Consider the following 142,745-nt stretch of genomic DNA (forward strand, 5'->3'; position numbering starts at 1 on the left):
CAAGGACCGACCCTCCCTCATCTGACTTGTGCAGTTCTAGACACACAACTGCAAGGTAAGCAGGGCTGCACTTGTGAGAATCTAAGAAATCCGAGGGCAGCGACAGCCCAGCCAAACCGTGGCAAGGAGAGGTGTCACCGAGGGCAGCGACAGCCCAGCCAAGCCGTGGCAAGGAGAGGTGGCACCGAGGGCAGCGACAGCCCAGCCAAGCCGTGGCAAGGAGAGGTGTCACCGAGGGCAGCGACAGCTCAGTCATCAGTCCAGCTGCAAAGTGAAGTGTGGTTGGTGCCCTCTGTATGGTACTGCAGCCCAGCTCTGTCAGGCTGGAGGAATTCCCTTGGAGTTAGTGTGGCATCAGAGCTTGCTAACTGAGGAGAGGAAAGCAGAAACCAGAGCTCTGATGCAGTGACTGCAGGTGGAGGCAGACCCAAATGTCTTTTCAAAGTCTCCTGACATGACAGACTGCTGTGATGGCTTCTCCAGGACAGCGCTATCCTGAGACCCTGCGGCACACACAGCTCCAGCTGTAAAGCTGGATCAGCTCAGCTGTCTTCACACCACTTGTGCCACTGTGCTGAGATCCAATGCACACAGAAGTGGATGTTTCACACTTGCTGCATGGAGAAGTACTTGTGAGTGGTTTTCTCAAAGAAGAACTGATCAAAAAGGCCGACAAATCCAAATGCACCTCACAACAGTGCTGGCAATGACACTGCACAGAGAGCAGATCAGCTTAGTGGGCAGCTATAAATTGCACTTTTTATGTTTCCATGTGTACCAGAAAATACTTTGTGGTGATTAGATTAATTAGAGTGCTGGGATCTGTTTTTCAAGAGGTTCTATCCTTTTCATGCTTATCTAACAAACAGTGGTGACTCAGCCAACACGTTAACACAGGACAGTTCACATGGTTTTAATTCCCCCCCAACTGGCAGAGATGATTCAATCTACAATTTCCATTTAAGTGCTTAGTAAAGATTGCTAATTTTTTTCTCTCATTTGCCATGATACCACAAACATACCATGCCTGAAGTTCAGTCAAAACATGAACAGGTACTTGTTTGTTTAAAAATGAAGTCCAAGTCCTTGCTTGTTACATCTTTCAAATGCAAGAGAATCCAGAAAGGAGCTTCAAAAGGACAAAGACTTCCTCCCATGTTGTGAAGCCAATTCTCCTAGTGGCAGCAGCTGGAACAAAGGTCACAAAGCTGAGAACCTATCAAATAGCACGTCCATCAGGCTTTGCTTAATCACACGAGCAGTGAAGTCTGCTTTGGCAATGGTCTTCGCCTAACTGCATCGGGTGTTGGGCCACAGCACTGCAGATAAGAGCTGATGATATAAATGGGAGTCATTCAGAGCCTGCAGACTGAGCTACCAGCCAAACAGCATCCTCCACTGCTCTTCCTATTGACTTCACCATGCTCAGTCTCTCCTGAAGACTGGTGACTGACCCCAGTGGAATCTAGGACTGTTTTAGGGCATAAAACAGGTATCAGCAATAGTCTCTCCCATGTTAAACACCAAGACGAAGGTGCCAGCAGTTTGAAGGATATGATCTTTCAGGAACATTAACGTTAAAGGTAATAATAGTTAGAAGCCTAAGAAATTCAGTCTCATTTTCTATCAGCACTGCTTTCTGTGAGGAATAGGTATCCACAGGGATGCAGAAGAAGTCACTAAGAAAATGACAATATTTCACTTTGATTATTGCAGGGCATTAAAATGTTTCCATTACCTTAACATAGGTTTATAATTAGCCTCATAATATGCTATGACTATTGTAATTGACATATTTATGTTGTTGCTTATAATTGCTACGTAAAATATTTAAGATCAGCTTTAAAAATCCTTTTCTTCTGAAAATGTCACATGCAAAAAGCTTCAGCAGGCACGTCTGGTTTTGCTCTGCTGCAGAGATACACTTTAGGTTGCCATGGTTTGGTTTTGCCTTGCTACAACCATTTCATTTTCTAGAACCTGGGGAGCGCCACTGAAAGATGGAACTTGCTGCCTTAAGTGTGGGTTTGGTTAAAGCAACAGACAGCACAGAGGAGTTTTTCACAATCCAACACTGTTGATGTGTGTTTGCAGCCTTTCTTCAAGGCTAAAAACGTTTCTGTGATAGGACAGCTGGCATGCCACTGCATCTAGAGAGAGCAACTTGTGCAGTAAGCTTGGCCCAAAGCTACGTCAAACAGCCAAGCCAAAGCAAGGTTTGCGGCAGGGCTGGCAAACCAGGCTCCTCAAACCATGACTCTGAAGACAGAGATCTGATGAGACTTTTACCCATACTACTAAATGCTGTGCCTAATGTAGCCCTTAAGCATGAAGGTGCGCACAGAGAAAGGGAGGCAGGCTGCACTGAGGCAAGAGCTCTTTGCTTGCATGCACTAACTTTACTGCCACTGTCTGTTTGTTACACACCTGCCTGTCAGATTTCTTTCCAGCCTTCTCCTTTTCTTCAGCAATAGAACAAGGGGACACAGTCTCAAGTCGTGCCGGGGTAGGTATAGGCTGGATGTTAGGAGGAAGTTCTTCACAGAGAGAGTGATTGGCATTGGAATGGGCTGCCCAGGGAGGTGGTGGAGGCACCGTCCCTGCAGGTCTTCAGGAAAAGACTGGATGAGGCACTTAGTGCCATGGTCTAGTTGACTGGATAGGGCTGGGTGCTAGGTTGGACTGGATGATCTTGGAGGTCTCTTCCAACCTGGTTGATTCTATGATTCATCAGATGCTTCTTTTGGAATCCCAAGAGATACCTGCACAATGTTTCTTAGTACCCAAGGGCTTGGCCAACCCCAGGAAGTCTAGAAGTCATCCCTGGTGCTTATCCCCACACGTCCCTACGCTACAACTGCGCTCTAACAGCCCCAGAGTTACTAACAAGGGGAGGATCCCTAACCACAGCTGTTGGACCAATCTGGGTGTAAAACCAGACAGATCAGTAAAGCAATCAGAGCTCCAGTCCTGCACCCAGACATAAGAACACTCACTGCTGACACAGACCCATACACAACTATGTATGTATTTATATATTTAGTTGTGATTTGTACTAAGAAAATGATTGGTTTTACTTAGGTTGCAGTTTTAATTTTCCTGACTACAGGGAGTGTGTGAGTCTGCTCCTCCAAGATAACATGCAATGCATTTGCCATAATAACATGAAATAAATCTATGAACAAAGCAAAGTGAAAGTCTGCAAACCAAAAGGAATGCAAATGTACAGCGCGTTGGCGCGGCTGTAAACGAATTTGCTGTTCATTTCCATCTAGACAGGTTCTGTGTAACGTCTTGCAGCCCTAGCTGGAGTCAGTGAAACAGGACCACGACAGGGAAATGCACAGCACAGGAACTGCATGCATAAGTAAGAAGCTTACTAAAAGTAAATGAAATGAAAAACAGCCGAGTGAAGACGGGATGGGGTTAGTAGTTGGTCTGTGCTCATGCCACTTACCTTTTACATAAGGGTACAAAGCATGACAATAAAGCTGACGTGTGCAGCAGTGAACACGGCATGCTCTGTTCCAAGTACTGCAGCTGCCCTGCCTGGAAAAGGAGTGGTGCCTTGGCCAGGAGGAAAAGGTTATCAAACACTTGTTAGTGTCTTTGGACATTTTCAGCATTTTCAGTCTGGCCCGATGGTGTCTTTCTTTAGTTTATAGAACAAACACTTCCCCACCCTGCACCCATGCTCCCCCAAAAAATAAAAGCAAGGTCAGATTGTAACAGTTCACTCCTTAAACTGCTAAGCCTGGGTGGCTGACAGGTAGCTGGGTGGTTTTATCCTCTGTGCTCAGAGGAAACAAAGTCCAGACCAGGAACTGGCCACTGCTATGCCAACCACATGTCAGGTGCAGATGCTTTCTAGGCATGCATTAGGGTCTGTGGATGCCAAACCCCAAGAGCCACAGTACCTTGTAAAGCACATCTGTGAGAGATAAGAGTGCTCTTAACCACACAGCTGACGAATGGCAGCTTGCCTTTCTGGGAGGCAGCATCTCCCAGCAGCTCTAAACCTTTGCTTTGCACACTTCATCTTTAAAGGGAGAAAGAAAAATGCTACTCAATACACTCCCCTTCAGCCCTGGTTCAAGAGAGATCAATGAGGCATGAATGAAAAAGAACTCTGCCAGCTGACATCTGCAGATACCTTTTCATCTGATGGTAGGAGTGAATCCATCTTGCAATGTGAAAGTCTGCAACTTCTGCCCTGTGACTGCCCATATAAAAGCAGTAAAAGTCTGTCCTTAAGAAAAGATTGCTCAGACGTTTATGATCTTTTCCCTTGAAAGTAGCTCTTGTGACTGCTTTGAGCACTGGATCATAACCACACCCCTTTCCCAGAGGAACAGGACTGTGCTAACCTGGGGCACTTCCTAAGCCTATTATCCCCTGCAGATGTCAGACACAGGGATTACCACAGCCTGGATCTCTTGCAGAAAGGTCTGACATTAGGCGTTTTGGTCCCAGATCACAATGAAATTCACCTTTTTTCACATCCTGGCTAGACATTAGGAAACAATTTTCACTGCAAGAGTGTCCAGGGAGGTGGTGGAGTCACCATCCCTAGAGGTATGCCAAGGTCGTTTAGATGTGGTGCTTAGCACCGTGGTTTAGTGGTGAACTTGGTAGAGTAGGGTTAATAGTTACACCTGATAGTCTCAGGGGTCTTTCCCAACCTGTATGACTCTGTGATTCTACGACATACCATCATCAGTTTTAAGGAAACAAGCATCCTCAGGGCTGTTTCATCTTAGCTCAATAACATGGCCAAACTGCTTCATTTCAGGTCGCTTCAATATTAACTCGCACTTAGCAGAGGCAACTGCTGGTCCATGAAGCTGGAGTGTATTGGCCAGGGGTGACCTTTCCCTCGCTGCACCAGGCTGCAGTTGTAACTGATGTTCCTGCAGCGGGCTTGGTAAAAAAACAAGAGCTGCCTTTCCTCACTCAGGAGTACAAATTAAACGGCACAGAAAGACTCCTTGTTACAAAAGACGCCAACCAACTACCAAAGCCTGTGCACAAGAAAGGAGTAATAATTCTTAGAGCGTTAGCAAAATGCTCCTAAGGCACACCTGAGGGGAAGGCAGGAGGTATTCGATGTTCTGAACTGCCAGCAGCACCCAGGATGGGCAGCAAAACAGCCTCTCAAAAGTCTATGCCTAAAATAAGCATACTTCTGAATATCGTGTCACAGCTTCATACTTTATTATGGTGCTTTGATTATAAAATTCATAGCTATTTGAGTGATATACAACAGTCTCTGACGAAATAAGGGTGCTGTCTGCTGATCTTCGGCAGTCGTGTGGAATAACTTGAAATTCGGAGGGGGGTAGGGAAGAAAACCTTCAGCCTATGCTCATTAGTTTAACATTACCTAACTTGCATGCGATCTCTCATTTGAAAGTGTGCAACGGACCAAAGCAACAAACTGAAGCTGCACAGTGGGTACTCTGGGAACGAAATTCGTTGTATCACGGTACCGCATTGTTGTCTGCTCAGTGCGTGCAGCGGAACCTGCCAAGCCTGCGTACGGAGCTGCCCTTCTTCTGTACCGCCTGGGCTCCACGGGGCACTTCGTGCTTAGCTGGCCGAAGCCAGGCCACGCTGCTCGCCTCCGCCTCAGGTGGGCAGCAATACCCCGCACCCTGCCGCGGCTCACAGCTCCTTGCGGCCCCACAGCCTCGGCACGATGTGCTGCCCCATCACGGGCACCCGGCACTGCCCGTGCGTGGGGCTGTGCGTGCGGCCGCTCCTCCAGCGCAGCCCAGAACCCTGCTCCAGTGGAGGGCGTCCCTGCCTAGGCGGGGGGTTGGAGCCGGACGATCCTTCCAGCCTAGGCCATTCTGGGACTCTATGACCCGCATCCGACACCGGCCGAGCGCGGGGCCCCGCGGCGGCGCTAGGGGCGCGGCAGGACTCCCGTTCCCAGCACAGCCGCGGCCGGCGCGCCGCAATTGGCCGGAGCGCGGCCCAATCAGCAGGCAGAAAGCGGCAGCGGCGCTGCAATTGGTCGGGGCGCCGCAATTGGCCGGAGCGCGGCCCAATCATCAGGCAGAGAGCGGCAGCGGCGCCGCAATTGGCCGGAGCGCGGCCCAATCAGCAGGCAGGAAGCGGCAGCGGCGCCGCAGGTGCCCGCCAGCGGCAGGGCGCGGGGGAATATGGCGCTGGGTCCCGGCGCATCGCGGCGGCTGCTGCACCTGCCGGCCGGGAGCTGCATCCTGCTGCTGCTCCTCCTCCTCCTCCTCTGCGGCCAGCTCGGGGGAGGACAGAAAAAGAAGGAGGTAGAAACGTTCTCTTCTTTGCCATCGCGCCCCCATGATGGGCTGGGGCTGCCCTGCCGCGCTGCTGGTTCCTCGCCGGCGGGTGCCCGCTGAGCCCCGCTACGCCCGGCGCTCTTCGCCCTTCCTCCCGCGCACTGCTGCCGCCGCGGCCACGGCGCGCCCCGCTGCCGCCGCGCCGGCTCCCCTCCCTCCCCAGCCCGGCGGAGGGCGCCGGCCAGGCGCTCAGCCGGCCCCGCGGAATATGGCCGGAGGCTGGCGGCGGCGTCTCCAGGGCAGCCGCAGCCAGCGCCGCCCCTCCAGCGGCGGCAGGCTGCGGCACCGGACTCGCGGTCCCCAGCGTGATGTCCCAGCCCAGGCGGGTGCCACGCGTTGTCGTGGGCCCTCCGCTCCCTGATTGTGAGCAATCAAGGGCAGAGGCCGCTGTCCTGTACTCGGCGGGCCTTCGGTGTAGGCCTCGGGCGTGTCAGCAGCCATCCGAGGGTGAGGAGGGGTGAGGAGCGCTGAGAAGCCATCGGGAGGAGAGTGGAGTCCCACATTTGCGGTGCCAGCCAAAAGGAATGCTCAGTGCCCGTCGGTGGCGCTGAAGCGATGGCAGCATCTGTGTGCTGATGCAAATGCCGATAGCTAGAGGTGGCTTCTGAGGAAGAGAGACGTGGAGGAGAGGAGCAGTTTTAATGCAGCCTCTGTAGCAGCAGTCTGCCGTAGCAACCTCTGTTGGAAATAAGGATATGTGCAAAACCATGTACCATAAACGCCTGCTCGTTCAGGTGTCAGTGGTACTGCATGTCGTTCCCTGGCTGGCCCTTGATGCCAGGCCAGGTTCTTACACCCTCTGTGCCGATGTCAAAGTTTCTTTACTGCTTCTCTCTAACTTAGTGTAGGGGAGGGACAAGTTTTTACCAAACTCTAGAATTACGTTGTCAGTTCTTCACACTGTTTCTGTTTCAAGCGTTGCCGGAGGCCCTCTGCTTTGTGCTGGTGGAGAAGAGTAACAATTTCACCTGCAGAGCCTCTGAACCATCTGCTCAGATAAAAAGAAGGACGGTGGAGTTTTGTGTTTGTTTTCCTGTAAAGAACTATGCAGGTAACCAAGGCTTATGGCCAGAGAACTTAAATACAAGGAGGAGCAGAGAGGGAGGTGCTGCTGTCTTCCCACTGGTGTCCAGGGACAAGACTGGCAGGAATCGTTTCAAGCCGTGGAAGGATCAGATTGGGTATTAGGAAAATGTTCTTCACCAGAGGGGCAGTCAAGCACTGGAGCGAGCTCCCCAGGGAAATGAGCATGGTTTAACTTTTAAGTTGCCCAGTGTGGAGTCAGGAGTTGGTCTCTCTGATCATTGCGGATCCCTTCCAGCTGAGGATATGCTGTGAGTTAGTATGTAAAATCCCTGATTGGGTTTCTTGATGGTGCTCTGACTTTGTGGTCTTGTCAAGTTAAACAATAACCACTGAGATAAATTCCTTGGGTGTCTACATAAAAAAGAGCACCTTTGCTGTAGCTTTTCTTTTGGCCTCTTTCTGGAAAGAGTGGGCAGGAATCATAGAATTAACCAGGTTGGAAGAGACCTCCAAGATCATCCAGTCCAACTTAGCACCCAGCCCTATCCAGTCAACCAGACCATGGCACTAAGTGCCTCATCCAGCCTTTTCCTGAACACCTCCAGGGACGGTGCCTCCACCACCTCCCTGGGCAGCCCATTCCAATGCCAATCACTCTCTCTGTGAAGAATTTCCTCCTAACACCCAGCCTATACCTACCCCGGCACAACTTGAGACTGTGTCCCCTTGTTCTGTTGCTGGTTGCCTGGGAGAAGAGGCCACCCCCCACCTGGCTACAATGTGCTTTCAGGTAGTTGTAGACAGTAGTAAGATCACCCCTGAGTCTCCTCTTCTCCAGGCTGCACACCCCCAGCTCCCTCAGCCTCTCCTCATAGGGTTTGTGTTCCAGGCCCCTCACCAGCTTTGTTGCCCTTCTCTGGACACCTTCCAGCACCTCAACATCATTCTTGAATTGAGGAGCCCAGAACTGGACACAGCACTCAAGGTGTGGCCTGAGCAGTGCTGAGTACAGGGGCAGAAGAACCTCCCTCGTCCTACTGGCCACACTGTTCCTGATGCAGGCCAGGATGCCATTGGCTGTCTGGGCCGCCTGGACACACTGCTGGCTCATCTTCAGCTTACTATCTATCAGTACCCACAGGTCCCTTTCCCCCTGGCTGCTCTCCAGCCACTCAGTCCCCAGCCTGTAGCACTGCTTGGGGTTGTTGTGGCCAAAGTGCAGAACCCTGCCCTTGGCCTTGTTAAATCTCATCCCATTGGCCTCTGCCCACCCATGCAGCCTGTCCAGGTCCCTCTGCAGGGCTCTCCTACCTTCCAGCAGCTCCACACCTGCTCCTAGCTTGGTGTCATCTGCAAACTTACTGATGCTGGACTCAATGCCCTTGTCCAGGTCATCAATAAAGATATTGAACAGGACTGGGCCCAGCACTGATCCCTGGGGCACACCACTAGTGACAGCTGCCACCTGGATGTGGCACCATTCACCACCACTCTCTGGGCTCTGCCATCCAGCCAGTTCTTGATCCAGCACAGAGTGAATCTGTCCAAACCATGAGCTGCCAGCTTGGCTAGGAGCTTCTTGTGGCAGACAGTGTCAAAGGCTTTGCTGAAGTCCAAGTAGACTACATCCAGAGCCTGCCCCACAGTCACCAGGCAGGAACCTGATCATAAAAGGAGATCAGGTTGGTGAGGCAGGACCTGCCCTTCCTAAACCCATGCTGGCTGGGCCTGATCCCTTGGCCATCCTGTAGGTGCTGTGTGATGGCACCCAAGATGACCTGTTCCATGCCTTTGCCTGGCACTGAGGTCAGGCTCACAGGTCTGTAGTTTTCTGGCTCCTCCTTACGACCCTTCTTGTGAATGGGTATCACATTGGCAGCTTCCAGTCTTCAGGGACCTCTGCAGTGAGCCAGGACTGCTGATAAATGATGGAGAGTGGCTTGGCCAGCTCACCTGCCAGCTCTCTCAGCACCCTAGGGTGGATCCCATCCGGTCCCATGGACTTGTGAGGATCCAAATGACGCAGCAGGTCCCTTACTGCTTCCTCATGGATTAGAGGGGGACTGTACTGTAGTGCACTTCTGCTGTAATGAACTTCTCAAACCTTTACCTTACTAGGGCTTTTTAGTAGGCTGTGTTTAGTGTTTGACACTCTTGATTCTCTCTTGCTATAGTGTGCTGGCATTGCAACTTGTGTTGATGCTTTCATGTGGAGTGCCAGCTGTGCTACCAAGATAGCTGAAATAATCTTTATTCTTTTGAAATGGAATCTTTCCCCAACAGGTAAATAATGGCAAACTAAAGTGGACATCTGCAGTTACTTTCCATAAAGTTAACCAGCCCTACTGCAGAGGTGGCACATAAGAGCACTGGCATTGGCTTTCCTTACCTGGCCTTTGCTACTGCAGTTCCTGCTGGTGTTCCTCCTCTGTAGAGCTTGTTAGTCATTCTTTTCCCTGTTAACTGATTCAGTCAGTTAGCTAACAACTCATCTTCATCTTTTTGTCTCTCTTTTCCCATGTAATGTTTCTCTGTTAATGCCACGGACTCAATATTGCTCATACAGGCAGAATACTGGGTGGCTTTTTGTACTGCCCACAGCTGCAGTGTGTCCTGTGCATCACAGTTATAAGTTGCTTCCCGTGACTATTTCCATAGATAAATAAGGTTTGACTGAAACACATAGGAAGAAGAGGTTGCTGCTACAGTAACAGAAGTACTTTCTGTAGGGAGTGAAGTTGAGCTTTCAGATGGGTGATTCAAAGGCTGAATTAAACCACAGATAAGCAACTGGAGTAGCTATAGGTAAGTTTGTCATTGCTAAGCCTGGCACAGAGAAGCTGTCTTTCTAGAGCACCATATTACCTTTGTTCAAGTGGGAGTCTCTTGTTGGTCTTAAAAACGTGCTCCAAAACGTGGTGGTGCTGTAGAAGAGCATTGCAGTAACCCAGCTCTGCTGTCATGTCCTGCTTTGCTCTGTGTATTTCTGAATTGCATTTCAAGACTTGTGTCTCTGTCAGTCGTCCTTATCTTTTCCTCCTGTGTCTCTCACCCTTTCCCCAGGTGGGTGTAGAAGTTACAGGGGTTGTGAGGAAGGTTAGAAGGTAGGGTTGGGAGGGCAATCTTGATCCTTCATCCCAAAGATCAGCCATGCTTTTTGTTGTTCCTGGCAGATTCTGTGCTCACAGAGCCTTTAGTGGGGATGTCTTCACATCTTAGGTAACCTACTACTGAGTGCTGTTGTGACAAGGACTTGTTTCCCAAAGATCTAACCTACCTCTCCATGTGATCCTGTTATGTCTTAATCATGACTATGAAGTTTACTGTCTGATGTGGAGTCTGCACCCTTTAGAGACTAACAGTAGTGTTTGACAGCTTCTCCAGGGTTATGTTTTTCTTATGAATAGAAGGCACTGTGTCGTTCTTTTAGGGCCTTGAGTGTTGTGTGATGATATTCCTGAGAGAGTCTTCAGTCCTGAACATACTTTCCTCTGTTTCACCTGAAATTAACTGGTAGATTAACAGGATGCTCTTGTCTCTGGATCCTGTGCGCTTGTTCTGTTTCCCTTCAGGTATTGAGCCTGACTTGTTGACTGAAGTTCCTGCTGATCAGTCCTGTGTGCCTTCCCTTGCTGCCAGGATAGTACATTCTGCTTCCACATTCCTTTCCTGCTCTACTGGGTTGTGATGTTTCTCTATAAATGCTCACCCTTTCAGAGGCAGGGCCTGCCCAGAGTAAGCAAAGCCTTCTTGATCCATAAGGCAAAGGGCTGTTCTCAATCATATGCAGCATTCTTCTCTGCCTGCATAGTTAATTGAAAGGAAGAAGGGATGTGCAATGTGGCAGAGCAAGTGGAGAGAAAGAAAAGCTGTGTCCTGGCTGAGGAGTGTTCAGCAGAGGGTCAGTGGCACCTGCAGTAGACCAGACCAATCCTGGTCTCTCAGGGGCCTTCAGACTATTTTAACAATGCAGTGATAATTAAGACTTAGAAAGAGTTTATTCTCTTGATCCCTTGAAATTCTGTTTAATGTTGAACTGGAGAATAAAGCCTTTTTGATCATCTAATCATTAAAATGTTGGGATTGGTCTGCAGAGTGGAGCAGTTTGCTCTTGAAACAGCATGCAGGACTCCTCTTGACAGCTTCATTAAAAATTGAGAGGTAGCAAAGGTTGAATCTGGGAAGGGAAGCTCAGTCCTGGCTATAGATCCAACTGCAAACCACTTTAAAGATGCATTTTAAGTGGAGGGTTTATATCCATTTGTGTAATTTGCCATCTTGTCTGTCGATGCAGCGGAGAGGGAAGAGTTCTTCCACTCAGTGCTTAAAGCTTTCAAACGGCTGCCCTGGGAAGGGAGCAGTCATGCCCCAACATGTAAACTCTTCCCAGGCAATTCGGAAGGCTTTTCTCAACCCTGCCCTAGAAGGAACGGGGGGGAAGTTGTTTGGAAGAGTTCTTTATGTTTAGCTTGTTTCTACAAGCACCAAAACCTCTCTATCCCTTCCTAGTCTGTTGCTAATTGAGTCGAGTCCTTGGGGAACTTGCCAGAATTAACCAGCAGTTAATCTGTCCGGAAGACCTTGATGTCTGCAGGGACTACATGCAGTAGGTGAACTGAAGGATGCTTGCAGCAGCCTGGTAGCATTTCCTAATTGGATTACTGAAACTTTCCTGTCCCAGCTGTCCCCATTTGGCATCCTCACTGACACAAGACAGATCGGTGGTGTAATTGATCTCTTCCCCTGTTCTGTTCTCTCCCTGTTTGTACAGCACATCCTGTGCAGCACACGGACAATACAGACTGCATCTGCTTGAGCTCTTGAGTGCTCTGCAGGAGTCAGGCAGTACAGTCAGAGTGGGGGAACCTTGGGGTTGTTGTTATTGTTCTGGTTCTTCAGATTTATTCTCTTTATCCTAAAAAGGGTTTTGAAGAGCACTTTTTTTTTTTGGCTAAGGTAATGATCAGAACTTTAGCTGGTGTTTGGTTTAGGCCTCTTGTTCTAATAAATCTGAAAGCAGGTGTAATTAGAACTATTAATACAGCAAGTTGGTGATGGAGGGAATTGGGCTGCTCAGCAGAGGCTGCACTAGCAGCACTCAGCAGAGTCAGTGGTCTTGAACTAGGGCATGAGAAACGCAGAAGGATGTTTGTGCAGTTTTGTCCTGCTCTGAAGTTTGGATGCTGAGGTCAGACCTGTAAGACTGCACTGTCCATCTGCTGCCCTGGATCTCCTGATGGAGCAGGTGTCCTGGTTAAGTTGCTGTGCTGAGTGCAGGAGGAGGTGATGGTGCTAGCTCTGCTCTCGGTGTTCAGTCAGGATTATCTACGTGGTCCTGAAAAATGAGAACCAGCAGCAAAATAGGGATGTCACCTCCTGAGTATTGCCTGCTGGTGGTGCTGTGATCTGGCTAGGCTGTCACATCCTCTGGTTGTGTGTAAGGTGCTGCAAGCATGGCTATGGGCTTGGGGATTTTTCCTGAGATCTGGGCCTTGAGTATTTCCCTGGTGGTGAGGATCCTATTGAACCCACACCTTCTATCTTCTTACTTGGTGGAACGCTCTTGGGATGCAGAGGAGTGCATAAGGGAAACAGAACTGTGGAAAGCTGGCAGGAGTTGCAGGAGGTTTGTTTATTTTAGCTTGCTTGTATGCAGCAATCTCTTGGAGATTCTACCTTGCCTTTCTGAGATAGCCTTACAAGAACTTTTACTACTCCCTCGGCACCTATGGGTGCATCCCGTCAGGACCCTGATGGTGGCATTGCATACACACTGAGTTTTGTTATAAGGACTCATGGACATGCAGATCACTCAGCTGTTCCTTAACTGGTCCTCATCAACTAGGGAAGACTCCTTTTGCCATGCTTTCCTCTGGTGCCTCAGGTGTCAGGGGCTCCTGAGGACAGTCTCCAGCAGTATAGACAAAGAAGGCATTTAGTAGCTCTGCCTTCTGCGTGTCCCCCTGTCGGCAGGCACCCTCCTCATTCCACAGGGGGCCTGCATTGCCTCTAGCGTTAGCTTTTCCCGCAGTGGATTTGGAGGAGACCTTTCTGTTATCCTTGACCTCCCCTGCAAGGTTCAGTTCCAGCAAGGCCTTAGCCTTCCCAGTTGCCGCAGGAGTATGGAAGGTGAGCAACTCTTTTCCAAGAGCAGCTGATCTGAATTTGTGGTAAAACACCTGTGAAATTTGCCACACAAATTGCATGGAAGTTTATTAAAGAGCATGGAAGCAGATAAAGATATTTCTAAGAGTGCTGTTTTGGCAGCAGGAGTGCTTCAGTCCTGCTGGGCTGTGCTGCAGGAAACACAGCCTGACCCTGCTTGAGAGAAGAGTAGGAAGCTTAGTAAGAGCAGCTGAGCGATCAGATGTGTTCTGAAGTACAGGTCCTTCAGTCTGCTAGAGCACAGGAGCTGGCAGAGCTGAGCTGTCTGCACCCCATTCCTGAGTGGTGCACTCCTGGATTGTGCCTTTGGCCATGTGCTGGCTCAGCTTTAGTGCACTTCACTGGGAGCTTTCTTAGCTTCATTGCTCCCAACACTTCCAGCTGAAGTATGAAGTGAGTGGCAGGAATGTCACTGGAATTTCAGAGAGGATGTCAGTCCTAGCAGGTTTAATCCAGATTCAAGATGCAGGAGTGTTATGCCTCTAACTTGTCCTTGGCAGGAAGGTTCTGTTGTTGACAATGTGGCAGTGCTTGGAGTGGGTGGAGAAGGACTTGTTTGGCAGTTGGGTGCATTAATATTGAAGCTACTGTGTAAATATTTTCCTGCTGTTGTTGAGACACTTTGATTTCTAAGCTAGGTGTGAATAAAAGCTCTCATCTGTGAGCTCCTTCCAAGCTTTGTTTATTGATAACAGGGCATTAGCTTCTTCAGTGGGCAATTTGCTTAGAAGCCAAGATAAAGCATTACTAATATCTGCTGGACAATTCCCAGATACTGTCAGAGAGTTTCATTTCCTTTGTGCTTTATTTGGTTTGGGGCAGTGCTAATAATTTTCCACTTAAAATGCACGCCAGTCTTTCTCGTTTTTCTCTTTGTTTCCTCTAAGCTGGAGAAATGATCAATACAGATAGATTTTTATGTCTGTGTGTATTTTACATGCACACTTGCACATGCACACAGCCTTCTGCCCTGCTCTCTATGACACAGCGTTTTCCTGGTTGTTGACAGCTGTGAGTTTTGGTCTTCCTGTATCTCTGAAGCTCTAGATGCTTTAGATGGCCAAAGTGCTTCCCTGAGCCCTCGTGGGGAATGGGGCTTTTGGTGCAGAATTTTCACATACAGTGCTCCTGTGTCACTGGCTCTGGAGGCTGCTGGCTTGGTTTCATTTCTTTAAAAGAAATAGTCATCCAAAGTTGTTCTGTATCTGTGGAAGAGCAATGCTCATCTGATTTGCCACTTGTGTTTTAGCCCACTCTGTGCAAGGCCAGGAGGCACTCTGAAGTCCTCGTGTGCTGTGAACAGATAGCAGTGGCAGCAGGACCGACTTTCTCAATGCAGTGTGACATCTCTGACATCTCAATGCAGCTTTGTGCCTGGGACACCGAACTGCTGGGGTCCCACCTTTCTGGGAAGTGGTATCCTGCTTCACATAAAGTACCATGAAGGTTTGTCTGCTTGTCTGGGTGCTTGGATCCTCTTAAGGCAGTCTGCATTGTTGTTTGAGCTGAGGAAGCAGGCTCTTGCTCAGAGGTGCACTGGTTGTTCCCCCTGCAATGCATTGCTTGCGCTCTGCAGTGGTCTCTGACTCTGTGGACTGGATTCTGGTACGGACATAAACTGCTAGTGATGCCTCCAGCCACCAATCCACGCTCCGTCCTGTTTAGAGTTATTTGGAAGCAGAATGCTGCAGGGTGTTGAGGTTTCAGCAGCAGCTCTGTTGTCCTGCACACCGTTGCTGGCTGGTACCCATCCAGCCAGGCTGTCCTCATGCACAGCACGGGTCTCCGGAGAGGTTGCAGGATTCACTGTACCACGGAGCAGCCACAAGAGGGAAGCTAATTTTCTAGTTGAATGCTGATCATTCCAAAGCGGGAAGTCCCAGCTGCCCACAGCTATCTCTGCTTAATGCAATAAGTGCTTGGTGCACAGCGTTGTGATGCAGTCTGCTCAAGGAGCTTCACTTGCTGCCGTCTGGACAGGGGTGCTGCTTGCCAAGCCTCCAAGTCAGGGAGCACACGGAGGGCAGCGAGGGAAGCCAAGGGCACTTCCAAGCAGAGAGAGTTCTTCAGGATAACCTCAGCTTGCTCACTTTTGACATTTCAGCTGCTGTGACCTCAGTGGTCACTGTCTTTTGCCCATGTAGGTGGCTGCAGGAAGGGAGGTCAGGCTGCTCCGTGGCCAGTGCTCCCAGTGCCAGCCATTCAATAGTTAGAAGTAGTGGCAACCTTGCAGAGGACATAAGCTGCTCATTTTTCTTTTGCTGTTCTAGGCCGTTTGTGTATTGCAAGAATGCCGAGGAAAGAATCATAGAATGGTTTAGGTTGGAAGGGAGCTCAAAGCTCAGCCAGTTCCAACCCTCTGCCATAGGCAGAGACACCTCCCACTGGAACAAGTTGCTCAAGGCCTCATCCAACCTGGTCCTGAACACCTCCAGGTAGGTTGTGGAGCACAGAATCACCTAATGTGTGATCAAAGATCATATTGGGTGATTCTGTGCTCCACAACCTGTCTGCGCGACCTGTGCCAGTGTCTCGCCACTTTGACTGGAAAGAACTTCTTCCTAACATCCAGTTTAAATCTTCCCTCTGCCAGTTCAAACCCATTTCTCCTCCCAGGACACAAGAGAGATGACACAAAATCTGGGTTGTAATTACTTGGCAGGCAGGAGACGCTTGTTGAAATCTGCCACTGCTGGCTCTGGCCTTGGTTCCTGTTCATCACGGAGTCACATTCTGCAGTCGCCTGTTTCAGCCTGGCTTAGTCTAACTGTGGTACGTCTGCAGATACCAAGCAAAAGAGGATAACACAAGGTTATAGTGATGTTTGAATTAGCTTATAGGTGAGCAAAATATCCCCATACTTGACCTGGGTTTAATGGAATGGCAGGTGGAGGAGAGGCACCCAAGCTGGTGAGTTTAGTTTAGTGCCAAAAGTTTGTCATGTAGAACACATTTGTAAGTGAGCTGCGGCAGAAATCGAGGAGGGCTAAAGTCAACCCACTCTAGGCTATCACTTAAGATACTCTTAGTGGAGATTTAACAGCCTGAAGTGTCAAAGCCAGTGCTCCTGACGGAGATGGTTCCACCCTCCGAACAATGTTTCCATCCTCAGCCCCATCACCAGTTCAGGACAAGCACGGTGATGCTACCAGGCTGTTCTAGGGGGCTGTGCTGCAGAGGCTGCAAGTCAAGGTCTGTACTGCATACCCAAGGAGTTTCTTAGGAAGTAACATTTTCATATTTAATTGCCTTTTTCTGGCCCCATCATGTTCAAGTGATATAATTATGGCTTTTAGTGCATTAGTCTGTTGACGTGAGGCTGAAGTGATGAAGAAATCAAGCTGAAGCTGCTCAGTTACAGCCACATCATTTTCCTGAGTAGTGAAGGGGTTGTGCTCTCATGCAGAACTCAGCCTTGCTTGGCTACCAGGGAGAGTTAGAAGTTTGTTAGCTGCTGCAGCAGCTCTGTTTTCCAAAGTTATTTGAAGGCTGTTCACCTCTCAAGAAGTGAAAAGAGAACTTTTGCTGGATTAAATGAACTGCTTTGATAGTAAACATTTTCTGGAGGAAACAGATTGTTTTACTGCAGTCCTTTCAGCGAATCTCAGGTCTACAGAGAGTTAAAGGTGTACTTTAAAAATGGCTTCAGAGCCATGCTTTCAACAGACTTTTGTCATTAGGTCTATAGGCACTCTTTCCAAGAAGGGAAAGTGGATAGACCAGTAGAGAGTTGGTCTTAGGTTACTTTGGAAAGTCCATTTCAGGTGGCAGAAGTCCAAACTTGACACAGACTGCATGTTCTTCCTGGAGCCCAGTGTTGCTGCGGTAAACATCCCCCAAGTTTTCACTCCCATAATGCAGGTGCTAATGCCACTGCCAGACCTCAGTGTGCTACAAAGTACCCGAAGTTTTAATATTCAACGCACAGGTCACTGCTGAGCATGGGTGTTTAAACCAGTTTTAACACATGTAACCCTTTAGGGTTCATATTAAAGCTTCCTGGCCACTTACACAGTCTGGATATATCATTCAACAACGAAATGCTGCTTAAGTCTTGCTAATTGCACCCTTTCATTTTCTGCTGGTGTCTGGGAGTAGTTTTTCCTTAAACTACTCAGAAACAGCTCTGAACCTACAAAGTGATTACTTTGTGTTGAAAGGGTTAAGGGCCTCACCTCTCCCTAGAGGTTGTCTACCTCCTCTGAACCACGGAGTCCATTCATTCATTTAGGCTGTGCCACATCCTATGTATTCTAGCGAATGACCTGCCGAGGAAGGTGGTGGTGCGGTGGAAGGAATCCCTGCGTGAAGAGCTGTGTGGTGCTCCTGTCTGACCCCTAATGTACAAGGAATTGCAAATGTGCTAGAGCTTCATCAGCCTGGCTCAGAGCAAAGCTTTGTAGTTGGGAAGTGAGAGATACCAGTCACAGAAATGGTTCTACTCGTCTGTTTTCTGGCAAAACCCTTGTCTTTAGATCTTGCTCTAAGTCAGGCTTCAGAGCACCTCCATTCGTTTCTGTTTTATGTTGCCTTTCTCTCCACGTTGGTGCTCAGTGCAGCATTTCCCTTGCCTTCTGTCTCCTCCTGCTGTAAAGATTCTTCATTTTAATTCATAGGATGTTTTTCCTTCCTGTGTTTTTCATCACCGTAGTTCTTGCCTGGTGCCACATTTCTCTGATCATCTAGATAGTTTTTTTTTCTTGTAGCCTTTGTTTTCATCTTTCACATTTTCTTAGTCTGAAAGACAATGCTGCATTAGTTTTGTTGGACCTGGTCCTTCTGACCAGAACAAAGTGAAGAAGTCAGCTTCAGCACAGTTCTGTACTCTGTGACCTCCTGCTGGCTTGGACATTCCTTACTTTCCTACTTTTTGGCTTGAAAGTCTTCGCTGTGACTTGTAAGTCTGGAGTTTGTATTTGTTCCCTGAAAATTCAGCAAAGGCTGCATGAATTAGCTCAGTGAAGTCTCTTTTAGGAAGGAAAAGTAGTTGAGTGAAGGTGGTGTGAAATACAATCCAAACAAAGGTGATCTCTGGGAGGTACTTTGATCTTCCCTCTCTAGCCCTTATTGCAGTGTCCTGTATGTACAAGGCCAGTAATGGATTCTCATCTCCTCATGATCACTCTCTGCACTAATCTATAAAAGGGATGATTCTCAGTCATTAAGCTTTAATTGTTGCCTCTTGTGTTATCCATCTATTGACAGGAGCCCTCTCAGAACTGATTTTTGTCCCCTTACTGTGCTCTGTTGAGTGAAAATAGTTCAACTGAGCTCTTTCCAGAGCAGCATAGGGTTTATATGCCATGTTGGAATCACCAGGAGAATTTGTTTCCACTTTCCTTTGGCAGTGGTGAAAAACTGCCTTATGCTTAGAATATCTTATAACATCAGCTCAGCTGGGGTCTCTGTAAGGTAGACAAGGATGGCTTAGCTCCTTCAGGCTGAGTTCACAGGTGTGTGGTTTCTTCTCTGACAGCGTCTGCGAGTGGATGCCTGGGGAGAAGGGATGTCCCTTCACCAACTCATAACCTCTCACCTCTCAGCTGGTTTCGCCTCTGATTTTCTTGACTCTAATTTAGTTTTCCATTAGGGTCTCTCTGTGGTGAATGCTTGGTCCTGATGAATTCAGCAAAAGAGCCTGGAAGAGAGTCCTTGGCTAAAAGCAAACTTTAGGGGTGGCCTGGACCACAGCCTAACCAAGGTCTGTGTCTGTCACCTAGCAGAGAAGTTCAGTTTTGGTTTGACAGCCAGAAGGTGAAGTAAGATTTTGTGCTAAGATGCTTCATTAACTTGTAGTTCATTTACTTGGGGGTTTAATTTACTTTGCATTTGTTACTGTTTAGGTGTAGTGATTACAACACTTTGTGGCTCCAGCTACCACTCCCCATAACCCACACAGCTTTTGTAAGTGCTTTGTAGTTCATTTTCTGTGGTGTGCTGTCTTCCTGTACCAGCAGAGCAGGGTGGCAGACCACACTGCTGCCTTGTTGGGTGTTGGGGAGCTGCTTGGGTACAGTTTTGTTAGCAAGAACATGAAGACCAGGCTGTGCACCTGCTGAGGGTGGGCAGATTTCACTCTTAATTTCCCTTACTGATTAGAAGAACATTAATCACCGAAGAAGTGATTGGCTGTGGTTTAGGCCATAGGGGTGACACCAAGTTCTGGAGACTATATCTAGGCAGTACTTAGTAGTAAGGTCCCTGTCATCAGAAGTGACAGATGGAATTATTACAAGAAAAGAGCTTGGCAGGTAACCTGAAATCAATTTTCCCATACCATTAGGGTTTGCAGAGATGCAATAACTGTGCATAAGGTGATACTCGGTGTTGCACAGCCTTTACATTTATACTGGCTTATTAAAGATTTAATTAAGTTTGCCAAAAAGGGAGGGGGTGCAGTCTTGCAGAGAAGGGTGGCTGACAGTGTGGGTTCACAGTAATTAGGGCTTCAGGGATAAAACAGAAGGGCTCTACAGCTGATAAATATGGAAGGGAATCTTGGAGAAATAGGAAGGCTTTGCTTGCCATGTCTGCCGGCTGTTTGCGTGCTAGCGCTGCTCCTTCAGCCTTTGTGACACTGACATCCCATTGCTTCTGCAGCTGTGGGCAGCAAACCAAAGCCACACAGGAGTGCTTCCTCTTCCTACTGCAGCAGTTGGGTGTGTTACCAGCGTCCTGCTCTTTGTGATCCTGCAGCCTCCTGGTTGTTCAGCCATTTAAGTGTTAAAAAATAAAAATGGAATCCCTGGATGGAATTTGGTTTTGCTGCAGCATAAGCTCAGAGCCTCGCAAAGCCTCCTGCACTTAACGTCTCCCTGTTCTGCCATTGGACAGTGTGGTGAAGCAGCTGTGGGACTTGTTAACCCTGGTCTCTTGTATTCTGTGTGCCGACATCAGTAACAGATGGATCTGCTTTGTCTGGCTGCTGGGGCCAAGAACTGTCTCTGTTCTGTGCTCTTTCAGTGGCTTGCACAGTTCGGTCCTGCTCCATCTCTAGGATTATGTAACCGACAGCAACACTGGAATCATTCCCCGAGCAAAATTCATTAAGAGCAGAAAAAAAAGCAAAACTATTCTGCTCAGACTCTGGACAACAAAACTCCTCCTGCAAGTTGTTCATCACTGTAGCATGGAGCAGCAGTGCAGGATTCTGCAGTGTCCGAGGTGTGCGTGGCTTTAGCTAGCAGAGCTGCCATGTGCTGCTACAGCCTTCAATGTCTCCTCTTCGGCGCTTGAGCTTTATAGCAGGTGTTAAATACATGGTCCAGCTGCGTGACATGGCTGTGGCAGAAGCTTGCATCCCTTGCACTTTTACCCTCTGGACCATTCTCCAGGCCTGCTTTCGTGCTCCATTGTTGGTTGTCCTGTGTTACTTCTAGAGCACTTTCTGAATGTGTTCTGGATCTCCTTTTCCCAGAGGAGGAAATTCCATGGCATTTTGTTCCCTGTGCTCCATGTTACAGTTCTAATGGCAGTAAGTCAAGGGTCTTCTCCTCACTTCTTTCTGATTCATTTCCATGGGAAAAGGGGATGAAGAGAAAAATGAGCAGTTACAGGTAGGACAGACTGAAGAAAGATGAGTGTGTAATGGAGCCTGCTCTGAGTGTGCTCTGCAGATGATTCAGGGCTTGGGTGCAGCACACCTTCCCTCCAGAGCCATTGGCTGGTCTCTGATGCAGAGCGTTTTGTGGTCACGTTTTTGGAAGATCCTCTTTGCCTGAACTTTGTTCTCTTTGTTGGATCTTGGCTTTGAATTGACAGAGCACTGTCAGGTGCAGCTTGTTGCTTCTCTCTGCCAGTCTGTTCAGATGCTATTTGGACCCATCAGGAGAGTGATTTTTTTTCCTCTTGTGTGAACTGTGGATTTTGAAGTGAAAACTGAGATGTGCCTCAAGCAGGGCATTTATTTTTGTATGAAGACAAGGTTTGATGTTACAGATGATGGTAACTCACCCTGGAGACGCAGCTGTGTCTGTGCAAAGTGCCTCAGTCACACTACAGATTACTTCTTCCCACCTCCTTTCACAAAGATCTGGTCCAAAGGCATCTGGCCCACCAGCCCTGTCTGCCCCGTGTTGCGGGACCTTGGACTCCTTGCGTTTCTCTGCTGTTCCTTCCATCTTTGCAGGGCTTCTGGCAAAGCAGTACTTTGTCAGAAAAGCATTGTGTCTCTTCTCAGCTTCTGCCAGAAAACCGAAGGGTGAGTATCTGCCCGAGCCCAGCGAGCCAAGCAGCCTGCCCAGCAGGCAGCTGGGTGATGTCATGCAGGCCAGACCGCTGGGTTGAGTGTATGTGAAAGAGCTCACTTGTAGGGCTGATGGAGAGTCCTCTAGTTTCAGACCTATCTTCATGAGGCTGGTTTTGTCCAGCACAGACATTTTATAACTGTGTCCCTTAGCAAAATTCCCATGTCCTGCAGAGTAAATTCGGTTCACCTGAACTGCATCCTTGGAGAGGGAGAGCAGCAGTCATGCAGCAGCAGGGAGGCAGGTTTCAAAGGAGTGCTTCGTGTACTTACACGTGATGTGCACCTTGAAGTTGATAGCGGATCGTGGGATGTTCTCTTCCCAGGATGGGTTTCTGCCAAGTGGAGAAAAGTGTTCTCTGTCTCTGCAGGGATTAGGGCAGTAATTGCATCTGATTTCTGGTGATGCTTTCTCCTGCCTGTGGTCGCTGATGTGTTCCTGCACTGGAGATGTGTGGGGAGGAGCTGAGGTGTCTGCGATGCCTTTCTGAAGTCTGAAGGTAGTTCCTGTGACTTTGCACTTCATCTCTAGGCTAAGCACAATGACGTTGGTCCTTTTTTCCCTAAATACAGAGATGGAAAACCTTACCCTGAGGTGAAGTTTAGGGCTTGCACGTCCCGGCGGCCAGGAGGAGGAAGGAAGTTTATCGCCGTGCACAGCCCGGTTCTGTAGGAAGAACTGGTTCGTTAGTGTGCAGCGAGTGCGGAGTGAGGCCCTGGCCGCCGTGGGCAGCCGGCGGTGTGCCCGTGCCGGAGCAGCGTGGCACCGGGCGGTCAGTGGTGCCTGCCCCTTCGCTGAGCCCCGGCTGGGCCGGCGAGAGGCCCCTGCGCGGCGCGCCCAGGGCCGGCGCTCCTGGGGCCTGTGGCGCAGCGAGTCGCTCTCGCCGCTGCGGTGGACAGCCGCGACTGTCACCGGTCCTTGGCTGAGCACACCGAGGAGCTCCGCAGCCGTTTGTGGCATCTTGCTGTGAGCTGCTTTGCTGCCTCTCGCTCGTCTCCCACCAGTGTCACCCACTTGCTTCCCCCTCTTGGAGCAAGCTTACCACAGCTTTTTCTCGCTTGGTCTTTGACTAGTTAGTGAAGTTGCCTCTTAGGTCGTCGTTGTGAATGAGTTTGATGTTAAATGACAGGTGAATAGATGAGAGCTGTTCTTTGTGGGCAGCTGCTGCTCCAGTTTGTGTGGGTTTTCCTTCCAATGGCTTCGAGGCTCGTGCTGTTGTAACGAGTGCTCGGGCACTGGATCCTGCCCTTCAGCTGCAAGGGTTGGCTTTGACTTCCTTATCCATCTGTTCGGCAGCTAACTTTGCTAGTCATTGTCACAGCAGACCTGACACGTGGCAGTCTGAGGGTGGCATGGGAGACAGTGCAGTACTTGAAGATCTTCTTGCTCTTAAAGGCAGCTGCCTGTGGGGGAACTCTTTGTGCAGGTTGCTCAGGCTGTGCAAGGTTTCTGAGGTGCAATGGGAGTTGAAAAGGGCTGTTGGAAGGTGGCACAGTTAACTAGTGTGCTCTTACTGACCTTAAAGAGTCACAGAATAGCTTGTGTTGGAATGGACTTTAAAGACCATCCAGTTCCAACCCCCTGCCACGGACAGGGACACCTCCCACTCAACCAGGTTGCTCCAAAGCACCATCTAATTTGGCCATAAATGCTTCCAGAGAGGGAGCATCTCTACAGCTCCCCCGGGCAAACTGTTCCAGTGTCTCAGCACTCTCACAGTCAATAATCCCTTTCTATTATCTAATGAACTCTTTAAATCTGGCAAGGATTTCCCAGAGAGGTCATGGAGTCTTCATCCTTGGACATAGTCAAAAGCTATCTGGATGTGGTCCTAGGCCTCTGGTTTTAGGTGGCCCTGCTTGAGCAGGGAGTTTGGACCAGACCTCTTGAGCTCACTTCTAGCCTCAAGTGTTCTGTGATTCTGTGAAGCTGCTCTGGAGTTTCAGCCTTGATAAGCACTGAGTGCTTTCTTCATATTCAGCCTTGAAGTCAGTGTTCTGTTGCTTGGGTTGTGTGGATAGAGTATTCTGAAGAGGTTTTTTTCCTAGTTTGTCTTGTTTTTCTTAATGGCTCATTCTGCATAAGGTATTTACATTTTCCTCTGGGCAGCATCTCCTCATTTTATACAAAGAAGGTAAGCTGTGTGCTGGGATATGCACAGAGCTGCAGCCTGATTCTGAATGATTGGGTTGCTCTGTAAGGCTGGTTTGGGTTTAGTTTTGGTTTGGGGTTGGGTTTTGGGCTTGGACTTGTTAGTACCTCTCTTACTTTAGAAGAGTTTGAGCTGAACAAAATAGAGTTAATAGGGGAGCAGTTGGTTCTGTAGCGTGGTTCGGAGAAGCATTCAACTTGCTATCACAAGCAGTGTTTGAGAACAGCCAGCAGCAGTGTAGCTGAAGAGAAACGTCACTTTCATATTCTCAGAGACACTCTGGACTCAGGCCTTAGAAAATTACAGCAAAATGAGGTTTGAGGGGGAAGAGGAGAAATGGTTTGTGTCTTTGTGTACTCTCAAGCCTCTGCCCTTCCTTCACAGGGTCTGGGCTGCCTGCTGCTGTCAGCAGGCACTGAAGAAGCGAAGGGAAACAGCAGGGTCCATGGTTATTTTAAAAGATAAGCCCACTGTTAGTAGGGTGACCTGGAAGCAGATGTTCTGTGCAGCGAGGGAGGGATGCACACAGGCTGTGACGGTTCTTGAGCGACTTCCAGTCATCGATTCCTAGTTCTGCCCTGCAGATTCGGCCAGGCTGCCGAGTGCTGTGAGATGAGTTGCAGCAAGCTGAACTGAATAAAGAAACCATGGGGGAGATATGGGAGAATCTCTGAAAGACAGAGGCAATATAAGGGACAATTAGTTTACAAGACTGCCTTAGCCAAGTTGTGTCTTACTATACCTCAGCACCCCTCGAAAAGGGCAGGCTGAAGGAGTACATTAACGTCACACATGCCTTGGTAGTCTGCAGTTGTGAGATGTGTTCCTGGGCATAGAAGGAGTTTTGACTTGTGCAGTAGTGGTGGTGCATAGGATGAACTTGAACTGTCTGCCTGAAGATCACAAAGCCAGCACTGCCAGGTGTTGGCACATCCAGGCCCAGCAAGGTGAAGGGTCTGATGCTGGAGAAACAGTCCCTTAGAACTAGGCCACTGACCACCTTACTGCCCGAGCTGAACCAGCAGTGTGGAGTGCTGCCTCGGAACTTCTTTGGCATCGATTTCATGCCATGCCAAGGAGTTTTTCCACCTCTTAGTCAAGGAGCTTTTGCACTGGTTTTGCTAGGTCACCATGAAGTGTTTCCCACGGAGAACAAGTGGAACCTGTGGAGCCTTTCTGTGTAACAGGCACTCTTGCTGGCCTGTATTGTGCTATCCTGAGACTGAGATCCTTTCAGTGTGGAGGTGACCTAAACACAACGTACCTTGAGGTCCAAGCTGATGCTTTTGTTGCAGTATCTTTTCTCAGTCCCTAAGTCATCCTTTTGATAGTTCTCATTATGTTTCTTAATTACTTCCATGCTTGTTAAGAAAAAAAGAGTAAGCTGAAACAACAGAGCAAAGCTCTCTGGTTGTGTAAGCCATTGCCTAGAATGATTTTTCTCAGCTCCTCAACACCTCCCCTGAGGTTTATTTAATGCAGCAGAGTGCTGTTTCTCTTCCCCAAGAGAACTCTGTGCTTGTTTACAGGACTGCAGTCCTGCTCTGGGATTCACTCCGGTGACTTTATTTTCTATTGTCATCTGTTTTAAATGAAATTGTGACAAATTTTGGCAAGTCTTAATGACAGCGCAGGAGGAACCTCTTATCTTTTGGGGAGAAGATTGTCCTCCGTGGGAATCAAGGCTCCTTTTAAAACCAGCTGGGCAAAAGGCATGCTTGTAAACCATGAAGCAGGTCGCTTTCTACCCTGTGTTTTCTGCAGTGGAAGAGGACGTTCACGTGATTATTTTCCTCTCTTCTGGTGATCAGAAAACAAGAGGTTGTGTAACTGGGAATCAACCCAATCTTTCTGAAATTGCTAACAGAGTGATTGTGGTCTAAAAGAAAAAAACCTGGGTACTGCTGTCTCTGTCTACTCAGCCTGAAAAGGACATCTCTATGCTTAATACCACAAAATGTAGACTCTTTTGTATCAAGAGTGTGAGAAATATATAGAATCATATGTTGATCCGATCAATTCGTGGCAAGAGGTCACAGACGAGGAGGAAGGGGGGGTTTGAGTAAAACTGCATTCCTGCTTGCACCACCATCTCAATAAGCTTAAAGATAAGAGTAATTAGATTGGCAAAGGAGGGAGGCATGTGGAAGAGATAGTCTTTTGCATATTTAAATGGAAATGCATTCCTCCTGGTGCCACCTTTCCTGTATGAGCAAATAGAAGAACCAGGACTTTGAAGTTCATGAGGAAGACACTTAAGCAAGACCCCTTACTTCATCAAAGATTACCAGAGGGACCACCGGATAAAAGGAGACCTGTGTGGAAGAGACATCTCACATTCCTAAGAACTGATAAAGAAAGCCCAACCTTTTCTTAGAACTTAGGGTATAAAAAGAGAAAACTGAAGCCAGAGGGTGTGCGTTGGGGTAGATCAGAGTCTGTCCTCGCACCCAGGCCTGTACATTGCTTGATTCCTGCAACTTTATTAAAGCCTTAGCTTGCATGAACACCAGTTTATGCCTGTTATTTATGACAAAGAGCAAAGCCAGTGTCTGTGTCCAAGAAGCAAATCCTCAGTTGCAGCTCAGTGACTTCAAGTCAGTGGAGCTTAAGGTCAAGTCAGTCATCCTGTGCCAGCTTCCATGGCTTCTCAGTTAAGTTTAGGCAATGGCTTTTCTAAATAAGTAAAGCATCTGGAAGGGGGGGGAAGTATTGTAAGAGATTTCTGTGTGTGTCAGTGGTTAGCCACACTCTCATTCACTTGTGGGTGGGTGTTTTGTTTGTTGTCGATAATTTAGTTCTACAATAAGCCAGGAGTGCTGGAGAGAAGAGTGAAGATCTGGGCAGGTCAAATAAATTACTTCTCCAAGTTCCTGAGGTCCTGCTTAGAAGGCTTGTGTAGGAAGGCAGCCATCTCTCTTCTCCCACATTGTTGTGTGGGAAATGGTACAAGTGCACAAGGTTCCCCAGGTCTGTGCAGGAGTTGTTTGTTAAGGCTGACAAATGCTGGAGCCACTTTTGCTAAGTCCAAGAGTTCCCATGTGCTGGTGATGGAAATCACATCTGTGTGCAGACACCAGGTGAGAAGGGACAGCAGAGGGATGAATGGCTGCTAATTCCAGTGGGCTCCAACAACATCTGCACATTTGTCCCACTGACTTGCTTACTAATGGCAGGGAGTTAGTAATTGCCTGTTTGGGATTATGGAGCAGATGCACGTGGAGAGGCTTTGGAACTTGGGAGAGAACCAAGGAGAACCTTCCCCTTGCAATGCTCCAGCAGTTTGGCTGTGATGGACATTTCCCAGAGCAACAAATCTGAATCAACAAGTATTTAAATCTGATGTAAATTCCCCCTTGCTTTAGAAAGGTTTCTCTTGGAAAGGCCAGTGGCATCCATTGGACAGAGCAAGAAACCAGCAGTTAGGAAAATCTGGGGGATTTTCTGGTTGGTTTTGTTGTTGGTTTGGTTTGGTTTCTTTTCCCTCAGATATGGTTTCATTTGAGCCAAAAGTGTAGAAAAGCTGGCCAAGGAAGATCAGCAGTTGGGAGGCAAAATGAGTGGCTAGAGGGTGATTGCTGTTGTTTGTGCTTTGTTTTGCAGACACTCTGTCTTGGGAGAGTGAACAAATAAGCTGTGTTTGAGGAGCTAATCTGCTAGCCACAGGGTGTGAGAGGGAAGGCTTGCAGATGCCAAGCTCTGCTGAGCAGAGAGGAGGCAGAGGGCATCAGTGGGAAGCAGTCTCTGGTGGGGAAGTGATTCAGGTGCAGATGCCAGAAGCTGGGCCTGCCAGCATCTCCTCTTCTTAACTTGTTCCAGTTTGTCTGTGTTTTGGACGGCTGACATCACTGGGAAGAGATCTGTGATAGATGAACTGGATTCATTTGGTCATTCTGGGTTCAGTGCTCTGGACAACTGCAGGTGTCTGTACCTGTGTAAACTGGGAAGGGTTGGCAGCCTAGAGCCAAATGAGAGAGGGGCTTTTGGTTTCTGAACATGAGGAACAGTGGCTTCTGTCTCTGGCTTCTCACAAGAACTCTTTGGGTGAGTCTCATGTCGCTGGCCAGCCTCTTCTGCTGTCTGCAGCCTCTTCTAGTGCCACTTTCTCTGACAGATGCTTCCCCAGGGCTTGGAAGGAGTCAAGTTTGGTTTCAGTACCTTCACAGCAAGAATAATGTGGGCAATTCATTGTCCTGTCTTGCAAAGCTTTCCTGGCTATTAACAGATGATTATTATTCTGTTAGGGTGATAGGGAAAATTCTGCCTCTTATTTCTCACTCTTTTCTGTCGATATTTCCTTTCAGCACTGTTCTTTTATGTAGGAGGAAGCCTTCCACTGGAGGTGGAGCTCATACTTGCCCTTTCACTCACAACCTTTTTCTTTGTCTCTACAAACTCTTAATTGCATTATAGAAGAACTCAATAGATTCTGCACTCTGCAATCCGTAAGGCTGCTCTGCAGGCTTGTTGGGCATTCGTTTAAGCTTGGAACTCAGACCAAATATTTTGGGGACCTCAGTCTTGAAAGAAGCTGCAAACATTGACCTCATAGTGGAAGGTGCCTAGGTGGGTTTGTAGAACAGTGCTCTCCTCTCTGTGGCAAAATACAGACCTTCTGTTGGCATAAATCGGGCACTGGTACACAACCCTGAGTGCAGCAAGTGCTCCTCTTCCCTCGGAGCTGAGCTGTTCTTTCATCTGCGTGTCTGGTGACTGCCAGAGCCTGCTCTGCACTGCTGCCTTTCCTAAAGCTTGCAGCTTTTCATGAGGGTTCGGTGTTGCTGTGCTGGCACCCTGCGTGTAGACAGCCTTGCTCTGCTCCTCTGCCTTCAGCAGAACCCTGCCTGATTGCGTTTTCTGTCTCCACACTGAGGTATTTCTTTCCCTACTGAGGTTGTGCTGTCTGCTGTGCAGAGCTGGCCGCGGGCTGCAGAGGCAGAGTGTGGTGTGAAGTGCCCGGTGCTGAAGCCTCACCCTTCTCCCTGCCTGTGCTCCCTTGCAGAACCTGCTGGCCGAGAAGGTGGAGCAGCTGATGGAGTGGAGCTCCCGGCGCTCGGTCATCCGCATGAACGGGGACAAGTTCCGGCGCTTCGTCAAGGCCCCCCCGCGGAACTACTCCGTGCTGGTGATGTTCACTGCTCTGCAGCCGCAGCGGCAGTGCTCTGTCTGCAGGTAACTGCTGCTCAGCCTGGGCATCCTCCTCACCACGCTGCTCCAGGGAGTGCCGCAGCCAGGGTGCAGTGCACTCTGCGTGGGACCGAGGCTTGCCATGTGGCAGGCTCTTGCGGGCCAGTCGGCCTCACCTCCATCCCTGAAGGGTGAGGGGACAGCTCATTCTAGAGGTGGAGGAGGAGGAGTAGTCAGCATGGATTCACAAAGGGCAAATCGTGCTTGACCAGTCGGTAGCCTTCTCTGGTGGTTTGACTAGCTTGGATGGGTGAGGGAAGAGTAGTGGATGTCTGCCTTGGCTTCAGCAAGGCTTTTGAAGCTGTCTCCAGAACATTGACACTTACCTGAAGGGTGGGGGTCATGGTGGATGGACTCTCTTCAGTGCTGCCAGTCATAGGTCATGCAGCAGCAGGCACCACCTGGAACACAGGGAGTTCCACCGTAACATAAGGAAAAACTTCTTCACTTTGAGGGTGAGAGAGCACTGGAGGAGGCTGCCTGGAGATGCTGTGGACTCTCCTTCCCTAGAGACTTTCAAAACCCATCTGGATGGGTTCCTGTGCAACGCGAATTACGAGACCCTGCTTTAGCAGGGGGGGTGGACTCAATGGTCTCCAGAAGCCGCATCCAACCCCTGCCACTCTGTGAATGCAGCATTTCCAGTGGAAGCTTTGCACTGCATAGCTGGAATCCTGCTCTTGTGTGTCTGTAATGGACTGCTTGCAGGCCTGCAATCACAGACAGCTTTTAGTACATCTTGGAATAGCTTCACTCTTGTCACTGAAGTCAGTTGGTGAGTTTGAAGGGAGAGTGCATAAACTGCATTTCCAGTTGACCCTGCACAGACAAACCATGCAGGGGGGGTAGATCAGGAGGTTTTCCAAAGGCATGAAGTCAAAGGAGTTTTTGCTTCACAACTTCTTGCCCTTGGTTTCTGTTATCTCTTCTTTGTGTTACCAGAGTTCAACTTCAGGGAATGAATTAGCAGTTGAAGGTTTCCCATGCTGCTTTCCATTGTTCTTTGTTTTCCTATGTGATGGGATAACGCTGCAGGAGAGGTACCAGGTTCAGCTTTACAAAGATCACTGTGTCTGTCATTATTACAGCCACAGTAAGTTCTCTCCAGGGGTTATGTGTCAGGCATGTGAAAACAGTGTCAGCAGTGCCACAACTGAGGGCAACTCTCTGGTTTTTACTGTTCTGAGCAAGAGCTTGAGAGCTTCATCCTGCAGTCTGCCAGGCTGGCCACTTACAGAAGCAACTGAAACTCCTGAAGCATAAAATGAAGGAAAAAAATCAACCTCCTGCTTTCAGCTGGGTTTGTTTGAATAGATGTGAAGTTGCTCTCCACTTTTTCATGTGAAATCAAAGGGGTTTAATGAGGTTGATCATACTGCACATAAAACTGTTAGCAGGAAAATGGACATTTTCAAATCAATGGCTAATTAACGGGCAGGAGCACTGAAAGGATGTAGACTGGAATGCATGCACTGCTTTATTGTTAGCTACTCACTGGCCACTTTGCCTGAAGGAAAAATAGATTCTGAGCTTCACTGCACTGTTCTGTGAGGATGCTTTCATGCAAGATTTAACTGTTCCTTAGCAAAATGTTTTTGGAGTTGATACAAAAAAATCAATGTCACTTCAAATACAAACAAGCACCTAGACTGAAACCTTCAGCTTGGAATTATTTGTCACTGGAAGTAGTACTTTTTTGGGGTCTTTTTCCCCTAAAAATTGAACCTGGGTAGCTTATGCACCACAGAATTATCTAAAGAAACATAAAAAGGTTTTGCTTTCCTGGTTTGTGGCTTGATTGGACATCACAGTATTGTCTCTCTCCACGTCCAGTTCCTAAAGACCCAGGGTGCAGTGTTTGCAAAAGGTGAAAGCAGCTGTTTGTGTGCTGCTGCTGCTGCACAGGGCTGTGGCAGGTGCTAAGCAGGAGCAAGAGAGCATTATGTAAGAGATGAGCAGCAGGATGGGCAGCAGCAGAGCCGGGCAGGTTGGTTGTGGTTAGAGCTGGCAGTGCAGCTGTGCACTGCGCAGGCCAGAAGAGATCAGGTGCAGCCTACCCTGCTCAAGTGTTCCTGGGCTGTGGGTTGAGTGTGAAGCTTGCTGTAGGAGCTGTTTCTGAAGGTGACTGCCTTCTGCTGCTGGCTCGCTCTGGCAAGGAACTGACGCCAAAGGAGAGATTCTGCATAATGCTAACATCTGCCCTATCATTCAGGCCTCCAAGAGTAGGCTTTTGATCTGGGAAAGAGGAATTGTGTTGCTTTCCTTCTTCAAGAAGGTATCTCAGAAATCTGTTTTCAAGTGGCCGATCAAAGAGCAGGTCAACAGCAAAAGGAAGTCTGACAGTCAAGGATGTGAAAAGAAGAAACAGGATCCTCTGTCTTGCAATTTTCTGCCAGGGATCAAGAGCAGGTAGTGAGAACATCCTTGACAGGTCTCTCAGTTCGACTGAGAGGGGATTTTTGAACTTGGGTTCAAAGAAGGAAGAGGAAATGTAGAAAGAGCTGTTGAAAGCTCTGTAATTGCATTTCCAGTGCACATCAGGACCTTGAGAGAGGCATCGAGAAGTCCTGTTTAACAAGGCAGTAATTGAGTCCTTGGATCCTGAGAGGAAACTCCTCCTTCCTCCTGTGGTCACAGATTTTGGGTTTCTTTTGTTTTGCTTTCCCTCTGGAACTTGTACAAAGTGTGCCTTGGGTCCCTCAGCTCAGGAGCAGCAGAGTTCCCAGGTGCTGTCCGTACTCCTCAGGCTTGCTCTGGTGCTGAGCTTCCTGGGCACTTCCGTGGATTCCTCAGTGCTTTGCATCACGATGTGGAGTCGCCGTAAGCAGGCAAGCAAAGAAGCATTCGTAATCTGTTACCTTCTGGATACTGAGAAGAGGCCAAAAGACAATCTTGATCCCTGCTTCTTTTAATTTTGGGAATACCATCCTAGATAACCTGGTTTGGAGGTAGATTGCAGTGTTGGTCACAGTTCGCTTTAAACAGAGCCAAGTCTGGTTGAGAGGTGTCCCTGCCTGTGCTGGGGAGGGTGGAGGAGATGAGCTCTGGGGTCCCTTCCAGCCTGAGCCATTCTGTGAGAAGGAGGAGGTGAGCTGGTAGTGCATCCTTTGCCAGCTGTACAGTGCATGATGTGCCAGGCAGCAATGAGTTACTGCTCTTTGGCAAAGAATTTCAGTCTTTTATTAATGTCCTAACATTCTGGGTTTGTTTTCCTTACTGTAATGCTGGACTAATAGTATAAAATTAATCTAATTTAATGCAGCTCAGGCTATATAAATCTGGTTATCTGCCACAGACACCCACACAATAAATCTTCTGGAATAAAACTTTTAATATTTCATGAGCACCTGCATCCTGGGAGGAGGCACTGCTGTGGAGCATTTGCTCAGCAGCCTGCTCTTCAGTCTGTGCAGTGTTCTTGGTGAGGCCCACTTGGTCTGGCCACTCCTTGCTGGCAGCTGGCTACTATGGCTGCTGTATGCCTGTTGATGCTGCTTCCTGTGTTGCTGTTGTGAGGCAGTAGCAGCGATAACGTTTCAGTCTCAAAGCCCTGCCCAAGCAAGAGCTAAAGGGATTCTGATGAGCTGATGCCAAGTGTGGCTGTGCCCCCTGCCTTTGTCGGCTTTCGTGTGGTAACGGCACGTAATTAACATTGCCTCAGAGGCACTAGCTGCTGGAGCTGCTGCTCAGAAGTGACAGAGGCAGGTAAGGAGGGCAGAGCTGGGATTACCTCTCGTTAATTGGAGGCAGAATGTTTTTCAGTGATGTGCTTAGGGATTTTGCTCTTCTTGTGTCTACAGAGCAGCCGCCGGAGCTGCAGTTATTAGTGTGATGGGATCAGCATTGTACCTGTTGGAAACGATATAGGGGACTGTAGGATGCACTTCAGATCTGTCTAGGGTAAAGCTGTGACTTAGTGTTCCTGCCCTCCTTGTTCCATTCTCTCTTCACACCCCACAAGAGCTGCCGTCAGGATGTATCACGGTGCTTTGCTGCCTTCAGTGTGAGAATGAGGTTGTGCTGTGAATCCCCTGTAGAAAAGCTACAACAGCCTTCTGCTAAACGGTGCTTCCTAAAGTCCACTTTCTACCTGTTACGTTCATTCAAAGATGTAAATCTTTGTTGATCCGTGGAGATCAACAGGACCAAGAGTCTGCTTCCCAAGCCGTGGGGGCAAAACTGCACTGTCTGAATTTCCCAGGAATCGTGTTTCATCACGAGTGAAAGGCAGGCTGAGAAAAATGATGAGGTGCTTCGTATCTTGTGCAGCTTCAGTGCAGCAGGTGTGCCCTGCAGACCTTGCTGAGGGCGGCGCAGCATTGTTTGTGCTGTCTGACTGCCCTCTTCAGGATGCCGGTGAACGGGAGATGGTCCTGGAGATAATCAAATGCCTAAAGCACTTCGTGTGTAAATTTGCACATTTCGTCCATGGAGTAAGGCTGTGAAGGAGAAAATTGTAAAGGGCAAACACAGAGCTTTGTTGTACTTCATAAGATGTATTCTTGGAGAGAGTGAGAGAGCACAAAATGTAATTGCAGCTTTTTTTCCTAGTGGATTCTTTGGTGTACAGTGTATTCCTTTCTGCAGCCCAGCTCTGCTGGGGCTCTGTGTAATATATTTCATGCTTAAGGCTGATCTGAGGCCTAAGCCACAAGGAAATGGAGTTCTTATGACATCTGTGATCCTCTCATCTTCCCCTCTTTGCTCTCTCAAATGCACTGTGTTATGTGTTTAGTGCAGAGCTTCTCTTGCAACTAGCAGCTTTTAAGTAACCAGTGCTGGGCAGCAGCAAACCAAGGAAGCTGGTTCAGAGGGGCACTGTGTGGAGAGAAGCAGCAGAATGCTTTCGTTTACATCAGCTCTGCATCTTGCCACAGGCAAAGACAAGATGCTAAGTAGCAGAACCTTGGTTTGGGCTCTGCAGCAGCTACGGTTAATTGGTGATATGGAAACAGTGAGCACAGCAGCCTGTGTCCAGCCAAAAGTACTGTGAGGACCTCTTTGGGGTTGCTTTTTTTTTTGTTTATCTGAATTATTCTTTGCTATGGATTGGTCTTGTGAAGGAACCTTTGGGTGTATGGGTCTGTGATTGTGTTTAGAGAACATCTCTACTAGCAAGGAGACAGAACTTTTCTCCTGGAATTACCGTTTTGCCCCTTCCTTCTCACTGCAGACAGGGCACAATGGTTTGGTTCATGTGGTTGAGTTGTTCTCTTTTCACAAGGGCTGACAAACAAAACCAGCCAACCAAAGAATCTTCCCTGGTGCCAAATGTGAGCAGTGCCAGCGTGACTCCTCCAGAGCACCTAACCCTATAGCTGTGCACAGTTGATCACTGCAGAATCATAGCATCAACCAGGTTGAAAGAGACCTTCAAGATCATCCAGTCCAACCTATCCCCCAGCCCTATCCAGTCAACTAGACCATGGCACTAAGTGCCTCATCCAGTCTTCTCTTGAACACCCCCAGGGATGGTGACTCCACCACCTCCCTGGGCAGCCCATTCCAATGCCAGTCACTCTCTCTGGGAAGAACTTCTTCCTAACATCCAGCCTATACTTCCCCCGGCACAAGTGATCCTGGCTGTATTGTGCTGCTCATGGCCAGAGCATCATCTCCACAGTGCTCAGCTGTTTCTAGGCTCATTCTGTGACTCTGCTGTTTCAGGAAGGTCACTGCTGCCATGCTGCTGTGCTGGGGTTTGACTTGTTTCAGAGCTCCTCAGAAAGGAAATGGTGATGCTGTGCTGGAGGCCCATGTAGGCATCTCCTGGCATGGATCTGTTCATGGGTTTGCCTGATGCTGTTCAGGCCACTCCTGTTCTCAAGCCTTACTGTTTCTTAGCATCATCTTGAGGGGTCTCTGCTGTAATCCAGTTCTGGAGAAGGCAAGTTGGAAGCAGTGATTTGCACATCTGGCCAAAGAGCTTTAACATTGGTAATGGCCATTGAGAACGGTCTTGCAAGTGTAGTGCAGTTCCTCTGGCCACTGCCACTGGCTGCAGATCCCATTTGCCAGCAGGTGCCACAGGGGTGTCTCTTCCTTTCCCTTACAGGCAAGCCAACGAAGAGTACCAGGTACTGGCCAACTCCTGGCGCTACTCCTCTGCTTTCTCCAACAAGCTGTTTTTCACCGTAGTGGATTATGATGAAGGGGCAGATGTGTTTCAGCAGGTAAATGGTTGATACTTCAAGCATCCTTATTTTGTAGAGCTAGATGATGATTTGCCAAGCGACACAAGACAAATTGCTGCCTTTGCAGGTGCATGCAAACTTGTCCTGGTCCAACCCCCCCAGGCACTGCAGTTGCCATGGCGTGAGTGAGGACAGGGTACGCCAGTGGCCACTTGCAGCATTTCCCAAGTGGGTTTTTTGCATTGGTTTATGGAGGACCTCATGCAGGTGTTTTATCAACCCATCGTTAATGGCTGTTTTTAGACTTAAGTGCAGTGGAACCAACATTTGCATTTAAAGCTCTTAACTAACAGAGTCTTCTAATAGCTTTTATGTCATACAGTAGTCTTCAGTTATGTTCGTGTGCATCTGGAGTTGTTCAGGGAAAAGAGGAGGAGAGACTGGTTGAGGTTTTACACATTGGCTATGAAGAGTGAAAAAATGGTTGTTGGAGAACAATCCAAGGCTCTCTTTTGAACTGAGTAGCCAAACAAAATGCACCCCTGGAACATCAGTAACAGACCCTGACAAGCTGTTCTCTGGTGTTTTTCTGTTGGTCAAAGCTAGGGATGATGCAGACAGAGAGCAATGTCAAGGTTGGAAGCTCTCTGTAGTTTTAACCACCTCTTGGTGAAGACTGTGATTGAAAATTTGCAGAGGAAAAAAGTTGCTATTTATTTTTGAAGTGTACAGAATGTAACTGTTCAGTAAATCTTTTTCTTGGAGCTGCCATTCTGGAATGCCTGGTGGGAGGAGTCGCTCTTAGGGTGCCCAGTGTGGAGAGTGGTTCTTAGTGGCTGGGCTTCAGGTGTTGCTTTTAAAATTTCAGTTCACATAATGTTTGAGATCACCTGGCATATGCTGCAGTGCTTATAACAACAAAATTTTGTTTGCTTTTGCCTTAAGCTGAGGCGTACATATTGGTATAGCCCAGTCCAACTTCTTGTGTAGAAGGCTCCAGATTCAGTTGATTTCAGATGGTCTGTGTTTAAAGTCTTGTAAGAGTTGGAGAGAAGTAGATAAAGTATGGAAGTTTGTGACTGTCTTTGAGAAATGCAGGGCTAAGTGTAAGTGACTGAAGGACTACTTTAGGGTGTGTTTGGGGGAAGTGTCCTTCTGCCCTTGTGTTTCTATGCAGACAGCAGAGCAAAGAGCCCCAAGAAGTACTGGGGCTGATTTGTCTTCCTTTACTCCAAGAGAAATGCAGACCAGCTGCCCCCAGACTGCCGTGCCAGGGGGTCTCTGCAGCTCAATGGTTCTGCACCTCATGAAATCTTGAGTCAACCTCGTTTGGTTTAGCCCTTCTCAGACTCAATTTTATTTGCAGATCAGCTCACAAGGAGGACTGATTTTGCTTAGATGGAAGACGTTGTAGTTGCTGCTAATTTCTGGTTTACTAATGTGATAAAACTCACTTTGCAGGAGTAAAACAAACTCTCTGCTTGTGTCTTAAAGATCTCCAAATTACATTAGTTTTAAGAACTTCCCTTGATTTTGCTTACTAGTTGTAAATTATTTTTTCAAGTGTTTTTATCACACCATTTCTGAATATGGAGGAGTTTTCTATAGTGAAATCATATTCTCCTATGCCACCTTGCAAAGTCGAAGTACAAAAGGGACGTGGCCAACATAAATGTAAATGTAGTTGTTCATCAGCTGTGAGTTTTCGCCCTGCTATCAGTAATGGCAGTGGCATCACCACCAGTTAGCAGCTATGTGGCTTCTGGGGAGGGCCTGCAGCCTCAGCTAGCCCCATCTGCCCAAGGGGCTGGGAGAACGCGAGTCTGGAGAGCTAGATGGGCAGTTCAGACCAGTCACCTTTAGGGCAGTGAGAGCAGGCCAAGAGAAACCATGGCAAGCTCTTGGACATGTCTTTTCCTGCCCTCTGTAACCGCTTGGCTGAGTGGGGAGTTGTGTTTTGTTAATTGGAGGTAAGCTCCTGGTGTGTGAGGGCTGGAAAGCACAGGATACTCATGAGGGGCTGTGAAGGAAGTGCGCTGGATGATTAAACATCCCAAAGCATCTACTGCAGGGAGTGTTCAGAGCACTCTTTCTGCAGGACTACTCCTGAAGATGCGTAGTAAAGAGTAGGGTGTGGAGGAAAAGGCTGTTTGTTCTGCTGAGGGGATTGGTGCTGTCTTGAGGTAGAGGCACCTGTTCTGAGCACAGAGTCACTAATCTTTCTCTGCTGTTTTTCCTGGTTTTGTAGCTGAATATGAACTCTGCTCCGACTTTCATGCATTTTCCTCCTAAAGGTAAACCCAAGAGAGCTGACACCTTTGACCTGCAGAGGATTGGATTTGCGGCTGAGCAGCTGGCTAAGTGGATAGCTGACAGGACAGACGTTCATGTGAGTCTGGCCAGTTTCAGAGCTGAAGCCAAAGGTGCCTCCAGCCTGAGGCAGGCTGGTGACAGAGGCTCTCTTTCTTTATTACATTTGTCTCTCGTGTAGGTTCTAAAACACTAAACAGAAAAAAAACCAAACCACCACCAAATAGTCATGGGACTTGTGGTAACTTCTCATGTCTGCAGCTGGTTTTCTGTTCTTGCCCTTAAATTTCACATGGTCTTGCTCTGGACGATAAAAAGCAGTGGTGGTGTGCTAATTAAACTTGTTTGCCAGTAAAATCCAAAGGGACCTGTTCCTAATTCAGACACAACCTGCACATGTCTTGTAGAAATCCTGGCTTTGAGTTGAAGGATTTAAAGTGATGCTTTAAACTTTTTTTCCCATTATCTGTTTATTAAAGGCATTACTGTTCCTTCTTATCTGTGTATGCCTCTAGGGGTTAGTCTTTCTGACTCAGGGAGCAGACTTCAGCTGCTCCCTGTGTGTTTATCTGGCAGAGGATCTGTGCGTTGACACTTGTTTGTGATCTCTTTCCAGATTAGAGTGTTCAGGCCTCCCAACTACTCTGGTACGATTGCCCTGGCTCTGCTGGTCTCTCTGGTCGGAGGCTTGTTGTACCTGCGAAGGAATAACCTGGAGTTCATCTACAACAAAACGGGCTGGGCCATGGCCGCTCTGGTAGGCAGGCTTGCCCTACTGGCGCGCGTCCTCCTTAGCGTGTGTCGGCATCGCCTGCACGGCACCCTGCAGCCACTGCCAGCATGCTGCCAACAGGCAGCACTTCCCCATCCAGATGCTGGGCAAATGCTTCTAAGTAGTGAGCAGGCTGCAGGGCTGTGTGAGAATGTGCACAAGAGAGTGCTCAAATGAGAGGCTTACAGATGCTTGCTGCCGTGATTCAGCAGGCTCATTCCTGGGCTCAGTGTGGCAAATAATGTAGGGAAGCCAGGACAGCTTTGGGTAAAGCCTGACAAGATTCAGCCCTAAGGCCTTGCAAAGGTTGTTCAAATTGTGTTGCAAGCAGTGCCAGTGCCGCATTTAGGGGAGTTGAGAGCTACAGTCCCCATCTACTTCATTGAGTGTGCTACTGAACATTCTTTAAAGGCTAACCCCTGGTTTAGTTAACCACCATGGGGTTGTGCCTAAATGACCGTGACCAGCCTGTGCTGGTGGGACTATGGAGGTGCAGTGAAAGTGAGCCCAGATGCCAGCACTATGCTGGAATGATCCCAGGGTTCTGGTGAAAAGTGTCAGTGCTGGGAAGTCAGAGACATGCTACGGCCTCAACCTGGGACACTGAGCCAAGCTTCCCATCGCTGTCCTTCAACGTGGCAATCAAAAGACACTGTGTTCTGCTGTGCCTGTGGTGGTTGTCATGTAGACCTCCCACAATAACTCCTGTCTGGTTTTGAGGCTGTCCAGCATCTCTACCCTAACCTCACACCTGGGGAGCTTTGCTTTGCTACCACCTTGGCCATTGCTGCTTTGGGTAGCCAAAAAGAAGCAGAGGCACACAGAGCACTGCAGATGAGCTCCACAAAGCAGCACAGACTTGCTGTCAATAACTGCTGCCTGAAATTAAGGGTTTCTGTGTCTTTTGATAGACCTGAAGGCAAAAAAGTAAGGCAGCATCACCAGCAGGATGGGCTTTCTTCCCCTGGGTAAGTAAATAATATACTGCTTTTGTCCTCTTTTAGTGTGTTGTGTTTGCTATGACATCTGGCCAGATGTGGAATCACATCCGTGGACCCCCGTACGCACACAAAAACCCCCAGAATGGACAAGTGGTGAGTTGATGCTTTTCTCTTGAAGGGCAGTGCTGCACAGACAGGCACTTCTCATGCTGAGCCTGCAGCTGGAGATGGCTGCTCAGAGCTGGGTGACAGCCTGGCAAGCTCTGGACATGGCAGGGCAAGCAGAGTCTGGCTTGGCATCACAGATGTGCCCCTGTCTTTGCCTGGAGCCCTGGGATGCGTGCCCGTATTTCCCCTGAGTTCTCTCAGTCAGTCTCCCAGTCGTGAGGAGTGTGCTGTAAAATGTTTGTACCACACAGTGCCCATGGCCCAAAGATTAATTGATTTGAGCACTCTGTACAAAGCAGAAAGCAAGTTTGGCTTTTTCCTTCTATTCAGATTCCATCACAAGCCTGTGAAGCTTCTCTCTTCTTGTCTTCCTCCTCCTTGAGCATTTGGTTAGAAAAGGAGATGGCAGATACTTCCCTGTGCTTTGTGCCATTTTCCACCCTGCCTGTAACTGTGCCACTGAGCTCTATGAAATTCTTTTCCTGTATTTCTTTACTCCTTCATTTTAAATTCTTTACCGGCTTTACTAAGAAGTTACTACTAGCTGGCTGCTGCCCATAGTGCTATGTCCTGCAACTGCTGCCTTTGAAGGATTTCGTTCTGGAGGAGAAACTTTGACTTGGCTACTAATTGACCACTTCTCAATTGTTGTTGGGATAGAATCTCTGAAACTTGCAGTGAATTCAATAGTCAGGAAGGTGTTCATGACTAGTGGCCTTTTGAGCTACTTTGAGTATTGACCACCACTAGGTAAAAGCAGCTGGCTTATGTCTTAAAGAAAAAGTTGGCTTGGTCTGAATTTGCTTACTGCTCTGCATGTTATTATTAGCATTGCAGCGCATCCTGATGTAGTAAAATGGCATGATTCCATGATTCCATCTGTTAGCTTCTTAGTCTCCACCAGTAGCCAAGGCGGGAGGGAAATGAGAAGCAAAATTACACAGCATAAGCTTTTAAATAATAAAAAATCTTCTAAAGTTAGTAAAATCAGGTGAGGCTAAGAACTACAAAATTCTATAGCTGCAGAGCCACCGAGTTCTGATTGCTGCAAGGTACCACTGATGAGTCGAGGGGTGCCTTAAAGCTCTGATTGTCAGCACTGGGTGAAGCCTCCTGAGCACTCTCTGAAGCCCTGCCTGCCTCCCACTGCTTGGTTTCACACTCTCCAACGTCTTTGTCTTTCCTTTGTCTAGCACTTCTCTCTCTGTTCCTGTGAACTTGGAGTCATGAAGTGCTTACCTGACACTTCTCTGAGATGGACCCAGTCATCACCGTGTGCAGTGACACTGCTCTCTTCAGTCAGCATCTGCTGGCTTTACATCTGGGTGGAAGTTAATTCATCACCTGCTGCCTAGTGCCTAGGATTTAGGCTGAATTCCAGCTTTGCCAGTGCGATACAAGGGTTGCTTGCATGTAATGCTCTGGAACTTGTTTAACCTTGGTTAAACCCAGAATTGTAGGTGGTAAGACTGTTAAGAGAAGAACAGAACTGCTCACCAAGCTTAATTTTTTATTGTTGGGTTCACATTCACTAATACTTAGCCTTTCTTACTTAGAGTTAGTGGTCGAGTTCTGTCCTAGCTGTAGAGCTTGGCGTGCAACCAGACCTCAGAGGTGAATTCTGCCTTTGGAGACTTCCCTTGCCTCAGATCCCTCCTGTTACTTGCACTTGTCATGACTGTAGCTGACACTTGGTTTCTTTTCCTTAAGTTCCTCATCTTCAGAAGATGAGAAGCTGTCTGTGTGCTTTACTTAACCAGCACCACTCGCTGGTGTCAGTGTCTTGTGCAGGTAGTGCTGGCAGGCCTTGTGCACTGTTTCTTTGCTGGGTTGCCTAAGCTCCTTTAATGCCCTGATTGTATTCTTGGAGTGCAGCTTTTGAACCCCTCGTTGTAGGTCTGTGTGAGGTGGTTGTGTGATGCTGCTGTGCTCTGCACTGAGCTGGTTGCATTGCTTCCTGTAACTCCTCTTGCTTTTGGCTGATGGCAGGGTTTGGGTGCAGAGGAAAGCAGCACCAGTTCTTGGGTCAAGAGCAGAGTCACACAGTGCTTGCTCTTTGGTGTTCCAGCTCTGGGTGAAGCTGGTGAAATCACTGTTGCTCTTCTGTCTGAACATATTCTATGTTACATCTTTGGAGTTCTCCTTTTGCCCAATAATTCTGTTAGGACTGACTGTGTGACACTAAACACTGTCCCTGTTCTACCAGGTTGAGAGTGAACGCTCCCATCCCCTTGGTGTCTGCACGGAAGCAGCTCTGGGAGAGCTCCAATTCTTAGGCAAAGCTCGATGTGTACAGAGCTGGTGGTGAGACAAGCAGAGAGCTGGGGAAAGCAATTACAGATTTCTGTGCCTCCTGCAGAGCCAGTTCTGTTGCTATGGCCTAATTCTCCTTAGGTTCTCATCAGCTTTTAATCAAACATCAGCAATGACTTAAAATGGTTTGTCTGTGTTTAGCCAGCCCTGGTTTTCTTGGGGCACAAATGCTACATTTTTTATTGTGCAGAATGCTGGAGGTTGCATCTTTAAAATGATCCCAGGCTCACAGGATGTCAGGGGTTGGAAGGGACCCAAGAATACCATCAAGTCCAACCCCCTGCCAGAGCAGGACCATACATCTAGCTCAGGTCATACAGGAACACATCCAGACAGGCCTGGAAAGGCTCCAGAGAAGGAAATTTTGGATAAAAAAAACCAAGTCAAGGTGGTTTCCAAAGCCCAGATTTTTTTCCTCCTCTGAGAAGAAATGATGAGAAGTTGGAGGAGTTTTCTGTGGGGAGAAGAAAACATGATACTGTGATGTCAGCTGTCAGCTGGGGTTCCTGCATAGCTGCATGGAGTGGTGCTCGGTGAGATGGGTCATGGCATGCTTGTCACTACAGAAACTGGAGAGGCAGGGGTTAGGTCTTGTCTTTTCAAAGCTTGTTAAAACTGCTTAATCATAATACCCATTGTCCTGAGGAAGCAGTGTCTGTTTGTTTAGTAGATCTTTTAGCTGGAGCACATTTCAATGTCAGATCATCCTGGAGCTTGTTCAGCCTTTTATTTTTCCCTTCTTGCTTAGCTGTCATAGTTTTATAGCCCCGGGTCTTTCTTCAGGGCCCGTCTGTAGCACACCAGTTTTAGATGGTCTTGCTGCTATGCGTGTGGCGATCTGCACGTTTCTGAAGCTAAAGGAAAAGCTGTTTGAGTGCCAAAATAACCACAGTGCTGCTGAAAACACTGGTGAAGAGACAACGATTTATGTTAGTGTGCTTGATAGGTGTGTTATGAGTGTAGGCAACAAAATGGCTTTGCTGTGGCTACTAAAGCCTGCAGTCTGCTCAGAAGCTGCCATCAGTGAAGGTTTTCTCACGCCTGTAATTTGAACTGCTGTGTTGATTTAGCAAACAAAGGTAACATTTGGTAGTGTAAGGTGTACAACTAACAGAAACCAGTCTTAGTTCTGTTAACAGATGAGCACATGAACAAATGGGCATCATGCCTGGAGTTGTGTGGGGGAACTGCTAACCTGGGTAATTCATCTGTTCTCACACGTGAGGTTGCAAGGGTGCCTATAGCCTATTCTATGATTTCTATAGCTGGCATTCAGCAGCCTGTAATAGAAAAGGGAAGCTCTACAAAGTATTTTGTACCCCTTTCTATTGTGGGAAGATGAGGAGGTAGGAAAGCAGTCATGGCAGAAGGGTTGCTCAGGTGGCACATTAACACCTTTAAAGGCTTAACTGGGCAGGCTTTGAAGTAGACCTGCTGTAAGAGTTGAGGCAGTACCATGGTTTTGAGTGCATATAGTGCTGGCTGAGTAAAGATGCAACGTGTTCCATCAGCCAAAACTGAATCACGCTCAAGTAGCCTGTCAGGATAAAATCCAGTAGAGTCAGAACCCCACTAGATGGTGATTGCTGTTTGTAGCAACAGAAATCCAGTTCTAATTGACTAATGCCACTTCCACCTAACAAGCGATTCCCCACGCTCATCAGCCCCGCTTGGATCACTGTGGCTGGTCTCCTACAAGCAGGGGAGCTTCCTCTGAAAGAAGTGGTGATTGGTACAGAGCAGCTCTTTTTGTGTCAGGAGCCAAGGTGGCCTTGAATACGTGATGTTGTCTGGAGAGGGACTCACAAAGCAGTGCAGAAAAGCACACTGTATTAAAGGACACGGTCTAGATGACTGGATAGGGCTGGGTGCTAGGTTGGACTGGATGATCTTGGAGGTCTCTTCCAACCTGGTTGATTCTATGATTCTGTGACAAATGCAGACCCAGGGGAGGGAAATGCCTGTTCTTGGTGTTCCTGCCCAAGCAAAAACCATTTCCTTACAGCCAGGTAGGAATCCAGTTCTGCCTTGCTGCCTTGTGTTCATCTCTACTAAGATGCTCTGAGGATCAGCTAGTTCCCCTGCCTGCTCAGAGCTGCCTGAAGTGAATCTTCAGTGTCTCCATGGTTGAGATTGCCCATCGTGTTCCAGTGGTTCACCATCCACATCATTCCTTTAATTTTACCTTTGACTTTTATCTTTTGCTTCGTTTCCTTCAGGAACAGTCAAGGTAAATCTTACTCTCCTCTTCAGTAAAAGCTGATTTAGCTGAGTTCTTGGAATTGAACACTGATTTGACAGCATTAGATGTACCCAGCAGCACACCTGTGCTGGAGTGACACTACCATGGCTGTGGTAATCTCAACATCATCTGCAGTGGAAATGAGGAAACACTCAGCCTGGGTTAGTGAGGAAAGCTTTTCCCTGCGTAGGTTCTGCTCTCTGAACAGAGCTGTGCAGTCAGTCTCCATGTGGCCAGCGTGGCTCTGTTCTTTTAAGGTCTTGAAAGGTTTCCACTGAGAGAGGATCAGGGAGCAGAGGGGAGAGGGCTGTCCTCTTTTTCCTCTAGCAGAAGGCAGCAATTCACTACTTCAGATGGATTCTTCTGTGACTCTCCCAGCCCTGCAGACAGGTAACCAGTGCTCCAAGGGCGTGGGTGCTCATTTTGCGTTTGGGCATTGCTAAGCAAGGAAACCTGCAGAGCCTTCTGGAGTCACAGCCCTGCTACACTTTTCCACGGGGCTCTGCTGGCAAGCTCTGAGGCTGTCGCTTCAGTGTGAGAGATGAGATTTCTCCTCTGCCTGTGAGCAGTGTCAGGAGAGAGAAGACGCATCTGAGCACAAACGAGCATCCTCCAGCCAGTCCCTCAGGGCCTGGTTCACACATGATCTCCAGTGCACAGGAATGCCTTTTTGTGTGGCTACTTTGTGTTGCACGTAAGGAACTCTTTTGTTTTAAATGAGCTTCACCTTGCACGAAGCTGACAGGGTGCACAGAAGTGGGCTGAAGAGCCAGCAGGTTTAGGGTACAGCACATTTTCTTGGTGTTTAATACTTGCAGAGTTAAACTTGCACATTTCTTAGACTGTAGCTGATTTGTAGATGCTTGCACTGAAAAGAGGAGTCATTTTTCACCGCTCCATAAAGTCAGTCATTAATATTTATGTGCAAAATGTTAAAGGCTGGCTGGAGTGCTTTAGCTACAGTGCAAATTAAAGAGCCCTTTACCGAAGGTCTTGCAGATCTAGGTTTTGAGCAGTAAACAAAAACATGAAATCGCTTCCTGGATATTCAGAGGTCCTGAGGTCACTTAGCAGAGCAGAACGCTCTGCATGGAGAGAAAACAGAATTACCATTTCAAAGAGGGAAGTTGTCTGCATTTACTAGCCCTTTGCACTTCTAATGTGGGTCAATGGAATGAAAGAAGAATTGGGGCTGTGATTTTTTTTTCCATTACTGTAATAATCACTGTTCTTACAAAAGCATTCCAAACGCAACAGCACTCCTGCGGCTTCTGCACATCCAGGGTTCTGTAGGACGTACTAAGCAGACTGGGAATCCCTGCAGATAAAATGGCTACCAAGGAGCAGAGGCAGAGAGTTAAAGGGGACATTATTTTTCCGTTGTTTTTGTTTGATTGCCTGCAGACTTAGAACACTTCAGTGAGTGGGAGCATGAATGAACCAGCACCAGCTGATCTCACACAGTTCTGCCATTTCAGATGCTGGAAACGGAGGGAAAAAAGACCTGGGTTGTCTTTAGGACACAGATCCCTGTACTGCCATTGGAATGCTCTGTGTATAAGGCAGAGCTATAACACTGAGCTCAGGGAAGTGCAGCAGTGCTTGAGCACAGCATCCACGGCCCCTGCGTGCCGCTGTAAGGAACTGGAGGGAGCTGTGCCAGCAAGAGCTGCTGCTCCTCAGCAATGCCAGCTTGGGAGCGAGTGGTAAGGGGCCACCTAAGAACCACATCGAATTCAGTCATGCTGTTAGTCACTCAATATGCCGATAATTGATCACTTGTGTTGTTATTCATCATCTCCGGACAGCACAGAGCCAGGAGGACGTGGTGCGGATGTCTCTGCCACTGCAGGCACCACTCCCAGACGGACCACGCTGTGTTTCCCGCTGTGCTTTTCCCACTGTCTCCCTCTCGGCCCCTAAAAACACTGAAAGTCAGGTCTGGTTTGCAGAGTGGAGAACTGGAACAGTGCTCAGACTTTGTTTTCCTCCTGGTTAATTTTCTGTTCCCTAACCCCACTGACATACTGGGAAGTGTCACTTACTGAAGAGTAAACAATGGAAATCTCTCCACAGAAGCCCCTGTAAAGCTGGGGAAATTCCAGAAGCAGCAGATCAGAGAAGCTCAAACACTCAGCGAATGCTTGTTCTGTGTGGCTGTAGAACACCTTTCCAGCTGCAGCATGAGGTGGAGTGAATCCTGGAAACGGACATGGCTGAAATGGGAAGCACACAACAGCAGCTTGGGAAGGGCAACTGGAAAATACCAGGAGCAACCTCCAGCAGACGACTGAGGTCTGCTGGTACAGGTGCCCAGTACACCTCTGCTCAGACATGTGATGTCTGTAACGTTAGCCTCTCCAGGGCAGCTTTCTCCCTCGGAGCACTCAGGACTGTGTTAAGGTTGGGTGTCAGCATGATGGCTGTCAGATAGCAAGTCCAGACCGAATGCACAGTAATGCTGCTTCGAGGTCCATGAGGTCTTTTCCTTCTCTTTGCTCCTCTTTGGCTTTTATTCCATTTGACTACCTACACAGCATTCTGACTTGGTTCTGATACATCAAAATATTCCATGTTAGGGAACAGATAAATAAACTGAACATTAAGTCCATGGGTCCCAATGACATGCACCCACAGGTGCTGAAGGAGCTGGCACAGGACACTGCCAGAGCACTTTCCACCATCTTCAGTAAGTGGTGGAGCACAGGAGAGCTGCCTAGGGACTGGAGGAGGGTGAACATCACTGCAGTCTTCAAAATGGGAAAGAGGGAGGACACAGACAACAGACCTGTCAGCCTCACCTCTGTGCCTGAAGAGGATTTTCCTACCAGCTGGATCTGGTAGCTGTGTGCTCTGTTACCTTGTGCTTTTCTTCCTTCACATGTGTGATTTTCTGTGTTTCAGAATGCACTGAGAAACATCTCACTTCCTCCTCCCAGTGTGCTCAGAGTCTGGTTACTGCTGTGCAGGTTCACACTGATGTGCTCAGGCTTGGCTGCTGTGCAGACATGAGAACATAAAACGGGGGCTGGGATTCTGGTTTTGGAATTTTCCTTTCAGATCTTGTGAGCTGTAGAAGCATCCTGTCAGCTGTGGGCCCTCTGTCCCTTGTGTTTATGGTTCTGAAAACGGAACTCAGAAACTGGGTGATTACCACCCTGCCCTGCATGCTGACTTCCTTGCTTGGTCTGTGTCTGAAGCAGGCATTAACTGCAGGGCCACCTGAGCTCACCTGCTGACAGCCTGTGTTTTGTCACTAACCTCCTGGCCATCATTTATCAGCAGTCCTGGCTCACTGGAGAGGTCCCTGAAGACTGGAAGCTGGCCAATGTGATTCCCATACACAAGAAGGGTCGTAAGGAGGAGCCAGAAAACTACAGACCTGTGAGCCTGACCTCAGTGCCAGGCAAGGTGATGGAACAGGTCATCTTGGGTGCCATCACAAAGCACCTACAGGATAGCCAAGGGATCAGGCCCAGCCAGCATGGGTTTAGGAAGGGCAGGTCCTGCCTCACCAACCTGATCTCCTTTTATAATCAGGTTACCTGCCTGGTGACTGTGGGGAAGGCTGTGGATGTAGTCTACTTGGACTTCAGCAAAGCCTTTGACACTGTCTGCCACAAGAAGCTCCTAGCCAAGCTGGCAGCTCATGGTTTGGACAGATTCACTCTGTGCTGGATCAAGAACTGGCTGGATGGCAGAGCTCAGAGAGTGGTGGTGAATGGTGCCACGTCCAGTTGGCAGCCAGTCACAAGTGGTGTTCCCCAGGGATCAGTGCTGGGCTCAGTCCTGTTCAATATCTTTATTGATGATCTGGACGAGGGCATTGAGTCCAGCATCAGTAAGTTTGCAGATGACACCAAGCTAGGAGCAGGTGTTGATCTGTTGGAAGGTAGGAGAGCCCTGCAGAGGGACCTGGACAGGCTGGATGGGTGGGCAGAGGCCAATGGGATGAGATTTAACAAGGCCAAGTGCAGGGTTCTGCACTTCGGCCACAATAACCCCAAGCAGCGCTATAGGCTGGGGACTGAGTGGCTGGAGAGCAGCCAGGAGGAAAGGGACCTGGGGGTACTGATAGATAGTAAGCTGAAGATGAGCCAGCAGTGTGCCCAGGTGGCCAAGAGAGCCAATGGCATCCTGGCCTGCATCAGGAACAGTGTGGCCAGTAGGACAAGGGAGGTTATTCTTCCCCTGTACTCAGCACTGCTCAGGCCACACCTTGAGTACTGTGTCCAGTTCTGGGCCCCTCAATTCAAGAAAGATGTTGAGGTGCTGGAAGGTGTCCAGAGAAGGGCAACAAAGCTGGTGAGGGGCCTGGAACACAAATCCTATGAGGAGAGGTTGAGGGAACTGGGCCTGTTTAGCCTGGAGAAGAGGAGGCTCAGGGGTGATCTTATTACTGTCTACAGCTACCTGAAAGCACATTATAGCCAGGTGGGGGGGTGGCCTCTTCTCCCAGGCAACCAGCAATAGAACAAGGGGACACAGTCTCAAGTTGTGCCAGGGTAGGTATAGGCTGGATGTTAGGAAGAAGTTTTTCACAGAGAGAGTGATTGGCATTGGAATGGGCTGCCCAGGGAGGTGGTGGAGGCACCGTCCCTGGGGGTCTTCAAGAAAAGACTGGATGAGGCACTCAGTGCCATGGTCTAGTTGACTGGCTAGGGCTGGGTGATAGGTTGGACTCGATGATCTTGGAGGTCTCTTCCAACCTGGTTGATTCTATGATTCTATGATTCTATGAGGGAAATGGTTTTGCTAGTCAGTCTCTTCCCATTCGCTCTAAGCTCTTAGTTCATTGTATTCCACTTGAGATTATTAATCAAGCTCAGAATCCTTCCCTGAAAGGTCACAGATTCATTTCCTTCTTTACTTGTTTCTCTTTAAGGTGTGTGGGATACAGACTCAAGATAGCACTGTTGGTCTCTCACCAGGTGTTTCTAGTGTAGGTGGCTTCTCTCAGCTCTTCAGTTCAGTTGAACTCCTTGGAAGAGTACAAATCTGGAACTGATAAATGTTTCTCTGTCAATCTGCTCTTTACTTAATCAGCTCAGGTCACTCTCTGATATTCTCTACTTTTCAGGGCCCTTTTTTTCTGTGGCAAATGCCCTGGAAGCGTTAACTGCTGCTTGTGGAGCTGCCGTGCAGCTGAGACAGAGTACACCAGGTGTCACATCCCAGCCGCAGAGCTCTGCTGGCAGTAGCCTGCTTCCGTTTGTGTCCTGTGAACCACACAGGGCTCTTTGTCTGCCCACTTTTCAGTTCTTCAGCTTTGTGATATTCTTCCCCATGGGTGGAGTCCTGAGCTACCTCTTAACCTTCTCCTCATCCAAAGCCTGAAGCTCAGCTTCTCTTCTCATTTCCATTATCCTATGAGCTTGCCACAGCAGCGCTTAGTTCAGGTGAGGGTTACTCTTTGGAATTTAAAGCACATGCCATCATTGATTCCCACCTTCTCCACTTGTTTCATGTTACACAGGGCAATGAACTGTAATCCTTTGAATTGGAAGTGAAGTGGACTCCAGCCTTTCACCCAGTACACTCCCAGCTGATGCTGGCTTGTTCGTCCCATCAGACCAAAGAGGAACTGGGATGAAGTAGAGCCACTTGAGATCTTTATAGCATGGGTATTGGATCTGCAGAGTTCAGGTGCCCTGCTGGATAATACAGGCATGGCCTTTGAGTCCTCAGCAGCTCAGCAAAAGCAAATCTGCAGCAGTACTGGTGCCAGAAGAACCCCAACTCGTGCTGTTTGCCAGTTGGAACATTGTGATGCTGAGCAGGAGACTTTCCTGTGAAGGCATTTCAGTTGCAGGTTTGTAGCTGATATCCCTGTAGCCTTCTCTTGGGTTTGGTCAGATACATTCTGGTAATGAACTGTCAAGTCATGGATCTGTTTCCTGCTGATATGTGTATGGAGGAGAGCTAGACAGAGCCTTGGGCCATGGCTGCCTTTGGATGGGGAGCTCTGTACTGCTCTTCTCTCTTTCTTGAGAAGGCTGAACCTCAGGAGCCAACTCTGAATCTGGACCTAGCTATTTTGGGTCTGGCTTTGCTTTCATGCCTTCAGGGGTTTGCTACACTATGTCAGATGAGAAAATAGCTTTCTGGAGACTCTGCTTGAGCTGAAGATCTTTCCTCTTCAGTTGTGTCGTTTTCTGTTGACAAGGAAGTGCCTCTGAAGGAATGCTTAGAAAACACAACTAGCAAAGGGTAACTGCTTGTTGCATCCCAAATGTGTCAACAGTTTTGCTGTCAGAAGAGATTCTAAATAATGGGTGATGGGAGGGGTCTGTGTGTAATGAACAGCTGATGGAAATCCACAGGCACCTCACTGAAACACTCTGCCTTACATCCTACTTTACTTCAGCTCTCACAGAGATAAGGGTGATAGAATTTTTGTTTAATTATCAAATCAATCAGCTGAGAAACTGTGGAAGTGTCATTTGTACATTAAAAACGTTTTAATGTGAATTTTCTGTCACCTTTGTAAGCACTGCAGTGAGGGAATCCTGGCCACTCTTGTTCTGTAATACACTGAAGACAATTTCTTAGTGCTATAAAGATAATTTTCCTATATGTAACAGATCATCCTATAGGAACACTTTATCCTCTGTAGCATTTTCAGACACAAGGTTCAGTCCTTTCATAGTTTGCAATTCCCTACAACTCTTGATGCTGGTAAAAATACCTATGTGAGTTGCTGTGGAGGTGCTACAACTAAAGATCGATCTTTCAGCAGAGCTAACAAACACTCTGTGTGTGCATCTGTGTTTGTTGGCTGTAGTGCATCCTCTCTGCACTGGGAAGGCCACTGCTGGTATTCCTGAATTCTGCCTTAATTTGGCAAGCCGAAACAAAGGAAATAGAACACTTCCAGATGTGCAGGAGTTGCATTTTAATGCATACCTAAGCCCCTCACCGTTCTCAGCAGAGTTTGCCAGAGGGTTGGTAAAGGGTGTTACAGAGACCGGTTTCAAGGGAGACAAAAGAGTAACCTTCATACTTCCTCTGACTTTGTTTCTTATCAGTCATGCAAGTGTCAGTCACAAGGGGAATGCTCCAGAAGGCTTTGAATTGTCGATAGAGGAGGCGTCCCCTTGGAGGTGCCATTGGCTGGAGCAGAGGAGATAACTCCATTATCAGTGTTCTTGCAGGGGAGCCAATTCCTGCGCGCCGACTGAAACGCACTCTGGACGTTGGTATAATGATAAATATGTCAGACTGAAACTCAGTTCGGCTGGGTCTCTCAGGCCTGATGCAGCATGCAGTCCCATTTTCATCTCTGCCACAGATTCTTGTGAGTATTTGCTGGAAAAACAGTAATTTTCCAACAGATTTCTGCCCTCCTTGCTAGGGAGTAGACGTGAAATGTGCATTTCTGTCTGGGCTGGATGTTGTCAGCCAGTTGGAAATTCAAAGTGTAGCACTGGCCTGCGAACAAGCACGGGAAGCTGGCAAAGTGGGTCATGCACAAGGACCATTCCAGGCTCCCCATGGTCACTGCAGGAGGAGTTTCTCTCTGTTGGGACAGGACATTCAAGCCCTGTGTTTCCAGCTCCGTGGCTCTGTGAGCTGGGTTGCAGGACAATGCCGTGGCACTGAAGTTGAGTCCCACATGAAGGCTGTTATGTTTCCGTTAAAATGAACTCCTGACTTAACCACTGCTAACGGACTGCAGAGAGCTGCCAAGGCTCGGTTCGTGGGCACCGACTGGGAGATCACTGTTAGCAACACGTCAGTTAACTCACTCCTTCAAGGTGATTTCTGTGGGAGCTACTTAACCTCCACTGGCAAATTTAGGTAGTCTTGTAAATCATTACTAAATGTAGATATTCTGAAGCAATATTTGTGTGTTGAGTGAAGCTCTCATCCCTCATATTCTAAGGGAGAGGCTAACAAAGACTGACTGTGAGTGATCTCAAACATTTCAGGGGCCTGAAAGTAGCCCTTATATCAGATGGCATCCTGACAAGCAAAATCCAGTAATCATTGAGTGTTCTAAGTGGCTGGAGAATTCTGTTTGGCTTTCAGCAGTGCCATAATTTTGCCAGACATTGGTTTTGTTAGTATCACCAAAAGTAATCCATGTTCTCAACTGCTTAAGCACAGAAAGAAAAATGCACTCCCAGTGTGGAAAAGAGCTCACAGTTTGGAGTGCTTTATCAAAGCAGGTGCTGCATTCCCTGTTACCCTGAACCCTAGAACTGCCACCCCTGCAGCTGCAGCGTTAACCCTAGAACTGCCACCCCTGCAGCTGCAGCATTAACCCTAGAACTGTCACCCCTGCAGCTGCAGCGTTAACTCTAGAACTGCCACCCCTGCAGCTGCAGCGTTAACTCTAGAACTGCCACCCCTGCAGCTGCAGCATTAACCCTAGAACTGTCACCCCTGCAGCTGCAGCATTAACCCTAGAACTGCCACCCCTGCAGCTGCAGCGTTAACTCTAGAACTGCCACCCCTGCAGCTGCAGCATTAACTCTAGAACTGCCACCCCTGCAGCTGCAGCATTAACTCTAGAACTGCCACCCCTGCCGAATCCCCTGCTGAAGGTCTCTGGCAGAGCCCTTCCTTTCATACTGAAAGCTTTGTCGTTGTGGCAGCCACTTCAGTCTTGGACAGCTAAATGTTACCTAGAAAGAAATGCAGGGTATTGAAGCTTTTTAACGTGGAGGAAATGGTTTTCCATTGCAGTTTGCTCTGTGCAGTTCCTTGGGTTATTGTATGCTGTAGACCTTTCTCACTATTGATGTGCTGGAATTCTGTCACCGGCAAACCATCAGCATGAAATACTGGCGCTGCTGAAGTCAATAGCAAAATGCTTCTGGACTTGTTTGCAATCAGCATTTCAACCAGAATTTTTTGCATACAGAGAAGAACCCTCTGTGAGCAGCATGGGGCTGCAGTCTGCACAGATCAAAGCCACTGCCAGGTTTGGAACTAGAGCTTCATAGTGCATAGAGATAAGGGAGATGTGTGGCGCAAACCTTCTTCTTGTCTCTTTTTGTTCACTACGAGACACTTGGAGGAAGCACCTGTTGTGGTAAGAGAATTGCCTGGTTATCTGCGGGACCTGAAGTGAGCCTTGGAAGTCCAGAGGTGGAAGGAAGCAGAATTCATTAGAAAGCCAATGACTGCTCCTCCAACAGTAGCATCAACCCCTGGTACTGAACGGATGGGATGTGTGCAGAAGCAGCCCTCGGATGCCCATGCTGCTAAGGGCAAACTTGCTGGCACGGATGAGTTCTGACAGCTGGTAGAACTACCAAAGCTTCCTGGAATGGTGGGCTGGGGTTTGTTGTGGCTGGTGGAGGGAAAGCAAGGAAAACCACACTAGACCTTGCTTGACCTGGTCAGTAGGGAATGAGGGAATTAATTCACTTCAGAGCAAAGCGGCAGGCTGAGGAGTGTTCTGCCTTTCAGACCCAGATTCAGGCTCTACTAGTGAGCAGGTTGCCCTCCAGCCCACACCTGAAATGCAAACAGGGAGGTTTTGCTCAGTTTCAGTGCTGCCAGGCCTCTGAAAGTGTCAGGAGTTCTTCACAGAGAGAGTGATTTCCCATTGGAATGGGCTGCCCAGGGAGGTGGTGGAGGCACCGTCCCTGGGGGTCTTCAAGAAAAGACTGGATGAGGCACTTAGTGCCATGATCTGGTTGATTGGATAGGGCTGGGTGATAGGTTGGACTGGATGATCTTGGAGGTCTCTTCCAACCTGGTTGATTCTATGATTCTATGATTCTATGTTCTGCAAGCCTTAAATTCTAGTAAGAGCTGACAGTGCTGGCTCTAGACTGACAGAACTGTCAATGGGGAGGACTTTTAAATGCTTCAAATTTGCATATGGTGCCCAAATTTGTGTACAAGGAAGCTGAAGGAGCAGAGAGTGAGCACTCAGCCATCACCCATCGCAAGCCCAGGAGGAGACTTCATCCCTGCTCTTTGCTGCGCTGTGCTGCAGAGCCGTGCCTGGGGCTCACCGTGGGCACCCCTGGTGAGCCACAACAAACACTGTGATGCTTGTACAAGGTGTCTGGGCTGATGGATTATTACTTTTTGGTCCTTTGGCCTACTCGAGGTGTTTTATTCATCCTATCCTATTAGTATTCCTGGTTTCACTGGTTCATAGCCTCTTCAGAACCATACTCTCTGCTTTGTGAATTTTTCCCACTCACTGCTGCTCTTGGGGGCACTCAGCAGGTATCCAGGCTGCAAGCATCTTTCAGTGCCATTCGGCCTGAGGACATCCATGGGAGCATTCTTAAGACCTGGAACTTTACTGTTCTTGCTTCAATTCAGAACAGTTTTGCGTGGGCTGCATTCTTCCCTTTGTGTTTCTGTTTCCTGGGATATCCATTCACTGGTTTGATTGGCTTGATCTAGTATGAGTCTTCCTCCCCCCACCTCAGTCATAGTTTAACTCACATGAGAGCCCTCAAGCCCTCAAGATTCTGTTTGGCTTTACATGTTCATGGTCTGTCAGCTCTTCAGAAGCTCACCTGAGCTTCCCTTTCTGCTCTCATTTTGCTCTTGCAGGCATTGTGCTTTCACACTGGAAAAATGACTTGCTTACACTCTGTCTGTGACACCAGCATGGTCTTTTTCTGCAGAAATTATCACAGTATCATCAGGGTTGGAAGAGACCTCACAGATCATCAAGTCCAACCCTTTACCACAGAGCTCAAGGCTAGACCATGGCACCAAGTGCCACGTCCAATCTTGCGCCATCTGAGGTCTGTCCGTTTCCAGCAGCATTGCCCAAGCTGTGCTGCCTTTTCTGCAGTCAGAATCTGCTGAAGGAAACTTCTTTGTTCCTCACTGCAAGGAAAGGAGAATCATTTATCATGAGGTCTTGTCTGCTTTTTCAGACACCTGCTTTGTATGTCAGTCTACCTTGTTAATGAAATTCCTGATGCAGCCTTTGCTTTGGATTCAAAGCTGATTTGTCCACAGTGGCCTCTTCCTCGGGTTTATTTCAAACAAGTCATAGAATACAGCTTTGTTTGGAACAGGTCTTACTTCAGTAAGAGCCCCAGGGCTCTCAGTCATCCGGTGTCATTCAGTGCTGTAGTCAATGTTCTGTTGATTTTTTCTCTCCTAGGTATTAGTTTCCACACCTTCTCCATAAAGGTAGCATCTGAAATGTTTCTCTAGAAGCTTGCATGCAGAGACCCTTTGGAGTGTCTGTAAGATTGGTGCTGCTTTTTACCACGCTGGAATTTCTGTTCTGCACTCGTTGGGTGCTGTTGTCAGAAACAACTGACAAGAGGAGCCTGGGGTGCAGCTTACCTTGCCAGCAGCAGTGTGTGATTCCCATTCATGGCAGGCTGCACTACTTGCTGAGGCTGACACAGAAAACAGGCCTGAGGTTGTGTGTCATAACACAAACTCCTTAGCTGCTGGCTTTTATGATGCACAAAGTCAATGCCTGCCATCCTAAACAACGTAATAAAGCACATACATCATCACCAGTTTGGTAGCTGCTGAAGCAGATGCTTCATGGCAGAGCACACCCATTGAAATCAATGTCCTCAGCCTTATATCCTATTGGGAGGCACCTGGCAGTGTGTTAGGCGAGGGATTTAAACGAGTGACTCCTGTGGCCACCCTCATAAACCGGAGCCTCTGTTGTTGTGGAATACATTCCTGTTTGTCCAGGGCTCTGCTTTCAGATTTTCTGTGCTAAACATGAAGTGGTTGCTGTGTTCTGAGTTTGTCCTGGTAAAGGCTCAGCTTGTCCCAGGGAGGGATTACATCCACGTGCCATCTGCAGTTCAGCAGCACTCCATCTCTGCTGAGTTTACCAACAGGAGATAAGCATTTAACAGAGCTTTGGGAGAACCTGCATGCACTCACCAGTGCCTTGTCTCTGCCCAAGGAGAGGGCATGCTCTGGGCCAGCAATTCAGATTTAGGACTGGTAACCTCAAAACGGGGCCTGGGGCAGGGTCAGCCACTTGCCATCATCCTTACATCAACTGCCGATCTGTGCACTGAAGACTGCCACTCTGAGCCGCGGCTGCTGTTTGCATCTAAAAGCTCAGTGTCTGCGTTTGTGTGCTGAGTAAGAGCCGTTCCTCTTCAGAACTGGGCTGAGGCTTTGGCATGAGCTCAGGGGCTCGGCTGAGACTCTCAAATGCAGTTCTTTTGGCTGTCCCTCATGCTGAAACACTGACAAAGGAGGAGAACTTCCCCCTGCTTCGCTACCGTTGCTCTGAGTGACCCAGAGGTACAGAGAAGCACCATGCTGCTGCTGGGGGAACAGTGTCTTGAACTGAGTGTTCAGAGTGAGATTACTAAGGAGCTGGTTTGTTTTTTCCACCACAAAAGGCACTGGCAGACAGTGAAGCCCTGCCTTATTTAGCAGGCTTTCAGCTGGCTCTGTCTGGGTGAAGCAGGTGTGACACTGCTCACACACAGTGGAGTTCACTTCTCTGCAAAACAGGTTTGGGTTTGATTTTCACACGGCCAGCTCTGCCCTTTCCAGTGGGTTTCTGTGCTCTAAAGAGGGTCATTTCCATTTTTGTCTTGCAGAGTTACATCCATGGAAGCAGCCAGGCCCAGTTTGTTGCAGAATCCCACATTATTCTTCTGCTGAGTATCCTTCAAACTGGTGGGGAACACAAAAATGGCTGAGAAAGCTGCTGGTAGGTGAAGTTGCTCAGACAGTGACTGCACTGAACTTCTGAGCAGGTATTGTCTTTTGGATTGCTTTTTCTGTTTAAATCAATATGCAGTGTTGCTGGTATTTACTGCTGAGGGAGGGGGGTGTTTGCCCACTTAATCTTCATGATTCACTGCTTGAAATAAAGAACCCAGTGCCATTTTTTCTGCCATCACCATAGCCTCACGGAGCCTCTGTGCCCTGCTCTCATTCTCACTGAGGTCCATTACTTGTTTGTGGGTGCATTTTACCCATCTGTAAGCAAAGCTCATTTTCTGTCTGCTTCCTTTAAGTTTTGCTTCTAATCAGCTTTGCTCATGAAATGAGAGCTATAGTCAGCCATTGTCATCACAGGTACCTTCCTCTAGGGAGAACCAGAGGGAGAAATTAGTATTGCCCAGTGTGAAGTAGTGGCCACATTTCAGAGCTTGGTGGTCATAGCTGCTTCCTTCTCCTCTCCCTCAGGCTGTGTTGCTTTAGGTCCTCCCTTATCTGGCTTTCCAACCTGCCTTCATCTTCTGCATTTGCTGTCTGAAGAGAATCATAGGATCGTTTAGGTTGGAAGGGACCTCAAATCTCAGCCGGTTCCCCCCCTCCCCAGCCATAGGCAGGGACACCTCCCACCAGAACAGGTCACTCAAGGCCTCATCCAACCTGGCCTTGAACACCTCCAGGGAAGGAGCAGCCACAACCTCCCTGGGCACCCTGTGCCAGTGTTTCACCACCCTCACTGCAAAGAGCCCTGTCCTAACATCTAGTTTAAATCTCCCCTCTGCCAGTTCAAACCCATTACTCCTCATCCTGTCGTGACAAGACCTTGTCAATAGTCCCTTCCCAGCCCTCCTGTAGCCCCCTTCAGATACTAGAAGGCTACTATAAGGTCTCCTTGAAGCCTTCTCTTCTCCATCCCCAACTCTCCCAGCCTGTCCTCATAGCAGAGCTGCTGCAGCCCTCTGAGCATCTTTGTGGCCTCCTCTGGACTGTCTCCAACAGTTTGTTGTATCTTCTGGCTTCATTACATTCATCTGGCACCAGTTCTGCTCCCTGTGGAAGCCTATTTGATGCACAGATAATCATTGAAAACAGAACTGCAAGGTTGGGATGGCATTTTGCAGGGGACTATTCCCTGCTGGACTGGAATACCTAAGGGAACTCTCTTGGCTGCTTGAGAATGGGAAAAGTAAAGCCAGAAACAGGCTGAGAACAGACTGAAAACTTTTGTCCGTGACATACTTTGTCTGTCTGACTCAGACATGAAAGTGATGCTGTTTGCTGGTAGAGGCTACCTCTACAGTGAGAACTTGGCTGACCACATTCAAGCAGCTGGCTGAAAGAATCCTCTCAGTGAGGTCGTTTGCTGCCACTTGAAAAGGAATTCTCTAAGGTCTTGTTTCTTGGCTCAATACTACTGAGCCACAAAAACGTTACAATGGAATCTTGACAGATTTTAACAGCTATGCATGAAGGAATTGGTGGGGTTTTTATCCGTTCAATGTCGGTGGTAATTATTTGCTGCTGGAGTGCTTCTTCATTGTTTGTTTATTCAGGCAATGTTGAGAGAAAATGCAGGACTTACAAAGCAGCAGCCAGGCTGATAAAAGGAGCAGTTCACTTCATCCAGTAAAGCTTCAGGGGCGCACTGGAGTGTAAAACAAGGCAGGTCTGGGCTGGCAATACACAGACTTCATTTGGGTGCTTCTTTTCGCTTTGAAGCAGTAAGAACAAGCACAGGAAGATTCCAACACCACTCCTGGGTGGCTGTTGGAATGCATTGTGGTGTTTCTCTACAAAGCCAATTTTTGGTACCTCTGATGAGAAGGTAGGGATTTCCATTGCATATCTCCACTTGCTTCTATACAGTGATTGTACCCAGTCTGCTAGACACTGCCTTAAGAGCGGTTGTTTTCTGGGAGGAGCAGTGTGAGTACTGCCGTGGTAATGGGCGTCACTTGGCTGCTGTAAACCTTGCAGCCCTTGGAGCGTGCAGTGCGAGCTGCGAGTGTGGCTCCGGCTGGGAAGCCACAGTGAGGAAGGTAAGGAACAGGAAGGGCGGAGAGGCTGTGCTGGAAGATTTCTTCAGCTCTTTCGTTTTCTCCCTTTGGTAGACACCAGTCAGTCTGTACTTCTAATGAACATCTCTTTTCATCAGGTTTTTGTGTCATTCCCTGGAGAAATACAACTCCTTTGAGTGCCACATGTCCTATTTCTGTCCCTGTGCAGCAACGGTGAGTCTTTGTGATCCAGAGTAGGGTCAAGAGTTACAGCAAATATTGCCATTATCAGAAAAGCTGCAGCTATTAAGCAAAGTGTTTGTTGCAAAGGCAATAAACCTGAGGCACTGTTGTAGGAGTTAGCAGTCACTACTAGCCCCATAGTCTCTCATTAAACTTAGGTAACTTTGATGCTGCTGAAACATAAAAATGGAAATGTCTTTTCAGTTTGTTACTTTGAATTCCCAAGGCAGAGTCTGAGGTGACACCTGCATAGGCAGGCATGAGATTTGATTGAGAAGGCAAAGAAATTGGATTGTTACAGAGAAAAAGACTTTTTGTGTAGCATTGGAATTGCATCTCTTATGCAAATGAAAGACATTTCCTGTCCTACAGGGGGAATGCCTGTGAGGCATGGTAAGTGCCTCTGGTGTAAGCAATCTTAACCACAAAGTGAGTTTGAAAGGGAGATAAATGCCTTGCTGTGTGTTGGTGAGGCTTGTGCAAAGTCACTGAGCATCATAACATGAGATTTCAAGGCGTGGAGATCACAACTCAGCAGTGCTGTATACGGAGCTGAGGGGAGGGCCATGCCCAGTGGTAAAGTGCAAACGAGGCTCTGAAGCTGAAAGGTGATCAATGAGGCTGAAAGCTCAGCAGTGATGACCAGAGGTAAAAAGCAGCAACTGAAGCAGAAATAGTGACAGTGTGAGGAAAGCTTTAAGGGTAATGATGTGAGACTTCAAGAAAGGGGAGAAACACCCAGCACAGCGCAGCTGGTTACAGAGCTACAATTAGAGAATCACAGAACTTCAGAGATTGGAAAGGACCTCCAGAGATCATTGAGTCCAACCCCTCTGCCAGAGCAGGATCACCCAGGGCAGTTTGCGCAGGAACGCATCCGGGGGGGGGGGTTGGAAAGTCTCCAGAGAAGGAGACTCCACAGCCTCTCTGGGCAGCCTGCTCCAGGCCTCTGGCACCCTCACTGTAAAGAAGATGCTGCTCATGTTGAAGTGGAACCTTTTATGTTCCAGTTTGTATCCATTGTTCCTTGGCTAATTGCTGTGCAGCACCAAAAAGAGCTTGGGCCCCTCTACTTGGCACCCACGCCTCAGATACTGATAGACACTGATCAGATCCCCTCTCAGCCTTCTCCAGGCTAAACAGCCTCAGGTTTCTCAGTCTCTCTACACTGGGCAGATGCTCAAGTACCCCAGTTGTCCTCGTGGCTCTCCACTGGACTCTCTCCAGCAGGTCCCTGTCTCACCTGAACTGAGGAGCCCAAAACTGGACACAGTATTCCAAGTGTGGTCTCACTAGGGCAGAGTAGAAGGGGAGAAGAACCTCCCTAGCCCTGCTGGCCACACGTTTCCTGATGCCTCCCAGGATGCCATTGACTCTCTTGGCCACAAGGGCACATTGCTGGCCCACACAGAACTTGCTGCCCACCAGCACTCCGAGGTGTTTCTCCATGTAGCTGCTCTCCAGCCGGACAGCCCCAGCCTGTACTGCTGCCTGCTGTTATTCCTCCCCAGCTGCAGGGCCCTGCACATGTCCTTATTGAACTTCATGTGGTTTGCCTTCCCCCAGCTCTCAGCCTGTCCAGCTCTGGTCAGATGGCAGCACAGCCTGAGGGGTGTCAGCCACCCCCCAGCTTTGTATGATCAGAGAACTCACTGAGGGTGCACTCAACACCCTCATCCAGGTCATTGATAAAGATATTGAACAAAAGTGGCCCCAGTACTGATTCCTGAGGAACACCACTGGGCACAGGCCTCCAGCTTGGCTGTCTGCCACTGATGACAGCTCTCTGAACTGTTGCAGAGCCACATTTTGATCCACGCCACAGACCAACCCTCTGCCACATCTCCTGAGCTGTTCTATGAGGATGCCATGGGAGACTGTCTCAAAAGCCTTCCTGAAGTCAAAGTAGATGACATCTGACATCCACAGCTCTTGTCCCTTACTTTTGTGAGACTGTTCTTCCTGAGGGTTAAAAATGGGAACTGAACTCATGGCCTGGTAAGGGAACAGGAACCAAGGTACAGAGTGGTTGTTTGCCAAGCAGTGTTTAGTGTGTGGTAGCTTCAGGGGGGGCTGTTTCTTAGAACCAGCCAGCTCAGGGAAGAGCAAAGCACCATAGAATCATAGAATCAACCAGATTGGAAGAGACCTCCAAGATCATCCAGTCCAACCTAGCACCCAGCCCTATCCAGTCAACCAGACCATGGCACTAAGTGCCTCATCCAGTCTTTTCTTGAACACCTCCAGGGACGGTGCCTCCACCACCTCCCTGGGCAGCCCATTCCAATGACAATCACTCTCTCTGTGAAGAACTTCCTCCTAACATCCAGCCTGAACCTGCCCTGGCACAACTTGAGACTGTGTCCCCTTGTTCTGTTGCTGGTTGCCTGGGAGAAGAGGCCTCCCCCCACCTGGCTACGATGTCCCTTCAGGTAGTTGTAGACAGCAATGAGGTCACCCCTGAGCCTCCTCCAGGCTGCACACCCCCAGCTACCTCAACCTCTCCTCATAGGGTTTATGTTCCAGGCCCTTCACCAGCTTTGTTGCCCTTCTCTGGACACCTTCCAGCACCTCAACATCTCTCTTGAATTGAGGAGCCCAGAACTGGACACAGTACTCAAGGTGTGGCCTGACCAGTGCTGAGCACAGGGGAAGAATAACCTCCCTTGTCCTGCTGGCCACACTGTTCCTGATGCAGCCCAGGATGCCATTGGCTCTGCTGCCCACCTGGGCACTGCTGCCTCCTCTTCAGCTCCTCTCTGCCAGCACCCCCAGCTCCCTCTCTGCCTGGCTGCTCTCAGCCACTCTGGCCCCAGCCTGTAGTGCTGCTTGGGGTTGTTGTGGCCAAAGTGCAGAACCCTGCCCTTGGCCTTGTTCAGTCTCCTCCCATTGGCCTCTGCCTACCCATCCAGCCTGGCCAGGTCCCTCTGCAGGGCTCTCCTACCCTCCAGCAGATCCACAGCTGCTCCTAGCTTGGTGTCATCTGCAAACTTACTGATGCTGGACTCAATGCCCTCGTCCAGGTCATCAGTAAAGATATTGAACAGGACTGGGCCCAGCACTGATCCCTGGGGCACACCACTAGTGACAGCTGCCACCTGGATGTGGCACCATTCACCACCACGCTCTGGGCTTTTTTATCCACACATCCTTGTGTGCAAGGCTGCATGAGATGACCAAGGAGCCAAGTGCTGGGTGCCCTCACAATTTGGGACAGAGTTTTTGCCGTGAGTCAAACAGAACAAAAGCAGCAACACAGCTCTATGTGAGGGGCTGGCAAAGTTGCTGGGCAGTGCTACATTAGCAGCTTGTCTTAACAGGGCAAAGTACAGGTGGATTTGATCTCTATTTTTCCTCAGCCCTTCCTGTTGCAGCTTCCCTGCTTAGTGCATATCCATGCATCTATAACTTCTGTTCTGGTGACACTGTGCTGCTGTGGCTCTGTCCTGCTGGAAGCACAGCACTAGCACAGCAGACTGCACAGTCTCCTGTGCTCATGGAGCTGAATCTTAACAGGCAAACTAGAAAGCAGTTTTTGCCATTACTCCAGGATTGGTTTTCCTCACAGTATTTTGCAAGTGACTTATTGATTATAGCCATTTATTCATGGAAGCGACCTCAGAGTTGGTGCATATGTGAAGAAGTGCTTGGGTTAGAGTGTTTTTAACCAGTGTTGAATTTAAGGCTGCTGGCAGATGTTTATAGCCAAGAGCTGGTTTAGAACTTAATTTCCTCGACCTTGCCTACTGACCTTGGCCTCCTTTCACTACCAAAGATTGCTTTCTTTAATCCCATTATCTGTCTTTTGACTCCTCTGTGTTGAGAAATTTGGAAGTCTCAGACCTGTCAGGCTGCTGATCTCTGATGGAGTGTGATGGTCTTAGCACTGACACTTCTAAACCCTTGTGCTCAGGCTCAGCTTCAGCAAAACTACATAACTGACACTGCAGAGGTCTGGGAGCATTTTGGTCTCATTTTAAACGTTTCTAACATGAAAAATTGTTAAAGTGAACTTTGATAGGATTAGTGCAAGCAGGATGTGACAGAGCTGCAGGTATTGTCTATGGATGCAGCACATTTCAGCCCCCTCTGATAATTACCTGTGTGCATGAACAAAACCACCTGATGATTCTTGACAGCTGTAGGCATCCTGCAGCCCAGCCTGGGGTAATTCCTAGAAATCCAACCTCAGTCAAGGATCAGTTCACTCTGGTGAGTTCTGTTTCCTGAACCTGTGAGCTATAGCTCCCATGACAGACTCCTGCTGCAGCCTGGCACTGGGGCCTGCCTTCTCTGCAGAGCAGATGTTCTGCACAGTAGTAACCAATCCTTTCTGTTTATATAGTGCCAAATAAGCAGTTAAGGGAATGGTTTAAGATCTTGCTAAATTAGTTAAACTGTTTGATCATTATATACTTGTTCACATTTGTAGCAGTTGTAATGAGACCATAAAACACTGGAAGTGACTGAGAACTGCTTCTCTCCTGAGCTCTGTAGCAATGTGACATTAGGGAGCTATCTCCTCCAAAGGCAGTGCAGCTGCTTCAGTTTGCACCAGCCAGAAAACTGTGGGCAGTAGCACTGAGTGATCGCTGGGGCCTGGGGCAGCGAGACTGAGCCACTGCTGGGGCTCACAGCTTGCACTGCCCACAGCCCTTTACTGCCAGAGGACAGAACATTGGCAGGTAGTGGGGAATGTTCTGGAACTGTCCAAAACTTGTCTGTCCAACTCGACAGCTTCTCCTTTAAAGCTTTTTGAGCCTTCTTTCCTTTTACACCTAGACTGCCCAGAAGGCCCTTTAAGGCTTCTGAGGTATGCACACATATGCTGTTTCCTTGACAATGGCAACGCAGATGCTGCTATCACCATGGGAATGGTGCTCCTGAATGAAGCTGCAACCTCCAAAGGGGACGTTGGAAAAAGGAGAAGTAAGTTATGCACTGCAGCTAAGGCAGACAGGTAGAAGACACTCAGAAATCACAGATCAGTATCTGACTATGTTTCCAGGAGATCTCTACCTTATTTATACTATTTGTTGGGTAGAGGAGCAACAAATCCTGTTGCTAAACTGCCTGACACAACGTTGTGACAAGAAAAACAGGTCTCTGGCACATTCAGCCAAGGTACCTCCTGACACAGTCATCTTGGTGTGTCTTGGCACATACCTGGTAGTGCTGCAATGCTTTTAGGATCTTGAATTCTACTGAAAGTCATAAATAACAAGGGTTGTGAAGTGTGAACACTCTTGTCCTTGGTATCCCATCTCGGGAGGCAGGCATAAGCCCAACAGGTGCTGATCTGCAATGCCCAGAGAGCCTCAGCTGGAAGAGCAAAGGTTTGCACTGTTCTGGATGAGGCCATTCAGAATGTTTGCAAGACTTCTGGCAATGAATTGCATAAACATGGAACACGAAAGGATTTTGTCTAGATATAATGCCAGACAAACTTTTACTGAGTATGACCTGTCTGCCTTTGTACCTCTGTAATGGTTTTTCATCTCCCCTGACACATGCTGTTTTCTCCTCATGAGGCACTGCAGAGCTTTGAAAGACACCAGACCCTTGCCAAGCTCCCTCCTGCAGCTGGCCACCTGGAATGCTGTGAATGCATTCCAGAACCCTCCTGACAGATCTCGGGGCTTTGCCTCAGTTCTGACTCTTTCACAGCATTTAGCTTTAATGTTGATGTCAAAAGAGTCAGTGACACGAGCTCAAGTGGAATGTAATCTTGGCTCACAACTGAGATCTGGGTCTGTGAAGGTGATCTTTAAGGTCCCTTCCAACCCAAACTATTCTCTGAATCTGTGCAAACACAGCAAAACGATTGTGGGCTCTGGCACAAGCTCAGGCTCCCTTCTGCTTGTGGCCATGATGGGCATGCTTCCCATGTCTGCCTGGCACTGCTCATGCTTGGCAGTTTGAGATCCTGTCTTGAGTGGTAGTTCCCTGCCAATGAAGTGTGCTCATAGGACTGGGCCACGGCTGGTTTTGTCAGAAGAGCTCTGGGCTGACACAGGTCAGGTTTCACATGGTCAGTGTAATGCACAAATGCAGCACAGGCAGGTTCCCCTGCCTTCCTGGTTGCTCATCTCACACTCAGAGCTAGCATGCTTTTGAAGCATGAATATAGCAAAGGTTTGGCTAAAGCAGGAATAGTGTAAGAAGAGCTTTAGAAATCAAAGTAGCTGAGTAGAACCTAAACATGGTCACAGGCTGATGAGCTGCATCTGATTTGTGTCCATCAGCTTGTAAGAACAGTGCCTCTTCTTAGTTAATGTACACACAGCTGGGCCAGCTGTCACGACCACAGAGGGGTTCTGCTGTTACCAGGGTACAGGCTCGTGTTCCCAATTGTTTGCTGATTCAAGCATTTGCTTTGCTAATTCCTTCTTTGCCTTAAAAGGCTCAAAGCACTTGCATCTGGATGCCCTGGGAAGGTCTGCAGCCACTGCTGCTTACCTTCAAACCCTAAAGATTGATGTTGCTTTCAAATTAAGAGGGAAAAGTGGTTTGGCTACCAGTCCTGAGACTTGCAAGAGTGAAACTGTTTAGCCTTTAAAACCAGACAAAGTAGTTTCTGCCCGGCCCTAAGAACCAGGTAAACAGTTCCTCTCCTGCCCATGCTGTGTCTGCAGCCTCAGCTGTGTGGCTGTGCAGAGCAGGACTCCAGCAGCCACAGATGCTGCTTTCCTAAAGAACCTGGCATCACAGTGCTTGTTGGGTCTGATCTACATCAACTCTCTTACCAACAGGAAGGTGTTTGCATCCACATGTATCTGAGTTGCCAGTTTCTCCTCTTCTTGAAAGCACACTCACCCTGACAAGTCATTTCCCTTAATAACCATAAACATTGCTTCCACCTGTGTTTGGAGTCCTGTCAGAGTACAGCTGGTGTCAGCAGGCAAAGCAGTGAGAGTTTTGTGTTTGGCTGTGTCATGACTCTCCATAGGTGACTGAACATGTCATCTCCCTGTAGAGGTTCTAGTTCTAAGTCTTTGATGTGCTAATAACCAAAGTTCTTTTTTTCCCCAGTAATATGTCTGGTGGGCTTGGGTCTGGTGGTCTTTTTCTTCAGCTTCCTCCTATCGATATTCCGCTCCAAATACCATGGCTACCCATACAGGTAAGCTCTCCTTTCAGAAACCTGCAGCACTTGGTGCAGTTTAAGAATAACATTCAGGTAAAGGAAGTCCTTAATTTTTACCACTGAAGTCTGTGAGAGCTGGAGAAGCAGTAGGAATGGTTATTAAGTCAAGCAGAGCAGGAAGGGTTGGAAAGCTGATGTTAATGTGACTGTTGGTGCAGACCAACTACATGGGTTTGGGCAGAGAGATGGGGCATGTGCAGTGCCCTGTGAGAAATGCAGGGGAGAAGGTGCTGGAGTTTGCAAACGTTTATTAGATACTTACCTGTGTAGCTCTGTAACGAAGATGTGCATCGAGGTACCAAACCTGCCTCCAGGGCTCTGATTTACCACTCCATGTGAAGCTTGTTTTTCAGGCTTCTGTGCAACCTGGGGTGTTTCCCTTGGCCACATTCAATCTCTTTACTGCTGGATGTGCAGTTCACTTGCAGACAACATAAGAAACAGTTGCCCTGGTGGTAGAGGATATATCCAGGCTGCTGCTGCCCTAGCTGTATTTCCTTACAGTTCTGTCATGCAGTTTTTTACCCCTCCTGAGCCTGCCCCTGCTCCCTGGCTGATTGGCGTGATCCTCTGCCGTTCCCACTCTTCTCCACAATCTTTCATCACCAGCATTCCTCTCTCTCTCTCCTCTCAGCTCCTTCCCTACATATATGGCCATTTTCCCTAGACCTGGGTTCTCTTTTCAGTCTCTTGTGCTCAGCATTCTCTCACTGCCCCACTCAGCAGCCTGCAGTTCACTTTTCCATGCAGTCATTCTTGCTAGCTTTTCCCTCACGTTCACTTCACCCTCCAGCACCCAGCCAGTTCCCATCTGTTCCCTTGCTTTGTATGTCTTGCCTAACAAGCCTGTCAGCTTGTGGCAGCAGGGAACATCTTCATACAGGCACAGCCTTTTAAGCCTATGACACTTGTATTTATGTTTTATAATGATTAATTAATTATACCAGGGGTGGAGAAGTGGAGCAATTACTACAACGTGCATGCTAGACACACTGCACAAAGATGTCCCATGCCGAGCTGGAGGCAGTGAAGCAGCCTCTCCTTTCAGCAGCTGCTACCTTCTTGCTCTCCACTTAACTCCCTCAGCAGTCACACATGAGTCTTGCTGTGTTCCCAATGCCCAGTTTATCAGGTAACAGTTCTTTGGTACTTGGAAAGGTCTGGCACACAACACAGATCTGCTTGTGAGGAAGACAAAGGTTTCCTCCAGCAGTAAAGAATCAGCAGTGGCACCTGAAACATCTTCATTTATTGGAATACTAAGAACTGAAGTCTGCAGCCCTCCAGAGCCTCGCCAAGTCCTCCATCCCTTCCCAGCTCTGAGGGAAAAGCAGCAGTAAAAGCAGAATGTTTCCAGTTGCTCTGAGCCATCCTGGGAGAGGTTGTTCCTACTTGAAGCAGTAAGAGCAGATGCAGAACCTGACTGCAGATGTTTCCAGTTAGTTTTGCTTCTTCTTTTAATAGACACATTGAAGTTTCAGTCACTCCACTCCAGGTAACTTTGGTGCTTTCATAGTAACTACTGAATATAGAACCTGAAGGGGTTATGACAAAGGTGCCAAATGACTTCTCGGATGGGTGTTTTGGAGTCTGTTTAATCTTCCCAGATAACTGTGCTCTGTTTTATGTGCATTTCCCAGCACTTAATCGTGCCTTCTTTCTTTTCAGCTTCCTAATTAAATGAATTCAGGAGCCACTCCTGTAGACCTGCTTACCATGAAGATAAGCTGTGACTGATGCTGTCTGCTCACCAGTATTACATGTGTTCAGGAATCCTTCCTTGGTTCATCTGGTGTTGTGCTAACTTCTATAGTATGCTGATAGAGAAGTGGATGCACTTTCATGCAGTGACTCTGTAATCTATAGAAACATAAACATCTCACTGGGAAGTCCTAAAGAGTTGTGAATAGGTGACGTGGGCAGGACTGTAAATAAATTCCATTGGCATGGACTTCTGCTGAAAGCTTTCTCATTGACCTTCACAGAGGTCACTGTGCATTCACTTCACTTGGGAAAGACCTTTAAGCAAATCGAGTTCAGCCATTAGCTTAGCATGGCCAACTCCACCACTCCACCACCTGTCTCACCCCCCCCATCTACACACCTTTCAGATGCCTCCGGGGTGGTGCCTCAACCTCTTCCCTGGGCAGCCTGTTCCAGGGATCTGCACCCCCTTCTGTGAGCAGATTTTCCCTAAGGTCCAATCTAAGCCTCCCCAGACACAACTTGGGGCCACTGGCTCTTAGCAATTGTTACCTGGGAGGAGAGAGCAGCATGCACCCTACCACGGCCTCCCTAATGCAGTCATTCTGGGTGCTGGAGACAGCTTGAGGACCAGGTATTGGCACTGTCTGCAGTCAGCCAGGAAGTGAACTGGAGAGGCTTTTCTCTCAGCTCCTAAGGCACTTGGTAAGCTCATTAAGAGCAGCAAATAAGGAAGTCACCTTGCGAAGAGAAAACCAGCCTAAGGTGTAACAGCTGTGTGCAGCTGCTGTATGCCTGCTGCTCTAAGGTGAGCTGAGGTTCTGCACACGTTGAGGCTTTGGGGCTTTTTAACCTCCATTTGTCTTCTATCCTGGCTTTTTCCCCCTGGCACTCACCCCCACTCACAGGAATACCTCCTTAGGTGTTTATGAGCTCTGACTCCTTGTTAGAAGCCCTCCAGTGCAAGAGCAGGCATTCTCCTGTGCTACAGTGACAGAGACCCAAGTTCAGTGTCTGCTGCGTGGCAAACCAAACTCATTGCCATGCAAAAAGAGCCGTTAGGGTAACCAGCACCAGGCTTTTGCTCTCTGACACTGCCCTGTGAAGCCAAGACTTGCAGGGGAACCAATCTTCACCAGATGGAATTAATCTAAGCACAGGGAATAACAGGTGTAAAACCATGTCCTCCAGTCAGCCCAGTGTGCTGTGCCACTATGCAAGAAGGAGTAAGAAAGGACCAGATATGCTGTGTCTGTGGGGCACCAGTGACCCCCCAAGAACTTCCCATAAAACCCTACAAGCCATGTGTGGGACCAAGGCTATAAAAAGGGGTGAGACCAGGACCAAGGGGTGCAGCAGCTGCTGGAGGAATCCTGACAGCTTCAGTCAGGTCTCTGCTGGTGATACCTCTCTCTCTTCTTCTCTAGTTCTTCTCCTTAATGCACTGTTACATGTTTAGCTTTTATTTGCTTCAGTGTTAGAGGTTTAACTTTTTATTTGGACTATCTGCTATGCCAAAAGCTGCCACACCTGTGCTAAGCCTCTGTTTGATTCCTGTCCCAGCTCCACAGAGCAGAGTGGTGGTCCCTGGAATTTTAATGTCCCTCCCAAATCACTGGTGTGGCTCCTGTGGACTGCAAGAGACTATCTAAGAGATCACCTCCCCCTAGCCCAGGACAATATCCAACATAACAGGACCCAGCAGGAATTAACCAGAGAACAGGACTTGAATGCCAGAATGCCTCATTCCTTCAGCAGTGCATTGCTCTGAATTATCTAAAGCACCTATTATGTCTATCCCATTTGACCCCAAGAAAACATTAATTTAAAAGCAAATCAGATTATCATTCCCCCAGTAGAAGCCAGGACTACACAATTAATCATGGCCCTACAGCAAACAGCACAGGAGTAGAGGATAGAGGAGTCATTTGGCTTGGGGATCTGACATGTAGCCTTCTACGCAATTAGGATTACAGCTTTACAAGACACATAATAATGAATAATCCTGGCTTATAAAACAACATTTACATGTTGTATTAGTCTTATGCAAAACAGCTGTCTTCCTACTGAGGGATAACTGATTGGCTACCAACATGCTCACTTTAGGAGACTGCCAGGCTGCTCTTCACCAGTGCTTCCAGCAGGCACACATTTCCACTAGTTATCAGTATCATCCTCAAAGTCTCACTCAGAGACAGCCAGATAAGAGCAGGAGCACAGAGTACTTTTGATCAAGAGATTAAATCAAGCTTAGAAGTCTCAAAACTACATTTACAACTTATGGCTCCTACAGTTATAATTTCAGTTATTCAACACAGTAAGGCAGGACTGTAAAAGCAAAGAGAACAGGCAATGCCAAACAGAAAAACAGGGAACTTCTCCAGCTATAAATGATGGAATCCCTTATTTCCAGGCAGATGTGAGCTCAAAAATACAGCAAAGGTGACTGGAATGTGTACAAATCAACTGATGGAAATAAACTACAATATAAAAAGCCCAGTGCAGCTATACACTTAGAGCTGTGGCTGCTCACTGCAGGGGAGCTGAGCTAGATGTTCTTCACAGGTTCTTCTAGCTCCTGTTTTGCCCTCTACCTGCACATCTGGCTGCACATGGTAGTCATGGGGAAGTACAGGTTGTTTGCTCAGATCACTAAACACTCTATCAGCTTTGTTCAAGGTGAGCACAGCCAAAGCCACAGCTTTGCTCCCAGCCAGACACACCACTGAGAGCCAAGGATAAAGCTCCTTGAGGGTGCTGCACATTTTCTGCTAGCACTGGGCTAGGCAGAAGGCTGGGGAAGAACTAAGCTAGAGAGCTATCGACTGCATCGATTAAGGGTTAGAGCTCTCTTAAGAGGCAGGAGAGAGCTAAAGCTCAGTAGAGACCACCCTGTCCAAGGAGCACACGAGTGGGCCCACCTATTTCATATGGGCTTATGACAGAAAAGATCACTGACCAAGGATAGGGTGGCTTGTATTTGGGTCCGTGTTACACAGCAGCTCTGCATTCTTATTTGGAGCACCTTAATAAGGCCCAGCCTTTGAAAAGCCAAAGGTCTTTGGCATCTTAACTTCAAGGGAAAGGCAGAAGCAGCTCAATTTTCATTACCTCTGATCAGATGAAGAAAAGCAGGCATCTCAGACAGGCACAGCACCTGGAGTGGCTTCACAGGTCTCACAAAGGAAACTTGCATTCCTTCCTGCCTGCTCCCAGCACAGCACGGAGAGCTGGCCCCAAAACCTGCACTGCTTCCTGCCTGCTCCCAGCACAGCACGGAGAGCTGGCCCCAAAACCTGCACTCCTTCCTGCCTGCTCCCAGCACAGCACGGAGAGCTGGCCCCAAAACCTGCCCCAAAACCTGCACTGCTTCCTGCCTGCTCCCAGCACAGCACGCCCCAGAAGGCATGCACTGCATGCTTTGACAGACAGCATTGCCAGAGGTGTGCTTGACCTGCCTGCTCATGTAGACAATAAGCCAACAATGGCCTGAAATCCCACAGCTCTACCTAGAACAGCTTCTGCCCTCCAGAAAAAAACCCTCTGGCACAGAGGGCCACCTCTGACCAGGCAATCCATACCCTCCACATTCCTGAAGCTCCCTAAGTCTCTGCAAGGCTTCAGCTGCCTTCTCCTCCTCTTTCATTCCCAGCAGCTGAGCCCCTTCCCTGCACCTTATTCATGAAGTTAACCTCAGCCCTGCTGTGCCATGTCTGCAAATCCTGTCAGTGCTGCTACCCTAGCACAAGTTTAAAGAGTTCAAGACATGAGCTGTGGCTCACACAACTTAACAAAACCCCGAAGCAATCTCCAGGACTCTAGCAATAAATAAACACAAAACTTCCATTGGTCAGGCTCTGGCCCAAAACCACTTTCACAGGCTTGTTGTGAAGGTGCTTTGCCAGGTACGTTACCAGCAAGGTCATGAGGGCTTCCTTCTTTGATCTGATTCCCTCTGATCCTACAGCTAGTGTTTAATTAAGACTAATCTCTGCTAAAGAAAAAGGAAAAGAGCAAACATGAAAGAGAGAGCGAATGGTAGAATCATAGAATCAACCAGGTTGGAAGAGACCTCCAAGATCATCCAGTTCAACCTATCCCCCAGCCCTAGCCAGTCAACTAGACCATGGCACTAAGTGCCTCATCCAGTCTATGCTTGAACACCTCCAGGCACGGTGCCTCCACCACCTCCCTGGGCAGTCTGTGAAGAATCTCCTCCTAACATCCAGCCTATACTTCCCCTGGCACAACTTGAGACTGTGACTTGTTCTATTGGTGGTTGCCTGGGAGAAGTGTCACAGCGGCCACTCTGACAGGTGACAGGCTGCAGCTTTCCGCTGTGAATCGGTTTGCAGGACTGCCTGCCTGCCACTCCTGCTGCTGGCCAGAGCGGCAGGGGTGCAGCCCATCACTGCCGTTGCAGGCTCCTCACTGGGGCTAGCTGCCAGGACGAGATGCAGGTACACTGCGGAACAGCACTGCAGGCAGTCCACGTCCTTCTTCCTTGACTGCTCGGGCTCTTAGCAACATGGCATGCTGGTGGGTTTCACAGCCTCGTGTGCACAGGACAACTCAATGATCTTAAAGGTCTTCTCCGACCTCAGCAATTCTGTGATTCTAAAATCAAGTCAGAAAGGGACAGTGTCAGGAACACTGCTGTACTCACACTCCACATGTTAAACTCTTGCAGCCTTTTCTAATTGCAGAGAAGCAATCAATAAAAGGGAACAACAATCAATAAAAGTAATGGAAGTTCAGTTGCTGAGAGGGCTGAACCAGTAGGTGACAACCTGCAGTTACAATGGACCCTGCAGGGCCACTGAGGCAGGCATCATCTATCTGCTGCAAAAGCCCTTGCTGAGTCACTGCAGGACTCCAACACAATTCTGACAGCACTCTGGTACCCACGGCCCCTTCCCACCAGTGCTTCCCTTCCTCCCCTTGGTGTACACATCGTTACCTGAGTCCATCCACCACTCTTAGCCCAGCTCAGATACGGAGGGCTGAAAGGAAAGCTGGAGGAGCCACCACCATACGTTCCTCAAGGTCTGTCCTTCCTTGCCATCGGAAGACACTGCTCAGAACAAGGGAAGCTGCTCTCCCGTGGATCAGAAAGCACAGTGCCTTTGCTCCGCTTACTGCAGCCGCTTGTTCTCTACACTCCAAGCACTGAACCTTAATTGAAGAATATGAAAGCCTTTGCAACGTTTCTGACACTGCAACCTAGAAACTGCAATGATTCTGTAGGGTGAGTCCTGAAGCTGTCTAGAGGAATTAAAAAAAAATCTACTCTACTCATTCTATGGACAGCAGAAAACCAAAGGAAAAGTAGCAGTCCGTCCTGGAGAAATAAGTGAGGCACAGCTGCGGCTTGCCCTTGTCATTGGCAAGATGTGGTATGAGCAAGGGAATGAGAACACTCAGATGACAAAGACTGAGCCCACGAGAATCCCTCAAACAAAAGAAGGCAAACCAGAAATACACACTGGAATAGAAAAAATAAATGAAATCAGATTAAATTAAATTAAAATAAAGAAACTTAAACCCATTCATATTAAGTCAGGCTGGTGAAGTGCACTCAGTGACTGCTGGTCTGGTGCCAGGTCTGCTGAGCGAGGGGGCACAGTCCCAGAGCTGTGCCTAAGGAGCCGTAGCAGAACGCTGCAGCTGTAGTCTGCTGTACAACAGAACTGTCACTGGGGTAAACCTTTCAAGGAAATTAGCTGTCAACGGATTCTGGTTATTCATGTGTTTTAAATGTTCCCTTAAGTGCTGGCTGGTAACTTTTGGGGTTAGTTCAGCTCTCTATGTAGGGAATGCACCTCACTCCAGAGAATGATCTTCCTTCTCCTGCTCTGCATGTGGCTGCTGATCAGAAATGCTGATCAGTTCACAAGGAAACACAAAGAGTTTGAAGGGTCATACATATCTGTTCTAAACCCTCTGTTTATGCTCACAGTGTGTTTGCCAGTGCCTGTGTTTGTGTTCCTGAGGCTGATGTGCTGGAGATCCACTATCCGGAATCTTTGCTCTCTGATTCTGTCCCTGTCTGATCACCATTTGTGTGGCAGCTTCTTTGCTGTGCCCTGCTAAGTGTTTCCCAAGGTACATAACCAGATGTCACTGATCACTGGGTTCGTATTTCTGTTTCCCCCGGAACTTGTCCTTCACATTTTCCTGCCTGTCACCTTCTCTCCCAGCCGGGACGGGCAGCACACAGTGCGCAGGTGCAAGCAGGGAACCCTCCTCAGAGTACCTCGGAAAGCAGGGCAGCAGCTGTGGAAATGCTTCTGACTGGATGTTTGCAGTGAAGTTGTGCAGATTGGGGATTTGCTACCCTGATTGTCCAGTGATAGCACAAATACAATGACCCTCACCTATGTCATGCCAAACATTTCACCCTTCCAATTGTCTAGGCTTAAAAATAACAGATCAGCTGGACTGCAAACCACTTCTGAGTAGAGGAAAGGTAATGAAATTAATTGTTTTGAACTTCTAGAAGCAAACAGCAACCTTGCAGGCATTTCTTTTCCAATCACATTAGTATTTCCACCAGTCTGACTGCATCTGCCTTGCTTCGCCTGAATCCCACGGCATCATTTTATTGTCTCACTAAACTACTGCTGTACCCCGAGGGTCTTTGCACTGTTTGGCAGTCAGAGCAATGTCTGTATGCGTTAGCTGAGAGGGACCTTGGGGCCCTCAGCACTGGAGAGCGCTGAGCCTTATCTTAACCACACTGCCATATTTCTTGGAGGTTTGTCTGTCACTGATATTATCACAATTATTTGCTATTATTTCTTTCAGCGCCTTAAGAGGCAGATTGGTTCTAATACTGCCACTGATCCACGGGGGAGTGTTAAAGCAACGGGGAGGGGGAAGATATGAGTGTACTTGAAGAATGAAGATCAGTTTCTCTGTCGACTCTCACAACTGTCTCCACCTCTCCATTTACATTCTTTTTGTTCTGCAAAGGAAAAGGAGCTGTGATCCATAACTACCTTTATTTGTTTCTCATCAACTTCCTTGGGGTTTACCCACCACAGGAAAAGTTTTAATTGTATTGTCAGTATTCATTAAACTGCACTTTGACTTTAAATTCACTTTCTGGATGGGAAACTTTAAAGAGCTAGAGCTCCTCCAGCAAAAGGGTTTTCTCTTCTGAATTCTGGTGCTTGACTGGTGGTAGGAAGGAGGGGAGAGACAGCTTCAGGCGGTGGCCCAGTGCAGGAATCCTGCTCACAGGACTGATTGTGTCTACGTTCAAAAACAGTAGGCAGAGAAATTAATTATGGCAGTCTCCATTGAACCAACTTCCTCTGCAGATTGTGATCTCTGAAGGCTGAGCATTAGGTTACATGTGTTCTTTTAAGTGCAGGCTCATTAGAATGTCTCCTTAGGTACTGGATGCCTCTGGATGCCCACTGTACTTCATTTTTAAACTTAATCCAACGATCAGAGAACCCTGACTGGTTCTACACACATAGGTCATCATTTCTGAACCAAGTCTTTGGCTGTTCTTTCTGCTGATCCACAGCAGATGAGAGATGATTAAAGCTCCATGTGACCAATCACCAAGAGGCTATTTCCCGGTCTGCATTCTCTGATTGACAGGAAAGGTGAGAAATCGAGGTTCACACAGACTGCAGTAAATGAGGTAATTCTCAGTTTGCCATAGTGCAGGGGAAGTAGCACCTCACATCACCAAAGAGAGCAAAAATAGTGCCCCAGCTGTCAACATTTTGACTCAGAATCTCCATCCAGTTACGGGTTTGGTTTGCTTTTTGCTGTCAGGACCTAAGAGACGATTATGATGTGTCCTGAATTCACTCAAATGCATGGCATTGGGCGTGTGTCCTTTGGAGACTGAAAGGTGCTTAATGCTGTGCAAAAATTCAGCCATCAGGGAGTGGGAAGGGACCCTTCAGTAGCAGCAATTCCAGATGGAAAACAGCTGCAGTCTAGATGAAGTAATGACACTAGGTTAAGATCAGGAACAGTTTGCTGGCTCTCATCTGAGGGATGCTCAACCAGGAGTATCTGTTTAAATCCAGGGAGACAGAGATTCTGGAATTACTGGGGACTTGCTGTAGCTGAACAGTCTCTCTGCACTGGAGATGTTCAGCAGTTTTGTGCCTACATAGTCCTCTTTGACCCCTGGTGGTGTTCCTGGGCTAAGCCTTCAGATTATGAATCAGTTTGCTCCAGCCCAGCCACCCAGCACATAAGCATCTGTGTCATGCACCGCTACGATGCACAGCCATGGTGCAAACCCAGGAGGCTTTGGTGAGAGTTCACTGCCTGAGCAAATCCCTTCTCACTCATTGCCCTGAGGTTCTGCTGCAGTGTGAGCTGACGTTGCCTAAGTGCTTTGCTGTGCAGTTTAGCTGTCAGACAACAGTTGCACAGAAACTTTCACTGCTGCTCTTGTCTTACATCTTCAACCCTCAGCAGCCCTGAAACAGAAGGGTCCTCTGGGTGATCAGATAAGACGAACAACTGCTTATTGTCCTCTGTCTCTATGTCAGCTACATCAAAAACCCACCAGTACCCTTTGGGGTTTTTGGGATACCTTCTTCTGAGGGAGGCTGTGCCAGGGACACGTGGGGACTGTTCCTGGCTGGACTTCCTTCAGCTTCCTCACACGTAGCTGTTGGGATGCCCCTGTCAGTTCACAACCGGAGATGGGTTCAAGCACTGGAGAAATGCAAACCCCCACGGGCTGGGATAAGGAGACCTGAACAGAACAATACACGAATGAAGCAGACAACAGCAATACCAACTGACGAGGAAGGGATACAAACCCCAAACACTCACCCGGTGGTGCTGAACACCAAAACCTGCTCTGAATGCCCAAAGCGGCCTTTCCCCTCTACAGCCCTTATCTACCATGGCATGGGATCCCCACTGGCTGTTTCAGGTGGGCTAACCTGGGGGTGTGCCCTCCCAACCTGAACCCTGTTCTAGCCAAACCCAGGACAGCTGGCAAATACTCACAGTATCTGAAGCCATCATTGCCTCACCAAACGCTCCTAGTAATTTGGAGTGCAGCCTAGTTGGTATTCTCACCTAACCAAACCAACTAACCAGGGTTCTTTGAAGTCTTTCAGTGTTAGAGCTCCCTGATGGGATGTTTGCTGTGCAGGGCCTTCATTAGGCTGTAACTGACAGAACATTGTGCCTGGGTTGTAATGCTTCGTGAATCCGACACAGTTGGACTACCAGTTCTAGTGGGCACCTGAGACTGCAGAAATAATCCCTGCTCTTGCACACCAGCAATAACAGCAAGGATCACAGCCTGGCAAGTGAGGTGCAAGCAAATTTCATTTGTCTTGATGTGTCTGAGCCTGGCCAGGTATGTACAGCATCTACTTTTTTTAGGAGCCTCTTGAGCAGGTAATTGGGATTCTATGAGATTATGCTTCCTGCTTCAGTGAAAAATCTGGGACTATATTAACCCACTTCAACTCATTTGGGATTATTTTAAGTCTGAAAAGAATGAGTAATAGAGAAATGTAGCTGGCAGGCTACACCTGAACTACACCCTGCTGTGATGCCTAAGCACGAAAGCAGAGGCAACTGACTAATAAGCACTGAGCTCAAGGTGCTGCAGAGGAGTGCAAAGCCTCCTCACTTCCACCAACACATGGCATAGCCCCAGAGATCCACAGTCAGTGTATTTAGGGAGCTCAAGATAGTTAACAGTGTTCCAGGCATGGTTTTACTCCATGCTCTTAGCCCTGGGAATAATTCTCTTACAGGAATTCCCCCATGATCTTGGCTCAGCTGAAAATGCTGAACTGTGACAGCTGCAAGCAGAACAAGACCAAATCTCTGTGCTTCATCCACTTACAGATCTTCATTTCCATCCACATTTTCTTAAACACTATACAGATGGCTCAACTCCTTGGGATAAATGCAATAGGAACAGCCTGTATTTTTATCTCAGCCACTTTAATTTGCCCTCTGATCAGTCCTAGATGTGGTGGTATTCCAGGCCCATAGCTGCCCTACAGTAGGGGCTGTTGCTGACAGTGCTGTGGGATCTAACCTAGAAATTCTCCTCCAGTAAGTTAGTAACTTTTAGTGTTTTTTCTTGGAGATTAGCTACTCAATCAGGCTTTCTCCTGTTTAATGGCAGTTTTACATCTGCAGAGTTTATGGTGCTGCTGGGCCTACCTAATGTCCCCCATCACACAGTCTGTGTGGTGGAACTTCAGGACAAGGCTTCCTCCTTCCTCTAACGAGTTTGAAAATAACCTTGTGTCTCAACATGTAAGGCATCAAAACAGTACTTGTTTCCTGTTTAGAAATGTCTGAAGGTGTGGTGGCTGCAGGGGTTTGTGTGATGTCTCCTTTATATGTCAAATATTTCTTACTTGTAGCACTATCCATGAAAGGCAGGAAGTGTGAACCAAGAGCTGTGTCCTCTGCAGGCAGAATGCCTTTGGTGACTGAAGGAAGTGACTTCGTTCTCCTACATCTTGAAACCAGCAAGAGTCGCAAAATTCACAGTATTGCCTTAAGGTTCCTTCTTATCATACCAAATGCCTTCAGGGGGCAGCCAGTCGGGAAAGCTGAGCTTCCTATCACAGGGAAAGAAGAGGGAGAGGGAATTGCCTTTGAAGTGAATGGCTTACTAAGCTCTGTGCAGGGTGGCACCAGGGCGACACAGCCCAGGCGAGGCGACAACAGGCGAGCAGAGCTCCTCACACCAGTGCCTGTGTTCATGACTATTCTCTGCATTTGCCCTGAGACAGCAGGGAACCAGACTGGACAAAAGCAGAGGGCAACTTGCCTACTGAAAAAGAAGAAGAGTACAGAGGAGCATTCATCACAAAACACGGTGCACTAGTGGCTGAGCCAGCGTATGGCCCGAGCAGGGACAAGTGGGTCATTTACCTCTGATGGGAGCAAATGAGAAGGATTGCTGGGACACTGCAGTTCCAGGCCTATGCTGGCCACTGTGCCCTGTAGGCTGCATGGGATATAACTGTAATCTGTTCAGACATCAGAAAAACACAGTCTCTGACTACTCCTTGTTTCCTGCTTCCTTTTGTGATCTGCTTCCTTTTGTGATCTGCTTCCATCAAGAAATATTTGGCCTCTGAAGTTTAGTTCCAGCTCCCAAAGTTGTTAAGTCCAAGTACAGAAGGATGTGGGCATAAAGAACCTGCCACTTTGCCAGCCAAGGCATCCTGTTTCTCACTGAGCTGGAGGGCTGGCAGGAGCCAGGGAGAACCCTGCTCGCATAAAGGCTGTGTCCTGCCTTCGCCAAAGCCTGTGGCTGCCACCGCCACCAGGCAATCACAGAAGTTACTGCTGCCCACAGAAGCAATGTCCTGCACCCGGGCAGAGGTTGGCGCTCCTGTCTCCCTGCTTCCCCTGGGTTCAGTCCTTAGTGCCTACAGGGATGCTGTCCTGGGGTGTGCCCAGCTTCAGGCCCAGGATGTGTCCTAGACACTGTAGCTCATTAAGACTCTGCAAGTGGGAGCAGGGCAGCTCTGGAGCCAGTCTGCTCCATCTGGAATTACAGCAGGGATCAGGGTTAGCACTGCTCCTGAGAGCACACCAGAAAGATCCCCTTTTGCTAGGAATGTGTCACCAGAAATACCTTTTCCCACTCTGCACCACCAAAAATACTCTGCCTCACTCTGCCCCACCAGAAATATTGCACTATTGCCACTCAATTTATTGCTAATATTTGTATTTGGTATAAGGTCAGTGTGGCCCAGGGGCTGACAGAGCAGTGAGACATTCACCTAATAGGAAACATTTCTCCTCAAGAAAATCTCCTGAAGATAAGCAAATAATCCTGGGCAGGGCACCTGTGACACTGTCAGCAATGCCCTAGGGCAGACCTGCTGAGCAAGAAAGCAGCGAGCTTCTTTCAGAACAAATGTAAGGAGCATGTTAGAAAACAAAGTTTAGTTGTACAAAGTGGTTCTTACACTTCCCCCAAATTTTGACCGACGCCTGCCGCCCGCATCCCGAGCCGCACCGACCGACGCCTGCCGCCCGCATCCCGAGCCGCACCGACCGACGCCTGCCGCCCGCATCCCGAGCCGCACTGACCGACGCCTGCCGCCCGCATCCCGAACCGCACTGACCGACGCCTGCCGCCCGCGTCCCAGGCGCACAGAACCCAGATCCATTCACCCACATATCAATTTTGCAATTAGTTCTGAAGCAATGCAACCTGTTAAGAGTTGTTGTGATAAAGAATCGCAGTGGCTTGGGGCATTTCTATCCAAGCTGTTTTCCATTAAAGGTATTGTTTGGTATCATTCATCTTCGGCATGCTGTGTTTCTTTTGGGCTCTCATTACTGTAGCTGCTGTGTCAGTGCCACTGTGGCCATGACAGAGATTTATCAAGCACATTAGATCTGCAGTATTTCTGTCTGGAAAAGCTAGTTTTTCAAATATGAAATCTCAGATGTGTCACATTTAACCTTCCCTGAACTCCTGAAACAACTCTCTGCTGCTTCTAAAAGCAAACCATATTTTATTTTATTAGCACACTTTTTACTTCAGTGTAAAGCAGAGCATTACCAGCTGCTGAAACAAGAAGTGGCACAGCAGCACAAGAATTTCCTATATGAGGAAAGCAAACTTCTCCCAGAGTCTCTCTTGAGCTTATCTCACCCCTGCTCTCTGATATCTCACTGTCTCCTTCAATCTTCTCTCACCATACAGATGTTCACCTGTCTCTTTGGATGATTTCTGCCGCTTGCCTCACCGGGCACAGCATCCCAGGCTGAGCAGGTCAGCTCCTGTTACTCTGTCAAACCAATTCCTGCTTTAAAGCTATCTCTTAGATCATCTCCATGGTCACTAATGTTGACATTAGTGAGGGAGCACATAGAGAGGAACAGAAGACTACAAGAAGATGCTAAAGGAAGCATGAAAAGAGCAGAGCACATTTAGCTTTGTCAGCTACAAGTGGATAGAGGTTAGGGGTGAGGTGGCAGAGACTCAAGGTACCAGTGCAAGGAGTCAGGTCAGTCAGAAGGAAATCACCAATGCTCACAGAATGACTATGCATGATGGGTATTTGTGTCATGGTTATTTGCGTCCAGTGCTTCAGGAAGTCTTTTCTCCCCCCTAACCCATCTTTCTAAGAGCAACAGATTAAGTAAGGTTAATAACAATAAATATAACAAAATGCACGGTGACTGAACCAGATATGCATATGTATGGTCAGAAAAAAGTCCCATTTTCACTCACCTAGTGGCAAGTAGGTGTACCAGCTGCTCACTGGCTTCTTCTTCTGAGATAATGAGACTTCTTGGGAGTGGAGGAAGCTGACTCCCTCTGTGAAGCAGAGATATAAAGGTCACAACAACCCATCTATCTTTTAAAGCTATTATAGGACAGTAATTCCTGACAATGGAATCTAAACTGTAGACAGTGGTATAAAACCTTCATGCTGGCTTCGTGCATGTGGATGAGTTTCAGCCTGTAGTAATGAAATTTGTGTTTACAGCATCTCTGATGTAGCTTTGAAACCTAAACTTACTTTATCCCACTCGTAAGTAATCTCACTCAGAGACAACTCTTTATTTTGTTTAGGTCAGTTGCAAAACTCCTTTCACCTGCAATATAATAAGACAGACCCAACAGACAGAGACTCTAGGTAAGCTCTCATCCCTGCCTGTTAGGCATGGCTATCCCTTTCCATGTAAGGCTGTATGCCAGTGGGCTCAACAGCCAGCTGAGGAAGATGAGTAATGTTCTCACCACTGCCAGAGTTTCAGTCCCTGCCCCCAGGGCATTCTGCTGTCGATCTGTAAAACAATTTTTTTCAAATAAAAACCTCAAGCCACTGGAAAGAGCCAGAAAATTTTCAGTCTCATCCCAACTACTTCTGCATTCTAGGCAGAGTGGCAAGGCAGAAATCCTGGCTACCAGCACTTCCCTTAGGAATCCTCTGGTGGGTTCCCTCTCAACCTCTCTGAAAGAGGAGGATCAGGACATTCCTTAATTTCCAGAAGGCTTTTCACAACAGTGCAATCAATACTAGTTTCACACTACCAGATATGATAAGAAATGAAGGACACAGTCAGGTTTTTCAGCTTGCTTTCTTTGCTGCTGCATTTGAAAACACCAAGCTGTAGCATGTGGCTATCTTGTGCTAGTAGTGATAATGTTCAGCCTCTGAGTTATTTCCCTTGGAAATAAACCAGTTTGGGAAATACTCTTGGTAGTTTCTTCCTGTTGGAAAAAGCACATACTGAAGTGGTTGAGCAGTGATACCTTTGAAAGCCTGTAGGAAGTGGCTCTTTTTGCACAAACTGAAGCACTGGGGAAGAGGCAGCAAGGTAAGCACCCTTCTGTATCATACAAACGCTCAAGATTCCCAAGGCTGGGACCACTTCAGTATGTGCTTTTTCCAACAGGAAGAAACTACCAAGAGTATTTCCCAAACTGGTTTATTTCCAAGGCAAACAACTCAGAGGCTGAACATTCTCACTTGAGAAGGTTCAGCTGTCACTCTCCCATGGGGACACTGGGGATGCCCATGCACAGATGCACAGCTCCAGAACCCGCAGCACTTGCAATACGGACAGTCTAACAGGACCACTGTGTTACAAGTGGCATGAGAAGACAGTGCCTGGGACAAGAGGCGGCCCAGGTATTTACAAGTACTAACACATCTTTGTTAGAAATATAAAAAAGGAAAACAACACAAAAACCATCTCTCATTGCTCCTGGAAGTACTGAGGCATGACAGTAAATGATCAGCTAAAACACAGCGTCAGCAGAGGGCTGCATGTCAGGTGACCTGCTCAGCCTTCCACTGAGCAGGAGAGACTGTTCTTTTCCAGGGTACAATTCATTTACCAGCATGAACCTTAGGCAAACATCAAAACAAAAGGGTTCCCCTGCCTACCGTGGGTGAGGAAATTGGAGAATCATGGACTCCCTACTGCCCTTACTTTCATCCCTCTGCCTCAGGCCTCTTGCAGGATCCTTTCTTCTTCCCTGAAGTGGTCAGTCAGAACTGAGCCACTTGCTGATTTTCAGCATCACCAGATTCTTTCCCAGTAGGTCTTATCATTGGACATGCTCAGCTGACTGCAAGCTAAGTAGGGCCTAGATAGCTGTCTTCTCTGTGAAAGGAGCTGCTGTCCCTTCAGGGGCCCACCCTTGTCATAATGGTCACCTGGTGAGAGTCCCCTGGCACATCTGTCTCCTGAACCACACATAAACCTCATGCAAGTTTCCCTATGGTGTAGCTCTGTGCAGGCCACATCACACACATCTGTCTGTTAGCAGCATCAGCAGCAGACAAATAGCTCTAATGGCACTGTTCTTCCCTTCATCATCTCTAACATGCAAGAGTATGAGGGGGAAAGAAAAGCAATGAACAAGCAAGGAAAACCCCTCAGGAACACGTACTGAAGAAAATGTAATCAAGACTTTAAAGAAATAAACAACCCTTTGCCCTGGTTGTTGTTTTTCCCCAGGTGTGCTCAGCTTCTGTCTTTAGAAAGACTGCAGTGAAATTCAAGAGAAAGACATGATGTAGAGGAGCTCAGATTTTATGTGACTCTAGAGGCTGCCTGGGCTCCTGCTTGTCCTGCCTTATCTGGGTTCCTGCCTTAGACACCGTGGCCAAGTGAGTAGCTACGTGCTGTGGTTCTGCACCTCTGACAAGTACAGGATGCTTCCCTGTTTGACAGTGCAGCTGTGAGGATAACAGGTTAGAAAAGAGGTCAGCTCGAGATGGTAGTAAAAAAGCCTGTTAAAACAGGTAGCTAATAATATACTATTGTCCCTGGAAATAGAAGTCAGTTCAGCCAGGCCCCTAACTGTGTTGACTTCATCATTTGAAGACAAAGTTTTTAAAGGCTGAAAAGCAACCCAATAATTAAAACATAACTGTGTATATTTGGGCATCTGTAAAGTCAGTTTTGTGGCACAGTGTAGTAAACCACTAAACTGGTTACACTGTTTTGGTTGAAAGTCCCAAGAATGATCTGATTAGACACTATAGCCTACTAAGCTTGCTCTGAATGGGCTTCTGTGCCCAGCTGGGAAGGGAAGGTTCCAGTGAAACTACTTAGTATTCCATCTTCCTCTGACATCTGCCCCTGGACTGCTGGTAAGGGCCCAGAGAAAACAAATCTTCTCTTTTTCTGGCCAACTATCACAGCAGATACTATATTTGTTACCTCAGATACAAACTAAACCACAACTTACAATGAGAAAATGTTTTGGTTTTTTTCCTGATAGAACATTTCTTTCTATAGGTCACATTTAACTGAGTACAATAAATAAACATGCTTATAGATCAAGGGAGGTTCTTCTGCCCCTGTGCTCAGCACTGCTCAGGCCCCCCAGTTCAAGAGAGATGTTGAGGTGCTGGAAGGTGTTGAGAGAAGGGCAGCAAGGCTGGAGAGGGGCCTGGAGCACAGCCCTGTGAGGGGAGGCTGAGGGAGCTGGGGGTGTGCAGCCTGCAGCAGAGGAGGCTCAGGGCAGAGCTCATTGCTGTCTGCAGCTGCCTGCAGGGAGGCTGTAGCCAGCTGGGGTTGGGCTCTGCTGCCAGGCACCCAGCAACAGAACAAGGGGACACAGCCTGGAGCTGTGCCAGGGCAGGTCTAGGGTGGATGTGAGGAGGAAGTTGTTGTCAGAGAGAGTGATTGGCATTGGAATGGGCTGCCCAGGGAGGTGGTGGAGGCACCATCCCTGGAGGTCTTCAAGAAAAGACTGGATGAGGCACTCAGTGCCATGGTCTGGTTGGTTGGCCAGGGCTGGGTGCTAGGTTGGGCTGGATGAGCTTGGAGCTCTCTTCCAACCTGCTTGGTTCTATGATTCTATGATCACTATAGAAATGAAACTGCAGAGCTCAGTTATGTTTCCGTATTAACTTAAATCAGCCTACAAATGAGGTATTGTGAATATCCATTTGAGATAGACACAAGTTCATGAATTGTCCCCAGAATACACTGTGGTGTGCCCATCACATTGGCTTACATTTGAAATCATGGAAATTGGCTTAAAATGAATTCTAATGCAAATGAGCAGCACTGCAAAGCAGCTGATTTTCAGTTTTCTTAGACTAAGTAGCCATCTGAAATGTCATTCAATACAGCCATTACACTACCTATTCACTCAATACATAAATGTCATTCATTACAGCCAATACAGTACCTATTTCTTGGGCAATGCATTATCCTTTTAGACTATCTTAGGGGAATGACTGTCTGAGATTCATATCAGTCTGTTTACATTCAGCAAGTCCAAGGCTGAAAAAAAAGGCAGGACAAGTAAATAAGAAGAATATGCAAAGCTGTCTTGCTGAGATGATAACTGCATTCTCACCGTGGTTGTTTCTGCATCACTGCTACCCAGAAATTTGTATTACATTAAATAACAATTGTTTTTCTGAAGTGATAAAGTCCATTTCATGCTGCAGTATCTTAATACAGCAGCACACCAGTGCAGTAATACATTTAACGTGGATTTGCAGAATGCCTTTACTGTAGAGATCTGTGAAGCTGCAGAGCTCAGCTCTGCTAGGCTTTGTTTGAATGTACATGGAGACATGTCCACAAGGTGCACTTCAATTTGCGAGCTCAGCGCCTCACTCAGTGCCTGTGTTCCCATCAATAACTGCACCTACAAAATCACATCCAAGATCACAACCTCCTCAAAACCTAGAGATGCTTGAAAACCCTGGGCACACCAAGTGCCAAGGCTCATTTCCCCCTAGGTCTCTAAAAATAAGCTTCAGTATGAGCCCTGCGGCCCCGGCAGATGGATGGTGCTGGACAGCGTGGCTCACACTCAGACTCTGCCAGATGCCCCCAGCAAAGGTACTGCTCTTCCTCGGGGCTCTGTGCACAGGTCAGCCTGCATGTGAAGAGAGTGCCCTTCTGTCTAGCACACAGGTCTGCCCGTGGCCAGGAGCACCATGTGGGCCGGGGAAGGGGAAAGAAGTGCAAGAGGAGGGCAAAGGTACAGGGGAACAGATGGTCAAAGCTAAAACATAACCCCCCAGGAGCACAGCCTCAGCTCTCTCTTTACTCCTGTTTGCTGACTTGCCACCATGAGCAAGAAGTTTACATCTTCCCAAAGGGTCGCCCACTTCTCTGGATTACTGGCTTAGACAAAAAAAAGGCTTCCTCTTTGAGAAAGATTTGAGCTTGTTCTTGTAGGGGAGTCAGCAAGCAGAGGAAGAAGAGGGGAAAAAAATACATATTCTGTCTGTTCTTTCCTCCAGCCCACAGATCAGAAACACCAGCAACTGCCCTCCGGAGCACAGGCTGCAGTCTACCTACACCTAGCTACCGGGCCAGTGTCTCTGAGAGTCCTCTTCAATAGTTAATGCTGCAAATCGGTGCAGCTGGATTCCTCTCCTGGCTCAGTTATTTGCCTGGAAGGGGATTTTGAAAGAACTCCGTGTTCAGCAGCAGGAGAGCCAGGCAGAGATCCGCAGGCACCTCTGAGATCTCCTGTGCCTGAGGGCATTTTCTAGTTCCTGTAGGAGTGAACTCATCTGCACTCCTTCAGAGGAGCAAAAACACGAGATGAAATAACTCCCACTTTATCACCAGACCGAATGTCTCTGTGCTACCCTCTCCTGTCACCCGGCAAAGGCTGCATTCTCCTTACAGCCTCAGATGGTTAAGCACAAGGGTTTCTCTGAGGCGTCAAGAGAGATGCTTCTGGCTTAGGATTTCTCAAAGCTAATAAGAAGGAACAGTCCTACATGGGACATCTTCCATGTTCTCCTGTCCTCATTACCAGCAGGATAGTCCACTGAATTATTGAATTAGCTTTGTTCCAGACAAGTTGCTCAGATGGCTCACTTTGCTCAGTGGTACCTCTGGGTCAGCTGAACAAAGAGGATGAATAACCCTAGTTTTCCAAGAAGCCATCCCTCTTTCAGGTAACTTAAATGACCTGGGCATAGTTTTCACCTCCCTGCGCTTTGACCTGTGCAGTGTGAGCTTTCTAAGCTCGATCTAGAGACGCCAGGCAAAACATGCACCCAGGACACAGGTAAAGACACATCTTGTGCACACAGTCATGAACCCATCTGCCGTGGAAGACAGACGTCCTGGCTTGCCCAGGCATGGTCCCATCGGCAGCCTCCCCTCTGCTGCGGAGGAAAGCAGAGTGCAGGGAGAAGACAAGACCTGCCCAGACTTGTACTTCCGAACAAGGGACCGCAAGCGCCTGGCTTCACCTCGCACGGTCAGGTCCGGCAAGCTGCCGTTCTGACTGCTGAGTCTCTCTGGCCCAACCGCCCTCACATTTTGGGCAATCAATAAACAGGCTTTTGCCACGTGGCTTCTAGCTTTTACTTTCTCTCAAGAAACCGACAGGATTGGGCACTATTTTGTGAGTAAATAATCAAAGCATCCCTGTGAGAAATTCCCTAACTAGATTCTATTGTGCCTTTCTGCCTTAGTAGCAGAAAGGAGCCTCTCGAGTGCCCTGGTGGGCAGGAGGCATAACTGAAGCTAAGAGCCTCTGCAGTTTTAGTGGCTGTATCTGCTAGCTGCTCCTTAAAGGCTTCTAGCTTTGCCTGTTCCCTCTGAGTATAAATATCCATCCTGTCCATTTTGAACATTGCAAATAAGGTTTCTGCCCAGAATTAATGCTAATGAACAGTTTTCATAGTTATTAACAATCTTTGCTCAGATAGCAAAATTAATAGACTGTTAATACTGCATAATTCCTAACACCATCTAAGTGGTTAACCACTGCAACATTCGAGCCCCTCCTGTAGCTCCATAATGCAGCCACTCAACACTGTTCTACAAACACATTCTTCCAAAAGATGACCATTCTGAATCCCTGGTGACTCATTTCCCCAGGCAATTCCATCTGCTGTGGACCCATTTAGCACAGTAATTCTCACTGAAAATCCGTGGGATTCTGGTAAATGAGCTTTGGCAAAATGTATCCTAAATAACTTGGTCAGACACAGAATCATTACACGGTAGCGGTTGGAAGGGAGCTCTGGAGATGGTCTACTCCAACCTCCCTGCTAATGCAGGCATGCCCAGATCAGGCAAAGGTCACAGAGGAATTCCTTAATGGAATTGAGAGTGTTGCTTTGATTTCCTGAGTCCTATCTGATAGCCTCACCCCCTCCACAACCTGCCTGAGCAGTTTCCCTCAAAGCCATACTGCTGTATCTCAGACAAAGGACAGCAGCTTCCCAAGGTGGCAGAAACCCAAGCCCTGCCTTGCAGAGGGCCTCTCCTTTCATCACATTTCTGCCAGCACAGAGGTTTCTCCTACTGAATGCAGTGTTTTGGGCTGTGGAATAGTGCACAGCAGAGAGGCAGTTTGTGTTTTCCTGACTTCATTTCAGCAGGTGCACAGCGCTCCCTAGAGAGGAGATGTAAACGCCCAGCCCCTCCCTGCACTCCAACAGGCACCTGCTTCTGCCCTGTGACAGGTGGTTAGTGACGGAATTCTTTAGGACACAGCGTGTCATTGCCACGTGTTTCGAAAGAATTCCACCTGTATGACTGTGCTGGTCTGAGGCTCATGAGAGAAACTACATCACTGGTTGTGAGAAGAAAATAATTGGTGAGGTCCGTATCAGAAGCATAGAACCACAGAACAGCTTAGGCTGGAAGAGACCTTAGAGACCATCTAATCCAACCCCCTGCCACGGCCAGAACACCTCTTGGCTAGCCCAGCTTACTCAGTGCTCCATCCAGCCTGGCCTCAAACACCTCCAGGGAGGAGGCACCCACAACCTCTCTGGACAATCCATTATAGTGAGGGATAAAAAGCTAAAATGGAAATCATTTGTCCCACTTTCTTCTGGGACACTGCTTCTATTTTGCTTCTCCTTCACTCTAATCTCTCTGCTAACCAAATAACAAAGTAAGCTTTGCTGGTTGCTTTGGGTTCTCTCTGGGGAAGGAAGACAGACAGAGAGAGAGGCTTTGAGTCCCTTCTGGGCAGTTTCTTTGTCTGAGAAGGAGTTTGGATTTTCTGTATTATTTCTCATTTGTATATAAGTGTAAATGCTGCTAAATACACTCTGTCTAAGGGCTTGTAAATTTAGCTTTGCTGTAAATAGAGCTTGATCTTATTTCCAAGCTGTCTGAGCTGGTCTGGTAAATGTCAATTGTGTGTATGTGAGTTCCTAACCCACCACAATGATTCTAAGGCCAAACGTGCACCCAAAAATCACCCAAACTTTTTGAGAGGGGAGGGAAGAGTAGCTGCATTGACAGCTATCAACTCACAGGGACGCTGGAAAGAGTCCTTTGTGCTTTTGACGTGCTGCAGTGAACTCCAGAAGGGTCACTCAAAATTCTACACAAGCTTTAATAGTGAGGAGATTGGTTTCTCTGACCTCACAGGTATGAGAAACACAGCTTAGGCAAAGCCATCCAGCAGGAAGCATCATTTGGGTTACAAAGGAATGCATCAGGGAGCACTGGGAGAGGGAAGACTTGCAAAAACTGATAGTAGGAAACATTTGCCCTGTAGCTAAATTCTTCACAAAATTTAGGCTGGCTCCTTAGAGAGTCCCCAGATAAGCTCTGGAAGAAGATTTCTCATAAATGGCATATAATAGCAGCTTTTGTTTGTCAGCTGAGAAACGAGGACTCAAAACAGGCCAGGAAGGATCAAGAGCCACTGAGGGTTTCTCAGCTGTGTTGCAGGTATGTAAGTAGTTCCTACACCAAAATCTGTGTGTACCCAGAGATGCAAACATTACAGACTGCCCAATGCCACCTCTTTGTGCTTTAAAGCTGGCAAATTCAGAGTGTTTGCTAAGAGAGGCAACTATTGCCCTGCAAGTAAAGAGCATGAGAACCTACAGTTTCCTGCAACAAAAGAATTAGACTTGGCAGTAAAGCATTAGAGCCCTCAGTAACTAGGAAGCATTTCTCCTAAGGCTCAGATTATCTGGGCTCTGACTACTAGCTCTGCTTTTTCTCTGCTGGCAAAGGGCAGGTTGCTACTACTGAAGGCATTTGTAAAACTCCCTATTTCAGTATGGGAAATATTCAGCTGAGATGATATTAACCTCCACTGGTTAAACATGGAATTCCATCAACTACTAACTCAGATTTGTCAACCCTTAGCGCTGCCAGCTGCTAACTAAAAGCAGCTCGGTGCTGCACACCCAGCTGCACTTCCCACTGCAGCTTGTCTGCCCAGACTCCTCTTTAGATGTAGGGAACAATTTTTCTGGGAATGCTTGAAAGTGACACATTTTACACTTCGAGAGAAATTGCTAGCTGGTGGCTAAAGCTTGTGGGCAGATGAAAAGCTCCAGCTCCATTTGCCACTTAAGCTGCACCTTCAGTTCCTGCCTTCCCAGAATTGTGATTTGGTCCAGTGCAGGACATGCACAGGTCAAGAGCCTTAGGTGTTACCTCGACAGCTGTGCTGTTAACTGTGATGCAGATGTTTCTCACACTGGCACAAGTTCCAGACTATATGGTATGCAAGTGGCCAAACAGCCTGTCACATCCCCAGGATCTGAGCCTCAATAGATGTCCGATGTGCAGCTGCTTCTGTGAGGCTGTGCTATGTCTATGGCCCCACAGAGTAAAACCCCAACAACTGCTTTGTTTTTAGCAGCAGGACTGCCTGGGTCACTGGATGAAGAAGGCAAATGGTAGGTGACTGGCTCAGCTGCAAGGCAGCTTGCTTTGCAAATATGCCCTTATGATCTTTCATGTGCACAACTTCTGTTACCTAGAACCCAGCTGTATTCAGGTTGTATTTGAAATGGCCATCTTCTTTCACTGCTCCTCTGATATGAACACCAGAATGTCATTTCTGGTAGCATGCTTGCTGTGTTTCCTAACCAACTACAACACTTGATGAAGAATGGTAATGAAACAAACTGGAGAGCTTTTACCAGATCTGAGACAGAACAAAGCCCTGCTGTCCCAAGCCAGGACACATTTGGTTTGGGATTTCATACTTGTCGCTGTAGTACCACCAAAAAGCACCCCCAAGGAAGGAAGAAGTAATTCTGGCTCACACTGCTAAACAATAATTGTTCAAGTTCTTTCTTGGCACCTGAGAAAGGACTGTTCCAATCTCTATTTTCTGGAGCTGAGATACCATGAGAGCTGAGGATAGTCCTGTTCAAGCCAGAACCAGACCACTTACTGTGTTTCCTGGCATGGCAAAATGCTCCCTTGCCTACTGCCATTTCCCTTCTTTTTCATTTGTCTGGACATGGCTTTTGGTGGCACTTTTTGTTTTCATCCCTGTGCCATCCATAGTTTGGCTATTTCTTTGCCCTAGCACTATATGCATAGAACTCATCTGATCTCCAAGTTCCCTCAAAGTCTGGTGTCTGCTTGAAATGTGAGGAAAGCAACAAGGGAAAGCTAAAGGCTCAGCAAGGAGTCATTACAGAAAGAAAAGAGTAGTAGGGGCACTGCTGCCTTTCAGATGTCAGAGCTCTTTGAAGAGGGGGAGGAGAGCTTATTTCTGGCAGGGCAGCCTGAAATCTCTGGATCTCCTGGAGTGCTTTGAGCATTCCCACTTGTGTACATATATGAGAGGTGTAGGCTCACCCACACTCAAAAGCATTTAGTTTCTAAGTCCTGCTGATGGTAAATATAGAATTTCATGGGTTATCAGGCTGCTGATAAACCAGGAAGCTCTTATTTTTTACTGCAGAGAAGGTACCAGTTTTGCTTCACTGGAAACCAGCCAGCACTGAAAAAGAACTTTTGGTTATTTTGAAGCAGGGTGCAGGGTGAGCACGACTGTGGAAAAATGGTTCTTTGACTCAGAGAATACAAATAAGTCTATTTGACCACCAGTATCTCATCTGATTTATGAGAGCCCAGAAGTCACAGCTCCAGAGGGCAGTTAAAGTATTTTATGTGGTTGATAATGACCAGATTCACCTCCTGAGGCAGGACTGTCTCCTTTGTATTCCAGATCAGAAGTGACTCTCCCCCACAGTGCAGTCTTTCACCACTGCACTCTTTATATCCCGAAAGAAAAATACCAAAGGGCTTACGTTTAGAAGCAGCCCAACCCAGGCAAGACAACAGCGAACATCTCACTACAGTCAGAGAAAACTGCTCTGATAATGGATTACAACACCTGCAAGAAGTCAGATGCAAAACCCTCAGAGAAAGAACTTCTGCCTTTGCCAGGCACAGCAAGCTCCTGCCTGACACTGTTTTCTGGAGCTTTAAGTCGAGACAAGTTGCCCTGAGTTGAACCTCTAAGGGGAAGTATGTGGCTCTAGCTGGGTTCCCCTCTTCCCCTCACTGCCAATTATCCCATTTTTATAAAGCAATACTGGGAAGTTATCCTCCTCCCTGCTTTACCCATTTTAAGCTCCATGGCCAAAAGTCAGCAGAAACTATTCTCCTAAATGACTGTGAAGCTTTCAAAAAGTGTGCCCCACAAGGGGTTAAATCTCTAAGGAAATGGCTCCCTGTGATGCACAGAACATTCATGCAGCAATCCTGACGTGAGAAACTATAGCTTTTGAGACCACTGCAGGAGAACTAGAATGCTGTACAGGAGGAAGAGGGGCTATGGGAAGACTCCCAGGTGTTTGAACTCTGTTGCTAACTGCATTGCCCAGTTCTGCTGGAGGGAGAAAAAGAACTGCTTTACATGAAAATCATTGCTGGGATGCAATCAAAACTAACAAACATCCAGAAATTCTGGTTTTGTGAGGTGGAGGCAAACCTCTAGCACACAGGAGTCACAGAGCTTAGAAACTGCTGGTAGAACTGTAAACCTCAGGTCACTCTTCACAGCAGCTGCCTTGTGAAATGAAACAAAGCCCCGAGACCAGCTTCTGCTGAAAGAAACACAGAGTGGTCTGTGTCACCAGATGTATGAGCATGACCTTGGTTGTGAGGACAAACTGGTCAGGTTTTATGTCTCTCTCTGTGTTTTCATAGAATCATACAATCAACCAGGTTGGCAGAGACCTCCAAGATCATCCAGCCCAACCTAGCACCCAGCCCTATCCAGTCAACCAGACCATGGCACTAAGTGCCTCATCCAGTCTTTGCTTCAACACCTCCAGGGATGGCGACTCCCCCTCCCTGGGCAGCCCATTCCAATGCCAATCACTCTCTCTGACAACAACTTCCTAACAACATCCAGCCTAGACTTCCCCCAGCACAACTTGAGGCTGTGTCCCCTTGTTCTATTGCTGGCTGCCTGGCAGCAGAGCCCAACCCCACCTGGCTACAGCCTCCCTGCAGGCAGCTGCAAGCAGCAATGAGCTCTGCCCTGAGCCTCCTCTGCTGCAGGCTGCACACCCCCAGCTCCCTCAGCCTCTCCTCACAGGGCTCTGCTCCAGGCCCCTCCCCAGCCTTGCTGCCCTTCTCTCCACACCTGCCAGCACCTCAACAACTCTCTGCAATTCAGGAGTCCACAACTGGACACAGCACTCCAGGGGTGGCCTGAGCAGTGCTGAGCACAGGGGCACAAGAACCTCCCTTGTCCTGCTGCACACACCGCTCCTCAGCCAGCCCAGGATGCCATTGGCTCTGCTGCCCACCTGGGCACTGCTGCCTCCTCTTCAGCTCCTCTCTGCCAGCACCCCCCAGCTCCCTCTCTGCCTGCCTGCTCTCAGCCACTCTGGCCCCAGCCTGTAGTGCTGCTTGGGGTTGTTGTGGCCAAAGTGCAGAACCCTGCACTTGGCCTTGTTCAGTCTCATCCCATTGGCCTCTGCCCACCCATCCAGCCTGGACAGGTTTCTCTGCAGGCTCTCCTTCCCTCCAACAGATCCACACCTGATCCTAGCTTGGTGTAGTCTGCAAACTTACTGACGAAGGATTCAATCCCTTTGTCCAGATCATCAATAACTCATGTTATCTGCTAGCATAATTCTGGAATGAATTCCAGAGGAGAAAACCCATGCTCAAAACCACTGCCTGCAGCTTGGAAGGCACCCAGAGGGCCCCTGGAGTCCCACTCCCTAGCCCTCACAAAACTACCTAATGCCAAACCAAGAATCAGCACACTCCTGGCTGCCCTCAGGCTCAGGGACTTTGGGTTACAGCTGCCAGTCTCTGCAGGATTGGAGCCAACAGGATCAAGTCCTGAGCCTGCTAAGAGCGGAGCAGCTCCCTACTACCATCCACCTTTCTCTGGCTGTGTCAGGCCAGGCAGCTGGAGATAACGGCAGGCAGCTGGTACCTCTCAGCAGCCTGCCCACCTGCACCTGCCTGCTGTGGGCACGTCCCACTCTGCTCACGGCAGGCAGGTAGCACCACTGGTGTGCTCAGGTACCAGGCACAACATCCCGCAGCTCTTCGTTCAGCAGCTAACTGCATGAGAGATCAAAGCCAAATCCTCACAGGTCACTGGTCAAACTGGCTTGGTCTGGGGCTGTGCCAAAGCAGCTACTCTCCTGGAGCCAGCAACAGCCTTGGGAACTGAAACCAGCCTTGGAAGGAGCAGTTCCAGGGGTGGCCACAGAACGCATGGAAGTTGCACTTTTTTGATAAACACATCTAATGCCTTTGTTAGTGAATCCACTCAGAACAGAACCAGAACTCAGCCTGACCAGCATACCATATGCCTTCTCTTAGTATACAATTCAAAGGCTCCTCCTGCTGTCCTCACAGTGCTCAGATAGCAAAGTCTGCCGTACAATTGTGCACCAGGAATGGTTAAAACACAGAAGAGTTATGAACGAGGCAGATGCACCAACAAGACAACTCTGCCTTAATAGAGCTTCCTTTGAATCCCCTCAAGAGAGATCAAGAAGTGCTTCATTTGGTTTTCTGGCCTTCTGCACAGGCAGGATGTTGCTCACACAGCCTCGCTTGGCAAAAATCCCATTCGGTGCTACTGAACCATTTCATTGATGCTTTGCCATTTCCAAAGCTCAGGCACAAGGTCTCACCAGTTTATATCTGTTTTCTAAATCTCCTGGGAAAGTGAATCTATACTGGAAACAACTTTTAAACACCAGCTCCTTCTTAAAATGAAGTAGACCTAGAAAAACATATCCAGGCACTGTTTTCATGTCTGCTAAACTACACCTGCGAGAGTTTTTTAACCCCTCCTACCCCCTGCAATTTTGCTGATCTTTCTTCAGACTTTGTTTTTATTTACCTGATCCAGGACACCACAAATTAACCTTTGATTAACTATCATAATACAAATCAGTGCAGCATGATTTGAGGAAAAACAAAGCAAAAGAAGTGCCAAACACTGAAAAGGAAAAACAAGCTTTCCCAATTCGCACCACCAGTGTCGGAGAACACGTTGGGTGGAGCGCCATGGGAAGATGACTCTTTGGTCACCACTATGGTTAGATGGTCAAATCCACTTTATTGCCGTGATGCAACGACTTATATGCACTTCTAGCAAGAGGCTGCTCCACCAAGATTGGTTACAGGCAGAGGGTCCAGAGTTACATGTAAGGTGTGCATAGGTTAACTTATCACAACATTCTAAGGGTCAGCCTCCATCCCCACCCACTCCAGCCCCTTGGTTATCTAGTCTCTGCCCACTGCAGCTGTGTGTGGGGTGCTTAGTTGTTTACAGCTCGATTTCCTGAACTATCTGGGAACCAAAGACGTTCCCAGCACGGGTTGCTCATATTTATAATTCTTGTGTGCTCGAGTGGTGAGAAATTCCTCCACACACCAGTGCAAAGCAGGGCTGGCAGGGCCCTCCCCTGCTCCTCGCTGCTCAGACCCCAACCGCAGCAGTGCCTCAAAGCCCCTTGCTTCAACGAGGGAAGCAACCAGCGATAATCCTGAGAGTGACTGATCTGAAACAAGAGTTAGCTGCAGAAACAGAAACATCTTCTGGGTTTGCTTATGCAAAACGTGATGACCTGAATGGAATCTTTACTAACACAAGATTGTGTTCAGACTGGATGTGAGGAGGAAGCTGTTCAGCATGAGAGTAGTGAGAGGCTGCAATGGGTTGCCCAGGGAGGTGGTTGAGGCCCCATTCCCGGAGGTATTTAAGGCCAGGCTGGATGAAGCTGTGGGCGGGCTGCTCTAGGGTAGGGTGTCCCTGCCCACGGCAGGGGGGTTGGAACTGAATGGTCCTTGTGGTCCCTTCCAGCCCCGACTGATTCTAAGATCATCCAAACACCTTGGATGTCAGCTATGAGCTATAGGGCTAGAGAGGCAGAAATGGGTCCCCTCTTTAGCCACCTAACTCAAGTGGCTTTAGGCACTTTAGCCACCTAACTCAGTGGTGTGAGCAGCCTTGGCAGTGCTGGTGGAATCTCAAGTTTGAGACACTTCCAGAAGGCCAGCAGTGCTGTACCTGGCAAGTGAATGAATTATTAGCAGCATTCAAACATACTAAATGTCAAGAAGCTTCTCCCAACACCTGAACCTCCCTCCATTGTCCAGTTTGGATTTCAATCACAAAATGAGAAGGTTAGAGCTAAGTCTCATCATGATGTCCTTTTTCAGAAGGGGTTGAGCTACTGGCACAGATTTTGAGTCTTTGTGTAACACACAAAGACTTCCATCAGGTTGTACCACTACTGACTCTGCATTTCATCCTCCTCTCTCATCTCTAAGGGGCTTGTGGCTTGTTTGGATATTGTTTTGTTGTATCCTTTCTTCTTTCCTTGTATTAAGAGACTTTGGAGAATGTCACCAGACAAGCATACACATGTGTGATAGTGGCCACACCAAAGGGCAGCAACTCAGCAAGACAGTGATTGTAAAGCTAGAGTGAGTTTTCCATGCACATTCTTATCTGTAATTGCAACCCATAGGTAGGTCCTCTCTGCACAGCCAGTGCTGTCATGAGGCAATAGTGCAAAGAGCTATTTCTGCTTCAAAGGCAGCTTTCCCCCTTCCAAATTCTCCTCTCTCTAGCTTATATAACAGCAATTACATCTGGGGCAGGGCTGAGGCTTTACCACTTTCTGTTTTAAGATTCTAAAATTACAGCAGTGCAAATTGAAAGTTGCAACAGTTCAACACAGATGTTGATAATATGAGAAATGAAAATACACTCTATTAAATAATTTGAGATGTGTGAAAGCTCCATCACTAGGACACCTCAACCTTATTCAGTCGTCTAGCACCTGCAGAGTTAGCGATCAGCTTCTTATGCTGCACCTTTTCCTTTATTGCCCAAACAATCCATTGATTTATCCAGTTAGGCACAATTTCCCCATCAGTTCTTGCAGCAAACAGAACTATAACTGTCGTGCTCACCTGCTGCAAAGGATATAAATCCCCCCCAAGGACAAGCTTTATCCATGGTTTATTTCTAGTGTTTAGTATCACAGTTCATTCCCCGTGCCTAAGAGAAACTTGGCAGAAGAGATTTGTGAATCACGGAACAAAGCAGAGATGAGAAACTTAGCCTGATGATTTGCAGAGCTCCCTCAGCTGGATACTGAAAAGTGGGTTTGACAGTAGCTGAGCTAACCTGGCACGGTGAGGAATGACAAGCTCTCAGAAAAGCTGACTTCCAGAGCGGGCAGCACTGAGAGATTCTCTCACGGGAATTTCCAGCTGGAGGCTATCTGGCCTGGTTTGAGGCAGCAGAGCATGAGGACACACCTATGTTTAGAATGGCTCTGCCTCCCCACTGTTCTACTTACAGAAACACCACCACGACCACGCAGCCCCTTCACGACTGTCAAACACCCAGGACTGAAATACGAAGCACAGATGCATTTAACACATTGCTTGCTCTGGAAGCTGGTCCAGAGGGCCGGCAGTGGGAACCCAAACACATTCCTCCTCAGCAGTCTGCAGGCAGCTCACCCACCCTGCTGAGCAGGCTTGGCACACAGTGCAAACAACTCTGCCTGCCCGCACACTCTGCAGCCCTCAGGTGAGCAGTGTGTTCAGAGCACCTGCAAACGCTTTAGGGTGGGCTGGTGAGAAACCTCTGCAGGGCATCTCGTGGTTTCTGACTACTGTATTACAGATACCAGCCAGTAAAATGTAATGAACATCTTTGGGACAGGCAGGCAGTTCTTCATCACAGCCTTTTCACAGCAGCTTTTCCTGCTCCACAATTTTAATGTTGTCCACAGCCAGAAACACTTTCATACTGTTCCTTGTGCTGTGTGATGAGTAGAAATGAGCTGACCTGTCTAGAAAATGAACTTCTAGTGAATTCAAAAAAATGTTATCTCCTGTGGGACTATTTTTGTTCCTCGATGAGCTATAGATAAGTTTCTTAATTTGAGGTGAGAGGAAATAAAATGAGAAAAGGAGTCAATGAAACGCTGAAAAGTTTGGCTTAGGAGCATGACTTTAAAAGACTTTAAGATCCTCTGGAGTGCCATTTCCCTGGTGGAGATAGATCACTGCTGACAGATCTGGAGCAGGTGTATTACTGCAGGAGGCACACTATCTCTCATCATTGTTGGAAAGTCATCCTACTGCCTGGCTTAATGAATAGAAATGTACTCAGGTGTTGAGCTGTGAGGCTGAAACCTTGCCTCAGCTTCTCTTGCTCCTGGATACAGAAACCATTCCCTGGGTTCAGTATGGCCACAGAGCAGGAAGAGAGCTGAAAAAGGAATTCAGAGTCTCAGCTTTTCAACAGAACTAAAAGTACCCTGCACCAGATCACCGACGCTAAATGCCCTCATTGATGCGAGTGCCTGGACTGTGATCTGGGCTGGTTTACAGATATTCTGTGGCTGAAACAGAGTTGAAAGAGGTGCCCAAACTTCCAGCCTAGGAAGTACCAGCTACCAGGAACTGATCCAGCCAAATTCATTAGCACTTCTGAAAACGTGTCTGTTAATTTTTATTTGATTAACACTTGGTCTTTATTGGAAAATAATTAATTGAGCCCTGACATAAATATCAAACCACAGGAAACAGAAGTAAGACTGGCAGATAAACCCAGCAAAAACAGATAAAGATGCCAAAGGGAAATTCTCAGTTTAGTGTACATAAGGGCAGATTTTCTGTGCCTGCCAGTAGGAACTGAAGGCCATACTTGGAATTTTTAAGTTTCAACTTATGTTTTAGGAAGGCTTTCTAATAAACAAGAAAGGTAAGAGAAACAAGAGGAAAAGCTGTTTGAAATGAGCCTACATTTACAAGAAGGAAATCAATCCAAGGGTTTTTTTTACAGTGTAGTTTGATACAGCTGGGAATACTGTGTAAGCAACTCAGAGAACCTCATACCTCAGGAGAAGAGAATCCACTTCACAAGTGGAATTGCTTTTGGACTCTTAGAAGAGGGTTCTTTTGGGGAGTCAAGGTTTTCACAGCTGATACCACAGGAACAGTTCCTGTGGCCTCCAAACCCAGAGGAAGCAACAGAGCCATAGTAATGAGAACAGACACCTGAGAGACAGAATCCTTTCCATCTTCCCTGCACATGCACTCAGTGTGAAGCCTGACACTAGCTGCCTTTTGAAAGGATTCCCATTTATCACAGGAAAGAGATAGCTCAAAACCCTTGACAAAGGACAAGAATGAAGCACATCTAAGAAAAAGAAAAACCCAAACTAAACCCCTGAAGACCAAGCTCTTTATCAAATCCTGTGTTGGAGGAGAAAAATTAAGTTTGGTCCAGTTCTTCAGCTATACATTCAGAAAGCCACCAGCTTTTTATGGCAGCTCAATCATCACTAAAGTCAACTCTAGGACAAAATGAATGCATATGCAGCCAGAACATGCTTCAATTGATACAACATTTAGAGTACTATTAAAAAACCAAACAGACCCCAAACCCTGCATCTTAAAAAACCTCCCTGTCCTGCACTGTTACTGACCTCTGCTCTTAGTCTAGTAAACTTACTGCAGGTTCTGGGGGGTGGGGAGGAAGAAAAGAAGGGATAAAGAGGCCTACAAGCGTGCAGATAACCAGAGACTATCACTCAGTGCTGCTTCTAATTTCAGGATCTCTCTGCTCCTGCCTTCAGGAGCTGTATTCTCCTCTGCCAGCAGAGCGCTGGGCTGTGTGCAGTGCACTCGAGGAGCAGGACTTGAGCGCTTGCACATTTCCTGTGTATGCCTAGGCTGTGTTCCACATTTGCGTCTACAGAAGACTAAAATGAACCAATGTTTTCCTTCTCTCTACATTATGCTGCTTCAGGGAGATGTGCTGTTTTGCCCTGCTGCAAGGTGAGGTCATTCTCCACACTAGTAAGATGAGACCAGTTTCTATATAATAAAAACTTGATCAGACTTTCATGTGCTTTAAAGTTGAAATCAGAGACTTCATTTCTGCCTGAGGCATGTGCTTTTATTTAACGTGTTACTTCTTCCAACACTTTGTTTTTGCTTTCCTTCAGTTTCTCCTCACCCAACAGAGCTGATCACCTAAAATTGGGCATTTCAGAGCTATTGCTGATAGTGTTTTCTAGACTGTCTTACTTAAGCCCATTATGCAACTGCTATTTTTGAGTGATGCACTCTCATTTTCCCAGGATTTCCAAAGTACTTCATATTTATCATCGTCTTTAAGGTGAATCTTGTAGAGTAGGGTTGGACTTGGTGATCCTGAGGGGCTTTGCCAACCTGGATGTTTCTGTGATTCTGTATTCTTTCCTACTCCATTTTTGAGTTCTTCAGAGATCCTTCCAGAGCAGCCCTCCACCAAGTGGTTCAGTGCTGCCTTTGGCAGCTGCAGGCTTGAAGCCCACGCTGGCCAAAGGAGCGGCAGACAAACCTCTCAGGCATGTGGTGAACACTGTATGGAGGGGAACACTTACAGCTTCCAAATTACCAACCCTTGCTGAAACCACCAGTAAGAAGTGGGAGTCACCTGTCAGGGAGAACAGGAGTAGGGTCCCTCACAAGGGCAATGAGCCAGGGGCAGCAGGTTAGTTATTGTGCTGTTTGTCCACACTGCTGTTCCACAGAAAGCACTCCACTCTCCCAATATTAAGACTCATTCCTATGTCAGCTGCTGTGGAAATGCCTCCATTAGAAATAGCTTTGGGCATGGCTGACAAGCTGCTAGGAAGCTAAAATGCTTGTGTTTGCTCACTGACTTTTTGAGGCATAAAGTGTTGCAGTCTACCTCTATCCTTCCTCTGTACTGCTGGATGAAGGATTTCTTTTCTGGGATTAATTTTACAAGACTAAATGAAGCTTAGCCACAGAATTTTATTGGTATGGAGGATACCCATTTCATTTAACCCAGGGTGAAGGTGAGATATCACGGCCTAGAGTAAGGCTCAGTCTACACTGGCAACAGAAAGGTAGCTGTCAGTATGGCTCATATTCTTGGAGTCAGAACCTCAAGAAGCCCTTCTCTTAATGCAGCAGTTCTGAGTCTGCATGCAAACAAAACCATTTTCTTTACTGCCCCCAAGCTGGGAAATAAAAGAGGCAGAAAGCACCGATTCAGAGCTTTTAACTCCCCTCACAGGTCTCTGACAGATGCTGTTCTAGCTCAGAAGCTTGAACAGCAGCCACAGGCAGCTGAGTCACCCTTAGCATGGATCCAAAGAGAGACTTTGCCTCTCTGAACTTACTCCCTCCTATACGTTGCCTACACGAGGTCTAGTTACAGGTGCCCTCAGGCTCTCTGAAGGTGAAGTCAGTCATGCTCTAAAGGAACACTGAGCAGACAGCTTCCAAGTATCATGTCTTCTGGCTCTTCAAACACTTCCAGTTCAGAAAGATGCTACAGGAGACAGGTGGGTTTACTTTGGTCCAAAGAGATCAGCACTGTGCTAGTTGGAGGGCTGGAATAAGAACCACTGCCAGTGCAACTGAATGGATGGTGCCAGGAACAGGCATTGGTGGAGCTGGGGCTATGCAAAGCAGTGTGCAGCTCTGGGACTCTCCAACAGCACTGCCAGAGCTGTTGGAAAGTGAGAGCAAGCATGTTCTACCCTAAAAACAGTACTGCACTGAAACCTCACCAGCATCAGCATGGGTTCTGTTCCTGTCCCTAAGGCAGCAAGGCTCAGCTGCTGCAAAATGTAAGCGGTGCTATACACCTTAGCAGATAAAGAACTGCATCAGCTGAAAGAGCTTAGCAAGTGTGACTGGGATGGTGACAGGAGGCACTGGGCGCTGCTGAAACTTTATTACTTACTGGCATTCAACACTAAATTGGCCCAATAGATAAAAGCTTATTGTGTATGATGGAATGGAGTAATATCTTGCAACCCAGCTGCGTGCTCTTCTAGAGCCACTGCAAACACTGGAACAGACTTGCTCTGATTTCAAAATTATTAAAGAAATCACATTCAAGTTTTGTTTTTTGTAACGGCTTAGAACAAATTATGCAGGCAAGAAAAGAAGAGATGTGATTCCTCTCAGCTCCTGGATCAGAGACATGAAAACGTCCATGCCTCAGGGCTGCCAGTTCTGGTTGCTGTTCCTTGGTCTGCCATTTTTTGAGGCTGCGTATAGCAGGGTGATCTGCATGCAGAGCATGCCGTTAGCCACTGCTATTTAGCACCAGTAACACAGATGGATCTTCCCATTTAAGTTACCAAACATATGGCTTCAGCAAGGCAGAAGTGACAGCTGAGCTAAGTGTCTTTGACAGAGGAATTCTAGAAAGAGTAAAAAGTTAGCTGCTTTGAAAACTGCCTTGCTTTCTTCAAAGCCCACACTCCTCATTTCTCCCCCTGTCATCTTAGCATCCATGAGGTCTGTTTCATGTAAGAAGTTTTTCATGTCTTTGTACCTTTCAAAATTATATGAGCTACATGGCCAGGAGCAAGTGCCAGGATTAGCATTACTGAGCACAGAACATGCCAGCTCTTTCAAGTCAGAGAAACCAACTGCTTCTATGACATTAAAAACTGGCCATGGATTCTTTCGCCTCTTCCACTACATTTAGGCTTGCTTTCTTTCAAAACTATTAGTGTGTATAATTTCATTAAGGTCCACCTTGTCTCCTTAACAGAAATCTTTCCACTGCCTCAGGTCTTAAAAGTATAAAAAAGGCTCAGCAAGGACTAATTCTATTTAGTTTCACCAGTCACTGAAGCCGTAACTCTGAAGAAATCTTTCTGATGCATAAGCATAGAACTTTTAAAGTTCCTACTTCTTTTCGATAGCCCTTTCAGCCTGAAAATGGAGAAGAAATGCCACACAACTCCAGCTTTACCCTTCTTGTGCACTAGACATGATGCATTTTATCCAAGATCTGTGAGGTGGTGCAGAGCAGACAGTGCAGGTTCTGCTGCTTCCACAGACACTGACACGTGAGGCACCCATGGCTCTCCCTGATGTGCAAAGAGGAAAGGGTTGTGCTCCTGGGGATCAGCTGTACATGGAGCTTTAAACAGAAATGATGGGTCTGGAACATCAAAGCACTGCAGACATTTGCAGCAGAAGATTCCCCAATGGGAGAATACAGATGAGCAGCTCTGAGAAAGCTCAGTGGTTAAATCAACAAACATCTGGTTATGCTTCACGCCCTTTTTGGTACAAGCTTTACGCAGATCCTGCCCTTGTAGCATGCTGTCTGCGCTCCAGGTATGGGATGGACTCCAATGCAGTCCGACGGACATCAATGAAACTCGTGGCCTCAAATTCCTTTGGGCTACTCTAGTGCATCTGTGGGTTTCAAACCCAGCTATCACCTAAGTATCTATGATTACAGATAGCAGCTATTAGAAGTATTACCAGAAGCTGAACACAGCTGAGGGACAAGCAGCACTGCACTGGGTCAGGTTTTACAGGTTTGGACAGGATGAGGGCCTGAATCTTAGCAATCTTTTTTGAAGAAGAGACATTTCTTCTTAAGGCTCACAAAAAGCTTGTACTCAAGCCACAGACATTTGAGCCTCAGCCAGCTATTAATTTGATGGAACCATTCTTCTAGAAAGTCATTATATGCTTGCCCTGGCTTCCCTAGATAAAGGGTTTCTCCTGGTATTCACAGTGAATCATGGCAGTCTCAGAGGCACTTCAGCACTAAAAGTCTTTCAAGACAAGGGACACAGAAACAAACTCAGTGAAAGTTCTGTGTTTAGTTTTTAAGTGTGAAAATTACTATTCAAACTGGTTTGGTACTAAAACCCGGACAAGGACCTAGACTGAAACTTCCCAAGAGCTTCACTTGGGCATCAAACCAGCGAGCAGAGTCGGAACGCCTCCCCGTTTTGAGGATGAGCATTTGTATGCCACGACAACACCTACGTTAATGAAGCTGTATCTCAGTGACACAAAAATGCTGCAGTTGGCCTATTTTCAGAACAAAGGAGTTCTTTGTTTCGCACACAGAAGCATGGTCCTCATTGCCACACTGAGCGAAGCAGGGGAAACGAAATGCAAAGATGTGACCAGGACAGTCGATGTAGTCCATTGCCACATTTTCAGTCTTGGCTGGTGATTGTTTAAAACCAACCTAATGGTGATTGCCTGTCTAGCTTCTGCTATATTCACCTCTCTTCCCTTTTCTGTGGACGTGGCACTTCCTCACTCGAGATCACTGCAGCAGATGGGAGTTACTCCACTGCGCCTTTTTTCCCTATCCCTCTCATATAAATTTGTTACATCTTTGTTTTGAAAGTTTGCAGGGAATGGTGGGAATTATTTACAATATTTAAGAACGTCTCACAAGATTCATAACATTCAAGGTCACAGTAATCTCTAGAAAGTAGTTTACAGGATGGAGGTTGAGCATGAAAGCTCATTAATTTTTTTGCCTGAAATTCAGTAAAATCCAGTGAAAGCTCCCCTCAGTCTGTAACAGACTGGGAGCTGTGCTCAGTTTCTGGCTCATATTGAGGATGGAACTGTCTCTATAAACACTCCATGCAAGGCACATCTCCCAGCAGCTTTTATTCAACAGGTGGCAAAAGTGAATGCTCCACAAAGGACAAACAATCAGGTTGTACAGACCATCTAATGGAGGTAATGCCAGAAGGAAATAAGCCGGAAGCAGCACTGGAGCACCAAAGAGCAGCTTTGCAGAGCTGATGACGCAGTCAGTGACACTACGATCACAATGCTACTCCTTATGGCAACGCTGCTGAGCACCTGTTGGCTGAGACCTGCACCCAGGGCTCTGTGTGCTCAGCAAAACTGAGCTGTAAATCCGAGAAACAGCTGCCATCAGAACCAAGATGGCTGTATTGTAAGCCACCAACACTTAAAAGGATTACACTGAGAAGGTTAAAGTCAAAGTCATTCTTCGTGAAGTCATGAATCGTAAACCGTGTTCTGCTGGCTAGAATCTGGAAGCATTTCCAAGCCAGAATCAAATATGTAATAGAGGGGGAGGGAGGGAGGATGACAATTTTGAAAACAGGAGCGTAATTTCTGATTGCAGCAATAAAGATTCATGAAAGCTGTCCCTGGCTGTTAAATAAAGCCAACAGTTGTGCACTGTCATCACAGTAACACTTTATTTCTGAGATACCACCTATTCTGGAAATTGCAGTGCTCTGCTAGCTGTCACAGGCTGTGGATGGGAGCCACAGCTTGGATAGTGCTGAAATCACAGAATTACAGAATCACAGAATCAGTAAGGGTTGGAAGGAACCACAAGGAGCAGCCAGTCCCAACCCCCCTGCCACGGGCAGGGACACCCTACCTTAGATCAGGCTGGCCAGAGCCTCATCCAGCCTGGCCTTAAACACCTCCAGCCATGGGGCCTCAACCACCTCCCTGGGCAACCCCTGCCAGCCTCTCACCACTCTCCTGCTCAACAACTTCCTCCTCACCTCCAGCCTCACTCTCCCCACCTCCAGCTTTGCTCCATTCCCCCCAGTCCTGGCACTCCCTGACAGCCTAAAAAGTCCCTCCCCAGCTTTTTGTAGGTGAGTTCCCCTGGTGGGGGGCTTCATAGAGAGTCAGTATTTAGAAATATCTGCTCCTGGGGTCAGGAACAAATGGCAGACATCTTTTAACAGGGAGCAGCAGAGTTTGGGTTAGTCAGGCCACAGAGGATAACTGTCTATAAATAAACCAAAGAAAAGAGCGGAGGGGGAGGAATCCTCTCTAGCTGAAGGAAAAGTGTTGACAGAGGAAGTTTGGTATGAAGTGGTTCTGAACACATTCATATTACAAATTGGAAAATTGCTAGCCAGAGTGACAGGAGAATAGCCCAACTGCTTTTGAAAGGGGTCACTCCAAGGAGCAAGACGGGAGCAGCAAGGGGGCTATTCTGAATGCCCAGCAGGGCGCATGAATGTTTCCATGCCCTCACCCGTCTGTTTATGTTTCTGCTGTCTTGGTAGGCTCTGTGTTATGTCCACTTTCAAAGGATTTACAAAAGAAGATACCATAGACTACTCCGAATCTCAAACACCCCCAGAAAGATGTAGGTGGTGCTTAAAATTTAAGCCGGTATCTCGGCACACTGCTAAGAAGGAAGCCCTTTCAGACGTGCACAAGAACAGGCACTGCAGACCAACTTGTTACCGTTGTGAACGTGACCTTCTTCATGGGAAACAGACTGTGGTAGGGTTGGAAGTAGCAGGCTCAGAAGATATCCTCTGCTTGAATACATTTGTCTTTGCTTGAAAATTTACATTAACTAGGCTTAAAGGTCTGTCAGAAATGTTACATGCTTCTTCCCTTCACTTATTGTGCTGAAAAATGGACGCAGATAACTAAATCAAATTATCCTTAAGATTCTGACTGAATGGTATCTTGGCACAAGATCATGGAAAGTCTCAGACACACCATTACCATGTTGCAGCACGAGGAGAAAAATATTGTATGGGCTGATGCTGAGAAGCACTGAAGCTTACTATGAGCTTTTTTCCTGAAAGCAGATACTGCTCTGTTATTTTAAAAACAGAAAGTGAGTATAGGAGTGTAATTATAAGCCTGGAGATGTAGAACTGGTTTAATAAAAGTCTCAAACATGAAAACAGCTCGAGTGAGGAGACAGATGGAGAGTCGCCAGCACTGTCATTTGAATATTCTACAGAAAGCTTAAATTCAGCACATCAGCAATGATGAAGTCATTTTAAAGCCTGGGAGGTCAATGATGTTGTTGTAACTTCTATTTGCTGTCATTACTAGAACATGCTTCGCATTTGGAATGTAGTTGTAACACGTGAAAAACTGGCAGAGATGCAAATTTCCCTACACTTTATAGATGTCTTTGATAGAAAGAGTTCAGAGTGTTAATGAGCCATGGCTTTAACTGATCTACCTACCTTTTGGTTCCTGTGGGAACAGATGATGATAACAATAAAAGATGATGATCAAAAAAAAGTAACAACAACGTATTTCTAGCATCCAACTACTGCTGCTAATAAGGATGAAGACAGAAAGCACACTCACGGAAAGCTCCATGGAACAGCAAAGCCCCCAGAGAGGCACCCACACAGCACAGCTACCCGAGCAGTGGAGCAGCAGCAGGATTCACAGCCGAGCAGAGAGGCAGGTGCTGTCCCTTGGTCCTAGGCTCCCGATCTTCCTCCTGAGCTCAGTCAGAAATCTATGTTCTTGCAAAAGAAAATATTGCCATTTTACTACATGTAAAAAGAACAGTTCTGGTAAACAAACTAAAGTAGGTGACTCCAGCTCTGTGAAGCACCAATTTGTCCTGCACTACTGACTGCAGTCAGAACAAAGAAAAGCACAACAGTAGCTTGCTTAAGCCATTTTCTTAATTAAGAGGTTGACCGCTGGGAACTTACCTTTAATTAAGCACACTGAGTACTATAATGAGGATGCTGAAGGTGGGATTCGCCTGGCCAGAGTTCTTAAGCAAAGTTCCTCCATGACTTGCGAGGGTGCTACGGATGCCGTGTCTCATAGCTGCTGCTGGCTCACCCATAATTATGCTTGAATTCGTGTTCAATTTTCTAATCAACTCTAATGAGGAAATTACTTCAGGATTTTCTTGTTTCTGCTTGGGAACTTCTATTTCCTGTCCTTAACGAATTACGTTCTTTATTATTTCATTTCTTGAACAATCAGAGCTTCTGGTTCACAAATCCTGTAACTTGTTTTATGATGATTTTATTTCATGTGACATGTAGTTCTGAATTATAGATAGAATTTGTCTTCATTCTGCTGCCGACCAAAAGGAACACACTCAATTGTTTGTACTCCCATTGGTGTAACTGCAAACCCTCAGTGTAGTATCTGGAAGAGTTCACTTTCCTTAGGGAAAAAAAAAGACATAAAAAAAGTAGTTTGTTTCCATATTTACGTGCAGAAGTTCAGGGGATACAGACTGGCATACTGCCATTTAATTTCACAGAGCTATGGAAAGCTGAATGTATTTAATTCTGCTGAGGTCCCAGCCTTTTGTGCTCCCAACAAATCACAATTATTACTAACTAGCTGCACCTGAAGTTGCCCTAACTGACAAGCTGCTCAGCCAGAAGGGCAGAGAGGGAAGGGATCTGAAGTTACTAGAAGTCAACCAGTAGGGACTAAGAGAAGTAAGAGGATAAGCCTGGGTGGCTAATGTTGGAATTTAGAGGGACTGATCAAACAGAATAACGTGTTTCAGAGGATGAGAATAGGTAATGTAACTGGACAAAGCTTTTACCTGAATAGATGTGGCAAGGCTTGTAGAAAGGTGACAAGAGTGATGGCAGGGACCGCTGCAGCATTTTCAGGATGCTCACCTTGCCTGGTGACACCAAAGGCATCCAATGCTGCATGCAGGAAGAGCTGTGTCAGCATGTGCTTGGGGTTAGCTCACGTTCTCCTGCACTTGTGACCTCTGGCACAACTCCAGCACACTGGACTGTTGGGGCTTTTTCCTAGCTCATTAATATATCTTTTAATTTGGTGAGGATAAGCTGGAAGTGGTAGAAAAAGAGACAGTTAATTGTCCAGAAAAGTGATTTTGCTATTTTTAATCGCTGTTGTAATCTGTTTGACACCTGCATTGTTTCATACACTGCCAGTGAGGCAAGGCCCTCCTTAGGACTGGTAAGATCTCTCGTCTCTTAGGATCAACAGTTGACACAGAACTGAGGACACGAGGAAACTCTTGGCCTCAACACCACATCACCTATTTCAGACAGCATTTCCAAAGGATTTTTGCAGCAGCTATTTTCATGACTGGAGAAACAACAAAAAGGAAGCTCTACAGAGCAAGGATTCTGATGAGCATTTGTGGACTGCACACTGAATGAGGTGGGCATTTCACCAGGTCTTCAAGCCTAATCTCCCACCCCCTTTCCTGCTCTGTGTCTTGCTCAGTCTCAGCAGAGAGCAAAGGTTCCACACAGCACATGAACTGCCTTACATGTCAGAACAGCTTTGTACCTACCTTGGTGTGCTTTTCTCAGGGGGGAGAAATGCAAGGTGAGATGCAAGGCAGCACAGGATCAGACCTTCCTGTCCTCCATCGCTTGTGACTTATTCCTCATCTGTTTGGTCCTGTTGGTTTAGCCTGTACAGGAGTAGCTAAATTCACCAAATCTTTGCACACTGAAGAGTTTGAAAATCATTGACAGTAAAAGTATCTCTTTGCTTGCCCTCTCTCTTGCTTACTTTATTACAGCCTCTGAAAGTTTCTACTCCTCTCTATACTGGGTTATTTTTGTGTTTGCTTGTTTGGAGTTTTTGGTTGGTTTTTTTGAGATTGGATTTTTTTGGTACTTTGGATTTGGTATTTTCCAGTCACTGGCAAGTATCTGATGTCTGCGAGAGCATTCCCACGTGAAGCCCTCAATCTCTCTGCAGGCAAACTATCCATTCAGCAATTGGATTATTTCTACACTGCTTCTTAAAGCTACCTTAACCAGGCCCTGTGCTTTGACTTCACGTTCACACTTCAGAACAAATCCCTTTGATAACTAAGCAAACACATAGGTCAGGCAGGAAAGAAGAAGATGAACCCTTCAGTCCCAAAGGTAAAGAGACTTTGGATTAGCAGAAAAAAACGCGAGCAGGGAGAGAGACAGAGGAGACCATCACCTGAGCAAAGGAGATGAAGGCAGCAGACAGGATGAGCTCTGTACAAGCACCAGACGTTGTCTGCTGGCTAGGCAGTGGAACGTGCTCACCCCTGCACATAACAGCCTGCAGATCACAGCAAGAATCTGTCTGCCTGCAAATTGCTTCACACATGAGGAGTATGCTCAGTAAAAGAAATACCAAAGAGCCTAGCATCTCGCAGGGATTGTCTGGAGGGCAGAGGAGGTGAAAGAGGTATGTTTGCCCTCTTTATAATCTGACAACCGTGGGGACTGTCACAGAAATCAAGTTATCCGAGAAGATCATCCTGCAAGGGCTACATGTAGCATCTTCAATTTCTTTGTGTGGTAAGTCCTCAGGACAGGTTTGTCCCCCGGGACATGGCGAGAGGCAATTTATTGTGAAGAATGAATTAAGACATGGAGGAGAGGCTCTACCGTTGGCCAGTCTCCTAATCAATGGTGCAGCTCCCTTGCAGGAAAGGGTGGGTGTCACAGAGGGACTTGAATGTTAACTTCAAAGCATGTGGAGTCACTGGTTATGATAGCTACAACAGAACAATTTCTGCTTACTGGATTAGGGGATAAGGATTTACTTTAGTAGCAGTAATCACCTGTGGGCAAGTTTACACTGAGAAAGCACCCTGTAAAGAATCTGCACACCCAGGAACCAGTCACACTTGCTGGTGGCTGACAAGCCTTCAAGATGCCAAGATGTGGGTAGAAATTGAAAACTGGCGCCAGAGGCACCAAAAGCACAGCTACAGTTGGCCTAAATGAAGCACCCTCTGGAACATGCAAAGCAGGCAGTGGCAGCTCTAGGAACATTCATCATCTGAGGCCACCTGATCCAAGCCAGTAACAGCTCCCATTTCAGTCTGTCATTTCAGAGACTGTAAGCTTCATGACAGTGCTACAGACAAACAAAATGTACATGGAGGAGTTAGAGAAGAAAACCAAAAAGGATTTCTGTGAAAATCCAAACGCAATTGAATACATTCAGGAATAAAAAGGAGTGCAAGGTAGTATAATTTCTTTCAATGCTTTCGTGGTTAGAAAGTGCTTCATAGCTCTACCTGTGGTGCCAAAAGAGCAACTACGGATTTAGCTAGATGCTGTTCAGTCACAGAATAGCTGATGATCCCTCTCCAAAGACATGAAACAGGTCAACAGAGACATTTGGCTGGGAATAAGAAGCCAAACAGAAGAATGAAGGAAGAATGGAAGCAGTAGTGGTAGCAAACAGTTTTTAACTCCCACAGCTGCTAAGGTTAGATAAATGGAAGGAGAAACAACAGGAGATGAGACTGGCAGAGAAAAGGAGAGAAGGGAAGATACAAAGCTGGGATGAAGCAGAAATTGAATGTGGAACTGGACTCCTCACTGTTGAGTGTGCCCACTCCAGTTCTGGTTTGAGACCAGAGGAGAGCCTGATTCGCCCTCCTTCACAGTGGGACAGTAAAGAGCTATCCCAGCTGTTCTGTTATTCAGATGTCTTAGCCTGCACACCTCTGTTCTTACACAAAGGCTTCTGTAACAATCTAACTTAACTTCTTGGCCTGCACAGACCACATCTCCACAGACAGTCTTTCATTTTGAGCTCCATAAATTTTTAACATGTATGTAATGTTTCATTTGGCTATCCTGAAGCAGAGGTTGTTCGCTTACACTCTGGGACCTATCGCACCCAGTTTTCAGCATCCTCTCCATCTTTGTATCATATGCCAGCTTTCTAAGTACTGATTCGAGAGGTTTTTTTCATTACTTAAAATGCTAAACAGAATGAAACCAAGAACTAATCTTTGTGAGACCCAGGTGGAATCAAGCCCCTTGGTGACAACTACCATCATGTTTTGACTGCTGGCTAGCCAGCTTCACTCCAGTCACTGCACACCATATTACATTTGTGTCACTCTGCTCTCTTAATCAAAATGTCTTGCAGAAATAAGACAAATGCCTTACTGACAATTACTTTTTATCAACTGATTTATAATCTCAGGGGGAGAGAAAGAATATCAGAGCAGCCTGACAGTGTATTTCTTCCCCAAATCCATTCCATTATCATTAGCTGTATTAGCTGCCTCTGATTTTCTGTTAACCAAGTACCTTACCAGCTCTTCTGCTACTTGCCCAGTACTGACACCCAGGCTGCACAGTTTACAGTGTCACTGACCAGTCTGTTTCAGTGGATTAGGAAGAGCCCAGCTAAACATTGTTATGTAAATTAGTAAGGCAACAAAAAGGAACCAAGTCAGTATTTTACAGGAGGCACTAGCCCCTTACAAAAGATGGGCATCAGAAATACACTTCCTACCTAGGGAAAGCCAGTGACTTACTAGCTGAAGTGTTTTCAGTCTGCTCATGTAACCCACCTAGCCTCGGACAAGCCTGCTTTCTGGCTGGGCTGTGCTGTGAAGCGCAGCTGGTGAGGTTTAGAGCATCAGCCACTGGTCACAATCAGGAGAGCACTTGCCACGGTGGAGACTGGCAGCCGTTCTTGCAACAGTGCTGCGTACCAGTGCAAGGAGCGGCCTCGCGGCAAGGCACAGCAAGAGCAGACCTGGGGATTAAAAGGTTCACCAACCAAGCAAGGGACTTTCGCATAACTGCACCCAGGACCAAAGCAAACACGGGAGAGGTTTAGCGTTTGAGCCCTCTCTTCGCCTTTTTCTTGCGTTCTTTGCACGGCAGCTGGCTGCAGATTTGTAACACTTTTTTAAGATACACCTTTAAACACTGAGGCTTCTGCTTGGCCATTTCCAGTGTCTCCACCTCCATTTGCCACTGGGTGCTCCTAAATGCACACAGAATTTGGATATCACCTCTCTAAAATCCGAGGGCACATCTGGAAAAAGTACCCTGTAAAAAACTCTCTAAAAGCCTCAGCAAAACATTTACGCAGCCAAAAGTTTCCAGAGAGGGAAAGGACACCACATCCTTGTGGGTCCCCTGTATGGAGTAGGAGTAGCTAGGATAACTCTCCTATCAAACACAGCATTTTGGCACCACAGTCCTGAGAGCAGCACAGAGCATTTTCATTCCTTCTATTGTAAGCAGTGTACCTAAAGGAAACGATTTTTTATGGTGCTCTCCTGTTCCCGAGGCTGAAGTCAGCACTATTTTCAGGGACCATAAAGTGCTCTGAGCTTATCACAGCTAATCTCATTGATAGTTTTTCACTGTTTGTTTCAATAGCTAGCTTGTCTTGACGCACGCGAGCTTTGTTCTCATTTCCAGTGACACTACCAACAGCAACCAACAGATCTTTCCACCCTGTTCTATGTGTTCTTTTTTGGATCCATTATGCCTCCACGGGGCCTCTTTCACCACAATTTCTCTTTACAGAAATGCTGCTATTCACTCTCTGCTTTGTTCCAAGCTATCACCATGGACATTTGTTACTGGATATATAATTTTATGCTTGAGGCTCCACCTATCAAAAATTGCTGCACCAACATCTTGTCCTCTGTTCACAAGATAATTATCACTTTCAGAGATAATGAACCTCATCAAGGTCTTCTCTTCTCATTTTCCTTTATGAACAAATTTTCCTACTGCCAGAGTTAATGAAACTAAAAAGAGAAAGAGAGAAAGCAGCACCATCAGTCTAGCACAACACTGCTGAGAGTGACAGAATGGCTTTTAGGAGAAGATCACTGATACAAGTTACCTGCCAAATATTCAGCTGAACCTTCAGTGGGACCAGGTGTCTTGCTTTCAGATAAACAGAGTCGTTATGATATATTTAAAAGCAAGATAGATGTTATAATTAGCAATTAACATTTTCTGAGTTCAGAAAAAAAAATCAGTTTGACTGCACGTTGAAAAGTTCAGAGATCTTGCAGCAAAATGCCTACTTCCAAATATTCCATGACCAGGAAGATAATCCTTGTGACAACATCTAGCAAGTCATACACCTCAGTACTCCCCTGCTGACAAGAGCTGGCACCAGACGCTGGAGAGCAGGGTGGAAGGAATGCTGTAGTGAATACACGCAGCAAGAAGTTCTCCAAAACTCATCCCCAGCTCATATGATGACACAGGTGGACCTCTGCTCATTTCAGTGTCTTATCTAAAAGCTAAAGCAAGCCAGTAACATCTTCCTTAAGGTACCTGGGAATTGCATCTCCCCTCCATGGCGCACGTTCCCTTTCATACTCTTGGTACAGACTGACACGGCACTGAACACTGAAGTCGGTGCCACTGATGATGCTTGGCTGCCACTGCACCTGCTGTTCGGCTAAGCTCTCTAGCAGTAAGGTACCTTCCACACTTGGCCTTCAGATCAAAGTAAAGAGTTAAGTTTTCTGCATTTTAAACCACATGACTGCTTCCACAAAATATTTTTTAATATAATAGTTAGCTTTTGTAGCTACTTATTATTCTCTCTGTGGATGACTCTGAATAATTAAACTTCTTCAGGCTACATGGGTGTTAGGAATTCGCTTCTCTAGAGTGGAAATGGACCAATACAATTCTTCTTTCCACTACGTCATGTGCAGGAAACAATCATTTCCAGAAAAACAAGGACCTTCCTGATGTTGTGGTTATTCAATGGATCAGTTCTAGAACCGAGAGTTTTATTGGAGTGAACGGGCAGACTGACAAAGACCGACACTGAGAACGTGATGCTTAGTGAAACTAACAGAACAGGCATCTCAGTTCTGTTCAGAATCCTAGCTGCTATTTTTTATGCTTTTACTATGTTATTTGAAGGGAAAAAATAAAAACAATGATTCACAATAAGCTCAGTTTTATAAGCTCCTCTGCCCTGGAACCTCTATCATGCAGCTGTAATTCTGACATCTGGTAAGGCAAGTGTACGATTTACATTCCAAACATCCAGGCTGTAATATAAAATGTAGGAGAAAGCAATCTCAGACAACCCCAAAAACCCAAAGGAACAATAAGCACTCAAGGAAAAGGCAAAAGCATGGAAATACAAAGAGTAAACTCGTGTTTACTTAATGAGTGCTCCTGATGGGGAAGAGAGCCAAAATCACCACTGCCATTTCTGTGATTCTGACTTCTCAATTGTATACCTATTCCTTCGGGAAGCCCTGCTCAGGCAGCTGGTAAGTTTCTGCAAGCTACATGAAGTGGTTGTGCATGTACTTCAGATTGCATTTGTAACTATCTTCATTTCTTACTTGTTTTCTGACCCACTTTGGGCTGCTTTCTGGTTTGAGCTACAATGCAATGTCACAAACTACAGTAACTGCACATTGGAACCTACATGTTCAGTTAGGCTTCACAGAAACCTCCAGGGCAAAGAAAAGCTCTTGAGAAGATCTCGGGAAAGGGAAGAAAATAGACAGACATCCAAGGTGCAGCTGACTCCCCAGCACCAGTTTTACAAAAGAAAGTATCCAGGTAATAACAGGAGATGGTGACCTGAAAAAACAGAACATGCAGGCACAGGGAATTGTACAGGAATCTCAGAGGTGCAGAGCAGAGAGGATCTGCAGCCATAAGCACTTAACACCAGGTATTTAAGAAATCTCAGCATCCCCAGAGAACTTGTACACATGAGTCTGAAGGACACTTAAGAAGGAATTAGTGTAGTGTCCAAGGGGAGACTTGCAACTGGCTGAATTTACCAAGCATGGCATCACAAACTTATAGGTATCAATTAAGTAGAGCATATTCTGTTGGTTGCTTATCTGTTTATTTAAATTTTCCCCCAGATCCCACAAAGTTCTTATTTCTGGATTTGTTACCACTGGCATCGTTCAAGTGACCTTCAGGGAACAACTGCACTTACATGATGCAACCGTTGCAAAGAGCAGGAAGAACTGAGTAGCTCTACAGGCTTTACTAGTTTGCTTCAGGGTTTGTCACCAGTGTGGCCAGCAGTGGGCTGCTGTTGGATGTAATCAATTAGTGGGGATTTTCCTGGAATTTCTAGCACACAGGATGCTCTCACTTGATGTAACCTATCAGCGTAGTGGAGTTGCATCAGACAGGCCAGGGCCATAAGTGTTTCCCTCGGTGAAAGGAGACAAGGAAAGGGAATCAGACTGCGCATGAAGTATTTGAAATAGATTTGAGAACACCAAAGTGCCTGAAAAGTTCAATAGAAAAGATATGGGAACCAAACTAAATAAAGAAGGAGGGAATTGATGCAAGAGGTGGGGAGCAACAAAGGTTCTTTCTTCAAACTAAATGTGAAAGCATCTGAGTGCGTACGGGTGTCATCACCCCAGTACTGCGGGTACTGACCCTATTTGTCTCCGTCAGTGTTTCATCTTAAAATATCAATAAATAAATTATTATTGGAGTCATGGCAAGAGGCTAGAAAGTTGTCAAATTCCACACAATAAACCAGCTAGTGAACCTCTCAAAGACAAATGTCAGAGAAAAGGAAATGCACCTGGAAGAACATGGAAACCTGAGCTGTATTACAGGGAGGATAAAAACCCTGAAGAAGCACTCATCTTAACCATGAGCAGCAGATATTTTGCCTTTGACAAAGAAGCAAGGGATAGACTGCAGATGATTAGCAATAGTAGTCAAAACACTAGCAAACTGAAAAGCTAAGAAACGGTTAAGTGGCAGGAGGGAAAACAGAGCTCTGAGGATAAAGTAATCTAATCTGTACTGCAAATAAAGGCAGTAGTAACCATGGTGCCCTCTGACTACTGGGCACAGGGCATGAATTTCCTTGGTAGTATATTAAACCCAACCAGTGGATGACAATCCTCAGAGCAGGTGAAATTAGCTTCCCTTGAGGAGCTCAGCAAACCTGTCAAACACTGAACAGAAATATGGAAAGCAGAGCAGCACTGATAAATAGTCTGTGTTGTATGTGTTGCTGTGTGCAGGAGAGCTCAGAGAGACTCAGAATTAGATGAACTCCAAACCAGACAAGAGGAAAGACTTGTATGTAGTTTTCAAGCCAAATAAACAAGCATCAAATGCATTTTTAGCTAGTTAGGAAGTAGGAACATCTAAGCTTGGAGACTGCTGAGCAGAGAAGAATAGTTATCCCTCCAGAGATGGAGAGATCATGTAGAGTCAGTTTGTTACAACCCAGAAGGCAGTAAAGATTGTTGGGTAAGAGCAACCCTAAATGAAAGATCTTGCTCCTGACACACCTGGAAAAGAGGTCACCTTTACTTCCCTTTCTTCATCTGATCCTATTCTATGTTTGTTTGGTCTTGTTTGGGGCTTTTTTGTTTGGCTGGTTTTAAGTTTTCTCTATCTATAAAAGCTACCTGGTCTCATTGGAAAGCTGACAAAGCTGCCTTAAAGCTCTAACTTGGCTTACGTGTTACTTAAGTATCTTGCACTAGAAATGTTCACCTGCTAGTTTATATTAAAAAGAGAAGTTACCACTCTTCATTACATATATTAATGTGTTAAACTTCTTACCTCTGTATCTGACTTTGAATCGTGTCACTTGGAGCAGAACTATCCTGGGAGAATGCCAGATAAAGTTTCCAAGATGTCAACAGCTGGAGGCACCATCATCATCATGTGATTCAAGAAGAGTTCTCTCACTCCCATTTTCCCTGACATGTTCCTTAGATGCAATTGTTCCACTGAATGCCTCCATTGTGCAAAAGGAGAGAGTTAGTTGTGGCTCAGCCAGACTCAAGCACCTGCAGTGCTTCTGGACAAGCTGCAGCACTGGCAACGTGTGCAGGGTTCCCTTTTTTCCACCTTGAGTACTGCAGACGCTGTAGGATGGAAGTCAGATGTGCAATTAGAGAACTTCAACACAAGGCTGCCTGAGAGGATTAGGGACAGTGCTGTCCCTCAAGCACTCTCTGCAAAGAGGGTGCCTGCGTTAGCTCCTTTCCCACATCAACCCCCCTACCACTGCATGTGCTGGAGAAGCCTTCATCAGATTCACTTGCTGAGAAGTGCTGCTGTGTGGTCTGCAATGTTCTTCCCTTCCTGTGACTGATGAGGCAGCAAATTCAGTATTTGGAGTGCAGCTTGGGATTTCAGTGACTTAGTATTGTTCCAGAATTCCAGGAGATACAATGTCATTTTCAGCACTGCAAAGTCTGAATAATCTGCTTCTAATTAAATAAATCTCAGCACAAACTCGTGCAGCGTCTCTTGTGCTACACTGGATAAGGGTTATTTTTGGTTACCTTTTACACTAAATTTTGTCAATAAGTAAACAACGCAGAGAACCAAATTAATGGAGAGGAAATACTTCTTGTTCCACATTTCTTGCTGCAGAAGAATGGTTCCCTGAGACAGCTGTAGGTAAGTGCTGGTTTAATGAACACAGCATTCGGCACTGGACAACAGCCATCTGCTGGCACTGGAGCAGCAGACACAGAATCACAGACTGTCAGGGGCTGGAAGGGACCTCCAAAGCTCATCCAGTCCAACCTCCCTGCCAGAGCAGGATCACCTATACCAGGAATGCACCCGGGCAGGTTTGAATATCTCCAGAGAGGAGATCCACCTCAGCAGTATCTGCAAGCAGTGCAAGTAGAATCTGCAAACCTATCAGTCATGCCAGCAAGGCAAAGCTGAAAACAACCCAACAAAGCTGACAAACATTGGAGGCACATTTGTATTTTTCACTACCTATCACTTAACATTCTTCAGAGAAAGGGATTTACACTTAATCTTGTAATGTTTAACTATTTAATAGCTCCTTTTCCTAGAATCATGTGTACCTAAGGTTTTTTAAAGCTAGTTTTCTTATCAATAAGTTTGATTTTTTTGTTTCTTTCTCACTAAACTCTTGAGTTCCTTAATATGACTGCATCTTTAATCTGCCTGAGCTGAAACATCAACATTTTCCTTAGTACAGCTTGAAAACATGCAAGTAAAAATATTATACAATGTCCGTGGGAATTAAATACATCCAAGCAGAAGGTAGTTTAAAAAGTCTTGTCAAGGTATTTAGAAGTTTGGGGCAGCCTCTCTGTGAAGCAGAAAAGCTGGGATGCTTGCTGTAGCCTGAGGCCATGTTTGATGAGGCACAAAGGCAGACTAAGTCCCAGATGGAGCATTACAGCCTTACATATGCAAAACCGTAAAGTTTTGGTGTGCCCTCTCCATCTGCTACCTCCTATGCTGTAGTCAGCAGCCACATCACCTGGCCAGATGAAGCAAAATATACTGTCACATTTTCACTGGCAGAGGTTTTACACCAAGAGGGAAATAGCCTTGCTTGAGCGCAAGTTTCCTTCTCCAACCACAGAAACCATTAACACTTCTTAATGGAGAGGGTCTGAGTGTGATTGCAGCTACAACAGCTTACCCCTACCTGCTCAATACAGCCCCCTTGTCCATATTTCCTCTACCTCAGAAACAAAAAAGGGCAAACGGACTGTAGCCAGGTGCAAATTTCTCTGAGAGACAAGGTGCTTTAGTCAGCACCTTCATTCTTCTGCAGGGAAACCGTTAGGAAACAGGAAGCTCTTCACTAAGGGAAGTCAAGAACCATGCCTGTGGATTTCAAGGTCCTGAAGATCCTTCAGCCTTCATGTAGCAGTGTCCTCCAAACCGGAAAGCAGCTCTCCTGCCCCCGTGTCCTAAACTGCATTGCAGCCAAGAAAGTGAAATGCAGACACGCGCATGGAAGTCTGAAAGAGCTTTGCCAGGCTCAGAGGTTCCTTTTGCCAGAAAAATCACCCAGAAGCAAAGCTCCTCCTCCTCTGCATCTCTCACTCATTTTAAAGGAGCTTAAATGAAAATCATTAATTGTGCTAATGCAATGTGCTCAGGGACAGTGGGTGAATGGATCCCACTGCTTAATCCTGACAAGCACTGCACTGAGCAGCAACACTGCTACCCACACAGCTGGAGCAATGAATAGTTGGCCTGGGTATCCTCTGAGAAGAGCAGCAGCTTGGTGCAGACTCAAAAAACACTTCAGCTGACCCTCACAGACTGACAGCCCTGGGAGGTTCAAGGTTCTCTGCACACCCACATCACTTCCCATAGGCCATCACATTTCACCAGACTGCCCCTGAGCTGCATCTTTAAGAGTAGAATCCATTTTTTTATCTGAAAAACAGGAAAAATGTAATTCCTTTCAGAAAAGAATGAGAGTTTGGTAGGTGAAATGTAACAGCATGAAGTTTCTGGGTCTGTAATGTATTGCAAGCCACCAGTGACTCAGTGATCCCTGTGAAACACATCAATGATCTCAAGGTACATCACAAAATCTATCTTAATTTCAACTAATTGGCATCCCTGGTGGCACTTTCAGAGGAAGTGATAAGAACTGAAAAAGAGCTACACTTTCATTCCTACGAGGGACCCTTTTCAATTTAAAGTTGAAGGTGTTTTGGAAGTCACGCCTGAAAATGTGCAGCACTGGTGGCCATGCAGTGCCTGTTCTTTTGGAAAACACAGAACTTGGGGGGTTGTCATTTACAAGTGGGAGAAAGGGCAGAAAATACGGAATATACCAATTCATTATACAAGTACATGCAGTATATGAAGTCGTGGCTCTGCGACTGACCTTAGAGAAGGTAGAACAGCTCCTCCTCCAGCTTAGATCCTCTGTACTTAAAACAAGCTCTTCTCCTACTGTCTTCACTGTTTCAGGCAATGCTGACAGGCATGCCAGTAGTTTTACTGGCTGTGGTCAGCTCCACTTCGTACTTTGGAACATTAGTGCACCTTCACTTATGATTTTATTATTAGATCATTACGTTTCAGAGCAGTGGCTCATCATAATTATTCAAGAACAATGTACTGATGGCTTTAATGGGCCAATAATCCAGTGATGAAGGCTCTATAATGCAATTCAGTGCTCTTGTGGCACTATTCAGTACTCCCCAGTGACAGGATTAGCAGAATTGCAAAGCTGGGCAAGTCAAATGCTCTGTTAAGGCAGCTTTTGCAGCTTTGCAGGGCTGTTGTTTGTTCAGGACACATCCTATTTCCTGGAGGGGCTGGGGACCCTTTTGGCAACACAGCGGTTTGCGGTAGCTTTTCCCTTGTTGTCTGCATCCAGGGTTTTAGAAAAGGCCACTGGTTTAGACAACTATAAAACTAGAAAAAATACAGGAAGAAAATAAGACTTTTTGTAATGGAAAGGATTTGCTACACTTTGCAAAAGACGAGATGAAAAGGACATTCCTTGTGTCTTTGTGAAAATGAGAACAGAGGTAATGGAAGGATGAAAAACTAATCCACCTTTTACTGCTTTAGATGCTTGGTGAATGGCAAGACACCAGGTGAGGGTAAAGCCTGTAATGGCAGCTTGTATTGGTTGTGTTGCTCTCATTTGCAGATATGTGGTTCTGAAAGTACAAAATAGATACTTCACTAAATCTGCAATTTTCCTCACAGTCAAGAGCACCGCTGCTGCATCAGCAGGTATCTGTGCACCTTTATGGAGCTTACCTGCACAGGTGTGTTTTTGTCGCTCTCAGACTCCAAAATATGCCAATGCCATGTGATTTTCCATGAGCAATGCCAATGCAAGCTTTCTTTTCTCTGCAGCCCACTTTCCAGCAAAAACAATACAGCAGGAAATAGCACCGTCACCTGCATCACCACCTCCTGAGAATTCTCTGAGGTGGGAGGAAAGAAAGTTTCTAGAGTGAATGATTTTTGTTAAGAAATCATTTTCATCACAAACATGAAGCAAAGTGAATTTACCTGGGACATCAAGTCTTAAAAAATGGCAACTGTTTTAGGGGTAGTCTGTGATGCAGAACAAGTATGAGTGCTGCAGCAGGGGGAAGGTAACAATCTGGGCTAGTTCAGGTGTGCTAGTTAGAAGCAAGCTGGAATGTTTTGGTAAAAGAACTTGATAACAGGTAGTTTCTTCTGCCTTTGCCTTCAGACCTAGTCACATCTCATTAACCTTGCTCCCATTAACCTTGCTCCCTAACCTCTTGGCTGCACCTCTATTCTTCCTGAGAACTGGGGTAAGGTTGAGAGGGGCCGGGGAAGGTGTTGGGGTGGTTTGAAAGCCCCTCCTGGGGACTCAGGTTTCTGGGAGGGGAGTTGTGCTTTTGTATTGTTTATCCTTTGTATATTTCTGTATATAATTGTATAGAACTGTATATATTGTAAATAGCTGCTTGTAAATTCTGCTAGCTGTAAATAAATTGCTTCATCTATATTCCCAGAGGCCGTCTGAGTTAGCTGGGGCAAATTCAAAGTGGGGGGGGGGCGGGTAAGAGCCCAAACCATCACATCAGGACACACAAGATGTTTTTCCAGTGAGCTAAGGAATTGCTGCTGACCCGAGACACAAAGCTAGCTATCAGTGTCTTCACTGCTCTATACACAGCCCTCTCTACTTTCTTTATACTCAGCTGAACAGGACTGTAAGCAATCACAGGCTGATCTCTCCATGCACAATTTCTCATATTCATGCTCCTTCTCTAACTTACAAAACATTTCCTGGGTGGTAGCCTTGATCTGTGGGTACAAATCCAAAGCAGTGTGCTCTTTTGGGGTCAGCAGGGGCTGGATGCACTGTGTGATTCCCCATGAGGCCTCTTTGGTCACAAGAGTACACACTGATCAGACCCAGGGGGTTTTAACTCCCTGGCAATACCACAGAGGGGGTTTGCTACAGTTCCTAACACGAAGACCTGAGATAATCCAGTGCCCAAACGTGAGCTTTACCTTTTTTTAGGATCTGTAACTTTCTTTGACGGAAAGAAACCTGCTGTTCTTGTTTATTGGCTACAAGTTTGATGCTTCATCTGTATTCATATCTGAGAACTGAGCAGCTGGCTTCATGTATGATTCAGGCTGCACTGCCTACAGTGAGTACTAAATTTCAAAACCTTGATTTAATATTTTCAGAAGCAGAGACATAAAACCTGAATACGAGGTGATAACAAGAGATAGTCACTGCGTTATCTGAGTGCAGTGAGTTGAAAACGTTCCAGAGTCGATCTGATAACATGGAAACAATTGCTTGGCAGCCATGGAAAAACTATGTGAGATTATTTGAAAGGACAGCACAAAAATAACCACAGATTATTAGTTTGGATAAAAGCTGCAGCTTTGTTTTGATGTTATTCATGACCCTTTTTACTTCTCAGTGCTCAGGTGCTGAAATTGAAGCATGACAGTCCCCAGCACTTGCTGATCTCATGGCTGCCTCCTGATGGCTCTTCTGCAGCTGGTTTAAAGAAAAAAAAATGGCATCATGGGGTAAAACCTGTAACATTAAGTCTTGAGACAGCAACGCTAGGAAGAAGTTGTGCCAGGGCAGGTTCAGGCTGGAGGAAGTTCCTCACACAGAGAGTGATTTGCCATTGGAATGGGCTGCCCGGGGAGGTGGTGGAGCCATCACCCCTGGAGGTGTTGAAGCAAAGCCTGGATGAGACACTTAGTGCCATGGTCTGGTTGATTGGCCAGGGCTGGGTGCTAGGTTGGACTGGATGAGCTTGGAGGTCTCTTCCAACCTGCCTGGTTCTAGGATTCTATGACCTTGAGATAGATAATAAAAAGTGTGACAATCTGCTAATGGGAAAAGATGGTCTACAAGAAATTCTTGCATAACAGATTGTTTCCATGCCATAGTTGGAAGGTATGTGAAGGGACTGCATTGGGTTTTTAACTACTGCTGTTACCCCAACAGCACAGCACATGCTGTGCAGTATGCACATCACACCCAACTGAATACTGGCTACAAACAATTACAGGGCTGCAGGAAGCACATCTGCAAAGTTGTTTGTTTGTTGTTTTGGGTTTGGGTTTGCTTTTTTTAACCAGGCAAAACTGAGATGCAACTGAGAAAGAGAAAAGCTCTACCCCAAGGTCATATAATAATCTTTACTTCATGCAGGTAGATGACTACAACAAAGAGAAGGAAAGAGGTCTTTCTAGTGGAAGCTATGATTCGGTTACCATTATCAACATTTAAGCTGAGTGATGTAAAAATAATATGTACATAGCAAAGGGACACTGAACGCGTGGTACACTGTGAGCATCACATACAGCCCTGAGCTAATGAGTAAGTAAACCAATGAAAGGGGTACACAGAGTAACACTTGGAGTGCTCCAGAAACTGGAGAATACATAGCAGAGTAGGACAGCAAACGTGTTCCTGTGAATGAGCACTCTCTGGAGCAGTGGAAGAGTCCTCAGGCCTCTAGGAAGAAAGCTTTTCTTAGTATTTTTTCCCCTTCATATACATCAATTAGAAAAATCTCTGAAGAGGCAGAGCCTGCATCTCTAACTCCCACACATCAGCCAGTTTTGTACAAGGCAAACTTGGCCAATCTGAATGTTTGTGTTCTAGCAGAGATTAACTAATTAAAAAGAGAACCAGCCTGAGATTTAAGAAGCTCAGTGGTTTGCAGAACATATGTAGGACTAATGCTTCAGGATCCACCTTAAAGTATAGCCATTAAAGTACGTAAGATAGATGGTAGATATGTACCATTATAGTCTGATTAAGCAAGGAGGTTCTAGCTCCAAATACAACCACATTCTTAGTGATCTTGTATGGCACTACTGAATTAAAAAGAATTGTCTGAAAAGAGAAGCTTCTTTCCTTCCTTTTTTTTTCCTTGCTGGCATTAGTAAACTTGTGGTTGATTTGTGCCTTTACTGACTAAAAAATGAACAAAATAAACAATGTTTACAAGAAATGGTGAGTAATCTATGAGCAGAAGAGAGGCTTTCACTGAATAAACAGATATTTCTACAGTAAAAGGACAGGGGGAAAGAAGTCTGAGTTACTGTTTGTTTAATCTATAATTCCTTTTGATGAAGCATCACATCAGAATAGGTTGTCTTGATCTCTTGGAACCTGTAAGGAAATTTCTCTATCTAGGAGATTCAAAGAGATCAATCTCTGTTGTTCAGTCTGTCTGAAGAGTAAACTAAAAAAGTTCAATATGTAGCATTCATCTGAGAAAGGCTGAACGACAGACACGAGGAAGGAGGAGGAGGGAGGAGGAGGATGGAGGAGGAAAGAGAGAGATGCTTGTATTTTGAGTTCTCGGGATCACTTCTGAACATGTGTGTGGATATTTTAAACTGAAGTTTTTATTCCTGCCAGTTTCCCTTCTCTCTCTGCAGGCCCTGGCAGAAAAGTGCACACAAAGGATGCTGAACTAGGAATGGGAACAAAAGATTTCCTTTTAACCTTCAAGTGCTGGTCCATAACGAGTACGAAGTTTACTCAGAGTCAAAAGTACCAAAGCCTAAACCGTCTGTCAGGAAATATCCAGGTAGCTGCCATGACATCCACAGCCAGCAAAGGCACTTCTGAAACCTGACCCAAACTGCCTACTGGCAGGCTTACACCTCTGCAGGCTTTTTCCAGGATCAAAACCAGTGGTTTGGGTAGCCTGAGAAACAGCTCAGCAAGCAAAGCTGTTGAAGAGCTGCAGCCATAGATGACAACAAAGCCTCAACATTTCTCTGCTACACCAACATCCCACAGCTGCCACTGTCCCTCTGTCACGGGTCAATTAATCTTTATTCCCACTTCACCTCACAATTTAATTCTATATCAAACTGCAAGGGCTCAACAGGCTTCAGCTGCATATGCAAAACCTTACTCTTGAGGACCCCTTGTTGCCAAGTTGAGTATCTCTTGTTGCACTGAGATGTGCAGCAGCATTCCCAGGTTGAGTGTTGCACAAGGCTATCCTTCCCCTTCTGCCCCATGGGATATTTGCTCCTGTGCTTCTCCACAGAGCAGTCACAATTCTGAGTGGCAAGTGAGCTTTGTTGGGTTCTTCTAAGAAACAGCAACACATTGATCCACTCCACTGGATGTTGGGGCATCGGAGAAAAACAGCCCTGCCAAAAGAATCCTCAACGTATTCTCTAGAACAACAAAAAAGGCCCTTGACTAAAATGGACTTTGCAATAGTCATAAGTAGTGCTGGTGTGCACTGTGAACATCCTCAGACAGCAGGGTACGGAGGTAAGCACTGGTACAGTGCCATACAGCGGGAGGGGAGGCTGTTGGAAAGGACAGGCTCATTCTGATGCATCTCATGCTGTGTTGTGTAAGAATGCATCAAAGTCTTTGTGACTTCCCAGGGTAGTAAATTTTCATCCTGCTGACAAGAGGAGTAATTGCTGTGTGCAGAATAAAATTGCCTGTTTAAAAGTTTATGTCCTATTTTTATGAGCTGTGCTTCCTTATTTCTTGGTTTAGCTTTCAAAGGCCATCATTACTGTTAACACTGCTGATGACAGTTACGTTTGTGTGAAAGCACAGAATAGAGAGCAAATCAACATCTTACTGGGGACAGGGAAGTAATATCAGCTGCTCAGTACTAAAACTTCCATAGTTCACATTGTCCCTTCCACTGATTGCTGAGGATTCAAAACTCTTTTGGCATTTTGAGATGACTACACTGGTATTTCTGCAAAGGGGCTCAGGGTTCTCTTGTGAGAGGATGTTACACCAGCTCTCCTCTGCAGTACAAGCTCAGCAATGTGAGGGGAAGTATAGGCTGGATGTTAGGAGGAAGTTGTTGGCAGAGAGAGTGATTTCCCATTGGAATGGGCTGCCCAGGGAGGTGGTGGAGGCACCGTCCCTGGACGTGTTCAAGAAAAGACTTGATGAGGCACTTGGTGCCATGGTCTAGTTGACTGGCTAGGGCTGGGGGATAGGTTGGCCTGGATGATCTTGGAGGTCTCTTTCAACCTGGTTGATTCTGTGATTCTATTAATAAACAAAGCCTCCACAGAGGCACAGTCACAGCTACGCCTATGCTAAAATTGTGGTTGAAGAATAAAATTACATACACTCCAGATGGCTTTCCACCTAAAAATCAAAACATACACAACACTATGTTCTGTAAGCAGTGGCTCAAGCAGATCTGACAAAAGCCTTTTCCTCTCATTTAAACCCACTAAAAACTGTGTCCATTTCCTCAGCTGTTGGGGCTTGTTTTCATAACAGACAATACATCAAAGGCCCTGTATCAGACCAGACCTCCCTTGAATTCTGTAATCTGCTCTGAATCACAGAATTATAGAATCAACCAGATTAGAAGAGACCTCCAAGCTCATCCAGTCCAACCTAGCATCCAGCCCTATCCAGTCATCTAGACCATGGCACTAAGTGCCTCATCCAGTCATTGCTTGAACACCTCCAGAGATGGTGACTCCACCACCTCCATGGGCAGCCCATTCCAATGCCAATCACTCTCTCTGCCAACAGCTTCCTCCGAACATCCAGCCTAGACCTGCCCTGGCACAACTTGAGACTGTGTCCCCTTGTTCTGTAGCTGGTTGTCTGGGAGAAGAGACCAACCCTCACCTGGCTACAGCCTCCCTTCAGGTAGTTGCAGACAGTAATGAGGTCTCTGCTTTCCATACATCAGCTGCGGTAGGTCTGCCATGTGTTCAGGTTCACTACCAGGAAAACACCAAGTGGGAGCGAGAAGGACAAGCCTACTGCACACCGAGGGACAGCCCAGCGCACATCAGCTTCCATTACAGCACAGGGATGTGGCTGTGTGAGTCCTCACACCCAAGACCTGCCAGAGAGCTTTGTACCCATTTTGTGTAAGGCCAATACATTACTTTCAAACACAGAGATATGAGGGACCATGACAAAGTAGGTGCAGCTCACTTACAACAGCCAGGGCACCCTGGGATCCACAGTGATGCATCCGCTGGAGCCAACACCTGCAGCTTGCTTCTTAAGGTCACTTTGCACATTCACATCTTTGTACTTATTTCTGAAAACAAAACCAAAAAAAAGAGAGAGAAATAAGAGAACTAGTACTTTTGCTGCCAAGCTCAGCTTACATTAGCAACAACAGTTATACTGAAACTGTTCTTCTTGTTCAAATCAGCTGTAAAGATATTTGTTTTATTGATGGACAAATTACTGGCAAACTTCCCTCAATACCAGTCTGGAAGACTTCAGATTGTTTGCTGATCTACGATCATTTTTGTTACAAAGTGAAGATGTTATGCTTATGTGGTGTTTCTGCTCTTTTAAATGCTTCTACAAAACATAAATCCCAGGGCTGCTCTTTTCATAAAGGCTGAAGTCAGCAGTATGTGCTCTTAAATAACAGCTGAGAAGCCTTTATGCTTTTTTAATTTAATTCAGATTAATTTTTCAGGGGAAAAAAAAACAACCACCCCCCCCCAAAAACAGTGAAAGTCTTATTTGCAAGGAAAAGAGAAGAAAAAAAGTGTGGATTTTTTTTCTCTTAGTGTCTTGTCTTCAGAAAGAACAAGTTTTCTGTGTTACACCATCAACACATCTTTACTACCCCAGAAAACGCTTAAGTAGCCAAAAAACAAAATCCCTGTGAGCTTCCATTCCTGCTGCTGCTACTGCTAGCATCAGTTATTACTTTGTCTCATCCTTTCCTCCATGCATCATACACCACCATAACATATCTTGAAACATACAACATGATTCATTTCATCAGAAGTCAACAGGAGACGGAGCTTTGTCTGACCCTATAAGAACAAGTATCACAGTATCACACAGTATCATGAGGGTTGGAAGAGACCTCACAGATCATCAAGTCCAACCCTTTACCACAGAGCTCAAGGCCAGACTATGGCACCAAGTGCCACGTCCGATCCTGCCTTGAACAGCTCCAGGGACGGCGACTCCACCACCTCCCCGGGCAGCCCATTCCAGTGTCCAATGACACTCTCAGTGAAGAACTTTCTCCTCACCTCGAGCCTAAATTTCCCCTGGCGCAGCCTGAGGCTGTGTCCTCTCGTTCTGGTGCTGGCCACCTGAGTCACACAGCGTAGCTGCAGTATTCGCTACCCAGAGAAGAAGACGGCAGCAGATGTTACAGGAGAAACCTGTGTGGAGGTAATCCAAAGTCTGTGCCTGTCTCACCTACACTGGGTGGAGAAAGGGTAAAGGCAATAGCTGGGGAGGAAGCTTAAATATCACAGTAAATATGTTTCTGTGAGGCTGGCACACAACCCTGGGAAGGGCTGCAGGGGATATCAGCAGCTGTTTCAAGCAGCAAAATCATCTTTCTTCAGACAAATTCCCTTTGAAGGTCAAAGCAAAAAGTACATTTCCCATTGCCACAGAAGTTCAACATTTTCCCACTCCTGTTCGTACTCTTCCCTGCTTCATTGTTTCTGCATTGACTAGAGAGTTTCTGGAGTTATTCTTCCAGTGTCAAGCCTTTCATGGAGACATTCCCGGTGCTGAGCCTTTCTCATCACTTGCCTTTCCATTCAGCAATCAGAATAAACAGATCCTGCTTGTGCTAGTTTGAGGCTCGCTAGAATGTTTGGGTGAGAAGAACGAGATTACGGGCTGTGAAAGAGAAACAATGGTGATGTCTACTTCACTCTCAGGCTTGCTGAGAGGTATAAGAACAGGAATGTAAATACAGGCAAGACATTTGGTCACTGCCTGGGCTTTGAGCTGCATTTCTCTCTCTCTAACCTAATCTGCTGTCTTTGACTAACCCACCTGCTTCCTAACCCCCTGGCCGACCCTCCGTTCTTCCTTGGGCACAAGGCAATGTCTGGGGTAAGGCAGAGAGGGGTTGGGAGCCCCTCCTGGGGACTCAGGTTTCTGGGAGGGCTGCTGTGTTTTGTATTACCTTTTACCTTGTATATTTCTGTATCTAACTGTATATACTGTAAATAGTTGCTTGTGTACTGAGCTAAGCTGTAAATACAAGCTTCAATTTCCAGAGCCAGCTGAGTCTGGTGACTTACAAAGTGGGGGGCAGGTGACACCCAAATCATCACACTGCTACAGGGCAGCAAGCACCACTGCCACTGAAGTCTTCTCCTCAAACTAAGCTAAACTGTGTAAAAGAAAACAGGTCAGCAAGCCAAAAATAGCTTATCTGTCTGTCCCAAAAGCATCCCATGCTGCTGTTTGAGGCATGGGCTGACTGGCAGGGAGGGAATAGGCCTGGCTTGAACTAGGAAAGCAAACAAGAATAGCCAGGTCATGCATCTTGGGCATTCCTGCATGACAGGAAGCAGTAACAAAACCCAACTCCTCTCTCTTTGCTGTCAGAGATTACTGCCTTGGTCTATTCTCCTCTAGGGTAACTGGAACAAAGCAGAGGATTTAAAGCTTCATCTCTACAGGGAAAGTTTCTAACCAATTGATGGTTTACACGAACACACCTATCCTGAAACTACTCTCAAATGCTGCTGAGGAATAGTGTGGGTGCTCTGCTGGCTAGGCAGTTCACTTGAAGCATAACAAACTTTCTTGCTGTATGAACACTGCTCATAGAGATTAATCCCTGCAAACAGATGGTTCACATGGAGTGCATCAGGGAGCACTAAGCCCACACATTTCCCCAGGGGACTGCTATGCAACATGTTGTCAGGTCAAAGCTTTCAGTGTCACATCTACATTATGATGTATCTCAATAGAAAGAGCAAATAGGGCATGAGGCTGAGAGCTTGAGATCCTGGAGAAGATGAGGCTCAGGGCAGACCTCACTGCTGTCTACAACTACCTGAAGGGAGGTGTAGCCAGGTGGGGTTGGGCTCTTCTCCCAGGCAACCACCAATAGAACGAGGGGACACAGTCTCAAGTTGTGCCGGGGGAGGTCTAGACTGGATGTTCGGAGGAAGTTGTTGGCAGAGAGAGTGATTGGCATTGGAATGGGCTGCCCAAGGAGGTGGTGGAGTGGCTGTGCCTGGAGGTGTTGAAGCAAAGCCTGGATGAGGCACTTAGTGCCATGGTCTGGTTGACTGGATAGGGCTGGGTGCTAGGTTGGACTGGATGAGCTTGGAGGTCTCTTCCAATCTGCTTGATTCTATGATCTGCTCCTTGGATTGTGTGTACTGCTTGAACTCCTCTGAAACCAAGTCAGAAATCCACATGTCCTGGAGCCTTTTGATTTCCCCCTACACCGGTTGGGCTACTATTCTCCTGCGAGTCATTAATTTTCTCACATAGTCTCCTCCATGTCACCTGTATCTTAGGTAACCCTGCCTGTACTGAGTACAGCACAGCTGTAATGATACAGACAGAATTTGGCATTTCCTGACAATTTTGCTTTTTGCTGTCTGAAATAGGGACTTCAGTTTACATGTGGTCTAATTACTTCTCTCTCAGGCAAGGCGGCATGGTGATATATTTGGCTTGAGGCTAAGAATGAGCCCATTCCTCATTTTGAGAGCATTTAGCTTCACTTACACAGACTCCAAGGTCCAACAGGATGGGGCACTTGGCAGGCAAGCACAATGATCAGTCTGCCATAAGAGTCTTGCTGGGAGCTACAGCAAACTGACACTGCTGACAGCAGCTCAAAAGTGCTCCTGCTCCGCAGCTTGAGAAGTGCCTTACTCTTAGATGTGTCCTTCTTTGACTGTATCCTTTTAACTCAAAGGTCATTGCCGGTTTTACGCTCCGGTTAGGTGCAAAGATACCATCTGAAGGTGTATGTCTCTCTTGGCTGACACCAGTGCTCTTGCCCTGCCTTCTAAATGCTTGATGTGTGTTTACCTGAAGCAGCTGCAGCATTCGGGGAAACTATCATCTTTTACTGGCTGCTCCGGCTAGCAGGAGCGACACTGTCACTCTTGTGTGGTGAACTTGCAAACACAGCCTCTCTTACCCATGTAGTATCCTTATGCACTATGAAAAGAAACCCAAAAAAGAATAAATGGCAGCAACATCTGCTTTCTAATAACATACAGAAAAAAAACACTTCAAAGTCAGCCATGTGTGAAGGAAACATAGAGAAAGAGGCCTTAAAAAGAGGCTACTGACAGACGATGAACCAAAACTGCCTTTCATGTACCCCGAAGAGAAAACTTTGTAATCATCTATGCTATCAGTAGTGACAGTATGCTCACTGAAATCACTACAGCAAAGGGTTGTAAGACTTGGAATTATCTGAAGGAGTAGAGAATATACATTTATTCATGAAGCAGAACTGAAAAGCCTCTGTGTAGTGTTAGGCTGCTCTTTAATTAGAAAGCCAGAGAAGTAATACATTAGTTAAACTTGGCCTGAATAGGAAGTTAATTATTTAAAAGAACAGAAGAAAGCAGAATGTCTCTCTAGGAAGAACAAATAGGTTAATCTCAGGTATTCATTCTTAAAAGGCTGTCAAGAATCATTGTGTTAGACTTAAACTCAGTCAGAAGACATTTTTTAAGCAGAAAAAAATAGAAAGGGTATTGGATTCACTGTAACAGCGAGAGCAGGCATACAAATGACTACTCAAATCTAATTCTTGCTAAAGTCCACTGAGTAAGAATTTCTAATCTCCAGCAGAGGTAAAACAGCAGCAGGCAGCAGAAGACCTGACAGTAGTCAGGCCTTCCACAGGTCCAGAAGAGCAGGACCAGCCTCCAGGAACGAGATTAAGAGTCTCCTAACATCCCTTCAGTCTTTGCTTCAGAATTAGTTTTAACAAAACTCTTCAAGATGCCCTGCAGACACCTCCTGGACATGCCTCTAAGTAACTGTTGACCCAAGGATGTTTTCAGCTGATCTAAAGCAATATTAAACCCACCTTAACTCCTCCCTTTCAGGGAGGGATTTGGCTGTCATTGTAGATTTTGCCCATGTAAAGGCTGCCTGCCATTAGTGATAACTTTTGTACACAATTTTGTTCAGATTTATTATCAGTGGCTAATTCACAAGACACTGAAGAATGATGCAGTTCCTTATTCTGTATGAAGAAAGTAATATACTTTATCCAACAGATAAGTTATTCTCACCTTGAAGACATCTAAGACTCAAAGGTCAGAACTGTAGTTGTGCATGCACCATCATAATTGCTGATGCAGTACTGTGCTGTAAGCCTAGAAGAAGTCTGTATTTCTGAGACTGTCACAACTGCCAAAGGCATTACTCAATGAAACTTTGCTTCCACTTAGTCTTAGAATCATAGAATCAACCAGGTTGGAAGAGACCTCCAAGATCAGCCAGTCCAACCTATCACCCAGCCCTATTCAGTCAACTAGACCATGGCACTAAGTGCCTCATCCAGTCTTTTCTTGAACACCTCCAGGGACAGTGCCTCCACCACCTCCCTGGGCAGCCCATTCCAATGCCAATCACTCTCTCTGTGAAGAATTTCCTCCTAACATCCAGCCTAGATCTACCTCGGCACAACTTGAGACTGTGTCCCCTTGTTCTATTGCTGGTTGCCTGGGAGAAGAGGCCACCCCCCCACCTGGCTACAATGTGCTTTCAGGTAGTTGTAGACAGTAGTAAGATCACCCCTGAGCCTCCTCTTCTCCAGGCTAAACAACCCCAGCTCCCTCAGCCTCTCCTCATAGGGTTTGTGTTCCAGGCCCCTCACCAGCTTTGTTGCCCTTCTCTGGACACCTTCCCAGCACCTCAACATCTCTCTTGAATTGAGGGGCCCAGAACTGGACACAGCACTCAAGGTGTGGCCTGAGCAGTGCTGAGTACAGGGGAAGAATAACCTCCCTTGTCCTACTGGCCACACTGTTCCTGATGCAGGCCAGGATGCCATTGGCTCTCTTAGCCACCTGGGCACACTGCTGGCTCATCTTCAGCTTACTATCTATCAGTACCACCAGGTCCCTTTCCTCCTGGCTGCTCTCCAGCCACTCTGGCCCCAGCCTGTAGTGCTGCTTGGGGTTGTTGTGGCCAAAGTGCAGGACTCTGCACTTGGCCTTGTTAAATCTCATCCCACTGGCCTCTGCCCACCCATCCAGCCTGTCCAGGTCCCTCTGCAGGGCTCTCCTACCTTCCAACAGATCAACACCTGGAGATCTGTCATTCAAAGTGTTTTAGAACAACCTGAGCTCTTGTGGATGCTGCTGAGCAGACAGTTCTTGTACAGCACTGGGTTTCAAGGACCTTCTGAGGAAAAAAATCAGGTTACATCGATGCACTCAAACCCAATTTTGATAATCTAGAAGAGGATCTGATACAAATGCAGCTCTGTTCCATTTCTGGAACTGAAGCATTCATTATTATATGCATTACACCATCCTTAGAGGTGCAAAAGATGTTTAGCCCCTTGGTAAGAGTTACCATTTAATGAGGTAGGATACTCTTTTCTAAATCACACTCTACAAATGTTCGCTCCTATAGGCACAGTGGTCACTGCAGGATCATTTCTAAGATCACCTTTGAGAATAACACCTTTACTGATAAAGCTTACAGTGGTACAAGACACAAAAGGTGGGGCAGCAGCCTGAAGGAATGGTGCAGAGGGACAGCACAGGCTCAGCACCAAGTTTATCAGGCAAATACCTTTGGCTAACGGTGCCAGCAATGCCTGTCAGCCACAGCAGGCGACCAATTATTCCCATAACAATAATGTTCTCCTTGATACTTCCATTTCCCTTCCAATCTCCACTTGAGGAACTGCCTGCTTCATAGGTTGTGCCTAAAGAGTTTGTTTGCAGGTGCCAGAGGATCTATTTTTCATGAATTTGACACATCCATTCTTAGTCTTGGCTTTTGGGAATTCCTCTGGCAGTCCAATGCAGTTTAACAATGGGTTTTGTTTGTGTGGGCAAATCATCCCTTTTGCTTATATTAAATCTACTGCTGGTTATTTCCCTCAAAGACTGTTACATTGTTAAAAAAGCAAAGTTAGCATTCCACTTTCACCTTTGTCATGCCTTTAGGAAGCAGAGGTTGTTTGACAAAGGACTGACTCCTTCCTGAGTGAGACTCATTTAAAATCTCCTTGAATAAAAGATGGTTAAGTTAGACAAGACACCATCCTGACTGAACCTATTCCAGTTTTACCACGTTCATTTGAGGTAAGATGATGAACATTTCACTGCAGTATACTTTAGATCATTTAAGCATTTTGATTTAGAAGTGCCTTCTCTTAAGGCAATGAAAAGGCCATGATCTATTTGCAAATTAAACATTCTGAAGTACTTGATTGCTGTTTTGAGTATAAACACAGTAAGAGAGAAAGTCATAAATGAACTCAGGATGTGTCTTAGCCTTCAGGGTTGTCAGTGTAGTCCTTTCTTATGCAGCTGTAAACACTAGTACTGCAAAAGTGGCAAGCCACATTATCTTTGTGACAGACACAGGAAAAGGGGTTTCAAAAATTCTTTCATTTCAAGAAAAAAAAAAACTACTTTAACATTTCAGTAACCATGGGATATGACATACTTTCCTCAGCCCTTTGAAGTGCACAACTGCCTCCTGAATGAAGCTGTTGCACATCTGCATCTGCACTCTGGTGTACGGTATGTGAATATGCCAACATATTCTCCTCACCTCCTGGGGCAATGCAACCCCTGAGGTAGTCAGAAGTGAACTTTCCAGAAGAAGTGTTACCAGTGAGATTTTACAGGGAAAGCCATTTAGTCTATAAAGAGATGTCAAAGAGAAAGATACAAAACCTACAGATTAAAAATACATTTGTCAGATCTGCTCCATCCCATAATGTCTCCTATGGAATGAGATGTCATCACTAAGATGTGCATTGCTCCAGTGCAGCCATCCATTACAGCACAGCAGCAACTGCACATTCCATAAATCACAGACAGAAGGGTAAATAAAGATGTTAGCATATTGGGAAGCAAAGCTCCAAGTCCCAGCACCTTGATCTATTAGGCAAATGTATCAGAAGGGGGTGCAGGCCTGAGAGAATAACAGCAATAAGATGAAGCAAAGCTACATTAGCCATGCTTAACTCGGGAACACTCATTTGTACTGCTGTAAGGACTGACTGCTGGACTTGTCTGCCACAGAGAAGCAGCATATGGCACACGGCATTGGAAATCAGAGGGAATTGACTGAAAAAAATGAGGACTTCAAATTGACTCAATCCATTTGCTTTGATAAATACTCCTTTCAAATCTGTTTTTTCCCTTTACACATTTCCAAGCTGTTCCTTCTGTGCTACAGAGACGGATGCACACAGAATGCCTGCTCAATCCATCCTCACGTCAGTGGCCATTCCAGCACCCTGTGCTTTGATAAGTAAGTCAGGATAACTTCGGGGGATGTTAAACTTTGGGTGCCTGACTTACTTCTATAGACCCCCCTATTATTTTGGGGGAAAGAGAAACCAAAAATCAGTTGTTTCTGTTCTGTCACTTCATTACTGCTAAGCACATGCTGCCAGCGAGGGAAAGTCACCTGCCCACCAGCCCTGTAGCTTAAGCCAGCAATTCTGCTGTGTTATCTGAGAAGTTTGCCTGCCAGAGCTGTAAAGTCATATCTGCCCTGCATGTGAGGACACTGTAACTAATCTGAGTGAGAACTGCTGGTCATTGGGAGGCAAGAGGTTGTAGTCATTAGCAGATAGGCTCTCTGGCCTGAAACTGCAGGGAATAATGAACTTTGGTTGGGTATGAACCTGACAGTGGGGTTCACGAGCACCTCCCAGACACTTCTGAACACTTTAGTAAGACATTTACTCATTTACATTTTCACCTGCTAAGGAGTTCTGAAGTGTATTAAGTACAATGGTGCCAGGAATAAAATACTTGTTTCTGGTACTCTGGTACTTCTTTTACTTTGGAGCAGGCATTTCATAAAGTGTTCAGTATAGACAGGCAGGAGATCACTGTAAACATTACATTTTTTAGAGAGGTGAGAAACACTTGAGACATCTCTTTCTGTCTTGAAGCAGTTTATCCAGCGTGCTCTCTGACAAGGCTATAGTGAACCAGCAGCATTCCAACGTTTACAGATTACCCAAGGACACGTGCAGAAAGACAACACAGCTCTTCTCTAAATGTGCCTGGTTTGCCCAGCTGCAGTCATTCCTCCTAATTATTGACCCAAATATTAGTGACACCATGCTACACACATAGTGGCTACACAGTGCACAGCAAGTGAAGAGGATGCAGGTGAGAAGGATAACCTGTTTTCAGCAAAGGCAGCCAAGTTTAGCTTTTCAAATGAGATACCTAGAATCGCACAGTTCATTTCCCCTGTGCTACACCAACAGGCAGATCCTGGGGTTCACAGCCTGCAAGCATATTGCCCACCTCTCTGAAGATTCAGACATTTAATTATGAGTCCATTTTTGAAATCTTGGCCTGAAGTTGTATTTTTCATTTCTCAACTGGAGACTGGATGTGGTGGTGTTTTCGTTCTCCATGTCAATCTGCCCAGGCACTTACTCCTCAAAGGGAGTTGGGGAAACAGACTAAACCAAAAGAATTACTTAGCTGGGTGATTTTAGGCTGTTATGATTAAAAATAATTAAGCTATTTTTGCAATACCTTAAAATATTCCTTTCCTCCATTAATTTGGAAACGCTCAATGGTAATGTCATTGCTGTCAATTTACTTTAAATAAAGCACTAAATAATGTCACAAAGTTAAGAGATATAGAAGGCCACCTTGCAGAGGAAAACATGGAGAATGCCTTTAGAGCAAGCGGAGGGAGAACCAGCTCTAAGAGTGGCAAGACTGCCTGATGTATCATTTTTCCTTTGCTCAGGAAGGGAATTCTCCTCCATTATTCTCTTTAGTGTAAAATCTAGCAGCATTTTGATTAGACTATATTTCTAACATGCTCCAATTGACAGGGTTATGTGACTTTGAAAAAGTATGCCTGGGAAATTTCAGGTTACAAATGGGCAGGAACTCCTGCACATTTTTCTTCTGCTCTAAACAGTCATCATCTGGCAGGACTCATTTTCTGTAACAGTGTGTTGTTATTCGCTATGATGGAAAAGACTTTGCTAGGAAAATAGCTCAAATATCTGTCATAAACCCTTAATCAAGGGCACAAGAAGTTGTTTGACACTTCAATTTCAGCGGCAGTTTGTGATGGGTTCGTGCATAACTCAAGAAAACCATCACGACGGTGTCAAAACAACGCAAAAGTAGACAGGAATAATTTTGAGGTCTCTAACAAATTTCCTGGAGTTCTTATGGATTTATTATTCCTTACAGAAAGCCACATTAGACTTCTCTCTAATATTTATTGTGGCACCAACATGGAAAGATGAGCTTCCTAATCTGCTAAAGCAGGCCTGAGGAGAGAGGAAATGTTACCCTGGCTTGTGGATTTCCTTCAGTCTATATGAAAATATACTGATCATCTTCTCACACCTTAGCTTCTCTTCCTTTGCACCCCGAAAAGAAGCCTGCACTCCCCACAGAAAACCAAACGGCACTACATGCACATAAATCCACACTCCAGTGGCACATCAGTCAGTAAACATGCGGGAAGTTGCAGGGATATAAAAAGAACATTCTTACCCCAAACTTGAACTTTTGGAAGCCCTAACAAAAGACTAATGGAATACAGGAAGCAGCAGTAGTAAATCTTCTTCAAGTAGGTAATCAGAGTGAAGCAAATGGAGCAATACCTTTGTCCTGGATGTAACCTGGATGAAATGGTTTTACTGGCATGGAATGAGCTCAGCAATGCAACAGTGTGAGCTGTGGGTTCTCAGCAAAAGGCCCTTTCCCAGTCACAGAAAGTACACAGCTACAACTTCAGGCGAAGAATTCTGTTGAAGAATTCAGTTAAAACAGAGAAGTCATTTCCAAGAGGGCACTAACTGGAACCTAAGAATACTTAAAAAGGAAACTGAGGCCTTCTCCTACCCTACTGCTGCGGACCAAAGAACATTCATCAACTTTGCGATGCTCATCGGAGCTATGAAAACCTTCAATAATGCAGAAGCTGATGGAGTGCTGAGTTTGAAATAAATCTCAGTATGTGCATGAACAAAAACAGCTTAGAAGGAAGCATTTTTCAGATTTGTCTCTCTATACCTGCTACTGGAAATCCAGATCAGCTCTTTGCTGGGTGTGCCCTGCTTGCCTCTGCTGCACACACACAGACTTGGCATCTGCACGCAGACTGAGAGGTGACTCAACCTGAGGGCACTGGCACACATGCTTAGGGAAAGGTCAGGCTTGTTTAGCCATTCAAAGACACACTCCTGCCACCCACAGAACTTTGCCTCCAAATCTGACTTCTTATTGCCTATCATCACCTGGAAACCTATACACAACAGAGGATCCTGTGTGCTCGGCTTCACTTCTCTCGCTGTTTTCAGAGTCGCTAAGCAGCTAGAACAGGTGTGGACAGGAACACCTGCACAGAGGAACAGAACAAATTCATTTTCAGGGGCTCTCTTTGGAAACTTTTTCAGCTACTACAGAGAGATCAGAGGCCTCTGGGAAGGCAAAGAAGTCACACTATTTCATTCTCTTATGACTAAGTATGGCCTGAATTGAGCAGCCCACGTCAGCACTTAAACTTTTTTGTATAACTGAGCCACAGAAAACTGAACCTGCTGGGCATTCAGCTGGGACTGATTAACCTGACTGCATTTGTTGTGACCTTCACCACCACACAGGACAAACAATATAGCCCTAGGCACAGACGTTCAGACCTGCTCTTGCTCTGTGTGATTTTCCTGACACAGTGAATCCAGAGGCTATGAAATCGCACAAATTACACATTGCTCCTGCTGAAAACTTTCCTCCTAGATCTGACTGCACTAAAAATGTAGAGTCTTTGTTTCTCAGTGCTTACCTTTCCACAGACAGTAACTCCTTTGAGATTGGAGGGTCTTAATTCCCACGGGCTTCTTAGAAAATCATTTATGTCCATCCCATTCCACTTTCCCACTGAGTTCATCCCAAGAGGAGCTACCTCAAAGCTCATCGCCAAATCGCAGAGATGTTCTGGAAAATGTTTCACATTTAATCCAGTCCCCTTTTCATCTGTTATCATGGATGATGTTTTCAGCTAATTTTGGATGATGAAAACCATGTCAGATTCAAAGGAATGCTCTTCTTAAATGGTTATCTTGAATCTATTCTGCCTGGAAGTGCAAGGAACTGTGGATAAAATTGGTATAGAAGGCTCACAGGAATGAGATTAATTTTTTGATACATTTGTTAATGTATTCTGACATTCCTGTTTCCCAGAGGTTTTCAGAACAGCTTTCAGATCCCTTGAATTATTGTATTCTGACAACATGAAAAGGATGTTTTGTGCTCCTTCAGTAAAAAAACTACAGACACATCTGTACAATCAATCTCTGCCTTTAGTTGGTTGCATATTCACAGTCCAAAGTCATTAAGGTCAGACTCTGTGTTTCAACCTGAAATAAATTCTGAGTATTCTACCTACTGGGACCAACATTGGTGATACATCCAACCTGGAAAGTGAATAAAGGAAGGAAAACAATGGACTTGTAAGAGCTGTTTCAAGAAGAGTTGAGCTGAGTGCAGCTTGCCTGTGTAACTGAGAAAGCAATGGTTTATTTTAGGTCTGAAATCTGCTTGGGCTGGAGTCTGGGTGTAAGTTCATTTTCTGCAGGAGGTTGGTCTTATCTCTTTACAAAAGCCACTGCTCTGAGTAATCCCTACCAGCAGTTGTGTGCCAGCCTCTGCTATCAAACCTTGTACTAATGGGGAATTTCCAAAGGCTCAGAATTAAATGGGAACGAGAAATTGATCTGATTTAAAACAGCTTGCATAAAGAATATTATTAAAGCAAAATACAGCACAGATTAATTTTGTCAGGGCAAAGAAGTCGTTCCGAAAGTATTTGGTTAACTGATGTGACGAGGTTCTGAACAGGTGATTAGTAAGTGGGTTCAGGACAGTTTTAAACTAACAAACTAGGAAAAAGTGGAAAAATTCCATAGAGTTATGAACCTTAATGCACCACTTAGCTTCCCTGTTGAGCGCATAAAGAGACAAGGCAGATGGCAGGTTGATGAAAGGAATTTCTTCCCCACCAAAACACAACCCATTCTGTCCTTTTCTTCTCCGTTTGTTGCGCTCCTTGTTCACAGAGAGAAAAGAGAGACGGGAGGTTACTCTTGGCACTGCAGCCACATTTAACAGCTCTTAAAGACTTCTCTGCAAAAAGCAATTAAGTGACTATTTCCTTCGCCTTTTCTTTTGCTGCCTTACTTAGAGCACTAATTTCCTTCCTGTTACTTGGAATTGTCTCCTCCTAAGCTTTTTCGTTATTGCTCTCTTCTCGACCCCATCCCCCATGCCTGAAACTGGTGGCACTTTGTAGCTTCAGTTACTGGAGCACTGGATTGCTTCCCTGCTCACCTGCGTACCATCACTTTTACATTATCCAGTTCATCAATCACTCCTTAAAATGTTTCTCCTTCCCCCACCTCTCTTTCCATAAAGCCTTTCCAAGTTAACCTCTGTAAAGACTCAAAAACTTCCTCACTGCCTCTGGTATGTGCTGTCAATTTTTAATGTGCCTGAGCTCTTCTGCTTGTGTCTAACATCCACTGCAAGGTCCTTAGGGTAAGCTCTGTGTCCTCTTCCTTGTTTCTACAATGCTAAGAACAGATTCACCACTCAATAAATAACACAGTACGTAGTAAAATGCTGTCAATTTTATCATCACAGCTCAGAGCTTCAGCTTCAGGGGAGGATGGGGAAAAGACACTTCGCTGTTTGGGAAATGGCTGAATTTACAGCCTGAGGATGGAAGAAATTCTGTTTTCCCAGGACAAGTGTTTCTCTTTCCTCCTTGCATCTCAATTATACAGTGTTTTTCTGTGTAATGGATCTGGACTTACCCTCCAGTCTTATGTAGATCTTGAAGCTGTGACCTTTCATATTCTTTCCAACTTCTTTCTGCTCACATTAAAACATAATTTGACCCATTAGATTCAGAGCTGTACTGAAGCCTTAGAATTGACCCTGAAACCGGAGGAACTAACTTTCTGTTACCTTACACTCAAACTCCATTTACTCAGCTTCATTATTTCCCCATCTCTGTTTCCTGAGAAGCCAGATAGCCTCCCATCAAAACTATTAAGTACAATTTTATGCTAATGAAAAGATTTCTCCTCTGCACAACTTCAAATCAAAATGACCCAGCATGTTGCTGGGCTGTTTGCTCCTCCATATACACCTTGTAACACAGCTGCAAGATTTTGTCTAATGACAGCACTGTAAAAATAGTGGAGAGTGGACTAAAAGTTCTGATAGACAACGTACAGAAATTGTCCTCCCACAGTTATCAGCTGTCCAGGGCTAGTTGCAAAGCTTTATTATTAGTCTTAGGTATTTCCCTTCAAACAGTACTAGTCTGGCTAAACACAGAAAGGTTTAGAACGCCTTTCTGCCTGAGAGGCAGCTCTTTGGAGAGCTGCCAGAGGGAGGCTGACACAGGGGCTCACTACCTTTATAATCTTATCAGGGACTGTTTAGTGCTAACAGTATACAGAGAGCACTGAAAGGATTCCAGCTCTCCACCCTCAGCTGTTGACAGGAATAGGAGACACATATCAGCATTTGAACTTAAAGCATCTCCAGACAGATTCACTGCTATTTGAGTAATTCTCCTCACGAATTTTTTGACACAGCAAAGTTGCAGAAATGACTAACAACACAGGGGCAAAACAGCATTACGTGAAATGATGGCTAATGACAATTATTAATCTGGGACCTATCTCATCCATTGTTATTAATATTTCACCACCTCTATTTAGCAATGAGTGTAGAAAATAAATTAAACCACCTGTCCAAAATAAAGTTAAGCTGATTAAAAAAAAACCCAAATCCACAACAAAACCATCACAAAAGCAAAGAATTAAGAAACCCCAGTATCAATTCCTACAGAAGAGCCAAAGGCATACTGCAAAGTCTCAAACACAGGTGGAAAATATGCTGCACGTTTTCAGCTTTGGTAATATGAAAATCCCAGAAATTGATTATTTCAGCATGAAACAATAACTTCAGGCTTCCTTCTTATCTACCCTTCTGCAGCAGCCAACACTGCACCCAATGAGAAGAGAAGCACTGTGATTTTCTAACTCCATCAATTTTAATGTCTATTATTATTATTATGTCTATTAAACTTTTCTGTCAATGCTCAAAGCTGACTGTAGCACTCTCGTTAAAGTCCTGAGTGAAAGCACTGCGGTGTTCAAAGCCTTTCAGATCTACTGCCATTAGCTTCAACACTGAGCTTCAGTATTTCAAGGAGCTGTTCTAGCAAACAACCATACCTCTAACATCACATCACAGTTCTTTATAGTTCTTGACATCTTTTGCTCCAGCCAGTTTGCAGATTGGGTTAATAGAGTCACTGAAAGTGAAGGCTGGAAGGCACTGCTGAGGGTTACGGCAAGATCATGTATCCTGTCCATTTTAAGCCAGCAGCAGCTTTTTACCCAAGAACATCTGCAAAGTTAAAATGCAGGTAACAATCAGGGAAAAAAACACATCTGAAATTTTGAATGTTGCTGCTATTATTATCTACAGACTGCTGTAAGACTGTGATGATCTCCCTTCAATTTAAGCTCTACGAGGATAGATTTGTCGTGAACAGTGAGCTAACAAAATGGCACAGATCACCGTACGCAGCCACAATGTGGCTTTAAGCATCACGACTACCTCCCTCTAGGTGCTTGCAGAGTTGAAGGCAGCCTGAGTATTCCCGGAGCTGAGGTGAATGGATTTAGGGACTGTTGCATACCCAATGACTCCAGGACCCTCATCAGAC

General features: G+C 46.7%; 1 protein-coding gene and 3 long non-coding RNA genes across 5 annotated transcripts in view; 2 read left to right on the forward strand and 2 right to left on the reverse strand.

The window, feature by feature from the left end:
• LOC135178394 (uncharacterized) overlaps positions 1 to 2,463 on the forward strand; it is a 7,308-nt gene extending 4,845 nt beyond the window's left edge. For both annotated transcript variants that reach the window (XR_010303495.1, XR_010303496.1), the window contains one exon: positions 1 to 2,463. This exon is cut by the window's left edge. This is a non-coding gene — a long non-coding RNA (uncharacterized LOC135178394).
• Positions 2,464 to 6,119: 3,656 nt separating this feature from the next.
• On the forward strand, positions 6,120 to 67,968 carry TUSC3 (tumor suppressor candidate 3). The gene is made up of 10 exons (XM_064149355.1): positions 6,120 to 6,290; positions 28,915 to 29,084; positions 35,155 to 35,272; positions 37,482 to 37,622; positions 38,160 to 38,300; positions 39,320 to 39,409; positions 56,507 to 56,570; positions 63,725 to 63,799; positions 65,903 to 65,993; positions 67,686 to 67,968. Exons 1-10 carry the CDS (start codon positions 6,168 to 6,170, stop codon positions 67,699 to 67,701), a joined length of 1,029 nt encoding a protein of 342 aa, XP_064005425.1. The 5' UTR covers positions 6,120 to 6,167; the 3' UTR covers positions 67,702 to 67,968.
• A 10,072-nt stretch (positions 67,969 to 78,040) lies between these two features.
• Positions 78,041 to 107,672, reverse strand: LOC135178397 (uncharacterized). The gene is made up of 4 exons (XR_010303497.1): positions 107,210 to 107,672; positions 106,851 to 107,014; positions 80,950 to 81,036; positions 78,041 to 78,307 (listed from the first exon to the last, which is right to left on the reverse strand). It is a non-coding gene; the product is annotated as an uncharacterized LOC135178397 (long non-coding RNA).
• A 449-nt stretch (positions 107,673 to 108,121) lies between these two features.
• On the reverse strand, positions 108,122 to 117,131 carry LOC135178398 (uncharacterized). The gene is made up of 3 exons (XR_010303498.1): positions 116,828 to 117,131; positions 108,805 to 108,927; positions 108,122 to 108,328 (listed from the first exon to the last, which is right to left on the reverse strand). It is a non-coding gene; the product is annotated as an uncharacterized LOC135178398 (long non-coding RNA).
• Positions 117,132 to 142,745: the final 25,614 nt, after the last annotated feature.

Source organism: Pogoniulus pusillus, chromosome 9 (assembly GCF_015220805.1).
Source record: "Pogoniulus pusillus isolate bPogPus1 chromosome 9, bPogPus1.pri, whole genome shotgun sequence".
Classification (NCBI taxonomy): domain Eukaryota; kingdom Metazoa; phylum Chordata; class Aves; order Piciformes; family Lybiidae; genus Pogoniulus; species Pogoniulus pusillus.

What these genes read in the sequence shown, in the direction of transcription:
- TUSC3 (XM_064149355.1), top strand. Translation starts at nt 6,168, where the DNA reads ATGGCGCTGGGTCCCGGCGCATCGCGGCGGCTGCTGCACCTGCCGGCC. An exon ending in CTGACAGGACAGACGTTCAT is followed by an intron (nt 37,623 to 38,159) that starts GTGAGTCTGGCC and finishes ATCTCTTTCCAG; the next exon opens with ATTAGAGTGTTCAGGCCTCC. An exon ending in ACCCCCAGAATGGACAAGTG is followed by an intron (nt 39,410 to 56,506) that starts GTGAGTTGATGC and finishes TTTGTCTTGCAG; the next exon opens with AGTTACATCCATGGAAGCAG.